The 144,179-nt window shown below is 44.6% G+C and overlaps 2 protein-coding genes across 3 annotated transcripts; one reads left to right on the forward strand and one right to left on the reverse strand.

Moving 5' to 3' along the window:
* Nucleotides 1–8,839: 8,839 nt before the first annotated feature.
* MTIF3 (mitochondrial translational initiation factor 3) lies at nt 8,840–22,401 on the forward strand. 2 transcript variants are annotated; one of them, XM_081083623.1, is made up of 4 exons: nt 8,840–9,015; nt 17,269–17,732; nt 20,498–20,655; nt 21,711–22,401. In XM_081083623.1, the coding sequence occupies exons 2-4, from the start codon at nt 17,270–17,272 to the stop codon at nt 21,927–21,929; spliced, it is 840 nt and encodes a 279-aa protein (XP_080939749.1). In that variant the 5' UTR covers nt 8,840–9,015; nt 17,269; the 3' UTR covers nt 21,930–22,401. The 2 variants fall into 2 exon arrangements, with proteins under 2 accessions (XP_080939749.1, XP_080939750.1); XM_081083624.1 differs by lacking the exon at nt 8,840–9,015 and adding an exon at nt 10,132–10,217.
* On the reverse strand, nt 21,959–83,953 carry GTF3A (general transcription factor IIIA; the record flags this gene model as incomplete). The annotated part of the gene is made up of 11 exons (XM_081083933.1): nt 21,959–22,349; nt 22,590–22,649; nt 23,924–24,153; nt 24,963–25,043; nt 26,353–26,426; nt 27,687–27,775; nt 28,133–28,229; nt 31,895–31,995; nt 33,850–34,201; nt 83,660–83,717; nt 83,917–83,953. The coding sequence occupies 11 exons, from the start codon at nt 83,951–83,953 to the stop codon at nt 22,185–22,187; spliced, it is 1,344 nt and encodes a 447-aa protein (XP_080940059.1). The 3' UTR covers nt 21,959–22,184.
* Nucleotides 83,954–144,179: the final 60,226 nt, after the last annotated feature.

Raw genomic sequence — 144,179 nt, forward strand, 5'->3', positions numbered from 1 at the left:
AAACTGTAACAAAATACCTAGTGGTCTCTCAGCTCAAAGCTAGGAAAGGAAAGCCTCTAAAAGACATGAAGTCCTACACCAAAGCTCATACACTTTATTCAAAGAAAGGCTGCCTTCCCTTATTTCACTGACCATTTTTCAAAGGATTCGTTGTGCATTTTACAGCCCACAACTGTTCCAACAAATACTTAAAGCACACTAGAAATGCCGCTTTAGGTTGGCTGCTATAGCCAATGACACAAGACACAAAAACAGCAAAGGTGCAGTCCTGCCTTTAAGGAGCTGACGGTGGGGACGGCAGGGTATGCCAAATATTTAAGTAACTTTATATTAGGAGACAGAGAAAAAGAAATGCCACAGAATAAGCATATGTAAGTCGACAGGGGCCCAAAGAAGAGAAAAATTCATCCAGTTAGACCAGCGGTTCTCAACCTGTGGGTCGCGACCCCTTTGGGGATCGAATGACCCTTTTACAGGGGTCGCCTAAGACCATCAGAAAACACATATATAATTACATATTGTTTTTGTGATTAATCACTATGCTTTAATTATGTTCAATTTGTAACAATGAAATTGGGGGTCACCACAATATGAGGAACTGTACTAAAGGGCCGCGACATTAGGAAGGTTGAGAACCACTGAGTTAGACAAAGGGAAGGCTTCATGATAGAGGTGGTACTTGAGGTTGGGCTTGAAAGATGGGTCTGGATTCCAGGAAGAACTTAGGCACAAATAGGCAGAAAGGCAGAGAAGCACAAAATATGGTTAGGGATCAGCAAGTAGTCATTTGTCTGCTTAGCAGTGGTGGGTGGAAAGAGGGTTGAAGCTATAAAAATTGGTGGTTGCAATGACAGAAAGTAACCATAAGAAAAACTGCCCAAGAGTGATCTGAAGACAGGAAATGAAGACCAGTGGACCCCTGGGGACTAGAACAGAAAATCAGAAATGAAGGCTCTTACGCCATTTCTCACAGGGCCCCGCAGTCTCTTATCTTTCTGCATGGTTCTTTCTGCATATCTATTTCATTTTCCTCTCTGCAGACCAATTCACCTGCGTGAAGTAAACTCCAGCGTGCACATAGCATTGGTTTACATAGTGAAATAAAAAACTTTATAAGGCTTTTTACTGTGTTGGTTAGGAGTAGGTTCAGCTGCAAAATAAAAACTTTTTTCTCTCACAGTCAAGAAATCCAGGCATGCTGGGCCATGGTGGCAGGCAGGACCCAGGCTCCTTCTATCTCATTGCTCTACATGCATGGTTTCCATTCCATGATCTCCTCATGCTCCAGGTCACCACCCCAGCTCCAGCTATCATGTCTACCTTTTAGCCAGATGAGTAGAGGAAGGGGAGAAGAGCACACTCTCCTTCTAAGAGAACTGTTTGCAAGTTGCATATATCTGCTTATTTAGGGTGATTGTAATATGCCACCTAAACTGTAACTCCTGTGAAAGTGAAAGAGGATACTATTGATAATTATACCAGAATAATAGGTATGAACTAGGATTTTCCCAGACTTACCTGGAATAAGTTATATATGTCTATAGAGTATAGACATATATTCCATTGGCCAGAACTTGGTCATATGGCCACACTTATCTGTAAGGGAGGCCGCACATACTCTCTGTATTCTGGGCAGCTATGTGCCCAGCTAAAACTTGGCAAAGAGAAGAATGGATAGCCAATTAGTATCTCTGCCACAGTACCCTTTGACACCCAGCCAATCTCCTAGTTTGAATTTGCAACTTGTTACAGTCTGTGGACTGGTTTCCTGTGGGTCAGGCTTCTACCCCGTTCTAATCAGCTGTGAACAGGAGGAGTGTATGGGGGCAGGACTTTGGGATTGTAGAGCTCCCCTTTCAGGACCCACGGACAGGAGCAGAGACTGAGAAAGGGGCCTGGGTAGAGCAGGCAAATGGACTGACTTGTCAAATACAATAGGCTATAGACAGCTACAGAGGGCAATAATCACTAGAGTGGAAAATTACAACCAATGCAGCGGGCAGGCCATGGAAGTCACCATAAGTTTTTTAGCAAGGAAATGGTGTGAATGGACATCCAGTTAAACAAGGTTATCTTGCCTGTGCATGTAGGCTGATTTGGAATAAGGTGAGATGAAAAGCTAAAAGTCCCCTTCAAGGCCTGTATTAGGCCAGGTGAGATCGAACTAGACGTTGAGCAGAACTTTCGAAGTGGGAAAATTTCTTAAGCTAGGTAGGCATTTATAGCAGCAAGAAGAGGTAGCTGATAGTATAATAGCAAGAGAAGAGTAAGAAAACCTGTAAATAATAGAATTACAAATACAAAAACCACAGCAGTTTGGGCCATGCAGTATAGTGGCAGTTACTACAGATACAACTGTACTATATACCACTATATTATAATGTGTACTCATAATGATACTCCCTTCCTTTTAAAAAATATTCATTATACTATATTTCAGAAAGCAATAAAGTTTTTCACACACTATAAAAATGCTTTTATTAAAAATGGTAAGACATTTTGTGTTCATTTGAAAGATAAGCTTAAGTATCTGGAAGAGTCTCTTATACAAAAAACATCTTGTTTTCTAAATAATGATGAGTCCTCACTGCCCCTGAAGCAAACCTGTTGTTAAAGGCACATTATAGTACAGCACTGAAATGTGTAGATTACATTCATCTCGCTGACCATCAGATAAAAACACAGCTCTGGAAACCCAAGTTCAGCATCCTAATACCTCAGCTAAAAGAATGTATAAAACTCATTCACAAAAAAAGTCAAGCTTCTTATTTATCATAGATGCAACTAAATAATACTGAAGCCTTCATATGATGCACAACACTTGACATCAGTCGCAGGTAATCATACCTAATGAAAGGTGTGCCTTTCCAACCAAAAGGCTAGAGTTTACATGATTCTTGAAAGAACAATTTCTGTAGTAGGTTAGTCCTTGAACACCATGATAAGAGCATGAAAGACATATAGAAACCGGTGGCCATTTCTTTTGCTTATATAGAAATGTAATAAACAACTGGTTCTGACCAGTATTATACTCTAAATGTAAAGAAATGCATGCAGGGAAACTAAGAGGAGGCCTCTTTCGTAATTTTGAATAATGAATGAGAAAACTTTGCTAGAATGGTTGAAAGTGAACTACACAAAGAAGCTTCTAGAAATTTGAGCCTCAGCATGGGGATTTTTTTTTCAACATCCCTCACAGAATATTTTTGACTTAGCCAAGCATGGAGTCTCTTTTAAAGCTCCCAATTTAAAAATCTTGGAAGCTTTATAAAGTCCTCCACCTGCACGTCTTTTTAGGAGCACGATCTTTTATTCTCTAAAGGATGAAAACCGCTAGCATATAAAAACTTTGTTAAGCTGTCACTATCAATAGGGTAAAAAAATAATAATGGCTGACAAAGAAGAAACAAATTGAAGTTTTCGTGAAGCTCTTGTTAAAAGCTATAACCTCTGATGTTAACTAAATTTAACCCATTCTGACCCTCATCGTGGCCCTTAACCTCTTCTTTCTTCTGTTTCCTGTGGCTGCTGGAGGCAACCCGCCCCGTCCTCGGAAAAGCCTTCTCTGTGGCACACAAAGGCCGGCCTTCCTTCTCCCCGGTCAGGAGGCCCGGAATCGACCGGGGTCAGCACCTGTGCGGAGGAGCAGGTGACAGTGCGCTGCCGGCCTCCTCCCGGAGCAACTTGTGTCTACCCGTCAGCCATCACACCGCCGGTCAGGCATTCAAGCCACTGAAGTGCAGGTTTTCTTTGTGAATGCAGACTTTAAACAAATTGACCCATTGCTGTTCAACTGACTGTAAAATCAGTAGGTTTACTGTTGCAAAAAAAAAGAAAGAAGGAAAAGTGAGAGCTTTCACTTCCACTTTGGTAAGGTCACGGATGCATCCTAGGCTGCCAGCAAAACAGCCTTTAAAATCTTTGCAGCAACTTTGGCGGTGGGGGTGGGGGAGAAGCAGCCCAACAATGACTGAAACGTACGGTGGAAAGTCTTCCCGATACAGTAAGCATGTAACACTCCACATTTGATGAACTTTTCAAAATGGAATAATTTGCCTTTAATTCCATTTCCCTCAAAGGTGAAAAACAGTGAAAGTACAAATTTGCTTTACCACTAACATTAAATTTGCTGTCCATCTGCCTTCCTTAAATATCCTTGTGACTAAAATATCTCATATGGGTGTTTAAAACTCTCTAGTTATATTTTAAATGTAAAATGCTGACTAATAACTTGGTTTTGCTTTGATTTACACAGTAGTAAACCTTGTACATTTTGTAAGGTTTCCTATAGTAGCTCTTTGTGTCTGCATGAGATCCTATGATGGTAAAGGAAATTATTTGCATTAAGAGTTTAAAAATGATCAAAGTTACCTGAATCCCCCCAAAACTCAATACTCCTGAAATGGAAACACATGGCTCTATTGTTTTTCCAAAGGAGACTTTTGAACCTATTTTCTTCTTCATTCAGTTGCACAAGATACTCTTCACATAAGATAAATGGGTCTTCCATATAAAATATTCTTTTAATCAGCAGACATGAAAGCTTTTTTAAAAAAAAAATTTTAAAAAGCCCTGGCTGGTGCAGCTCAGTTGTTTGGGTGTTGTCCCGTGTGTGCACCAGAGGGTCACTGGTTCGATTCCCGGCCAGGGCGCATGCTTGAGGTTCGGGCTCTATCCCCAGTAATAGGCATGCGGGAGGTAGCATATCAAGGTCTCTCTTTCTCTCTCTCTCTCTCTCTCTCTCTCTCCCTCACCCCCTCCCTTCCTTCCTCTCTAAAAAAAAAAAAAGAACAAAAAAAAGTATGTCATTCATTTTGGACAAATTTATTTTGCTCATTCACAGCCAGCATCATGTTTTATTTATCTATTTATTTTTTTATTAATCCTCACCCGAGGATATTTTTTTTCCTATTAAATTTTAGAGAGAGTGGAAGGTTGGGGCGGGGAGAAGACACACCGAGAGAAACATTGATAGGAGAGAGGCACATTGGTTGGTTTCCTCAAGCATGTGTCCTGACCAGGGCCGGGGATGAAGCCTGTAACCAAGGTATATGCCCTTGATCAGAATCGAACCCGAGACCTTTCAGTCCAAGAGCCAATGCTCTAACCACTGAGCCCAAACAGCTAGGGCCACTATCATACTTTAATGATTGGTGCCATCAGTGTGTCAAGAGCCTAATCAGGAGTCTAATGTTATGGGAAATCTTACACATGATGAAGAAATTTATTCTGAATCTAAGGATAGTTTAAGAGTGCATGAAGGGTTTTAACACAGATGCGGTCACCACACGTTCTCAGCTCTTCTGGGGAAGCAGCATAAATAGCCGAAGGATGAATCTAGGTTACTTAAAGGAAAAGATCCCCTAAGTCCTTCCAAATAGTGAATGAGTTACTGATGGAAGTCAAATCACCTTGATGGAGTTTTCTGTTTTTCTTTTTAAGTGTAGGGATGTTTACATGTTTAGAGTGGATTCATCACAATTCTGCCTGAGGGTAAATAGTGGAGATTCCGTAAGGCTTCCAGCTTTCAGATATTATGAGGACAGACAGTATCTTCAGGAAGTTTGATGAGTTATCCCACACCTTGCTTTCTATGTCCCTTTTGACACATTTGTAAGCATATGCTCAGGAGAGCATGGGTCCTCTCAGTTATTAAACTGGCACTTATAAAATGAGAAAGTTGCCCTAGCGGGTTTGCTCAGTGGATAGAGTGTCGGCCTGCAGACTGAAGGGTCCCAAGTTCGATTCCAGTCAAGGGCACATGCCTGGGTTTCGAACTTGATCCCCAGTGTGGGGTGTGCAGAAGGCAGCCCATCAATGATTCTCTCATCATTGATGTTTCTATCTCTCTCACCCTCTCCCTTTCTCCCTGAAATCAATAATATATATATATATATATATATATATATATATATATATATATATTAAATAAAATGAGAAAGTTACTGCCATTTAAGACAAATGCCCTCAGTTAGATCTGGTTGGCACTACAGATAAGGAAACTAGTTCAGCCTTTAATAGCTCCAGGAGAGCAAGGACCAAGTCTAAGTGTCCTCGTCAAGTCCACTCTGTCTCCTCAGCAAGTCCCAAGGCATGAACATCTGTTGAAATAGTGAAGTGGGAAGCCCAGACACAACTCATGTGTCTGTGACCCAGAGTCCAAGGTTAATATGTGCATGTTGGCCATTTCCAAGTTAAACAAGAATTAGACATTCATTTTATTCTACCAAAATTATTCCCTAGTACCAAAATAGAAGTTTGTTTAGTGGTGATTAGATTTCACACAATAGACTTCAATTCCCCTGTTTTAACAAAACTGCCCTGATAAGAGCTTACAATCTAATGGAGGAGGTGCATACAAACTAACTATACTTCATTAATAACTGTCTAGGAATATACTGAATATTTGAACCTTCACACACTTTGTCACATCTATTTAACTTCAAAATAAACACAGGATTTACGAGTGTAAGCTTAGCTCCTTCAAGTAATTGTTGGTTATTGAGGCATCAGGCTAACAGCCTGGTGTTTTAGTAACTTTCATGGGTAGAAACAATAACATTTGGGGAAGCTCTATACCCTTCTGAGAATCCCCTTCTGTGCACATATGGAATCACAGAGTTTACAAAAGATTGTGACATAGTAATCTTACTTCCCCAAACCCAGAAATGTGCCTTAGCAAATCCTGGAATAGCCAGTTGCCTGCTTTATTATCTTTATTCAAGGGACTGCAAAGTGAGACTCTCAATGACTCTATAAAAGCTGTCAGGTCTTATTTCAGTTGGAGGTCAAAACAGAGTTCAAGAGATTAAAAAAAGAAAAACAGCTTCTGAGGACACGTCTGCAAAGCCCCTCTCCCCCTTTCTGCTCACCTCCTTCTTGCGACATCGGACAATGGCAGTCTAGGAAACGTCCCATTTTATCTACTGCAGACAATATCCCTTCAAAGAGGGGCCACCAAAGGGATGCTGGCAGGTAGCTCAGGTACCAAGGATCATTCAAACGATAATCCTATCAAATGTCAAGTCCTTGCTTTGGGTACTAAACTCTTCCATCGACGTTATACTTTCCACTTACTGTCTTCACAGATTTGTATGCCCACTGCTTCACTCACCAGCACAGGGGACAGTCAGCATCAGGAGCGCCAACTCTCGCACCAGGCTGCCTGCATTTTTTATTCTCGGTTCCATTCGCTGTGTGGCCTTGGGCAAAGTACTTATTTCCAGTTCCCTCCTCTGCGCAAGGGGTGATGAGGTTGTCCCGAGGACGAAATGACTTGATAGAAATAAAGCACCCAGGTCAGTGGCTGGCATACACACAGGTAAATGCCAAGTGTGGGCACATATTGCTGAGCACCCATTTCTCAAGGTACGTACTAGTCACTCTGTGTCCGTATTGCCACTAACCAAACTTCTATCTTGGTATTAATTTGTAGAATAAAATGAACCTCTACTTCTCCTGTTTAACTTGGAAATGGCCAACATGAAAATATTAACCTTGAACTTTGTGTCACTAACATGAGTTTCTGGGTTTCCCACTTTACTATTTCAACAAATATCAGTGCTTACAGTGCCAGACTTGGGACTTGATGGGGACCCTGAGACGTGGTCTCTGTGCTCACAGTTATGTAAGGTCGAACTAGTTTCTTCATCTGTCATAAGAGGTAATACCCGAATCAAGCAATTATTTAATGAGAATACAGCAATGTGTTCCGCTGGACTACAAGTATTCATTAAATGTAATGTCCTCTCATATGATAAATGGAAGTATTCTCTACCTGTGTGGCTCCACTAAATCACAACTGTATTCTCCTTCTGCCATCGGGGAACTTCCTACTGAAGAGACGGGAGGGGCGGGGTGGGCCCAGGGCACAGGGGTGGGTCCCGAGACAGGCAGGTGAGAAACCAGAGGCCGAGAGCCCCTCTGCCGAGTTCTCCCCTTTGTGGGCCGGTTGGCAGCCCTCCCGGTGACACTTCCCGGAACCACACGCGTCCCAGCCCGTCTCCAGCGACCACCCGCTGGGATCCGGCTGGCCTACTGTGTGTCACCAGCGAGCTCGGGGAAGCCTTTCACTTCCCAGCCTGTGGGCTCACCTGCCGGATGGCAGCAGTGCTCTCTGACTCAAAATAATTAGAAAGAGGTTTATGAAATACTGCATTAAATACAAAATGTTAGGGTCGCGGAAGGAGGAACACACGGGGCCAAGAGGGGTAAAGAACTATGAATGTATTAGGCCATCTGGAAACCCAAACGGGCTGAGCCCCCGAATGGCGCCAGCACCCAAGGACAGACAGTGAGATTTTAAAGGACTCTGGGCGGCCTTTCCCAGATGCAGAATTCTCGGGGCGGGTCCTGAGGGGGAAGATGGGCTGAGCCCCCAAACGGCGCCAGCACCCAAAGATGGGGAGTCAGAGGTTGTAAAGGGCTTTTTCTGGGCGGAGAATTCTCTGTGCAGGTCTGGATTCCAGGAAACTCCGGAGGGGAGAGACTCTTAGCAAGTGGAGTGTCCATGGTGAAGTGGCCTAAAGGTCAGTTCCCGGGTGTGTGTGGGGGGGGGGGGAATCGGTTCTTTGATCAGACCTAACACAAAAGACGTTTATGAAAGTTCTCCGAGGCCGGCGCAACGTGATGCAACCAGAGGAGGACACCTCTGATCGCCACAAACTCGGCACACGAGTTTCCTCCCAAGCTCTGGAGACACGGGGCAGGTGGGTAGCAACTGCCCGCAGAGACCTCGCCCTCTGCATTATTTTTGTCGGAGGGATCCATCAGGGGAGCCAGAAAAGCGCTCCTCCCCCGGTCACCTTTCCTTTAAAAGCCCCGCCCCGAAGCCCCGCCCACTACGGAAGGCGACGGTGCCTCCTCACGGGGCCCGCGTGCTTTGGCCGGACCTTGGTCCGCCGGCAGGGAAAGCCAGGGGCGTAGGCGCTGCGTGGCCCAGAGAACCTGAGGCGGAAGGACGGTCTCAGGGCTACCCCTGCGGCGGCGGCACTGCGCTCGGCGTGTCCCCGGAAGGTCAGTGCACCCAGGCTGCCGGCGGAGCGCGGAGAGGCCTCGCAGGCTCCGCCGCGAGGGCGGGGTTGGGTAACGCCGTCTTGGGGCCCTGGCTGCTGCCCGTGCATCCCTGCTCCGGGCCTGCAGTCCCTCAGACATTCAGCCCCGCCATCTCGGCGCACGTATGTGCACGTCCGCGTGCGTCCCTACGCCCCTCGGGGTGGGCGTGGTCGTCTCTGACGCTGGTGACCCTGTGCGCGCCCCTGGGAAGCGCTACTCCCGCGTTCGTACCTGCGCACTGCGTCTGGCCGGAAGGGCTGGCCAAGCAGAAGCCGCTGGGGCGGGTCGAAGTGATAGTGGAATTTCCTTTTCCTCCCACTTATCGTTTAGCAGGCGCCATGGCATGACTTGTGAAAGAAGTAAATAAGTTTTCTTGCAGAAAAGCCGCGGTTCCCAGTGCATGTTAGGAAAGGCCTCGGCCTAAGAAAGGACTAAGAGTGGCGGGAAATCAACTACTACTTATTGTGCCAGCGCAATACAGCGAAGGATAAATCAGATTCTTTCCCCGCTTCATGGAACTCACCTTCTAGTGAAGGAAACAGTAATACGATAATAACAAAATTATAATTGTGATAGATGCTGTTTGGGAAAGATAAACTATACTGGAAGCATTTCATGTTCCGCATTCATGTTGAGCTCAACAAACGAATGAGGGTGGGGGGAGGCGGAGTAGGGGAGGTTTGGGTAAGCCTGGGGGGCAAGCAGAAGAGTGCTCAGAAAGATGGCACTAAGCAGCGATCTGAGGTTTCCTGAGCCAGGGAATGGGAAGGACATTTTTAAAGCAAGCATGTCAAACTGGCCACCCGCAATGAGTATTTTTGGGGCCCAGCCAATATAACGGTATGTAAGAAATGTTTTAATAAAAATTTCATAACTTAATTTTTCCAATATCCTGTTATAAATAATATTATTAGTAACGAACTACAACGTTCGCTAATGACATTACTATAATCTGGTTGCATTCATTTCCCTTACGTGCCTTACGCACAGGCGCACCATTTCTCTCCACTAGTACTAGCAGCGAATATTTTAGCAGCAATTGCCACGTCATTAGTGTTGGACTGACTTGTTTGGTGTTCGCAACAGGAAATATTTCACTTTCGGAGAACAAGAAAAATAGGTTTATTTGCGTTATGCTTATTTGTGCAGTCATTCAGTGTCTGGTAAGTTACTGTTCAAGAAAAAGTATTAATTTTTATTACAATGTTCTATTATTTTATGTTAACGATTACTCATTTATTTCAGCCCTTTGTATTCAGCATGTCTCTATCAAAATAAACCTACGTTTCTATGAAAATTGAAGCTTTTGTTTTTTGGAGGCCCACCTAAACTTAAACCTTGTTTATTTGGCCCGTTTTAGCCTTTGAGTTTGACATGCTTGATTTAAAGAATCTGAAAGGCCTAGTGTGGCTTAGACAAAAAGGATGTTTGGTATGAAATGAGATTGAAGAGGTGGGAAGGGCCTTTTGGCCTCAGGAGGGGCAGTTTTAAGAAGGGGAGGGCACTGGGTGTGGTGACAGCAATGCAGAGGGGAGCATTAATTGCAGAATTCAAATGTGGTGTAAGAGTCTAGAAGACTGATGGGAATCCAAACAAGAGATGGATGGTATCTTAAACTACGGCGGTAGCCCTGGATATGGAGAGAAGTGGGTAGATTTGAGTGGTATTAGGATGTAAAACTGATGAGACTTTGTGTTGGGTTAGCTATGAAAGTGGGAGAGCAGAGTGGAAAAGATAACATGTGGCCCTGGATGGACCAGGATGCTTGTTTCTGGATATGGAGTCCTGGAAGATGAGATGATTATTTAGAAGATTTATGGGAGTAAATCCAATTGGTAAAATTGAGTCTTTAGTTCTGGATTTAAAAGCTTTTTAGAAAACATTTCTTGGTTGGTCATTAGATTATTTCAATAAAATAACTAATGAAGTATTTTTTATAGCTAAAAAGTTAAGAAATTTATTCTGGCCTGTGTGGCAAAGTGGTTGGAGTATTGGCCAGTGGACCTAAGGGTCTCTGGTTCGATTCCTGGACAAGGGCAGGTACCTGGGTTGCTGGTTCATTCCCTGCCCCCCCCCCCCCTCCGTAGGGTACGCAGAGAGCGTGTGCAGAAGGCAACCAGTTAGTCAGTGCATCTCTCTCACATAGGTATTCTCACACCGATATCTCTCTCTCTCCTCTTCCTCCTCCCTCCCTACCTTCTACTCTCTCTGGAAAGCAGTGGAGAAAATATTTTCAGGAGAGGATTAACAAAACAAAGAGTTGAGAAATTGGCCAAAGATATACGATGGCTTTTTGCCACTGTTGTAAATCATCGTTTTAGCTCTTAAACAGTCAACCTAAATATGAAGAGTACTTTGTGCTCCTCATGGAAGAGCAAAACCAGAGCCAAGGGACAAATGACCTGAAGGATTGGTGACCATGGTGCAGTCCTCTGGGATGGAGGCTGCACAACCCAGGCTGGAACAGGGCAGATGGGACAGTTTGCAGGTCTTCAGGCAGGAATAAGAACTTTGTGAAACTCCTTTGGAAGGTATGAGAAATAATTTTAAAGTCATAGAAATTGCAAAGTTAATTTCACAAATGCTTAAACCACTAGAGTCTATGTCCCTTTGATCCAGTCATCCTCCCTGGAAAGAACAGATGTTAATATGAGCTTGTGAATTTCAGCTATATAAGAAAGAAAAGCAGTGAGTGAACAAATAAAAGAAGTTATTTTCACTCCTCAGTCTACTTGCTTTCAAAATACACATAAGCAATTTAATTTCTTACAGGACAGGACTCCCTACAACCCCTCATGATTATATTTACTACACCATGTATTTAAATTGCATTCCAGGAAGTTTCCTTAAAAACACATTATCAGTACCTCCCAAAGAGGTACTGCAAACGGTAATGCAAAATAACAGATCACAAAGGGTACCTGCAAAGAAAAGAGGTAATGCAGAATCTTCTTATATAATAAAGAGGTAATATGCAAGTTAGCTCTCACACCCTCACAAGATGGCTGCCGATGACCAGGCAGGCAGGGTGATTAGTGAGGGAGGACCAAACGACTGAACAAGCAGGCTGCGTGGGGCGACCAGGCCAGCAGAGGGGTTAGTGAGGGATGACCAGTGACTGAACAAGCAGGCTGTGTGGGGCGACCAAGCTGGCAGGTTGGGCAGTTGGGGCGACCAGGCTGGCGGGGTTGGGGGGCAGTTAGGGGTGATCAGGCTGGCATGCAGAGGCAGTGAGGGGCAATCAGGCTGGCATGCAGAGGCAGTGAGGGGCAATCAGGCTGGCAGGGGGAGGCAGTTAGGGGCAACCAGGCAGGCAGGCAGGTGAGCAATTAGGAGCCAGTGGTCCAGGATTGTGAGAGGGATGTTTAAACCGGCAGTCAGACATCCCCCGAGGGGTCCTGGGTTGGAGAGGGTGCAGGCTGGGCTGAGGGGACCCCCCCCCCCATGCATGAATTTCGTGCACCGGGCCTCTCGTAATGTATAAGGGAATGCAGCTGTCCTTTGGAGCAGTAATCATTTGGTCACTTTTTTGTTGGGGGTGGGGATACAAGAACGTTCATAGCAGCTTTATTTATAATAGCCAAAAACTGAGAGCAGCCTAAGTGTTCATCATCTGGAAACTGGACTTAAAAATTACGTTATATACATATACTGGGACACTTGTCAGAAATAAAAAGGAGCAAACTAATGATACATGCAGCAACATGGATGAATCTTAAAAATATTATCCTGAGATGCCGCCCAACAAAGATTACATATTGTTTGATTCCATTTATATGAAATCTTAGAAGAAACTATGATGGGGGGAAAATCAGAATAATCGTAGCATCTGGATGGGGATGGAGATTGACTTGGAAGAAACATAAAGGAAGTTTCTGGGGTGATGTTAATAGTCTATATGTTGATAGAAGTTTTGGTTCCAAAGTGTTTGTACTTGTCGAAACTATTCAATCAAATGAAATGTTTAAGATTTGTACATTTCATTTTATGTAAATTTTGCCTCTGGGAAAACAAAAAGAATCATAAATACTGAACTCTAGTTAGTGATATGCATGCTGAAGTCTTTGAGGGTAGGTGTACCAATGTCTGCAGCTTACTTTTAAAATGTATCAAAACAAATAAAATGGAGCCCTAGCCGGTTTGGTTCAGTGGATAGTGGGTCAGCCTGTGGATTCGATTCATTCAAGGGCACATGCCCAGGTTGCAGGCTCGATCCCCAGTAGGGGGCGTGCAGGAGGCAGCTGATCTGTGATTCTCTGTCATTGATGTTTCTACCTCTCCCCCTCTCCCTGTCTCTCTGAAATCAATACAAATATATTTTAAAAAATAAAATGGAAAAAGGAATAAATAGGTAGATAGATAAAGCAAGGAAAGCAACATGTAGAATCTAGATGAACAGGTATTGGCATGCTCACTGTATAGTCTTTCAACTTTTCTGTATGTTTAAATATTTTTACAATAAAAGTTGGGGAAAATAGGCCTCTAAAGAATATTGTTCATTTTAAACAACTGAAAACTAATGTGAAAATATAAAGAACACAGCTCTAAGCTCACTTGAAATACATAGTGTGTGGAAGTAGCCACACATTTATTTCAAAAAATTTTTCCACTTTATGCCTTAATATTGAAATCAGAAAACTTCCCCTACCTGGTGAAAGAAATAGACTTACAAGTCCGGAAGGCACAGAGAACCCCAAACAAAAGGAATCCAAAGAGGACCACACCAAGACACATCATAATTAAAATGCCAAGAGCAAAAGACAAAGAGAAAATCTTAAAAGCAGCAAGAGAAAGACAGTCAGTTATCTACAAGGGAGTACCCATACGACTGTCAGCTGATTTCTCAACAGAAACCATGCAGGCCAGAAGGGAGTGGCAAGAAATATTCAAAGTGATGAATACCAAGAACCTACAACCGAGATTACTTTATCCAGCAAAGCTATCATTCAGAACTAAAGGTCAGATAAAGAGCTTCACAGATAAGGAAAAGCTAAAGGAGTTCATCACCACCAAACTAGTATTAAATGAAATGCTGAAAGGTATCCTTTAAGAAGAGGAAGAAGAAGAAAAAGGTACAGATACAAATTATGAACAACAAATACACATCTATCAACAAGTGAATCTAAAAATCAAGTGAATCTAAAAATCAAGTGAATAAATAATCTGATGAACAGAATAAACTGGGGATTATAATAGAATCAGGGCCATAGAAAGGGAGTGGACTGACTATTCTTGGGGGGGGGGGGGGCGATGCAGGAAGAGACTGGACAAAAATCGTGCACCTATGGATGAGGACAGTGGGGGGGCGGTAAGGGCAGAGGGTGGGGTGGGAACTGGGTGGAGGGGAGCTATGGGGTGAAAAAAGAGGAACAACTGTAATAATCTGAACAATAAAGATTTAATTTTTAAAAAAAAGTTAAGGGTAATCCCAGACATTCTAGCTTAAAGTACTTGAACTCACTTACATTACAATATTTATTACTTACTTTTTTTTTTCTTTTGTCATCTTTTTTTTAGAGGGCAGCCTAACCCAGTAGTTCTTAACAGTAGAGGAGGGAGGAAACACCTTGTGTTGTGAAAAAGCATCCCCAGACGATGCTGGTAGACTTTCTGTTTCTGCTCTAAAATAGACATGTTAACTTTTAACTGTTGGCACGACTAGTGAATTTTTTCCACTCCATAGGCTGTTGATTCTTTTTTTTTAAAGAAACTTTTTAATTATGAAAAACATACATAAAGTGAAAAAACTAATAACTAAACACCCATAAACTAGATTTAGCAACTGTTGCCATAATTGCTATATTTCCTGCTGAACCATTTCAAAGTAAATGGCAGAAATCATGAGACTCTACCCTAAATACTCCAGCATTCATTTCCTAAGAATGATGTTTTCACACCTAAGTATTAACAGTACTTTCCTGAGAGTATAATCCATCATGAATCCAGGCTATATTCGGATTTTCCCTTTATTCCAATGTCTTTTCATTCTTTTTTATTTTTTAAATTATTCAAACAGTTTTTATTATTCCAATGTCTTTTTAGTTGCTTTTGTTCAAACACACTGCATTTTACAATTATGTCTCCTTAGTCCTTTCATTCAAGAATAGCCTCCCCCAACCCTTTCTTTCCCAAAGACACTAACTTTTTTTAAGACACCATGCCAGCTGTCTCGTCTCACACTCTAGATTTGTCTGATTGCTTTCTGTGGTTTAATGTGTTCTGCTCTGAGTCTGGCCCTGGTATTACTTGGAAACTGAAAACTAAGTCTGGAGGTTGGGCTGGGTTCAGGTTAACCTTTGGCAGGACTGCTTCACAGACGGTGCCTACCGGAGCCAAGTCACACCTGGAGCTGTGTGTGAGGATATCACGTCGTCCCACTGTCAGGATGTTGAATTTGACCTTTGGTTATCAGGTGACAACCAGAGTATGTTTTTCCCATTTCAATTTAGAAGTCATCTTAGGGTCACCCTTTGGCACCACTTGTATACCTTATTTCCTCACCAGCCTTTTACCTGATAATTTTTGTATCCATCCTTCTCTGAATCAGAGATTTGATTGGCAGTGGCAAAATGGTGGTTTTCAAATTACTTTTACTTCTCCATTTATTAGACAGCATTCTCTTCTGAAGAAGAGCTTTTCTTCATCAGCTAGAGATATTTCTAGTTTTTCCTAAAAAGATAGGATACATGCTTAGTTCTTTACCATTTTCAAAGTAAGAAGTCAGGGTAATAGTCACATATAGTTATGGCAAATTATCTTTTTTTTAAAAAGTAGATTTTTGCATATTTAATTTGTTGAAATGAATTTTAGTCATTGTTTAAATTATAACACCTGTGGCCAGGCTCTCAGGTTACCAAACTGTAAATGAAATGTATACAAGCAGAATTATAATACTATTAGGGAAATCTGAAAACTGGATGTCTAATTATATAAAGGGATGTTTATTAGTTGGGATAATGTTATTGTGGTTATTTTAAAAAGTACAAAAGACCTTACTTCTTAGAGATGACAAACTGAAGTATGTACTGATGAGGTAAGATTTACTTTGAAATAGTTCATGGATGGGTGGGGACAGGAATAGTTGAGGGTAGAGATGAAACAAGCTTGGCCACACAGTGGTAATGATGGGTGATTAGGTCTTATTATACTATTCTTTCTGTGAATGTTTCAAAAATGTCCTAATAAAAGCTTTTGTAATTATTTGAGTTTCTGTGGATATTTGCAGTTCAAATTTAATAACACATTTTTCTTTGTATTTATAATTTTATTTACTAAAAGCTTATTTTGAAGGAGTGTGTACATCTTCAACTTTGCTGATCTAAAGCCAAAAATTAACTAGTATTGAAACTTGTACAGCAATTTATTAAATGGAAATAAATATTTGTTATGGGGTGGGGCCACAACATTAGTAACAAAGAAACAGAATTTCCGGAGGATGAGGCCCAGAAATCAGGATTTTAAAAAGATTCCCAGGTGATTCTAACGTGCAGCCAAGGTTGAGAACCACTGTTCTAGTGGGTCAGCTTTCCTCATGAAGAGTCCACTTTCCCATAATAGTGCTCTTATATTTTATGTACCATCAAATATATTGCCAAATTGTTAAATGTATTAAACGTTTATGAATTGGCCTGGCTGTTGTGACTCAGTGGTTGAGCATCGACCTATGAACCAGGAGGTCACGGTTCAATTCCTGGTCAGGGCACATGCCCAGGTTATAGGCTCCATCTCCAGTACTGCGCATGTGATTCCAGCTAATGATTGTCTCTCATCATTGATGTTTCTATCTCTCTCCCTCTCTGAAATCAGTAAAAATATATTTTAAAAAAAACAAAAATGTTTATGACTTGGTGTTTATGAATCACCAAATATTTTATATACTGCTTCCTCCCAAATAAATCCTTCACATTTTGCTTTTGAAGTTGGCACTGCAAGATCCATGGGAAATAGAATCAACTGAAATACCATTTAGTGAAGAAAAGTGCACTGTGCAAATATGATTTATTCTAACAACATATTGGGGACAGTACTACCATGAGTGTGAACATGGTCACCTGATGGTCCATATTATTTGTGTAAATTTTCTATACACAGATCCAAAACATTCACAGATGACATAGTTTCCACAGCCTCACACACACACCCTCCTTGTACCACAATATCAAACCACAAGAACAAATGATTTAATTTTAATCAACTGTTCTCCCTACTTTTTAGGATGGCTGCTGTTTTTCTAAAGTCAATAATATTACAAACCATAAGGACTGAAAATAACTGTCTTAGAAGATGTTTGGGTAAATACATCGTGCAAAAGATGGCACTAGCACAATTGCCCCTTACTGCTTCTGTCCCAAGACTGTCCTACCTAATTCATGCAAAAGCTTTTAGTACTGTTGAAGACTCCCAGCATGAAAGAAAAAAGAGAAAAAATAATGAAACTGATTTTAGTAACATTGGAAGAAAAATCAGTGAGCGAATCATTCATGTATTTGATGAGAAGGGCAATGATTTGGGGAACATGCACCGAGCAGACGTGATTCGACTTATGGACGAGCGAGATCTGCGACTTGTGAAAAGGAAGCCCAGCACAGACCCTCCCGAGTACCAGCTCATGACAGGCACACAGATTCACCAAGAGCGGCTGAGACTGAGAGAGAGGGAAAAGGCCAGACCTAAGACTGGTAGGTAGTTTGCTCTTCGCCCCTTGAATTCCTTAAGACTATAATCAGCAGTTTAAATTGGGCATTTGCTACGATGCCTGTGACAGTGAGTGGAAAAACGAAAATTCAGTTTCACCACTGTTTCCAATGCCTTTTTCATCCCTCATTTCTGTTCCTTTTTAAATTTCCCTTGTATCCTGTGTCGATCACCTTTTTATAACCTATGTAAAATGAGGAAAAACAAGGTAAACACCACCAAAATAATAGGAAATCTTTTCCCTTTGCACTTAGCTTTGTCTCCTAATGCCCAGGCAGGCAGAGTAACTGATGGGTGTAATGTAATGAGACTCAGAAGAGATGGATTTCAAATTCCTATTCCTCTCCTGAGCCACTCATTTACCCTCCTTTAAAAAAAAAAAAAAAAATCTCATCTCAACGTGGAGGTGTTTGGCTAATTCCCCAGAGGCACTTTTTAAACTCAGAAGTGATTCACAGAGCATCTATGCCTGAGTATTTTGTTACAATACTGGTAGTAACACTCGTTTACATATTTTGCCAATCACCTTACAAGGCATTAATGTTGGTTTTTCATGACTTTTAATTATTACTGATCATTATGAAAGGTTGTTCAATGGAAAAGGCACTGGAGTAGGGGTCAGAAGACTAAGTCCCAGTGAGGTTGTGTGTCTTAAGAAAGTCACACGTAGTCTGTGGCTCAGTTTGTAACACCATACTTAACATGTTGCAGACCCGTAGTTTTATTGCTAGCTATACCCAGAGGCCAGATAAGTTTCTATTGAACGAGTACAAAAAATGTTTTACATAAATGTTAAAGGCACGCTTTAAAATTAAATACCCATTGCATTTTGAAGTTATTACATGTTCTTACAAGCTAATATCTTTTTAAAGAATTCTCGTGGTTGGCCATAAGCCTTAGAACAGAAAACACGAGAATTCTCGTGATCTGTCCGCAATGTTTAACAAGGATGCTGACTGGAAAACAAATTTTCAAAAGAGGCCAACGAGGAGCATAAGGTCATCAAACTATGTCTATGAAAAAAAATTGACAAGCTGGAGAAGACACCTCTCTGTGTTCAGAGATTGTCAAAGCCATGACTTTGTCCTGATAGGAAACTAGGACCAACTGATTATAGCTTTAAGGAAGCAAGAAGGTGTTAATAAAAGAACTCTTTTTTAGAATTACCTTTATTTTGGAAATTAGAAGCCGAAAAATAAACAACTTTTATCATACAAAATAAACAAGTATTAACATTATCATACTTCAGATTTCTTAAACAAAACATTACAGAAAAGTTGAAGTCCTGTGCTCCCTTCTCCTGTTCCATCCTTCTTCTCCAAAGGCCCCCACTCACTCTCATGGACTCAGGGTGTAGATCCAGTCCATGTTGTTAAACTCATTACAGATACAGTCACAAACAGTATATAGAATAATTTTGTATGCATAAAATTATAAAGGGCACACTATTGTTTTCAAGATGTTTATATAATAGCTATAGCTAAATATAGTTACCAAGTGACATTTCATCATAAGCATGTACTATAGCTTTGTTAGTCCACTTCCCTGGCCATTGGGCTTGCTTCTAGTTTTGATTATTACAAACAATGATTCTATGCATGTATCAGTATCTCCTTGTGCATGCTCAATTCCTATGGGGCAAATCAGCATGCAGTATGTGAACATTTCTGTCCATTCTCACCCACACTCGGTACTGTCAGACTCTAATTTTTGTCATGCTTATGGGTGAGAAGCCATATCCTGTTTTAATTTGTAGTTCCTTTCACCATTTGAGTTTCCTCTTCTACAAATTGCCTATTCATATTCCTTTTTTCTGTCTTTGATGGTTTTTCTTCCTGATTTATAGGAACCTCTGTTCTGTATGAAGCAAAAACCTTATCCTAGTTAGATTTTTCACCCCCTGTCGAGGTCATAAACATATCCATTCTTTTCTCCTATTTGTATTAAAGTGTTTTTTTCCTACATTAAGATAGTACATATGGGGAGATTTTTGTATGGGTTAAAACCTAACTTTTCCTCCCATATGAAAACTCTCAATTGTCCGAATGCCTTTAATGAGTAGGCTGTTCCTTCCCTGTAAAATTATATGCCTTATATGCAAATTGGTCCCCTTGGGAGTTCGACTGGGAGACCGGGAATTTGATCGCTCGCTATGATGAGTGCTGACCACCAGGGGGTGGCGCAGAAGGAAGGAAAGCCCCAGCTGGCAGCCAGAAGGCCCCAATCAGCCCTAATTGCCGGCCAGGCCTAGGGACCCTACCCATGCATGAATTTCATGCACTGGGCCTCTAGTTTTCTAATAATTGCGATTTCCAAAGTAGATTGAATGAATGAATGCAGGATACAGTCTGGATGATTCCACTGTAGCTAGGAGGGTATCACAGAAGAATAAGATGAGAATAGTATTTCCCAGACGGATCCACACCCAAAAGAAAAACAATAATTAAGTTTACTATAAAGTTAAGCCTTTTCCCTTTAAAGGACCATTCTTTTCATGTTCTTTCATCAAATGATGACAGTAAATGGAGACATTTTATATTTAAATGCCCTTGACAGACAAAAAAAAATGGTACCTGTATGTCAGTCTCCTATTTTTAAAAAGTGTTTAATGGTCTGTGAAACTAGTCAGGTGAGAGGACTGTTAGGGCTGCTGTGGCAACCTAAGATTTTCTGAAGTATATGTGGTGAGGTTAGTCTAATAACAGGGTAATAAATGGTCCTAGCACCAAGTCTCACTGTTTCAAACTAGGACCTACTCTGACAAAGGAACTAATTTTTTCTTCAAATATCGGACAACATGATTTGGACACAAAGAGTAAACAGATTCAACAGTGGATTGAGAAAAAGTATAAAGTTCAAGTTACTATAAAGAAATCAAAGAATGCAGAAGAGCCAGAAAATAAAATGGTAAGTAAAAACAGTAGTAACTGTTTTTTGTTTGCTGATCTATATGTAAAAACAAAGCAAAGTAACAGTAATTCTATTAGTGATAATAGCTTTCCAGTGTGTTTTTCAAAATGCAAGCATACTGTATTTACATTACATTTTCCATTGTAGCATATTTTGCCATGTGAAAACATTCTACATCATAATTTAAAGGCTATATTACCCTATTTTATGAATTGTAGAATATCTAACATTTAAATAGGAAAACTGGAAACTTTATATTCATTTTTTAAAGTTTGTTTCCTCTTTATAAATGCCTGTAAGAAGCATCATATTTAAAGGCAAATTGTCTTCAAGAAAGTGTATCTGTTTACAATCCAGGATAAGTTTATGGCATATCTATTTTGCTTTCTTTTTTAGTTAATCCTCACCCAAGGATATTTTTCCATTGATTTTTAGGGAGAGTGGGAGAGAAACATCGACGTGAGAGAAACACATTGATTGGTTGCCTCCTGCACGAACCTGGAATCAAACCCGGGACCCTTTGGTCCGCAGGCTGATGCTCTAGCCACTGAGCAAAATCGGCTAGGGCTCTATTTCGCTGTTAGAGTTAGTTATCAGCTAAAAGGCAGCATCAGCCCAGTGGTGGACAGCCCTAGTTCCACGTTAGAATCACTTAAGCTAGGTCCCCGACCAACTGACCCAGAATCTCTAGAACCAGTGTATTTTTCTAATGCCCCAAGTGACTGTGAGTGTTGGAAACTGCACTGGGCTAACAATCTGGGGGATAGGTTGATACTCTGCCAATACCCAAACCCACTGCTTTATACTTGGTTTTGCAAGAAGAGATAGCTTGGGGCCAAACATAGCCCCTCAGAGCATTGACAGAGTAGAGATTTCTTTAGTGCCTTAGTTTAGTTACATGGAGTTTGTATAACTTCCTGGTTACTGTACAGGTTTCAATCAGCTTAACTGGACATGATTTAGCTAATCACTTGAATAGCAATTCAAGAATTGGGTATTAGAAAATCAAAACGCTGGTTTTAAGTTAAACTTTGGCTGTTTTCCCTTCTTAGGAGGAGCTATTTAATCAAATCCTCCAGACTATGCCTGGAATAGCAACCTTCTCATCCAGGCCACAACCTGTTAAAGGAGGAAAAGCTGTAATGTGTGTTCTTCGTCATTTGAGCGAAAAGGAAGAAATTGCATATAGACAAAGTCAAGAGACCCAGGAAGGAAACCCTTTAAACAAAGAAAATGGAAACGACAAAAAATCAGATATTCTGCATCAGTGATTAAAGAAAAATGTGCTTCTGAGAGAAAATACAGGAATACCTCGTTTTATTGTGCTTCACTTTACGGTGTTTTACAGATGTTGCATTTTCCCCCAAAAATCAAAGGCAAGACCCTCCTCCACCAGCAAAGGCATTTCAACATGCTTTACTGCACTACATGCTTTACTGCACTACATGCTTTACTGCAGTGCCTGGAACCACCCGTAAGGTCTGCCTGTGACTGCGCTGGCTGGTCTGCGGAGGACAATTGGATGCTCAGCTGAGGGTGAGCACCGCAACTGTTGAGAGCACTTTGTCCTCAGTGCAATTCAGCAACTCGCCAGTTTTAGGCAAAGGTAAGCCGTGTCCTTGTTTCCCTTTAGGAGGAATGTATCCACTGAGACGGGAGGACAAACTCCGTTTTCCACGAGCTTGTTTTACCTTTGGAAACAAGGAAAACAATCAGAATTCAAAATAAAAATTACCTGAATTTTACAATAGTTGTACACCCTGATAGGTACACAACACTCCTTTATAAGAAAATAAATCCATCCAATTGCTTTCAATAGTGGTGCAGACTCACATAGTAATGAGAGTCAAAAATATTCTAAATAGATTGCATCTGGCTTCAATCAGCAGTTCATGTTTTAAAAAGAGCTTGCCTAAGTCGTCTCAACTTACTTTGAGCTTCATTTTCTTTTTGTCAGGGTCATGCACAACAGCATGCCTAGTGAGACTCTGCTGCAATGAAAGAAAGAAAATGTTCTATTTTTAAAACATTGCCATTTGGTACCTATTAACATAAAAACTCCTGAATTATTTAAATGAATAGTCAGCTTCTTTCTGTTATGTTCTGTTGAGGGGTGTGGCCTCTACCTACAAGGAGGCCACGAGGATTCTTCCTCAAGTCCTAGACTGAGATCACCGCCTCTTCTACTAACCCAGGTTAGGAATTTATAATCTCGATCTCCTGTGGCTTCTTAGTTCTTCATAAGTAAGAGGTTGGGGAAAACCAGTTCCAAACTAAAGGAAGTTGGTTTAACTGAAGCTATGTCCACAGCATCCCCAAACCAATGGAATATCTGGCCAAAGTCTTGCGGTTCTTGATGATAATGCCAACCACCAGCAGCTCCGAGTTGTGTTGTAATGGTTCAGACTTATGCTGAACCAGCCTCATTTCTCACTTCAGTCTTCATTGTAATTCATGGTTTAAGTGCTTGTAAGTGCACCAACCAGAGTGAGAGTCTGCAAAACCGCACAGGCCCCTCCATTTAGTGTCATGTTCCCAACCTCCTAGAATCATACCAAGATGTACACTAGATAGATTCCCAAGTTCTATAGTCCCTCACTTCCCTTCTCAATCCCTGCATGATTGTGGTCTAAAAGGGTGGCTCCTAGGTGTTAGCAGCCTAAAAGGATACCTAAAATATCAGCATACTCTTTTGAATAAGCATTTGGTACCATCAGCCACTGGTTCACAAATATAGCCCACATGAGAATCACCTAGATCAGTGGTCGCCAACCTTTCAGACCTCGCAGACCACCAGTGGTCCGCAGACCACCGGATGGCAACCACTGCTCCAAAGGTTTCCTTAAACCAGCAGTCGCCAACCTTTCGGACCTCACAGACCACCAGTGGTTTGTGGACCATCGGTTGGCGACTGCTGACCTAGAGGGTTTGTGAAAAAGCATTCCTGGGCCCCTGACCCCCAAGTTTTTGATTCAGCAGATCTAGAGTAGGGCATGTGGATAGGCATTCTTTGCAAGTTTTCAGGTGATGTTAGTACTCCCAGGCCAGGGCCACACTATGAGAACCACGTGGCATAGGGAGATCTGGCTGTACAGCAGACTTTAGCTCAGAGCCACTCCGGTTAAGCAAGAATGGAAGGTCTTGGAGGCCTCTTCACCCGCCTTCCCACTGCAGGCCCTGGGACACCATCCTGGAACCCAGGGCTCCTAGGAACCTGGCGGGAAGCCTCACCCTGGAATGACTGCACCTGAGAGTGAGTACTTACTTTCATGGCAAAAGTTTTGCCGCAGCCAGCATGTTCACACACAAACGGACGCCTTTCCTCATGAAAGGAGAGAATATGGCTCTGGAGATTGAACACAGTTGTATAGGTTCTACCACAGCCTTCTCTTGGACATCGACACACATCCCTTTCTGGGTTATGTGTTTTCATATGTTGCTTCAGATAATCTTTGCGTTTAAATGTTTTCTGGCATACTTCACATATTATTTTCTCTGACAAAGTAGACAAAAAATTTTAATCAATTTTCCCAGATATTATCACATAGAAAACATTAATATCCAATTATATAACATATTCAATACCTAAAACCTTATGATTTTACATAGGTCAGAAATTTCAGAGGAAACTAACTCCAGTTTTTATTGCTTAAATATTTTTCTCAAGTCTCCCAAGTTCTTATATTACATAAAGTCACTCTTTCCAAGGAGCAGGGGTCTCAGCAAGGTAGCTGTGGGCAAAGGGAGAAAATTAAATAGACCAGTTTCCTTCCTTGTCCTCAGTACACCTGGCATTCTTTCCCAAACTGTCCCACAGAACACCAGTACGTCCCCAGATTCTTTACTTGCCATAGCCTTTAAAATGCTACATATGCAGAGTAGCTCAGAGAGACCCAGAATAGCTCTTCCAAACCTGGGACCATAGGTCTCTATTCTCATTTGCCAAACAGCTGAAGTGCATAGCTCCTCACAAAACATCTATTATTTTTAAGTGCATATTTAATATTTCTCTTTAAAAGCACTAAATCAGTTCTAAAGGGGTAAATGGTTATACCAAGCCATTCATGTGTACCTTACCCCCCCCTTTTTTTTCCTTTTTAGAGAGAGAGGAAGGAAGAGAGATAAAGAGATAGAAACATCATTAAGAGAGAAACATCATCAGTAGGCTGCCTCCTGCATGCCCCCTACTGGGGATTGAGCTTGCTTCGAAACCGGGCATGTGCCTGACCCGGAATGGAACCAGTGACCTCCTGGTGCATAGGCTGATGCTCAACTGCTGAGCCACACCAGACAGGCTGCCTTACCTTTATGGGTTTCTCTCACATGTTTCAGGAGCTCTGTCCATGTTTTTGCCACAAAGGAACATTCTTTTTGACATTTATAGCCTATTAAAAAAAGATAGGTGTGTTGCCTTTTATGAATATTCAGTGTAAACATCAATCAAAATTAAAAAGGAAACCTACATGCATATGTAATGTTTCTTCTACCTTCCAATAGTATTCTATTCTGTTAGTCTCACGAAGTGACAGTAAAAACTGAGGTTGTATTTTACAGTGAAGCCAAACAGTTACATATCAGGGTACTTCATGTAGGATACGAGCTTAGCAGACTTCATCAGGGTACTTCATGTAGGATATGAGCTTAGCAGACTATCATAAGGAAGAATGGACATATTAGCTTAGCAGACTTCATCAGGGTACTTCATGTAGGATACGAGCTTAGCCGACTTCTTTCCCTTTCCTGATGTTCTCAGTACGCGGACTCTACTGCACATGGACGCCCAGCTGCTTTAGTTTCCCCCACCTCCATGGCTCATGGCCCCTCCACCCTCCCTGCCTTATGCTAGCCTCTCTTTTTCCTCAGCAAAAAAGGTGGTCCTCTGTCCTTGGCAAAACACCAACACTAGATCTCAGCAGTTATATGCCCATCCCGGCTTCCTCTAGTCTTACCATCTTGTAAGTTTCATATGGCAAAAAAAGAAGCAGGGTACAGCTAAGGAAGAAAAACCAGAATAACCAGAGAAAAAGACTATGAACAAAAACTGACATTTCGTAAAGCACCAGAATTGGATTAATCAGTCAATGTAACAGCTCCCCTGAGTTTTACCCAACTAAATAACAGATAGAAACAAAAGAATGAGGCTGCCTATCACTCTCTTGTTTAAAAAAAAAATCCCATAAAGTCTAGGGCTTGGGAAGTTGGAATATAGATATCAAAAATCCTATATGGAAACATAATAGAGTCAAGTAGTCAGTTTAATCAAGTTTTTTTAAAAAAAAGTTCCAATCTGATTACTCCGAAAACTCCAAACTATTTTCTAAACCCTTTGAGCGCTCCTAGGAGAAGAGTGACACAGGAAGTAAGTAGAAGGGGTTAAAAACTACTATGAAGAAGCAACATCTTGGCTGGAGCACCTGCCTATCACAAGACAGCACAACCAGGCCCTTGTTCTGAACAATACAATATGGACTTAGAACAGTGACAGCGGAGGGGAAGAATGGACACAGCACACAGCACCTCTCTGGTTAAGAGTATAAAACCTGAACAAGCAGAATGGTGCCCCGCCTAGTTCTAAGCTGCTCAGTAGGATCATGGAATAGAGTAGAAAGCAGCAAGTACTCAAAGACTTATACACATTCACCCTATGTGTTGGTGTGTTAGTAAAGTGAATACTACAAAGAACCACATACGCACCCTCATGGACCTTCCCGTGTCTCTTCAGCCTGCTGGGTGAAGCAAAGTGTTTCCCGCAGCCTTCATGGGTGCACCTGGGTTAACAAGACAGCAAGCATCAGCCAGTCCGTTTTCATAGAGAACTCCACTTAGGGTAAATAGTATTTTGTCCTATTTCTCCAACCAAAGTCTCCTCTTCCCACAACCAAACCAGTCATATAAATGAGACCCTCTCATAGTTAAAATTCAAATTACCTGACCAAACTTGGAGCAAAACAAACAGAAAAATGTCACATTACATTTTTTAGCTTATGTGATCAAATTAAACACTTTTAAAAAAATATGCTTTTTTATTTCAGTGAGGAAGGGAAAAGGGGAGAGAGCTAGAAACATCAATGATGAGAATCATTGATTGGCTGCCTCCTGCACGTCCCTTTACTGGTGATCGAGCCTGCAACCCGGGCATGTGCCCTTGAGCGGAATCGAACCCAGGACCCTTCAGTCTGCAGGCCGATGCTTTATCCACTAAGCCAAATCAGCTAGGGCTCAAATTAAACACTTTTATCTTTATACTTCTGAAAATATACTCCGTGTTTTCATGGTTACAAAAAAGATGGCTTAGGTCAACATTTAAACCATTCCAAATCATTTCTATCTAGTTTTCCCAACAGTGCTGCATGGGAATGGTGTGAAAACACAGCCGTAGCTTCACAGCCGCTGGTGAGCAATGAAAAGGACATGCCATTTCGGCATTACTGCCACCAGCAGCACCAGAAGCAGCAGACCTGAAGCACTGTGCCGGCAGCAGCCCCCAGGCAAAGGGCAGCCCTGTGTGAGCGGAGGAAGGCCCCGCCAGCACAGCAGTGCCCAGAGTCCATGCTCTTCAAGAGTGACCATCTGTGCAGGCAGGCGGATTCCTCAATGCCCTTGGCACATCTATTCTACTGTTCCCTGTCACTCTTTCTTCTTCCCCACGAAACCCTCTTTAATGCAGGCTAAGCCACACTGCTTTTGTTTTTTAGGAAAAGAATAGCTAGGGTCTTCATAATGACATGTCATATTATTGAACAGGCTCTATTTGAATAGATAAGTCATTTATTAATCTTCTCTTCAAGCTTAACCACAATTGTACTAATCTCACAAAGTATTCTGAAGCATATTAAATATTTCTTTTAGAGAAAAAAGCAAAATTGAACTTCTGGCATAGCCCAAAATATAAAGGGGCATACACTCTACATGGTAACAGAAAAATATTAACAAATAAACTGTTTCAGAACATTTGTACCCAACCTTTACATTTCAGTTTATTCCCACCTGAAATGTACGATGTGGATTTCCCCCGGTAGAGTACCTACTTGAACAGTGGCTCATTGGTGTGCTGGCACTGATGGGTTTTCAGCTGCTGATGTTTCCTAAAGGTCTTCTTACAACCTTCCAAAGTGCACTGTTCAGTAAAGGTTTGTTAGTCTTGAAAAAAATCAAAGAACAGTTCATAACAATACTCAAGATAAAAATATTGTGGAGATTATAAACTTGCTACTTTCACCCATTTAGTTACGGTAAAATTCTTTGTCAAGAAACTTTAAAGACAGACATTCTTTCATTTGGGGTAATCTACCAAAAATATACTTTAATTAGCAAAATAATATTTGCTTTCAAAATAAAGCAGTTATTATGATAGCATGTGCGGGCTAAATCCAGATATTTGACAGACAAAATTTGGTTGATGGAATTTTTAGAAACAGACAATAAACATAAAAATATTCAGAGAATTTAAGCATAGAATATCATTCTTACTTACCACATATTGTTTTTGTTGATTTTCGTGTTTGTGTTCAAAATGTTTCTTCAAGTTTGATTTTGTGTTGAATTTTTGATCACAGCCACTAGCTGAACAACTAAGAAATTGCAAACCCAAATATTAACAAACTACGGGAAGAAAACTTTAAGATTTCATAAAAACTAATTATTCCAAAGTATCATATAAAATAGTCTTTAACAAATTCCAAAGTGTAAACCACACCATGTACACATCTCTGTTTTGATGTGATTATCATGTAACAAGATGTACTTCATGCGAGGCTTCTGAAATTAAGCACATGGCATCAGACTCCTGTGTAGAGTGGGCAGAGGGAGGTGAAAAACATTAATTCCAAAGGCCTAGACCCTGTTTAGGCTTAAATGATGTTTAAGTCAAATTGTTCTCAGTCTAGAATGTGATAACCTAAATTTTGCTTGAAATGTCACTGTAAACTGCCTTTCCAAAAAGACCGCCCCCCCAAAAAAACAAAAAACTGATTTCAGCTTGTAGTTCAGAGATAACACAGAACTATACACCGTTACGCCCTGTGGCATAGCACCAGGCTGCTCAAGTTCTCTTAATGAGCATTTCTGTATCTTCGCCTTGAATTACTTAAATTCTTTGTGAAGTCTATTTTTAAAATATGTGATCTGTTTGTGATGAGTTTTCATCAGCCTGATGGATGAGGCAGGACTCCCTTTATAAGCCCTAATCATAGCTATCATTCACTGATAAATAATGAATAACACTCATATGAAGCACTGTGCTATCCACAGGGCCAGGTGGAGAAGGACAGAGACTAACTGTGCAGTGACCATGAGAGATCCGCCCAGAAGCCCACCGGAAACACACGGGGGGGGGGGGGGGGATTGTGGCAGAAACCACTTGAAGTTCCAACAAGTGTTCTTCACCTCAGGAACAGAATGCTGAGTAAATGGCCAACATAAAGAGAGCATTTTCCAGCATCCCTTGCAATTAGGGGTGGCACCAGGCTAAGTTCTGGTCCATGTTGTTTAAATCCCACAAAGTGTCTAAAAAGGGGGCACACCTCTTCTGCACCTCCCTCCATCCTGGTGGCTGCAATGCTTATGTGACAGCTGGAGCTCCAACAGGTATGTTGGACCATGATGCTGAAGCCACAAGATGAGGATGGCGGAGAGTTAGAAGGGGCTCAGATCCTAATGATTACAGATCATCCAGGGACTATTTACTGTGCGTTTCAGTTATGCAAGAGAAAAAGAGACTATTTTGTTTAAGCCTCTATAGTGCTGGGTTTTCTGTCATTCCTGACTTTAAGCCTGACCCAGGCATCTAACCTAACACAGGTGTGGGGCAGGATAGGGCCAGGAAAAGTTCTGACCAGAGCCAAACAGCAGGCACAGGGCCGCTGAAGGCACTGACAACATTAGCAGGGTAAACAGGAGGAGGCTGCTGGTCAGTGAAGCATAGCTGGATCATAATTTCATGTCTGAAACTCAAGCAAATGAGTCAAGATAAGCCCAAAATTGCCAAATCACAAAGGCCATTTATATGACATGCTAAGAACCTGGACTTCATTATGTAGGCAGTGCTTAAAAACCACTGCACTATTTTAAGAAGGAAAGCAACCTGGAGGCTGATGTGGGAGAGGGCCAGTGATGCCAGTGAGGAGCAGGGCCTGAAATAAGATAGTGGCAGCTGGAGCAGGAGAGAGGGACGTGAGGGATCGGGAACAGGCCTGATGACCTATGTGCTGGAGAGGAGAGCAGAACGAGGCGTCCAGAGGAGTTGCCTCATCTTTGCTGTGAATCACTGGATAGACAGTGATGCCACCCACCTATCAAGAACAAGGGAGGAGAAGGCCAAGGAGAAAGCCAAGCTCAGAATGGACTTAGTGAATTTAGAAACCACAAAGAAAGCTAAATAACACTGTCCAGCCAGCAGCTGGCTATGGGGACCTGGAGCTAACGAGAGAGTGGTCTGGGCTAGAGGGAAAGCTGGGAGATAGCACATTGTTCCAGCAGGAGTAATCCTCACTTTTCTCATTCTTCCTGTGCATCTGTATCCAGACCCACTTTTTCCTTTCATTGTATGTAACAGTGGGACCCGGATACATAATGTTTCCTTCCACCCCTGCCCCTACTCACCCAGTATTCTCCACGGACTCCCAAGGCGAGTGACATTTTTAGTTTTATGTAACTTTCAGCATTTCTTATACATATACAAGCAAATATAACTATAGGTTCTTCCTGTCTACTCCCCTCCCTTTTTATACACAAAAAGGTAACCCTTTATTTGCTTGGCTTTTCACTTAATATGCCTTAGAGATTTCCCTAGTTTCATAGGGAACATCTGCATTAATTTTTCTAGCTGTATAGTATTCCACTATGGTGACACACTTTAACCCTCCTAATGGGCACATGGGTTGATTCCAATGCTTTACTACTATTAATAATGCTGCACATGACCGTGTACATGCCTTCAACATAGGAACAAGTGTATTTGTAGAATAAATTCCCCAAAGTGAAACTTCTAGGACAAAGACTATATTCCAGCCCTATTTTCCAAATCACCTTAGTTACCTTTGCTGGTGTAGTTGAACTATATTTTGAAATAATAAGCTTTACTTAGTGTCATTGATTTTGAGGACACTGTGTGCTTGAACAGGGACTGAAACAGACATCTGCTGTCCTCAGCACTTTGCCTCTTTCCCTCTGGCTGGTGCACCGTCAGAGGGAGAGGAGATGGCCTTCCATAAGGAACACAACAGTGAAGGCTGTCCTATGTCACAGCTCACTTTCTTCAGACTGTGTGGATCTCAGTGACATGGGACCCTTCGCATTCATCAGCATAGAACTAATAGAAATCAACTCAGGTCATTAGAAAACTCTACTGCTCCAGGAACTGTCTCATAGAACAAAATTATGATCTTAAATCCTAACATCTGCAAAACCTGCCATATAGCTATTTCCTGATATAGTCTCCAACACATAGTTCTGAACAGCTATTAGATTTATTTTTTTATTTTGTTTCCAAGAAAAATTTAATGTTTTCCTGGAACATGTGTAATGGTTCTAAGTGTGGTTGCCTGACCAGCAGCAGCAATATCACCCAGGAACTTGCAAGAAATGCAAATTCTCAGGCCCCACCCTAGACCTACTGAGTGAGATGCTCTGGGGTGGGGTTTAGCAAGCTGTTTTAAAGAGCCTCCAAGTGATTCTGATGCACCCTAAATTTGAGGTCCACTGCTTAAAGAAATATAGATTTAAAAGAAAAACTGTATCTTTACCCTTTCAGATAAGTAAACAGCAACTCCAAGAAGAATAAAATTTAAAACTGGTATGATAGAGGTGCAGAGGCTTAACCCAAAGAAATACAAGATGAACTCTTAAAAGCTCGACTTCTTCATGCTTTTACCTCTTATCCCAGCAGCGTATCAATTCAGAAAGACCCTGACAATGGAGAGTCAGTAACCTGCCAAGCAATCATTTTCCATCTGGTCTAAACTGGGTGTGTTTCATGTTTGATTTCCCATTTAGTGGACACTTTAAAGGAGATGAGAGGATGCAAATGCAAGAGAACTTCAGATTAACTTGTTCCTGAAGTTATTAACACAAATTACCCACAAAACCCCTACTCCATTCCACACATTTGGTCTCCTCTTATGTCAGGAGATGCAAATGAAGCTTCACATTCTCTTGATCCTGAGGTAACAATCAGTTTTCTTACCAGGTCAATGTACCATACAACCATTTCAGAGCTTCAACCCAGTTCTCTACTTACACAAAAGGCTTTTCTCCAGTGTGAAGCAGGGCATGGCGGCTCAGGTGGTAGTCCCTGACGAAGGCTTTGCCACACCCTTCATAGTCACAAACAAATGGTCTCTAGCAGGGAGGAAAAAAAAAAAAAAGTGTCAATTCTGCCCACATTAGTAACTCCAGTATTATTTAAAGGCCTCAAATGTCTAGTAGGCAAGGCCATGGGCTCTGTCTCTACAGATGGTTTTCACTAGGTATCGAGCAGCTGCTACACCAAGTCAGACAAGATTGTCCTGCATGAAGTTACCCATCAATGTCACCACTTCTCAACAAAGTCACTGCAGCAGACCCTGCTCTATGAATAGCATATGCAATAAGCGGGCAGCCCTCACAGTTGGTTAATCTGCTCCTAACCTGACACCTGGCTTTAAGTGCAACCCCCTCTTAAGATTACTTGCCTATTAGCATGGCCTATGTACACAGATCTCCACCACAGCATGTGTATACCCATCCAAAGGCTAGGGAAGAAGAATGTGCAGGTTCTGGCTAATTCTGGACAAGCCCAGTGTCTGTGCTAATGAACAGATCCACGGAACTTTGCAAAACTGTCATGGATTAGGCTCAATCAATATTTTTCAAATTAACGTGTGAGATTTGGGACAACAAAGATGACTTCAAGTTTTCCTGTATGAAGGAAGCTGGTGGTCCCAATAGCCAAAATACGACACAAGTCTTAAATTAAAGGTAAAGTCTAATTTAGATTAGACTTTAGGAGGGATAGGATGGGTAAGAGGAAGATCAGGAGGCAAAGGATCAAGAATGTTACGAGTGAACCCAGTCACTGGGTAGGCCTGCCAAGAGAAGAGTAGAGGCAGAAGATAAGCCAGTGAAAAGGGTCCGAGGAAGAGGACTGGAGGAGAAGGTCCCAAGAAGGAAATGGTCAGCCTCTAAATGCTGGAGATGGTAAGGAGAATGGGTGTCATTAGAGGAGTGGCCCCTAAGTTCGGTAGGTGCTAGAAGCAAAGGCAGGGACTGCAGGCCTCTAACTTAAGAAATTAAGGACCTTTAGCTGAGGCATTGCGAAGCCAGGCTCTGCCAAAAACTGGGAAATTGGGCAGATTCCTGGGCCTCCGTGAGCTCCACTTCCTTCAGCTGTCTTCCTCCAAAATAGTCCCATTGTCCTCCAAGTAAAACCCACACTCCAAACCCATCTGTAGCCTGGCCTACAAATGATCCTGGTTCTCGGGGCTTCTCTTGTAGGGTCCCACCCAATAACACTGGCCTGCCTTCCCCACCCCCACCCCCAGCACCACAGGCTCTCCCTGCAGTTTTCTTGGCCCAGTCGGTTTTCCCCTGAACTGGCTGCATGGCTGGATCCTTTCCTTCCCAGTCAGGACAAGAGGCCCTTCCTAAGCACCCTCCAGCAGCCCTCGACTTACTGCGTCTCACACCTACCTACTCCTTTATCTGTCTGTCCTGCTTAAAGCAAAAGGCCGGTGACCACGGAAGCCTTGCCTGTTTTGCTCACTGCCCTCTCTCTCCAAGGCTAGGCTGGGACTGTGTTTTGAAAGAATGACTGCACGCTGCTTGCTAAACCTCCAGTACATGCAGATTATCGTCCTCACAAGTTCTGGGAGAGAGGTGCTTAACGCAGGTGCCTGTGGAATGAGTCGTGCAGTCTTTACAGGTCACCGGGAGGTGGTGACTGGCCAAGACTCAGGGTGAAAGAAGGGGAAAGTTTGCTCTCAAACCCCGGAGCCCACGGCAAGGATACCTGGGTGCTGGAACGTCTTGCCTACCTCCTCAGCTCCTTCCCTAACCTAAGGCAGGTTGACTCGCTTCTGCGGCCCACGTGCCAGCGCTGAACACGTCTGGCAAAGCCAGGCCAGCGCCCACGCGCGCGGGTCCACCCGGCGGGCCATGTCACCAGTCCCCGGGCCTGACGCCCGGCCCCTCGGGCCCCGCCTTCGGACCCTTTACCTCCCCCGTGTGCTTGCACAGGTGCGCGTCTAACTTCCAGGCCTTGTTGTAACCGGCGCTGCAATCCGGGAAGGAGCAGATGAACCTCCTAGGGAGCGCGGGGAGCGGCGGGGCGGGGCTCTCGCCGGCCCTGACGAACGCGTCGGCGATGGTCAGGGATGAAACCGCCGCGGCGACCGACGCCGGCGGCTCCAGGGCGCCCAGGGCCGGGCGCTCAGCCACGTGCCGAGCCACGTGCGGGAACGGAGGGCGCGGCGCCCGCCCGGCCAAGCGCCCGCGGCCCCCGGCGAACCTCCGCCAGCGTCGGCGCACTTCCGGGAGGGCGGCACCGTCCCAGCCCCGAGGGGCGGGACTGGGGCGCAGGCGCGTGCAGCAGGCTCCGCCCCCGCGGGCGCCAGGTTCGCGCCCGGACAGCCCGGCTGCGTCCCTTCTGTTCTAGGCTTCCTCCTCCGTCTGTTCTCAGCAGACTGTGCGGCACGGATCAAATGCGACGTGTTTCCCATCCGCCGCCACCCTATTCAAAGCACTAACCTGGCAAAATGTAAACTATCCTGTCCTTACCACGTGACCAGTTTGTCCTCTTTATGGATTCATTGCCTTGCCTGCCATCACCATGCTGCCTTGGTAAGCCCCAGCACAGCGCTTCCTAAACTTGGCTGCAGACTAGAAGCACATGGAGATCTTTTAAAACTCCTAACCCCGGACCAATTAAATTACAATTTCTGGTGTTGGGAAACCAGCACCAGCACTTCAGAAACTCCCTGGGTGACTCCACTGCGGAAAGGTTTGGGAACCCCTTCCTTAGGGCCTTGCTGCTCAGTTGGCATCTGTGGACCCTCAGCATCATTAGAAACACCTCCTGTCTACTTGAATCAGAGAGATCGCCCGTGGTTTGACGACATTAACATTTGAAAAGCACTAGACTGCAGTGGTTCTCAACCTTCCTAATGCCGCGACCCTTTAATACAGTTCCTCATGTGGTGGTGACCCCCAATTTCATTGTACAAATTGAACATAATTAAAGCATAGTGATTAATCACAAAAACAATATGTAATAATATGTTTTCCGATGGTCTTAGGCGATCCCTGTGAAAGGGTCGTTCCACCCACAAAGGGTCGCGACCCAGGTTGAGAACCGCTGCACTAGAGGCTTAAATGATGTTGTATATCTTGATTTATGGAGACCACGTGTTTATTGTCCTTGAGTGAGAATAGCATGATGGATGGCCTGATGTTCCGCCAGGTCTGTATTTTTCACCGCCTGCGTCATTCCAAATCATTATGCAAGCCCTTGTCTGAGTCCGATGGACAGGTTCCAACAGAGACCAAGTCAGTGTCCAGCAGCCAGCCCTGACCGGGACTCTACGTCATCTCAGTCCTGAGCCTCCGTCTTCACATCTTTAAAGTGGAGAGGATGCTGATAACACCTGTCACAGGAGGACAGAGGGTGTCTGGGACATGGTCCACTTGTTGCTCTCCTCACTGGCCCCTCCAGCCCTCTCCAGGGCACAAGTCCACACACACTCCTCCTACCGCCCCGGAAGTCTTACATCGTTTCCCTTGTGTTGAATATTTTCTCACCTTTATACTGGACTGTTCATACCCACCTGTTACCGTCAGTTTTTGAATGAATGAGATTATATTTAATCTCTGCCCCCTGGGCTGGCACTTTTAACACTAACGTTTAGTTTTCCCAACAACTCTGCTTGTAAAGCTGCTGATAGGATCCAGGCCAGGCCTTTCTTTCCTTTTTCTTTTTTTGTTTTTTGTTCCCCCCCCCCCCCACCCCCCTAATGCAAAAGCAAAGAGTCTTTATTCGAGCTAGCTCGGCTCCCCGACCACACTCACCGACGCAACGGCAAGCCAAGCAGCAGAGAGCATCTTTCCTTTTTCTTTCCTGTGAACTGATCCATTGCTCTACCTCTTTCCTCTTTTACTCCTCAATGTGTTTTCCCAGTGTCCCACATTTCTAAATGATGAGTAGATTTTTATTTTTATTTGAACATCATGCAGTGACCTCAAACACCACATAATTTGTAAGTCAAACAATCTCACCATCTCGATCTGGCTACACCTTCTCTCTCTCTCTCTCTCTCTCTCTCTCTCTCTCTCTCTCTCTCTCTCTCTCCTCTTTCTCTCTCTCTCTCCAGCCCACCCTTCCCCTCTCCCTTCAGGCTTTAGGCCCTCACAGTCTGATCATCCCTGCCTTTCTCTCCAGATCAGCTTCTTCTATAAGACACAGAGTTTCTGCCCTTGTGACTGTGATTTGCCAAGGGTTTGGGTCAACCCAAGCAGCCTGGACCTTCCATAATCTGGCTCCTTCACACACCCTGGCTAATGACTCCTGAAAGAGTCTTTGGCCCACCTGGGGCTCAGGCTCTTCCCCAAACAACCCAAACAGCTTCAGCCTGGAAGTGATAAGACTGTGGTTTTTGTGGGTTAACCTGGACATAACTCTGGTATGCCTGTTCCAGCTAGAAGATTGTGTCCACTTGCCTCATCTTTGCACCTGCCCTTTTCCATGTAACTTTGTTCCTCCCATAAAGGAGACTGGAGATATTTTCTCTCTCCTTAACTCTAAGTTCAACTGTGTGACTTACTTTGGCCAGGCAAACAGTTTATTCTTATATTATTTGTCATTGTATTATTTTCCATGTGAACAACTGTAAATCTACTTTTGCCCCACCCTATATATATATTATGTATTATAGTATCTTCATTTTCTTTTTTAAAAATATATTTTATTGATTTTTCACAGAGAGGAAGGGAGAGGGATAGAGAGTTAGAAACATCGATGAGAGAGAAACATCGATCAGCTGCCTCCTGCACACTCCCTACTGGGTATGTGCCCTCAACCAAGGTACATGCCCTTGACTGGAATCGAACCTGGGACCCTTGAGTCCGCAGGCCAATGCTCTATCCACTGAGCCAAACCGGTCAGGGCAGTATCTTCATTTTCTATTCTCACACCCAGTAAAATAAACAGTCGTTCCTTAAAACCATCTAATACCTAGAGACCCTCAAACTCAGCATATTTGAAATTGCTCTCCTCCTCCCCTCCTCCTCCACCAAGGTCTTCTTTTTCCAATGAGTGTGTTCACTGTCCACCCAGCTGACTGACCCCATGGCTTTTTTCTTCTCTCACCCGCTGCATTAATAAAATGTCCCATCACTGTTGGTTTTATCTCCCCATCTTCAGTTACACCCAACCAAGGCCCTGAACCTTCAAGTTTCCATGTTGTCTGTGATCCCTTCAGAAAAGGGGTGTCTGGGGATCAAATCAGTCTACTCCCCAACCATGTAGAGAATTCTGCTCAGAGGCCACCCTTCCCCAAACTGTCCCAGAGATCCCCAGTTCTCCCCCAGACCTTCTAACAATAACCAATATAGTATTAAAGAAAAAAAGTGTATATAGTAGCATGAGAAGGGAGAGCCCTGGAGTCAGGAAGGCACACTAAGAGACCATTATTGTCAGTAGAGTGGGAGGTCTGGGTTCGAGAGGATGACCATGAGACCAGAAAAGAGGAGGCAGGTAGGGGACATTCACCTGCACAGGTAAAAAGGTAATTCAGTGATGGAATAGTTAGAAGCATGGGCTCTATAGTTTGGCAGATCTACTTTGAATCCTGGCTCTACCATTTCCTTTTGACAAGGAAATAATGTTTAGTCCCTCTAAACTTAGTGTTCTCTGTGTAATGGGGATGATACCTATGCCACAGGGTTGTTGTGAGAATTATATGAGACAATTAATTCATGTGAGATGCACAGCACATAATAAATAATTAAAAATGGTGGCCTTTATCCCCACTCCCCGCCCACTTGCTTCTGGCTTTCATTCCTAAACTAGAGTTGTGACTGACAGACTTCAAGGACGGCCCCCAGTAATCACTATTTCCTGCTATTCATGTCCTTGTGTGATCACCCCTTTCCTTGGGTATGGACTGGACCTTGGGAACTGCTTCTAACTAACAGAATGTGGCAAGGTGAGGGGATGTGCTGGAATGTGGAGTATTGGGACTTCCATCTTCCTAGTAGACTCTCCTCTGTTATCTTCTTGGCTTGTATACTTTGATGAAATGAGCTATCAGGTTGGCGAAGCCCACCAGACAAAGAATTGAGGGTGGCCTCAGTCCAACAGCCACCTAGGACCTGAGGTCCTCCGTCCAGCAGGACTGAATAGGGACTGAATCCTGCCACAACCATGTGGCTTAGAAGCAGATTTTTCTTCAGTGGAGCCTTCAGATCAGATCCCAGCCCTGGCCGGCCTTCTCCTTCATTACAGCCTGGGAGAGACCCTGAAGCAGGGAACCCAGTTAAGCTATGCCCATATCCCTGACCCACAGAAATTATTATAAGACTAGAGGCCCGGTGCACAAATATTTGTGCACTGGTGGGGGAGGGGAGGGGGAGGGTGTCCCTCAGCCCCACTTGTGCCCTCTCCCAGTCTGGGACCCCTCGGGAGATAACCACCTGCTGGCTTAGGCCCGCTCCCCGGGTAGCAGATGGCAGGCCTGATCCTTCTGTGCCTGCCCCACCTCCCCCGGTTGCGCACACGGCAGGGCCAAATCGGGGGTTTGGGCGCCACCCTGGGTCAGGTCGCACACGGGACGCTGCAGGCGGGCCGGCCTATCGCTGCTGCCCTGCCCAGCCGCCCCAGGTCGGGTCGCACACGGGACGCCCGGGTGGGCCGGCTGATCGCTGCTGCCCCACCCGGCCACCTGGGTCTGGTTGCACACGGGACGCCCGGGTGGGCTGGCTGATTGCTGCTGCCCCGCCTGGCAGCCCCGGTCAGGTTGCACACGGGATGCCTGGATGGAGGCCGGTGGGCTCGCCGATCACTGCTGCACCACCCGGCCACCCCAGGTCGGGTCTCACATGAACGCCCGCCACCCCAGGTCGCAAATAGCAGGCCCAGATGGCGGCAGGGCAGGCAGGATGGCACTGTCCCGCCCTGCCTGCAGTATGCAAATTAGCCGCCATCTTTATTGGTGGTTAATTTGCATATTGTGCTGATTAGTCAATGGGAGGAGTAGCGAAGGTATGGTCAATTACCATGTTTATCTATTATTAGATAGGATATTAAATGCATGTTGGTTTAAGCCACTAAGTTTGGTAATTTGTTATATAGTATAACCAATACATAAAGTCAGTCTTTTATTACATAAAATAACGCCTGACCTGGTGGTCCTAAACTCACACTAAAGAGAGAACATCTGAACAAAGAGGGTTCTGACAGGAGTGGGCCTCTGACTCAGCATCCAGCCATTATACAAGCTTCTTTCTAATAAAAAACCAGATTCATGGTGAGACCAGAATGAGCGTAGTTATGGTGATAATGGGACACATATTAGCAAACAGTTTGAATGTGGACTGCCCTGGCAGATCTCAATGTATAGTTTCTTTAATTCCAATTTTACTCTAATCTTCTAATGTTTACTTCTCCCAGATGGGTCCAGCACAGCCAAGGTGGTTATATAAGACCATTGTCCTTGTGCTGGGCAAGGACCTGGGCATCATCCATGAAACACACCCATAACTTAAGCAGAACAACATGCTCTTCTTTTATAGGTGTGCAGTAGGAAGACCTTTAGATTGGGTCCCAATTGCTACTAACTACCTGAGTATGACTTTGGGCAACTCTTCCCAACCTGCTTTGCCTCGTCTGTAAAACAGAGGAGACCCTTCCTACCTCCCTCACAGAGTTGCTACATAAGAACTCAGCAGTTAACTTCTCTGTGCCTCAGTTTCTTCATCAGTCACCTGAAGACAACAGTACCTACCTCACAGCTTGTGAGGATTAAACAAGAAAATACATGTAGCCCTGCCTGGTGTGGCTCAGTTGGTTGGGCCTCATCCCCATGCACTGAAAGGTTGCAGGTTCGATTCCCACCTAATCAAGGTACATGCCTGCACTGTGGGCTCGATCCCCAGTAGGGGGTGTGCAGGAGGCAGCCAATTGATGTTTGGTTCTCACATCAATGTTTCTCATTCTACTTTTCCCTTTCTCTCTGTCTAAAAATCAATAAAAAAAATATTTAAAAAAGAGAAAACATGTAAAGCGCGTAGCAAAACGGGTGACTCAGAGGAATTGCTCAGTGGATGCCAGCTCTTGTCACCATTGTCACTATGATCTGTGCAGACACCTTTGTCAGTCATGAAGTGCTGTACATCATTTGTAAGTTGTTACTGACACTATGTTCTCAGATACTGGCGCAAACAAAGAGTGACTGAATGTGCTCTATTACACTGGTCAAGGCCAGCCCCAAATGAGCTAGAAGACCACAGCAAGAAAAGTTCCCTCCACTTTGCCTCAGGACTGAGCAAGAGATTCCACCCCCCTGGCCACATCTATCCTATCTAACAATAGACAAATAGGGTAATTAACCGTACCTCCGACTCGCTTTCCATTGGCTAATCAGGGCAATATGCAAATTAACTGCCAACCAAGATGGCGGTTAACCGTCAACAAAGATGGCGGTTAATTTGCATACATAGGCACCAAGCAATGGAGCGAAGCCAGCTGGCCAGGAACAGGAGCAGCGAGCGAAGAGCAAAGAGGGGGGCCCACGCGCCACGGGCCGGCGGGGGGGGGGGCTTCTTAGCTATGAGCCCCGGCCTGCAAGGCCCGCCCCCAGAAGCCCCAGCAGGGGGTCTTGCCTTGAGGCCCAGGAACCGCCCATCAGTGGGTCCGGGCTGCAAGGAAAGGTCCTCCCCCAGAAGCCCCAGCAGCGGGTCTTGCCTTGGTGCCCAGGATCCACCCATCAGCGGGTCTAGGCTGTAAGGCAAGGCCCGCCCCCAGCATCAGGTCTTGCCTTGCACCTTGGAACCGCCCATCAGCAGGTCCGGGCTGCAGGGAAGGGTCCTCCCCCAGAAGCCCCAGCAGCGGGTCTTGCCTTGGGGCCTGGGATCCACCCATCAGCTGGTCAGGGCTGCAAGGCGAGGCCCGCCCCCAGAAGCCCCAGCTACTTTAAAAATAGAAGGATCTCCTTTTGAACCAATCTGTTTAGATTCATGATTAGTAAGACAGTATGGAACTAATGAAATACAGTGATAGGAATTAGGAAGAGCGACACTGATGGTTCTGGGCATGTGAAGGGTGAGGGACAGAAGGGTACACACGGTCTTCCCTTCAGTTCTGCTGGAGAGATGAGCTCTGAGGGCCGGAGCTGCTCCATGCCCAGAGGAGGTGGGTGTGGTCAGTGGCTCTGTTACAGAACTTCTTGCCAAGCAGAGACCTTACCTGACCCACAGGAACCTTTTTACTCCAGAAAACAGAAACAGCCTGTTCCCAATGGGCATGGGGAAACCAGTGTACCCTCCTGTGCACAGTGTCCTGATGGAGTGACGGGGGAGGTGGGCAAGGGGAGCAGTGCAGAGTTGTTAGGCAGCTGGAGTGGGAGTGGAAATGCCATGAAATGTCCACAGTCCTGGCTGTGCCCACGGCCTGGGCGGCTCCTCCAGGCACTGGCGAAGGATTAGGGCTGATTCTCTCAGGAAGGGAATATTCCATGGGTGAAAGATTTACAGGCTCAGGGTTGGCCGTGTGTTAGTTTGGGGCAAATCCCTCAGCATTCCTGCTGCCAAGCCCTCAAAGGAATGAGGTAGAGGCACCCCTCACCCCCAAGACTCCTTCGTGGACATTTTAGCATCTACGTGATTTTTAATCCCTTCAGGGAGACTTTCTATCCTGCAGTCCCATCCCACCCCACTGTTGCTGTTTGTCTGCCAGCTGGGTCGAGCATCAAGGGGAAGGGGGGTTAATACTCACTGAAAGACTACTGATCCTACCCGGAAACCAACCTATTTACTGTACTGTTGTAAATATCATACCCTTTATATCCTGTATATTGGCTTCTTTTAAATAAACTGAAATGTCTTAGAAAAAAAGAAGAAAAAAAAGGCAAGGCAGGGCCGGACCCAGAAGACCCAGAAGCCGCCTGATATGGCAGTAACTCTATCAGTAAGCACTCTGAAAGTCAGTGGCATAAATGCACCAATTAAAGGACAGATTATGAGGGTGAATCAAAAACAAAACCCACTTTAAATAGAAAGACACATATAGATTAAAAGTAAATGAATTAAGCTGCAGCCTGTTTGCTCAGTGGGTAGAGCATTAGCCCTTGGACTGAAGGGTCCCAGGTTCGATTCCAGCCAAGGGCATGTACCTCAGTTGCTAGCTTGATCCCCAGTCCCTATCAAAGCATGTGCAGCAGGCAACCAATCAATGTGTCTCTCCCTTTCCCTTCACTCTCTCTAAAAATTCAATGGAAAAATATCCTTGGGTGAAGATTAACAAAAACAAAGTAAATGGATTAAGTAACATTAAAGAGATTATAAGAAAAATATATTCCAAATTCTGTTAGTTGTATAATGGTTATGTTTAAATTATTAACACCTAAGAAATTGGGTGAAGGGTACATATAATATGCTGTAGTATCTTATAGTTTTTTTTAGATGTATGAGATTATTTCAAATTAAAATATTGAAAAATTAAAAATTGGCCGAGACCGGTTTGGCTCAGTGGATAGAGCGTCGGCCTGTGGACTGAGAGGTCCCGGGTTCGATTCCGGTCAAGGGCATGTGCTTGGGTTGCGTGCACATCCCCAGTGGGAGATGTGCAGGAGGCAGCTGATCGATGTTTCTCTCTCATCGATGTTTCTGGCTCTCTATCTCTCTCCCTTCTTCTCTGTGAAAAATCAATAAAATATATTTTAAAAAAATTAAAAATTAATAAAATATTAATTGAAATGTACCTGCATTACATGAAAAATCTCCTAATTGCTTCTAGCATAATTTATTAAATTGCACTAAAATTTACCAGGGTTCAATTAAAAAATATCTTAATTCTAAATGGTATAATAGAAAATATATAATAGTGCAGTTATAAGCACTTATCTGAAAATACAAATTTAAAGAAGTGAATTTAAAGAAGGGATTAGCCAAAGAAAATATATGCACAACCACCATGGACACAGACAACAGTATGGTGATGGCCAGAGAGAAGTGGGGGGAAAGAGCTGGGTAGAGGAGGCAAAAGGGGGGAAATAGGGACATCCTGTATAATAATAACAAAAGGCTAATATGCACATTGACTGAACGGCAGAATGACCAGGGGGCAGATGCTCAATGCAGGAGCTGCCCCCTGGTGGTCAGTGCACTTCCAGATGGGGAGTGCCACTCAGCCAGAAGCTGGCTCATGGTTGGCCAGCGTAGTGGTGGTGGCAGGAGCCTCTCCCACCTCTGTGGCAGCACTAAGAATGTCCAAGTAACGGTTTAGACCCGATCCCTTGGGGGCCTAAGCCTTTAGTCAGCCATCCCCTGAGGACTCCCTGGCTGCCAGAAGGATGTCTGACTGCAAGCTTAGGCCTGATCTCCCGGGGAGTGGGCCTAAGTCGACAGGTGGGCATCCCCCAAGGGGTCCTGGACTGTGAATGGGCGCAGGCTGGGCTGAGGGACCCCCCCCCTCCCGAATGCACAAATTTTTGTGCACCAGGCCTCTAGTATATATATAAAAGCCTAAGCGACCTGCTGACCAGCCAACCGGCCGGTAGCTACAACATGCACTGACCACCAGGGGGCAGATGCTCAACACAGGAGCTGTAGAGCTGCGGTGACTTGGCAGCTGCGTTCTCTGGTGATGTGCACCCAGAACCAGAGAGGAGGGAGCCCGATTCCGATGTGTGTCACCTGAGAACTGCCCTCTTGCAATCTGGGACTCTTTGGGGATGTCAGAGACCCCTCAGGGCATGTCGGAGAGACAGTTTCAGCCTAATCCCTGCAGGTCAGGCTGAGGGACCCCACCTGCTGGAGGAACCCCGCTCACTCCACAGACGACCTTTGAGCCACAAGGCCACCCCAGATGCGGCCAGCTGGGGAGGAACTGTGGAAGGTTGGTTCCAAGGTGTGTCCAGCCCATCTCGCCCAGTCCCACCCCACCAGCCACCTTCTAATTAATTTCCTTTCAATGTGCATGAATCTGTGCACCGGGACACTAGATCCCAATAAAATCCCCACCAACATCCCTCCGGGAGCCCCCAGGAGTTACTGATTGTCTAATTGCCCAATTAGGAGAGATCCCTCAGGCTGTCACCAGTATCTCTGTCCTTGCTTCCAGGTGTATTGTCAGCAGATTTCTCACCTTCTCAGCATCTGTTCTTTGAATGTTCCTACATGGACCTTTGGAATCAGCCAGTGCTTAGACCCACAACCAATTTTGTTCATGGTTGTCCACTCATCATGGCTTCTTGGTTTTCTTTAGGGGTAGAATCCATCCATGCCTCTTCAGATCCACTGCCACCATCTCAGTCCAGTGTGCCATCATCTCACCTGATCTCTGGGTGCATCCCACAGCCAGACTCAGCTTCCCAAATATTTTCTCTGCCCTATGGTTTAAGGGATCCTTCCCAAAATCAGGGATTTCAGGGGTGTCCCATAGCCTTTGGGATAAAGCTCCACCTACAGGTGCCTCGCAAGGCCTCAGAGAAGCCAGTGTTACCTCCCAGCCTCCTTTCTCACTTCCATCCGTCCAAGCCCTCTGAGCTTCCTTCACTGCTCTCACCTGCCATCTCTCACTTCCCTCAGACTTCCCACATTCTCCTCACCTGGTTTGTATCACTCTATCCTTCTTGCTCCCTGCTGTCCCTCACAAGCAGCAAATGTCAAGTATCAGGTGGCAGCGTAGGGCTCAGTTCCTCCAAAGAGCTTGACATTGACAGACATGCTCTAGCTGGCCAAGTGGGCTACTCCATACCCCACCGGACTCTGCACCTCCCTCCTCACAGCACTCTGCACTTTACCACAGTGTCAAACACCTTCCCCAGCAGCTCTCTGCAAGCTCTGGAGGGTAGGCTCCACATCTCCTGGTCACCACTGGCTCCCCAGCACCTAGGACAGAGCCGGGCACATGGCAGGTGCCAATAAATATTTCTTGACTGAATCAATACCTTTCCTACCACTGCTATGAAGCAGCAGAAATAGCATTGGAAGTTTGTAAGGAATTTCCCTTAGTCCAGGGGTGGGCAAACTTTTTGACTCGAGGGCCACAATGGGTTCTTAAACTGGACTGGAGGGCCGGAACAAAAGCATGGATGGAGTGTTTGTGTGAACTAATATAAATTCAAAGTAAACATCATTACATAAAAGGGTACGGTCTTTTTTTTTTTTAGTTTTATTCATTTCAAACGGGCCAGATCCGGCCCGCGGGCCGTAGTTTGCCCACAGCTGCCTTAGTCAAACATTTGCTGGTCCACATGAAACATTAATTTTTGGCTTAAATAAAAGACTTAATTATCGCTTTCTGGCATTCCAACGATGTTTTAAATTTTCTCTCATGCTTCACAAGTTTCCTGGATTCTGTAAATTGACTTTGAAAACCCCCCTCTCACAATCCCCTCCCACCCCCCGCACACACACATCCTTTTCTTCTCAATTATTTTAGGTTAATTTTTGGCCAATTTCTATACAAAGTACTTGTTTAATCCTCCCGCTAAATTTGTAAGGAAGACATTATCATTCCTACACACAAGTAAGGAAGTCTCATGTCCTTGATGTGCTCTGTGTCAGCTAAATCATATATTAGAAATTATATAAAGATTTGCCACCGTTGCATGTGGGGGAGAATTTAAGGCAGGGCAGGCACCCTCATTTGGAGGCTGACACAGCATGCACCCGAACCTGATTCGGCCTGTGGTTTTCCACGACACCCACAGTGAATGGAGCGCACCCAGAATTTTCCAAGGTGGTGCAGGCACTGCCCTCAGCACTGGGAAGCCGGCCGATGAACAAAACAGCCCCAGGCCCTGCCAGGGTGCAGGCACCAGATGCTGCTGTTACCTGGCATGGAGGGCAGCCAGGGGCACTGGGTGCCTGTGAGGCACAGAGGAGAGGATTTCACTCCCCAGAAAGGGAGGCTGAAGTCACAGCTCCGCCGCCGCCTGCTCAGAGCTCTGGTCCTTCACAAACGGGCGTTTACCCGGAGCCCATGTTGCTGCTGAGAAGAAACCATGCAGAGCCATCTTGTGGTGGAAAAAAGGCACTGGTTTCAGCCTGAAAACTCTACGGGCTTTTAAAGGACACCGCAGGTGTAACTACCTCTGCATACTCCTGCACCCTGATTCCTCCCGTACCCCAGGCAGCTCTTTAAAGTGGTCAGCAAATGTTGACAGCCATCTCCACTTGTCCCACGAACACATTTACCACAGGTAATTCACTTAACTACCTGATAAAAATGTAACTGGCGTGTTGTCATGCCAGCCATTGTCTGGAAAGAGTTTGACGGACGTGAGTTATGTTGCCTCCTTGGTTATCTTTATAGGCACGTAATCAAATCCGAATTGGGTTATTCATCTGTGATCTGATTAAAGTAAACAGCTAAATTGGGGAATCATGATCTTGAAAGATTTAGTATTTGCCTCATTATGTGGTTTGGATTTTTGTTTGTTAGAAAACAAGAGATTGGTCAGATGGCTCTTCGTTGCTGCCAGATGCTGTGCAGCTGCATTCTCCCTGAGGCACAGACCCCATTCGTCAGAGAGGACACAGGCCTGGAGTACCCATGTGGATGCTTGAAGGATACCTGTGCCTCGTGGAAGCTTCAGTCATGTGAGCCTTTTCTTGTGCTGCAAACAGCAGCCACACACTCTGCAGCCTATGGGAGCACATTGGACAGGCCCCTGCCCCCACCTGGGGCACAGGCGACAGACCTAACAGGGGACTGCCAAGCAGCCTCTGCCCAAACACCTGCTAATCCAAGCACTGTCGTCACCTGGTCTGCAGGACAGTGAAGCAGCCTGGACAGCAGCCATGTACACCCACCCACATCTCCCCAGGTGATGCACCTGTGCATTTCTGCCCACTAACTTCAGCTCTCAAGTAAGCGAGTCACCTCTCACCTGAGCTCAGGGGCCACCCCTGTCCTGGACACCTATCACAAGGGACTTCATGTGATGACTGGTGAGGGCTTTTCTCGCTACCCGAGAGTGGTCGCGAGGGTCCAGAGGCTTCCTCTGACTCGGGCCACTTCTAAGTCACCTGCCCCCCGCTGGGAGGAGGCGGCCTCTGGGCTGTGTTTAGACCGTGAACAGTGAGACCTGGTTCAACATTTCCAGACACCGAGGAACGCCTCTAGGCCAGACCTGGGGAGAATCTGCTACAAGTGGCTGTGGTCATGCTTTTGATGTCAGCTAAGACAGAATTCAGTTAGATTTTTGAAACAAGTCGTTTTCCCCATGTCCTTAGGACAACCCAGAATGTTTCCTGCTCCTCCACACCGGTCCAGCCCTCATCCCGTGCCAACCTGACCTTTGCCCAGCAGACGCAGAGGCGCCTGCCCAACCTCAGCCCTTGGCCCATGGTTCAGCTCCTGGCTCTGCCGGTGTTACCCTGTCATCTCACTGTTCCACCTGTGCCATGTAACACCCACCCACATCTCCCCAGGGAGATAGTAAGTGCCACGAAGGCAATGGGCAACAAGGGAAAACAGGATTCATTTGTTTGTTTAACAAATACTGAGGCGCTGCTCTGGGCCAGTCACTGCTCTAAGCCCTGGGAGGACAGCAATAACCAAACAGGCCAAGACCCTGTTCTCGTGGAGTTTCTATTGCAATGGAAGGCAGACAATGAACAAAGAACTACACCACATTCTAGACCAGCTGTGGGCAAACTATGGCCCGCGGGCCGAATCCGGCCTGTTTGAAATGAATAAAACTAAAAAAAAAAAAAAAAAAAGAACGTACCCTTTTATGTAATGATGTTTACTTTGAATTTATATTAGTTCACACAAACACTCCATCCATGCTTTTGTTCTGGCCCTCCGGTCCAGTTTAAGAACCCATTGTGGCCCTCGAGTCAAAAAGTTTGCACACCCCTGGTCTAGATGTAGAATCTGAAGCATGGTCCAAGCTCACCCAGGAGTCTGGGGCCAAAGATGGGAGTAAAATCAGAGTCTTCAGTGATGAGCCTCAGCCAGACTTCCCGGTGCGCACCAGGGCACACTGATGCACCTGCATTAGGTAGCATGTCTGCAGACGAGGTTCAGGCTCAGAATCTGTGCGGCTCCCAACATCTTAGGTCCTCCAGGCTCCAATCCAGTGATTCTCACAAAATGTGCAGCATTTGTCCCACCGAGGGACCTGCTGGAAAATGGGTCTTGGTCATGACAAGGCTATTTCCGGCTGCTGTTTACCCCTTGTAATGCTCACCTCCACACAGCGGCCCACAGGCAGGAGGCTGTCTACACCGCTGAGTTCAGATTACCCTCAGCAAACACAGTTCACTCCAGAGAGCAAACAGGATCACCCAGTTACCTTACGGGTGAGAGGGAAGGAACTTTACCCATCATTAATGTTTTACTGCCTTTCAAAAAGTATAACCTTTAACCCCCAAGTCAGCTCTAAGCTGAAGCGGAGGAGGTCTGGCTGCAGGGGCCGTCCCGGGTGCCAGTCTGTCACCGGGCCAATGCTGTTTCGATCAGGAGACACAAATAAACAGAAAGATAAGCTTTTTAAAAAGCACACGAAGCAGATCGAGAACTTCCCAAGCAGAGATAACTGGTTGCTAGGCCCCTGTAGAGACCAACATAAAGGAAACTCTTCCAAGGCCTGGAGAAAGCGTGGCCTAGTGCTAACTGCAGAAATTCTGTGGCTGTCTCGGCCCTGGCACCAACGGACTGATGGACGACCTGAAGAATCTGTGCCTCCACAAAGATGCCATATCTGTCCTACCTACCAGAGAGGGCTTTATTTAGCACAATGACCCCAAAGTCTGAGCCATGCTGGGTGGAAAGAGCATTTACATGTGAGATGTTAGGGAGGCCACAGAATTCCCTGGAATCAGATGGCGCCTGGGCTTACCTGGATGCACAGGGTACTTGTGCTGAGCCCTTCCTTCCTTTTGGCATGGAAAAATGACAGGTGTTCCAGACACTTTTGTTTTTATAGATGACTAATGCCTAATTATTTGTGACTAAGAAGTGAGTCCTTAGGAGTTGGTACAATTTATTATTTATGAACTAAAATTAGCATTGGACTAAAATATACTGAGGATTCCACTTCAGTTCCCAGAAGTCTGGCTGCGGAGCAAGGCTTGGCACTGCGGCTCAGCCAGCATAGCAGTTGGGGGGAACACTGTGTTATTAGTGTGTCTTGAGTTGGCCATGCCTTTTACAATTGCTGCATTTCTTGCTTTTAAATGATAACTTACTGTTGGTTTAGCTCCTTTACTGTCAATTTAGTTTGTTGTGTGCAGCATCTGTCTGCACTTTCCCAGTAACTACACTTTAACACATAAATGCATTGAGGTTCAAAGTTGAACCACCACACCCCTATAGCTAAATTAAAAATGTGCATAATCCTGCTGAATGTATTTGAGGAGCCCTTTTTCTATGCCATATGAAAACTGATTGAGGTAGGTAGGCCAGGAGGTTTTTAGCTTGTCAAAGTGGGTTGCTCTCAAAAAAGCTTTGCAGGCCACTGTCCTAGAAGTCTGGAATTACACTGCACCAGTGTGTGCAGAAGTAAGCTAGTAGATATTAGCAACCAGCTCCCGGGGGTAAAAGTGTGTGTGTGTGTGTGTGTGTGTGTGTGTGTGTGTGTGTAATGTGTTTAATATATAAGTTTATGATAAATTTTCCTGATGTGTGACACATAGTTTATAAATAAAAAAATTCAATAGTCATGATTATAAATTCCATATAGCCAATTGATTCTCACAGAATGCTTCTAGTCAATTTTTGTTGAATTAGTGTACTATAGTTGCAACTGATAAACAAGGGTAGTTCCTACATAAATGTTAGTTGATATCTTTGTTTAAGAGCAAGACAAAAGTAAAACAACAAAGACTATGTCTAAACGTCAGTTATTTATTAATGATATATGTGAATTCTTTGCTAAATCAAATAACATTTTTAGTTTCTTGGCTATTCACAATTTAATAGCTATCCACATACACTTAAGTTTAATATGGATTATTAACATTCTCCTCACCACTTTTGTAGGTCTAGACCAGAGGTCCTCAAACTACGGCCCGCGGGCCACATGTAAATACAAATATTGTATTTGTTCCCGTTTTGTTTTTTACTTCAAAATAAGATATGTGCAGTGTGCATAGGAATTTGTTCATAGTTTTTTTAAAAAAACTTTAGTCCGGCCCTCCAACGCTCTGAGGGACAGTGAACTGGCCCCCTGTTTAAAAAGTTTGAGGACCCCTGGTCGAGACAATCAGAGAACAATAAACCAAGTCCTCATTTGTAGCATTTTGTCAATTTCTATGCTGCAAAAAACACTTGCACTGCACCGGGGTCGATTTCAATCTACTGACATGACGTCACTGAGTGTGGGGCTGAGAAGAGACGCCCAGTGATGACCCTGATGTAATATTCCCACCGCGCTGCTGCCAGACCCAGTAACCTCAAGAACATAGATAATAGTAAAACACAGCAAGAAACAAATAGGAAGTGATCAGCGTTGAGTATTACCGGCTTTGTTTCTTACATAATTTCATAACTAATAATGGCTATGTTTAATAACTGACTTGAAACATTCCTGAAGATCCCTGTGAGACTGCACCAGCCCGCCAGGCACACCATTGAGTGTATGACAGTGAAGGTAGATGTAATTTAACAAAAACCAATTATGCTTTCAGACACAGTGGTTGTGTTTCCCATTCCAACTTCCCTCAGTTTATAATTTGGCCAACATCTTATCCTGGCCTCATCCCTGTCAGTGTAGGCCCAGTCCTTTGCCACAGTCGTGGGCCCTGTGTCCACCCCCTAGGACTGAGCGGTGGCCTCACAGCCTGTCTGCAGGGAGGTGGGCCGGGCAGGTCGCCGCTTGTGGCCCCGCAGGAAGCACAGCCCCCGCCATAAAGAGGAAGTGCTAGGAGCAGTTTGAGAATTAGGAAGAGAGTGCCAGCCGGTAACTAAAGGCCTAGTGCGTCATAAAAATCTGCCCGGGGTTACATCTTGAGAAACAAGGTGTTGGCTTTTAAAGTGCTCAATTTTCTCTCCTTTAAAAACTAAACCCAAAACTTTAATTACAGGCAGATCATAAAACTCAAATTCCAGTATCAAATGGCATGTCCACGGAGAGGTGTGTATGATTTAAACATCTTGTAATGCTTTATCAAATCGCTAAAAATGGTATTTTTTACTCTGCATGATTGTGTTAGTCCTTTGATTGGTCGTTGGAATTTTTAAGTTTTCTTTTTCATAGTATCTAACTCTTAATGACAACAGATCTTAATGTCTTTCTAAAAGGGTCTATTTATTTAAAAATATATCAAGACAGAGCCCTAGCCGGTTTTGCCCAGTGGGTACTGCGTCGGCCTGCGGAAGTCAAGAGCACATACCTAGGTTGCAGGCTCCTCCCTGGCCTAGGCCCTAGTCAGGACACGTGCAGGAGGCAACCAATCGATGTGTTTCTTTCACATCGATGTTTCTCTGTCTTTCTCTCTCTCTAAAAATCAATGGAAATATATCCTTGGGGGAGGACTAAAAAATAAGTAACGAGACAGAAACATTTCCTCCATCCCCCACTCCCATGTGTGGGAATGACTGGGACCCTGCAGGTGAGAGACTGCTGTCTCCCTGCTCTCCATCCGGACTGTGCTGGCCTGCCCACTCCCGCCCTGCCACGTGCCATTCCAGTAAGGAAGCAACACCCAGTCTGCGACTCTTCTCAGAAGAACCTTCACCTGTGATCTTCTTGAGATAAACAGTTTTTAAAACAAGCAAACAAATTACAATTTGCAAGCCATTCTGGAGTTTTAAACACTAACTCTTTGAAAGGTACTACGGAAAAATGTATTTAAATCAACACCTTCTATTCATGGTAGATATGTACCAATAGGTTGAACAAGAGAAAAAAATCAATTCTTCTTGATCTAAAAAGCTTGGGAAAAGTAGGCAGTCTCATCACTTCCTTTCTTTAGTCGGGGAGATGGCAATCTTGAGCTACACCGATCCCACCTGGTTCCCAAGAAGGCTGGAGAAAACACGCCGCAGGTGCCACGGGCTGAATCAGAACTCTCACCTCCAGCTTGAACAGCATCTTTGCTAACAGCACTTACGTGCATTCACATTGACTCTTTTCCTTGTGCCAGACGGTGTGTTGACATAACTGCTTTCATGAAAAGGTCTTTTGATCACAAACGTGTTTCAGGTTTTGAAGGAGGAAACACTTCTTGTGTTTAACTGATGAGGTTTAAATGTCCCTTTTTTCTAGTAAATCTAGCTCTCACCCATCTCATAGTGTCAATGCCCAGGATGCGGGGAGCGGTGGGCTGAGGGTGCCTGGGGTAGGAGTTTGCCCACATCTCCTAGGGCCTCACTGAGTCACCCTGTATGTCCAGGGTCTGCTCCCTCTGTGCCTCCGTCCACGCCTGTTGTATTGGTACCCTAACAAGCAGCCACTTCTCTCCTGTTCCGGAGGAGGTTGTGAGGGCAGAAGACAAGGTAATGACCCTGCTTTATCTTGGACATGTTACAGCTTCAGTCCTGCCTCTGATTTTCCCAGCCCAGCCCCAGCTCAGGTGGGGGTGAGGTTCTCCAATTGGCCAAGAATATAAAACTGGGTATTTGGCCTGCCTGGTGTGTCTCCGTGGTTGAGCATTGACCTATGAACCAGAAAGTCATGGTTTGATTCCCAGTCAGGGCTCATGCCTGGGTTGGAGGCTCGATTCCCAGAAGGGGGAGTGCAGGAGGCAGCCGATCAATGATTTTCTCTCATCATTGATGTTTCTATCTCTATTTCCTTCTCCCTTCCTCTCTCTGAAATGAATAAAAATATATTTAAAATTTTTTTTAAAGAAATGCTCTGTAAAGCAGGGAAGAGCAAGAGGAGACCAGATTAAAAAATAAACATTGTTTATTGGTCTCCAGACATTTAATGAGTATCAATCTGATAATAACATTTCGACAAATATATTTATCCTCTCTACTACATTATTTAATATTTTATTTTTTTAAATTGTGGTAAAATACAAATATTATAAAATGTATCATCCTAATCATTTTTAGGTGTATAATTCGGTGGCAATGAGTAAATTCACATTGTGTGCAAACACCATCACCATCCATCTCCAGAACTCTTTTCATCTTGCAAAAGTGAAATTGTACCCATTAAACAACAACTCCTCATTCCCACCTCCCACCAGCCCTGGAAACCACCATTTTACTATTTGTCTTTATGGATTTGACCACTGTAGGTACTTTAAGTCAGTGGAAACATACAATATTTGCTCTCATTTGGCTGGCTTATTTTACTTAGCATAATGTCCTCAATTTTCATCCATGTTGTACCACTTGCCAAAATTCTTTTAAGGCTGAATAATAAAAATATTGTTGTATATATATCACATTTTGCTTATCCATTCATCTGTCAATGGGCATGGGTTGCTTCCACCTTTTGGCTCTTATGAACAAGGGTGCATAAATATGCATACAAGTCCTTGTTTTCAATTCTTGTGGGTATACTAGTATACACCCAAATGTAGAATTTCTGGACCATATAGCTGTTCTATTTTTTTTAACTTGTGGTTTAAAACAACCTCACATAACATAAAATTGATCACCTTAATTTCTAAGTGTACAGGTCACTAGTGTTCATTACTCTTAATTCTTTGAGGAACCACCATACCATTTTCCATATCTGTAATACATTCTTATATTCATCAGCAAATGGGATAATATAAGTGAAGGTCTTATAAGAGTACATTTAAATTCAATAAATATTAACTAAATAACAACAGCAACGATAAAAATGCAATGCGGTGACAATTCATTGCAGCCTTTTATGTGGGACACTGTGCCAGGCACTATAGATGGCATAAACCTATAGAACACTCGCTTTGCCTTCACCCCCCTATAGTCTCCCTGGTGGGTCTCCCGCTGATTTAAGCAGGAAGGAGTGGGAGTGCATGCTGGCGCTAGGACACGGGTGGGCAGGCGCCCGGCAGGGGCACGTCTTCCCCACTCTGGGTCAGTGACATCACTGGTGGCATGAAGTCAGCCAGGGAGGAGCGTAAACCACAGAAATCACAAACATGACAAATCAAGGCTCACTTCCCGCCCAAGAGCTGGTTGTTACGCATTTACCAGCACAACACTGAGCACGCCTCACTGTGGTGAGAACCCAGAAAAGAGTGGGTTCGGATGGGACGGGGCAGGGCATCAAGGACCTTCACAGACAGGAGATAATTGACCTGGAAGGAAAGTTAAGTGGAAGAGTATCTGTGTTTAGAAAGCATCTGCTCATGGACCCTGCTTTCTCTTGCCACTCTTCTATCCATGGTGGATTTACGCCAGGCCCTGAAGGGGAAATGAGAGTAGGGGCAGGTCTGGGAGCACCCAGGACTCTTCTACACATCCCTCTGACACCAAGTCAGAAGTCCCTGTGTGCTGGGGTCAAATCAAGTGGGGAAAATTCACAGACTGCCTTTAAAGTGAGAGTTGCAAAATGCTGCTAAAAATGCAGTGCTTCAGACAGGAAATCTCCCCATCCTGACATGTTCCTGTTTAGCTTAACCTAAATCATTAAGATCACTAAAATCAAACTTGTCCTTCAAAAATGACCAGATTTATTGATTTGCATTAAAATAAAAGAAGCAGGGAGCCACATTCTCCATGAATTTTAATTTCTCCTTGCTGTAATTACATAAATTGCCTTTAAAACAATTATTGAACCATTAAATGTTTATGAAAGACATTTGTTGTTCAAATAAGACATTCATGCTTGTCGTCTGCACTTGCAGTCTTAAATATAAACACAAAGAAATCAGTTATATTCATAAAATGGGAAGGGGATGAGGCTTATCATTCATCCTCTGGTAGAGGATTTCTAGCCAGCTGGAGTGTCCTGTGAGATTACTAAAGTGTTTTCAGTAACTACCTATATTTGACTTTGGCACCTTTTTAAAAGTCAAAAGAGACATTTGCAGGGAGCCATAAAAAGTCATTACATATGCAGAACAACTGAGGCCCCTGGGCATCTGGGGAAGGAAACGCATCTGTCTTGTCTATTTCTTCCCTAAGTGTCTCCCTGAATCAACTTTTATGGGGGTGGGGGAGGTAGGAGAGTGTCATAAATATCCCATTCTATTGGGATCCAAGAGTTAACAATACCCTGGTGACTATAAACACATTCAGGAAAGAGGTGCACTCAAGTAAGCAGAGATCTTTGTGACAGTGGCCTCGGTGTGGGCCACAGGCCAGCTAATCACATTACCATGAGAGCCAAGAGGTGGCCTGCAGACAGTGAAAGAAAGAGAGGGGGGAAAGCAAGACTAATCTCATTAAAAGGAAAGCTAAGATAGACGCTGCTTTTACTTAGCTGCTTAAAACGCCCAGCTTTCCCAGGACTGGGTCACCTGTGCATCCTTAGGGCTCAGGCTGGTTCAGGAGTATTGTTCTATCCTGCCAAATGCAGGGGCCTGGTGAGCTGCGCAGACCTTGTCTTCAGAGTATTCTTTTAAAGAAAAAACAGACATCACCTCCCCACCCCCCCAAAAAAGCTTTCTGGAGATAATGTTCCTCATTATCTTATTTTCTGTTTATGATTCCCTAAATTGTCTAACAGCACTAAGTCCTTCGAAGTCTTAAACAAAAAGTCAAGCTTTGCATGACCGCTGTAACTTTGAGGAAAGAAGAACTTAAATGAGATCTTAGGAAACACACTTGTGTTTCTAAGTGTGTCAGTGGTTCTCAAAGTGTGGTCCATGGATCCCTGGGGGACCTGAGATACTTTCAGGGGCTCCTCCAGGTTCTCCCTTTTCCAACTGCCTATCTGTGTGAGGTGAGCTTTCTCATAAGCTTCAATTCAACCAACAGATCACAACAGACTGAAGCAGACATAAGAATTCAGCTGTTAAAGAGATTTGCAAACTACAAAGCAAGACATTAAAGAGATTTACATATATGCATTCAATGCAGGAGCATCCAAATATATAAAAAACTTCTGGAGGATTTTAAGGAAGAGATGGACAGCAATACAATTATAGTAGAGGACTTGACACACCACTGATATCACTGGATTGATCTAGACAAAAAAATCGACAAGGAAACAGTGATCTTAAATGGCACGCTAGATCAGATGGAATTAATTGGTATTTATAGAACATTTCACCCCAAAGCTGCAAAATATACATTTTCCTCAAGTACGTGTGGGACATTTTCAAAGATAGACCACATGTTAGAACACAAACTAAGTCTCTACAAGTTCAAGAAGATTCAAATCATATCAGGCATCTTCTCAGATCACAATGGCATAAAATTAGAAATCAACTACAATAAGAACAATCAGAAACATTCAAACACATGGAGGCTAAATAGCATGTTATTAAACAATGAATGGATTACCAAAGAGATCAAGAAAGAAATAAAAAACTTCCTGGAAACAAATGAAAATGAAGACACAAAAACCTAAAATCTATGAGACATAGTGAAAGCCATCCTAAGTTCATAGCACTTCAGGCCTACCTCAAAAAACAAGAAAAACTTCTAAACTATCTAACCCTACAACTTAAAGAATTAGAAAGAAAACAACAATAAAGCCCAGAGTAAGTAGAAGGAATAATAAAGATCAGAGTGAAATAAATAGAGACTAAAAAAAATTTTAGCCATAGAGACTAAAAAAAAAAAAAAAAAAAATACAAAAGTTCAATAAAACCAAGAGCTGGTTCTTTGAAAAGATAAACAAGATTGATGAACCTTTAGCCAGACTCATCAAGAAACAAAGAGAGAGGACCTAAATAAATAAAATCACAAATGAAAGAGGCAAAGTAACAACTGCCCCCACTGAAATACAGAGGTTCATAAAAATATACTATGAACAACTATATTCCAACAAGCTAGACAACCTGAAATGAACAAAATGGACATATTCCTAAAAAAATATATAATCTTCCAAAATTCAATCAGGAAGAATCAGAAAACCTGAATAGACTGATAACTTCTGATAAAATTGAAGCAGTAATAAAAAAAACTCCCAGCAAACAAAAGCCCTGGTCTGGATGGCTTCACAAGGGAGTTTTACCAAGCATTCAAACAAGAACTAACACCTATCCTCCTTAAACTATTCAAAAAAGTCCAAGAGGAAGGGGTGCTTCCAAGCTCTTTTTATGAGGCCAGCATTAGCCTAATTCCAAAACCAGATAAAGAAACTACAAAGAAAGAGAATCACAGGTCAATATCCCTGATGAACATGTATGCTAAAATCCTCAACAAAATATTAGCAAATCAAATCCAGCAATATATTAAAAAGATCATACAATTGGACCAAGTGGGATTTATTCCAGGGATGCAAGGCTAATACAATATTTGCAAATCAATAAGTGTGATACATCACATAAACAAATTGGAAGACAAAAATCACATGATCATATCAATTGATGTAGAAAAAGCATTCGACAAAATCCAATGCCTTTTTTTTTTTTTTTCAAATAAAAACTCACAGCAAAGTGGGAATAGAGGGACCATACCTCAACATAATAAAGGCCATATATGACAAACCTAGAGCCAACATCATACTCAATGGGCAAAAACTAAAACCATTTCCCCTAAGAACAGGAATAAAACAGGAATGTCTGCTTTATTCAATATAGTACTGGAAGTCCGAGCCACAGCAATAAGACAAGAAGAAAGCATAAAAGGCATCCAAATTGGAAAAGAAGAAGTAAAACTCTCATTATTTGCAGATGACATGATATTGTATGAAGAAAACTTTAAAGACTCCACCAAAAAACTACTAGATTTAATAAATGAATTTGGCAATGTAGCAGGATACAAAATCAACACCCAGAAATCTATGGCATTTTTATACACCAATAATGAACTCTTAGAAAGAGAAAGTGAAAAAACAATCCCATTTACCATTGCAACAAAAAATTAAATACTTAGGAATAAACTTAACCAAGGAGGTAAAAGATTTGTATTCAGAAAACTACAGGATGTTGAAAAAAAAAGATAGAGGAAGATATAAACAAGTGGAAGAATATACCATGTTCATGGATTGGTAGAATCAACATCATTAAAATGTCCATAATTACCCAAAGCAATCTATAGATTAATGCAATCCCCATTAAAATACCAAGTCATATTTCATAGGTCTAAAACAAACACTCCAAAAATTTAAATGGAACCACAAAAGATCCCAAATAGCTGCAGCAATCTCAAGAAAGAACAAAGTTGTAGAGACCACAATACCAGATATCAAGTTATACTATGAAGCCATGTAATCAAAACAGCCTTGGACTAGCACAAAAACAGGTACATAGATCAATGGAACAAAACAGTGACCCCAGAAATAGACCTAAGCACTATGCTCAATTAATATTTGACAAAGGAGGCAAGAGCATACAATGGAGTCAAGAGAGTCCCTTCAATAAGTGGTGTTGGGAAAATTGGACAGGTACATGCAAAAAAGTGAAAATAGACCACCAACTTAGGTAAGAATAACCTCAAAATGGATAAAAGACCTAATGATGTAAGTTGTGAAACCATAAAAAGCTTAGAAGAAACCATAGGCAACAAAATCTCAGGCATCTCTCATAGCAATATGTTTATCAATACATCACCTAGGGCAAAGGAAACTAATGAGAAAATAAACAGCCCTGGCCGGTTTGGCTCAGTGGATAGAGCGTCAGCCTGGGGACTGAAAGGTCCAGGTTTGATTCCCGTCAAGAGCATGTACCTTAGTTGCGGGCACATACCCAGTGGGGAGTGTGCAGGAGGCAGCTAATCGATGTTTCTAACTCTCTATCCCTCTCCCTTCCTCTCTGTAAAAAAATCAATAAAATATATTTAAAAAAAAAAAGAAAAGAAAAGAAACAAATGCAACTACATCAAAATAAAAAGCTTCTGTACAGCAAAAGAAACCATCAACAAAGTGAAAAGAGAGCCCACTGCATGGGAGAACATATTTGGCAATGATACATCTGATAAGGGGTTAATTTCCAAGATATTTAGGGAACTCATACAACTTAACAAAAAGAAGACAAACAATCTAATTTAAAAAATGAGCAAAGGACGTAAATAGATACTTCTCCAAAGTGGACATACAGAAGGCCAAGAGACATATGAAAAAATGCTCAAAGTCACTGATCATCAGAGAGATGCAAATTAAAATGATAATAAGGTATCACCTCACACTTGTCAAAATGGTTACCATCAACAAATCAACAAACTATAATTGTTGGTGAGGATTTGGAGAAAAGGGAACCCTAGTACACTGCTGGTAGGAATGCAGACTGGTGTAGCCACTGTGGAAAACAGTATTGAGTTCATCAAAAAATTAAAAATAGAATTCCCATTTGACCCAGTGATCCCATGTATAGTAATATATTCTAAGAAACCCAAAACACTAATCATAAAGAATATATGCACTCTTATGTTCATAGCAATGGCACAATTTACAATATCTAAGATTTGGAAACAGCCCAATGTCCATCAGCAGATGAATGCATAAAAAAGCTGTACTACATTTACAAAATTAAATACTATGTGGCAGTAAATAAAAAAAAAGAAAAAAAAGAAGGAACTCTTACTATTTGCAACTGCATGGATGGACCTGGAGAGTATTATGCTAAGCAAATTAAGCCAGTCAGAGAAAGATAAGTATCACATAATCTCACTCATATGTGGAATTTAATGAACAAAATAAGCTGATGAAAAAATAGATCCAGAAAACTAGAAGCATGAAACAGACTGAGGAATTTCAGAGGGAAGGTGGGGGTGGGGAAGTGGGTCAGAAGAGATTAACCGGGCAACTTATGTGCATATATGGATAGCCCATGGACACAGACAATAATGTAGTAAAGGCCTGGGAGGGGTGAGTGCTGGATGGATTGGATCAATGGGGAAAAAAAACAACAAAGGGACATCTGTAATACTATCAGCAATAAAGATAAAATTTAAAAAATAAATAAGAGATTTGCAAAGATGGGAAGCAATGCTACTCTTTTCACTAAATGTTTTGCTGTTTCTAAATATTTTTTAATCAAAAAATGCTATTTATGTTAATATATAAAGGATTCATTAGTTATTTTTAATTGAATTAACATTTTTAAAAAATTTCTCTGTTTTTGTTTCTAATATGGCAGATATGTGTAGATATAACCCACACATAAAAGCTCTTTGGGGTCCTCAGTAACTTTTAGGAATGTAAGGAGATCCTGAAATCAAAAAGTTTCAGAACTGCTGCACTAAAAAGACATAAAGACATTCAGTTGTAAGACTCTCATTGCTCTAAACCTTAATTTTGAAGACTGTGGACTGACAAACCTTTGGACCACAATTGGGATTTTCTTCAAACTGTTCACTAGGTTCTCTAAGGCCAAAGAATTACATTAGTCTTTGAGCAAAGACATGTGATATACAAAGAACGAAGAACTTTATAAATTTAGCAAAATCAGGAAAAGGACAAAGGAGTTGTAGAAGTCATTTACCAAAAATGATGACTCTGGAAAGACATCCAAGTTGTGCATGTCAGCAGTTGGTTCCTTTTTATTGCTGAGTAGTATTCCATGGCCTGAATGTACCACAGTTAAACTATTCACTTGCTGAAGGGCATGTGAGTTGGTTGCAATTTTGGCTATTACAAATAAACACCTGTGTACAGGTTTTTTCATCAGTGTAAGTCTTCATTGCAATGGGATAAATGTCCAGGAGTGCAATTCCTGGGTCATATGATAGTTTCATGTTTAATTTTATGAAACTTCCAAACTTTTTCCAGGTGGTGGTACCATTTTACATTTCCACCAACAAGACCTGAGTGATTGTTTCTCTGCAACCTCAGCAGCATTTGGTGGCGTCACTGTTTGCTTGTTTTTTAATTTTATTTTAGCCGTTGCTAATAAGTGTGTACTAGGATCTCATCAAATTTGATGTTGAACATCTCGTGTACTTATTTTCCATCTATATATCTACTTCAGGGAAACGTCCTTTGCCCATATTTTAATTAGATTGTTTGCTTTTTTAACCATTGAGTTTTAGAGTTGTTTTTAAAATGTATTCTAGAGCCCTAGCCGGTTTGGCTCAGTGGATAGAGTGTTGGCCACGGACTGAAGAGTTCCAGGTTCAAGGGCATGTACCTTAGTTGCAGGCTCCATCACTGTGTGGGAGGCAACCAATCAATGTGTCTCTCTCACATTGCTGCTTCTCTCTCTCTGTCTCTCCCCTCCACTCTCTCTAAAAATCAATGGGAAATATCCTCAGGTGAAGATTAACATAAATAAATAAATAAATAAATAAATAAATAAATAAATAAATAAATAAAATGTATTCTAAATAGTAGTCTTTTGTTGGATATGTGGTTTGTAAATATTTTCTCCTGCTCTGTAGCTTGTCTTTTTATCGTTCTTAACAGGGCCTTACACTGAGCAACGGTTTTAAATTTTCAAGTGAAATTTATCAATTTTCCCTTTTATGGCTCATGGTCTTGGAATATATATATATATATATATATATATATATATATATATATATTCCATTGCAGTCTTTCTGCTTTCAAGACTTATATATAACTACAGGCTATATAACTACTTATATATAACTACTAGGCTAAGAACTTTTTGCCTAGTCCTAGGTCTTAAAGATTTTCTCCCATGTTTTCTCTTAAAGTTTTATGGTTTTACATTTTACATTTAAGTCCATTATCCATTTGAAATTAATATTTGTATAAAGTATGAGGATCAGGTCAAGGGTTTTTGTTTGTTTGTTTTGTTTTGTCCTATGGATGTCTAGATGTTCTAGCACCATTGTTGAAAGGCTATTCTCCCTCTACTGAATTATTTTAACACGTTTATAAAAAATTAGTTTTGTATATTTGTATAGTCTATTTCTGGGTTCTCTATGATCTAGCTGTCTACCCCTCCACCAATAACACACACTCTTAACTACTGTAGTTATATATAAGTCTTGAAAGCAGAAAGACTGCAATGGAATATATATATATATATATATATATATATATATATATATATATATATATATTAGGGGCCCGGTGCACGAAATTCGTGCTCTGGGGGGGGGGGGCGGAGAGTGTCCCTCAGCCCAGCCTGCCCCCTCTCACATACTGGGAGCCCTCAGGCGTTGACCCCCATCACCCTCCGATCGCCTGATCGGCCCCTTGCCCAGGCCTGACGCCTCCGCCAGAGGTGTCAGGCTTGGACAGGGGACCCCCATCTCCCCCCGATCACTGGCTCTGTCCCCCGCCCAGGCCCCAGCTCTTAGCTCCCCCCTGGGTTTCAGATCACTGTCAATGGCAGGGGGCTTCTTCCTGCTTTCCCTTTCGCCTCCCTGCATTGTGCCTACATATGCAAATTAGCCGCCATCTTGTTGGCAGTTAACTGCCAATCTTAGTTGGCAGTTAATTTGCATATAGCCCTGATTAGCCAATGAAAATGGTATCGCCGTACGCCAATTACCATTTTTCTCTTTTATTAGTGTAGATATATATATATATATATATATATATATATATATATATATATATGGCTAATATGCAAAGTGTCCCCTCAGGAGTTTGACCGGGAGACCAGGAGACCAGGAGTTCGATCACTCAGTATGATGTGCACTAACCACCAGGGGGTGGCACAGAATGAAGGAAGGCCCTGGCCAGCAGCCAGAAGGCCCTGATCAGCCCTGATCACTGGCCAGGCCTACGGACCCTACCTGTGCGCAAATTTCATGCACCAGGCCTCTAGTATTTTGAATATTTATTTGAACTAAGTGCTTAGTCTTCATTTGTAATAAATATATTAGTCAAAGCATCTACATTTTCTTGACATCTTGTCTATTATCACAATTTATGTTTTCTATTGAGAGTCACACTTTTCTCCAGGTTCCGCCATTTACTTTGTGTGGGTTAGCTTGCTGTGCTGAATCTCAGTTTCCTCACCCGGGAAATGCGGGAGAGCAATCCATCCTTTGGAGTTGGCACATACTTTACAGGAGGCACTGCCAGTGAGATTGTACGAGATCACAGTGAAAGCACAGTGACTAGCACAGTGAAAGGCCTGCAAAGGGTTTCAACTCTCCCATCCCGGCTTCTCTTTGCTCAGAGTGGTTCTGTTACTCATGCTGATAATATGTGGACTGTCCACTGTATTTCTGTAACTTGTTCTCAGACCATGTGAAGTAATACATAGCTCTTTGGTAACAATCCATAATGCAGCGACTATGGAGGTACTATATTAATCAAAGTTAAAATCTAAAAAATGCATCCTACACTGAGTTTCTGACTGGCTGATAGTTGTGATTATCTGATTCTTGAAAGGGCTCCACTGGCTGCCTATAGCACGACAAATCTATGAGAGCCTCCTGAGGCTGCACTTGAAGTAACAGTGAAGTCATTTCCCATTTACTCAAAAAGGTCCACTCTTTCTTGCCTACATACATACACTGAAGTGTAAAAGAGGAGTTTTATTCTAAGTGCAAAATAAAAGCAATATATTTCAATATATTTGATTTTTAGAGAAAGGGAGAGAAAGATAGAAACATCAATGATGAGAGAGAATCATTGATCAGCTGCTTCCTGAACACTCCCTACAAGCAACCCGGGCATGTGCCCTGACTGGGATCAAACCGTGACCTCCTGGTCCATGGGTCAATGCTCAACCACTGAACCATACCAGCCAAGCAAGTTTGTTTCATTTTAAACCATCTCAGTTGCCCCCTGTGTGCTATCCTGTCTCCATCTTATGTTTTCCCTTTACTACTCATTATTTAACCTGGACTCACTGTTATTTCCAAACTGTTAATTCAGAAGAAAGCCTGCTCTTGACACATTTGGATGTTTTGTTTCATTATATCTCTCTAGTTTCTCCAATGTCCTTTAAATGAGTTACATGATTCAGCAATTTAATGACTTTACAGACAATTATGTCCACAATGACTGTTTTACAAGTCATATAGTTTTACTTATAGACAATACAAAGGAAATTAGGTTTCCCACAAAATTTTTAAAGTCCTTTAATTAACTTTTTATTTTATTTTAACCTTTTTAATCAAGAAATGTAAATCATATCCAGGAAAGTGCATATAAATAAATGTTCAGTTTAATAAATAATTTTACACAGTTTACCTGTGTACTCACCAACCAGTCTGATAAATGGGACATTTCCAGAACCCCAGATGTTTCTATGTGACCCTTCCTTCCTCATTTATTTCCCACTCCCGCCAAGGTAGCCACTGTCTTGCCTTCTATGATGATCCAACTCTTTATAGCTAATTGTAGAGTTTAACACATTGATAGTTTTTACTATTTCTCTTATTGGAATGTTTTAGTTTAACATTTATGTATGCATCCTTTAGCAAAATATTTGATAAGTAATATGTATATATTCTTATTTGTCTTGCTTTCTTCACCATTAGGTGTGATGGATATAGTACTTTTGCAATATTCAACCATGTTACTTAATGTAGACATGGTTCATTCATCCTCATTGTGGTATGGTTATTCCATCCATATTTATCCTTTGAGCTTCTGGTGAATATTTGTTTTGTTTCCAGTAGCATTTGGCTATTGTAAACAATCTTCTTAGCAAGTGGACATGTGCATGCATTTCTCTGATGGATATTTTAGGAGCTGGGTTTCCGGGTTCTAGCATTTATATATCTTCAGTCATGCAGAGCTGGCTTTCAAAGCAGTTATATCTATTAATGTTTAACAGGTAATATACATAGCCAGTGTTGCATTTTAAAGGAACCAAGGATATATATTTGTTTCCCTTCTTCCTCACCCCAATCCCTTGCATTTTGGAGTACTACTTCCTGGTGATCAAAGAACTCAGTCTCCCACTCTTTAGACTAAGCAGGTGACAGAGGGTATCAAATTGCGGAATTGAGTGCTGGTCTTAAACATGTACAAAATTCACCTTACTAAGTACTAAAGTGTGGGAAGGGAATATTAGGGGGCCTATGGTCTGCAATCTATAATGGTTCTTCTATTTTATTTACAGTCTATTTTATTTAGTTTTTTCTAGGCTATTTTATTTATTTTTGAATTGCAGTTGATATTCCATATTATTTTATATTTGTTTCAGGTGTTATAATGGTTATTTGTTTCTAAAAAACCCACATTGCTTAAAAATAAAAAGATTGCCAAAAAAGTGACATTTATGCCATCTTACTTATTTTGTCCTTTTGAAACATTTAAGAATTTCAAGGACCTCCTAAAACAAACTCTTAGCAGCATGCTAGGCTAACATTTACAAAATATAAAATTTAAACCCAACTTTTGGGGAACTTCTCTGGTGTGTGAATTAGGCACACCTCTACTGGATCTTTAAGTCCCAGAAAAGAATATACTTCAGTGACAGGTAAAAGTTTAATGGAGAAAATGCTTAGCAAATGCACCTGGCCCTGAACCAAGTCAGTACTCTGTAACCACTGCTTTCCTCTTTCTGATTCCCGCAATACTCGCTTCTGACTGCAAATTTCCTTGTGCAAAGCTCCCAGTTTTTGCTAAATCTGATTTTTTAAAGTCCTGTATTGCTCCATATTTCAAAAACCTTTGGGACTTGAAACCCCTTTCTTTCTATAAAACCTCTTAATATGAGAATTTTAAACATATAAAACAGTATATAGACCAGTAAACTGAGTCCCAAGGACCCATCATCCAGCTTCAATAATTACCAATTTATGGCCATTTTGTTTCATCTATATCTTCACCCACCACCAGGGTTATTCAGAAGCAAATATAAATTATGATTTAATCTGCAGTCACTTCTCTATATATCTCTAAAGGATGAGGGCTCAAAAAAGAACCCTGAATACCATTATCAAATACACACAAATTGACAATAATTCCTTAATTTCATCAAAGACATCTTATAGAAATTTTATTGGTTTTGATACAAATATTTTAATTGAATTTATTGGAGTGAATTGGTTAATAAAATTATATAGGTTTCAGGTATACAATTCTATAATACATCATGTGTATATTATATTGTGTGTTCACCACCCCCAAACAACCATCTATACTAATAATAGGGCAATATGCAAATTGGTCAGGACACCATCACAGGCACGCAGAGAGGCCTCCACTATGGGCCTGGCCTGGAGGTGGGGCCACAGGAGCGTGGAGAGGCCCCTCCACTGCAGCCTGGCCTAGGGGTCTGCAGGCCTCCCCCAGCTCTGGCTTACCTCTTTGGAGCAATCCATTGGGGAGCCCTGGATGGGTGGGCAGGGCCTACCTCTTTTGGGTGATGGATCGCAGGGCTCCCGCATTGTGACAGGGCACAGGCCAGGCTCAGGGACCACCCCCCTCCCCCGCCCTGAGTGCACAAATTTCGTGCACCAGGCCACTAGTATGTGTGTGTGTGTGTGTGTGTGTGTGTGTGTGTGTGTGTGTGTATTGTTTGAATGAGGAGCTAAACATATAATTATGCATGGAATTCTGTAAATACACCTTAAAATTTTAAAAATATGGTTTGTACACAGTCAAGAGCAACTAGGAAAATCCTGGGAATGAGCAACAATGGGGAGAGGAAAGGTTGACCTCACCACAAATTAGAGTGCATTATAAAGTCTCTGTAATGAAAACAGTGAAACTTTGGCCCAAGAGTAGACAGGCAGAATAGAAAATCCAGAAATTGACCCCATTTTTTTTAAAAAATATATTTTATTGATTTTTTACAGAGAGAAAGGGAGAGAGACAGAGAGTCAGAAACATCGATGAGAGAGAAACATCGATCAGCCGCCTCCTGCACGTCTCCCACTGGGGATGTGCGCGCAACCCAGGTACATGCCCTTGACCGGAATCGAACCTGGGACCTTTCAGTCCGCAGGCCGACACTCTATCCACTGAGCCAAACCGGTTTCAGCAGAAATTGACCCCATTGTACAGGAGAAGTCAGTCTATTGCAAAGGAGACAGCTCAAATCCACAAACCAGAAACAAGGAAAGTTCTCCATGTCTCAAGACCAGAAGTAAGAAGGGATTGATAAATGTGCTTATATGAAACAACACCACCATAATACGTTCACACGGCATAGACTCTATTACAAAGACAAAAGACCAATTACGAAAAACATTTGACCTCATATGACTGACAATTTCAAAGGCCAACAAACCTCTGGGGGAAAATGGATGAGAAATTAGAACACGGTTCATAAGAACAGAATTGCAGGTGGCTCTCAATCATGTGAAAAGACCCTCAACCTCACTCATATGGAGAGAAATCCAAAGTAAAATGATGCTGAGACAGTTTCTCTGCTGGCAGGTAAACAGGCATGCAGTGGTTTGACCATATACAATGTTAGCAAAGCTGTGAAGGAACAAGGCGTAAGCATATTTCTGGTGGTAGGGGAATTGGGCAATGTCTAGAAAAATTATATGTGCTTTACCCTTTGACCCAGCAATTTCCTTGCTACACAGGGATAGCCCAAAAAAGTATACTGGCCAAAATATGAAAAAATATATGCACTATTTTTAATAGCAAAAATCTGAAAATGACCAAATATCCACAATAAGAAACTGGTTGAATAAATTATGGTACTTCAAGCAAGTGAATGAGGGTGATCTCTGTATACTGACATGGAAGGATCTGTAGGGAATACTGTTAATGCAAAAAGCAAGGTAGAGAAAAGTGTTTATTATATGCCACTATCTATCTAAGAAAAGAAGACATTCATTTATAAAGGATGAATTTCAGGATATTTAAATTATATCTCAATACAGCTGTTATAAACTTATATAAGCATTTAAAAATGAATGACCAAGCCATCATTTTTTTAAAATATATTTTATTGATTTTTTACAGAGAGGAAGGGAGAGAGATAGAGAGTTAGAAATATCGATGAGAGAGAAATATCGACCAGCTGCCTCCTGCACATCTCCCACTAGGGATGTGCCTGCAACCCAGGTACACGCCCTTGACCGGAATCTAACCCGGGACCCTTCAGTCCGCAGGCCGACGCTCTGTCCACTGAGCCAAACCGGTTTCAGCCAAGCCATCATTTTTTAAATGTTCACTAACAGAGGGAGGGAATGGGGAGGCTATAGAACTTACTTTGGAGCCAGTAAATATTTTATATAATTTGAAAGAACAAAATTAAATTAAAAAGCAATTCCTAAAAAACAGAAATGAAAAGGAAACAAATGTACCAAAATGTGTACCAGCACAAACAGGAGCCATGCAAATGACTTTAAAGCCCTTTGTGCATTCGCAGTGGGATGTACCTGAAGGACAAAACAAGTGGAAACAGCGCCTGAAGTGGCTTTCTGCAATCATGCTGTTGATGAGCATGTTACTATTGGTATTCTGAGACTGCTGTCTGTGTATCGTGGGACAAATCAAAGGAGTATATGCTGGTGTCTTTGAGAACTTTTCACTGTGGTTGAAAGGAGATATGATGTAAGATTTATGAAGTTAAGAAAAATTCCTGTAATCCTGAGTTTAAATTGAAGGATCAGGGTATCACCTTATAATTAATTTAACATTCAATAAAGAGTACATATTTTCTAGCTCTGTTCCTGGAAAAGGCCTGGAAACCATGGCCCACGTGGTGCTAATTATACTCCCAAAGCTCAGATTGTGATCGCTATATGGCATTTTCCACTAAAAGCAATCAGGAACCCTTGGAGAAATGGTCCATTGCAGGTTTGGATCAGAAGATGTACCATATTCCCTTATACCAGGAAGTCTGGTTGGCTGGCATTCTGAGACTCGGAACCAAGGCTGAAAAGGCTCTCATTGGCCAAGATAGGACAATGTAAACATTTTTAATAAGAATGAAAAGTGCAGTGGGCCGAATAGGTCAAATATGTTTACATCTCAGAGGTCACATGATACAAAACCCACCCAAACAATAACAGCTCACTTGTTTACCTTTGGATGATGTGAAGAACCAACTCTTTCATTCTCTTTGGAACTCGTAAATCAAGGTGAAAACAACAAGCATCTGTCCTCGTGATCTGGACCTCAGGGTAACTTTATGGTATTCCAGCTAATACATGAAGAGGGATGATAGAATTAGCATATCACCATTTTGCAACTCTGAATAAACTAATAAATCTAGACAATGATCATCAATGCTTGGTAAAAGAGAAAACAGACACTGTATACTTGCTAATGGAAATACACACCACCTATAAAGCAGTCTCACACGAGTGCACATACACCCGTAACCAAGCCTCTAGATCTGAAAATACAATGAACAGAAGAACAGGTTAAAGGACGCCGTAAAAATTTCATCAGCAAAACTCAGCTTGTAAAAAACTATAAAGGAGAAGCAATCGGTTTCTGATGGGTTGGGGAGGGAGGGAAACCTATAGACTAAAAAATACCCAAGAGACATATCCCAATGCAAGGACCTTATATGGAACCCAAAACAAACAAGCAAAATGTAAAAAAAAAAAACCCAAAAACGGTATGCAACCAGAGAAATGGGAACATTGACTGGATATTTGAATGATACTGAGGATACAATTGCTTATTTTTTAGGTACAGTTTATTGTGATTATATGTTTTAAGTTTTTATCATTTAGAAATATTTATTTTAATATTTACAAATAATAGCTACCTGGGATTTGTTTCCTGGATGGTGTGGGCAGGGGTGTCAGAGAAGATGAACTAAGCTTAGCATTGTGGAAGTTGGGGGAGGGAGGGACGGAGGGACGGGAATCCTTTTACGATTCTCTCTGTTTAAGAATATTCTAAAGGCCCTGGAGATTATTATGCTAAGCAAAATAAGGCAGACAAAGACAAATACCACATGATCTCACTTACATGTGGAATCTGATGAATAAAAAAAAAATGACTGACAAAATAGGTCCAGAGGCATGGATGCATGGGACAGACTGACAGACCTCAGAGGAGAGGGGGTGGGGGAGGGGGTGGGAAGAAATTAACCAAAGAACATATACGCACATATGCATAGCCCTTGGGCACTGACATTAGTGTGGTGAAGGCTTGGGGTGGGGCAGGGGCTGGGTGGAAGTGGCAAAGGAGGGGGGGGGGATTGGGGGACATCTGTAATATTGTCAACAATAAATAAATAGAAGAAAAAGAGCTATTTTAAAAGAAAAGAATATTCTAGTTTGCTCAATGAAGACTCAGTCTGCCCTCCTACTCAATAACATAAGCAAGGCAGACAGTAAAACTAGCTCCCTGAAGGAGTCTAGTCAGAGCAACAGGATGGTCTGTGTACTTCCCTTTGGGGAGGAAAAGGGAGCCTCTAGGCTACTGAGTATGGTATCGGGGGCCTAGCACAGAGCCTGACCCTTATATATACCATAAATACATATTGAATGAAGGAATGCCCACATACTGTTAGGTGCAGAAGGGACCCATTTAGCATCTTCTGGTCAGAAGATAACAGATCCTAAATGCCTGCATAACAATCCTAGCTCAGTGCTGAGATGCATCATTGAGGCGCCTGAACAGATTACAGATGAAGGCAAAGTAGGCCAAAATTGCTTTCAGAGAGGCCACCCTGGCCGGCGGCTCAGTTGATTGGAGCATCATCTCATTCACCAAAAGGTTGCATGCAGTGCGGGTTGTGTCGGGGAGAGGGGGTGCGCTTGAGGAAGGCAACCCATAAACCAAATAATGTTTCTTTCTCACATCAATCTTTCTCATTCCCTTCCTCTCTCTCCAAAAATCAATTTTTAAACATATCCTCAGGTGAGGATTAAAAAGGAAAAAGAGTAAAGAGATGACAAAAACTTGGTTTCCTTTTTTATCCGCCCTTTCTCTCTCTCTGCTGGGCCTCTCACTCCCTTCTCCCCGCCTCCATCCTCTCTCCCTTTCCCCCTCCCACTCTCTATCCCCACTTTCACTGTCGGAGGTTGGGGCCTTCCTATGGCCCTGCCTCCTTTTCTTCATCTGGGCCCTGCAACAGTGGGGGCGGGGGGGGGGGGGGGGTGCACATCCCATGCTCCTCCCCCTCCTGGACCTGTGCAGGGAGGGGCTGGGCAAAGTGTTGCTCTCTTTCACAAACCTGGGGTCTGTATGGTTTCTGCTTTGTTCCTCTGCCTTTGCCTCACTGTGGCTCTGTTTCTCCTTAGAGCGTTTCACTGAGAGCCAAAAATGAAAAGAAAGGACCTTTCTCCTGTTCGGGTGCGGCCTGGTGAAGTCCGCCGCACTCGGCCACACAGTGGCTCCAGCGTCTGTCAGTAAATTCATCTTAGATGTAATCCGCTGGGGCTCTATCTCCAAGGACGCAAAGCACACATCTCCTTTTCCTTTTCCTTTTCTCCCTTTCTTTCTAAAAAGCTGCTGGTCTTCTGCAGCTTGGACACGCACAGTACAAATTTTCAGAAAAGCAGATTCGGAAAAGTCTCCTGACATTCTTCAAGACTCAGCTGGAGCTGCACAGGCTCAGAGGGCGTGTGGCCTGAGGATGTGCCACTGTGGCTTCCCGCTCACCGCTGCCCACAAAAGGGGGAGGGTGACCATGCCAGGCAGAGGGGACAGGAGCTGGGAAATAACCCCAGTGCACTTCTCTCTGCCCTCCCTCCCCCCCAGGCTGTCAGATCTTCACACACAGGTGGGTGCAACCAGCAGAACTACAGTTACAACCCCCCCACCCCCAACCCAGCCACTCACATTAAAGTCCTAACCCCCATACCTTCCCACCACCTCCCTCATCACATCCAGGCTCCATGCCCAGCTTTCCAACCTTACCATTAGCTGTTCATCTCTCCCCAGTCCCAACAGTCCTTCCCCAGTCCAGCCTGCGTCTTTACTGTCCCTCCTACACCTGCACACGGGACTGCACCTCCAGCCCAGAATGTCCACCCTCCTCTCTGCCCATTCAACCCCCTCCTCCTAGAGATGCCTTGTGGTTTGCTGACCTGCCACGTCTCCCGCTCTCTGCATTTCTAATGCTGACCGCGTCATTCGGCACTTGATTCAGTCACATTCCCTGTTTGATCCCTGATGATGTGTGTCCTGTGACGTTAGGCGGATGGGCTGACAGCCCAGGAGGCCCCAGAAAAGCAACCAGACGGTGTCTTGGGTGCAGGAAAGGGCAAACTTAATATGTCTTTGAAGATCATGTTTTATTTTTAATACCCAGGTACATGTTTCATTCTAATCCATAACATATTCGTGTTTGGTATAGTGTGTGTCAGAATAAAAAGAGAATCGAAACCTGATTTGAAAAGTCTTTGGCTGAAATTTATGCATCATCTGCCAGCTGGTTTCTGGGTCCCGGCACAGCAGCCACCACGCACATGCCCTGAGGAGCAGGAAGGACCAGCTTAGGAGACACAGGCCTATGAAGAGTGCGGAGTGCGCAGCGGGATCGGGCTTGCCTCCTGGGCTGCCCCTCCTCACCGGGTCCTGGAGAGCACTTTCTCGAAGCCCCAGCTTCCCCAGTGGCAAGAGAGACCACACCCATCGCAATCATCACAGCCCAGGTCCCCGTGAGTGTATATGGAACAACCCAGGTCCCCGTGAGTGTATATGGAATGGTGCCTGCCTCCCAGGAGATGCTCTCTAAAGACCGAATCCCGCCCTGGCTGGTTTGGCTCAGTGGATAGAGCGTCGGCTGTGGACTGAAGGGCCCCAGGTTCGGTTCCAGTCAAGAGCACATGCCTGAGTTGCGGGCTCAATCCCCAGTGTGGGGTGTGCAGGAGGCAGCCCACCGATCGATGACTCTCATCACTGATGTTTCTATCTCTCCCTCTCCCTGTCTCTCTGAAATCAATAAAAATGTATTTTTTAAAAAAATACTGAATCTCTTCATTTCCCTCTTCCCCGCTGGAGCTCATCTCTCAGGCACCCTCAGAGGAGGCTCAAGAAAGGAGATCACCATGCAACACGTGGGAGAGAGTTGGACAACCTGGGGAGACTCCTGTGGGCCTTGGATCCCCTGATATCCAACGTTCTCTCCCAGCTGCGCACCAGGCCCCGCTGCCGCGGTGACTGCTCTGACAGCACCTCGGTCCTCTGAGAAGCACCAGTAAACATCCTTCCAAGGAGAATGCCATGGCTGCCTCCTGAACAACACGCCTGCGTCCCGAGTGCCTCCGGGAGGGTCAGGACAGGACGCTGACCTGCAAGGAAGGGTGGGCCCTGCGGTGGGGCCCTGCAGTCGGTGTCGGTGCCCAGAAGCCAGGAGCGTTTGCATGAAAAGCCACGCATTCTCATCATCCGTCATCCGCTTCGCGAACTGCTGGCCAGCTCCTTTGATTATTGTCAGTGTGTTACTTGTTTATTAGAAGTCACTGAGAAAGGAGTCATTCTTACTCATTTTTATGCTTCTCCACATCTGTGCTCTTTCGCAAGTAGACGCTCCATAAATGCTTATCAAGAGACCTTAGTGTTGAAATAATTCCTATTGAATCAACCACGATGGTTTCCAAATTACTTTGGTTAATGTTCAATTGAAATTTGAAAGGTTTGTTTTCTGTAGACTTTCTCCAGAAGCCTTCCCTAACAGGAGTCCCGTCCTCTCCACCCCCGCGTGAGCAAGGCCAAGCGGCCCTCTGCGCTGTCCCCCAGTCCCTCGATGTCACCTGCCCTGTGTTCATCTGTCCATGGCCAGGGGCCACGTCATCCACGCGTGTATGTCCACTGTCTAGCCTGGGCTTCGCGCCCGGCAGGCACCATATGAATAAGGGGAAGTCCTACACCAATGCCATCAGGGAATGTGCGACAGGGAACTTGCCCATCATGGATGAAGGAATTGGAAATGTTTCATAAACAAACAAGATGAGCTCATCTATTGTGTCTGGTATTTCAGTTACCATAATTTTTTATTTTTCAGAATCTGTGGAGGGTGATACTCAACCTTGTGTTACTGGAAGGAGGGAGGGAGGGAGGGAGGGGAGAAGGGGGAAGGCACCATAGCAGGAGTTTTCCCTACATCAGCTCATGTACAAGATCACTGTCCTCATTTTACAGATGAGAAATCGGGGGCCGGGATGTTAAGTGACTTGTCCAATTGCTGGGTTGGGGAGATCAAATGGGACCCAAAACGGCTGGTTTCAAAGCCCAAGCCCTCCCCCTGTACCCTGTTTTCTCCTCTCACAAAGCCCGGGCATTTCAGGCCTGAGGGGACTGATCCCCATGGGCTGGCTTCTCTGAAGTTCTCCTGAGCCGGTGAGCTGACCTCCGCCTGGTTGTCTCCATGGTGGTGTCCTCCCCGGCAGGTCACTGGCTATCTGAGAGCCACCTGGTGCTGCTGGCCCCTGTGCACCTTTCACCAGAAACACCAGTGGCTCAGCCTCATGCATGAGGGACAAGAGCTCCCGCCTCATGATAGCAATGGGGTGGCGGTTGCTCTCAGCGCAATCTTCAAGGTAAGAAGCTGCCCCACCCTGTGGACCTCACAGCTCGGGCCTGTCCCCCAGGCAGCGGAGCTTTGGAAGCAGAGCAGTTTGCATCAGGGCTAAGAAAGACTTGCAGACCAACGCCTCTCACATCAGGACCCCGAATGCAGACAAAGGCTGCAGGGTGTGAAGTGCTTCCTAAAAGTGGACATGAGGAGATTCCTCCCAGTCCAACAAACAGGCCGTCTGTTTCTTTGAATCTTACTTGTTCTGTGTGTTGTTGGCTAGAAGGGAATTTAGATCATCCATTAGCCCATTTTCCGAATAGGACACAGTCCTGAGGATGACCAGGTTATGGGGAATAAAGGCATTTGAAAGGCAGAACCAGCTTCTTTGCTGATTCCTGACCTGCTCCCCTGAGGAAGAAAGCATGTGGGGTGTTACACAGCAAAGGTCGCGCTGCACCTGGCTGGGCTGGTCCAAGAATCCAGGGAAAGTGGTGAATGTCCAGAGACACGTGCGGCTGGGCCTTCGCACTCGGGAGGGAGGACCCAGCTTCCCTGTGGCACTTCAGCAAGTGCTGCGGGCAGAAGAGCCTCACCCTGTGTTACGAAGGGAATGCGGACCTGAGGCGCCTCCACGCCCTCCCGTGACCCATTCTCCTTAGGAGGATGAATGTGACCTCAGTGTGATTTTTTGCAGAAAAGGCCCGCAGCCTTTCCTTCTGAGCACAGACAACAGATCACACCACATGACATCAGGCTCTGCTGTCTCTGAGAGCGGCCCTTTCCCTGGATCCATGCATTCTTGGGGAGAAGGACTCTTCCTAAAACAGGGGCATGTATGCATCTGCAGTTATCACATTAGGGCAGGGGCTGTGTCCTACACCTGCACAGCCCCTGCCCTGGTGGCCAGGCCTTCAGTGCGTTATGTTGGCTGAGGGGTTGAATGACTGACCGACTGTGGGATGTTTGTGCTCCACCCTACACGGCAGAAGACATACGTGGCAGGAGGAATGCACAGCCTGCGTGGGCCAAGGTCTTTGGACATTTTAAGCATAAAAACCTCTGCCTCACCTTCTCAAACATCTGCTTCCTCCTCATCGCCCTCACGCAGCCTGTGTGATGCTTCCCAGAGGAATGTTCTTCCCTCGGGGGAAACTTGCCTTCCCAGGCTGGTAAGTTGGGCCTAAGAGGCATTTCTTTGAGAAAGGACTGTCCTCAAACCCTCTTATTAGTGTAACCCCGCAAGCCCATTATAAAGGAATTTGCACAGGGTGGGAAAGCTGACTCTAAGGTCCGCCTGCCTCCGGAGATGAATCTCTAGATGTCACAAGATCTGGCACCCTTCTTCCCTCTCTCTTCCCCAGGATGGAATGTGGGATTGTCCCTGGGCCCCCCCAGGGGAGGGGGGACACCCCTCCCCCACGCCAGCTCCTTCCCCTTCATCTGTGGTGAGTCTGTGATGTTTGGAAGAGCCCAGCACCAAGAGGGAGCCCCTTTGAGCACAGGCCAGGCCCCCCCAACCACGACTCCCCCACTGTCCCGGCCAAAGGAATCCCTTGTTGTAAACACTTTTATTTTTGCTTCAGTTTATGACCTCTCCTTCCAAAGGACCACAGCTTGTTTAAACCCGCTCTAAACAAAGGGCCCCTGTGATTACAGGCCTGCTGCTGGCTTTATGGTGGTCTTCCTTTGTCCAATTTCCTCCCACTGTCCTCCTTCCTCCCGCCCCACACGGTACCCAGTCCTCCACGGGAGGCCTCCGGCCAGCTGCTGGGCAGGAGGGCGCAGGCGCCGCCACTCCCATCTGCTTTTCCTCAGCGGCAGGCTGGCTACTCTGACAGGAGGCGGGAATGACAGGACCAGGCATCCGAATGCTGCCAGGTCTGCTGTGGCACGCCCTGCACCCCCACGTCCTTCCCTCCGGGGATGTCCTCGGGGGTTCACCTGGCCCGCATCTCTGCACCCTCAGAGGAATTATAAAGACACCCAGCCCCACCGGGGACAGTGGAAGAGACAGGGCTCCTCAAAGCCACCCAAGCCCTGCTCATTGTGGGGACACCCCCAGCAGGTCATGTGCCCAGGCAGGGTCCCCTGAGTGAGCTGAAAACTGGGTGCCCATTCCCTCCCCTGGGTCTCCTCTCCCAGGGCTGGAAAGAACAGAAGCTCTGAGGGTCCTGGGAACATGAAAATTCCCCAGGTTCACATGGGCTTTGGGAGTGTGGGCTGTGGCTGCGCCGGGCAACGTTAGCGGCTCTGCTGGACACTGCCCACTCCACGGAGGTGGCCACCCTCTGGGCGGAGGGGTCTCCTGAAGACACAGCAGAAGGAGAGAGATGACCCACGAGAGGGGAATGTGGGAGGGTCCCACTGACTCCCTTTGTTTCAGCCTGGAGCTTCCTCCTTGGCAAAGGTATTTGCTCAAGAGATTCCAAATAAAGCCTTGGAAGAAGGGCCTAGGGCTCAGGGTGGGAGCATCTGGGGAGGAGGTGTCAGACCCTGGTATTTTCCAAAGAGGCAGCTCCGAAGAGAAAGTAGATTGCCTCCAATTCATGCCCTGGTCACACACACACACACACACACGCACACACACACACGGCCTTAGCTCAACTCAGAACATGCTCTAGGCCAGTGGTCAGCAAACTCATTAGTCAACAGAGCCAAATATCAACAGTACAAAGACTGAAATTTCTTTTGAGAGCCAAATTTTTTTAACTTAAACTATACAGGTAGGTACATTGTTATTAACTTAATTAGGGTACTCCTAAGGCTTAGGAAGAGCCACACTCAAGGGGCCAAAGAGCCGCATGTGGCTTGTGAGCCGCAGTTTGCCACTGCTCTAGGGAAACAGGAGATGGCCGGTCCTGTGGGAAAAGTCCTTTCCCCCCTGTATCGCCTCTCCCCATGTGACGTTCCACACTGGACGCAGGGAAGGGCAGCTCTACCCCAGCTGGACCTGACGCACAGCGGGCATGTTTAGGAAACAGATCATAGTGGTTCTCTCTGCAGTTTGCAGACAGCGAAGTACAAGGTGTGAGAAGACAAACACATACACAACGGTCATAAGGCTGTGGTGACCGCTGGGGGTGGGCTGGGGGTGGGGTGGGGGGGCGGGTGCAGGAAAACCTCAGCGGCCCCTTGGGCCCTTCTCCCCAAACTCCAGCCTCTGAGTCAGGAGCCAGGATGAAGGGGGGAGAGTGACAGCAGACACTTCCAGAGCTGCTCCCAACCTTTCAAAACCCTGTGTAGGCAGATCTTGCCTCAGTTCTTGCTCATGCTCCTTCTCATTTTATAATAGAAATTCAGCATTTCTTAGTGAGTTTTTTTCAGTTTGCAAATACATTGTCTCGTGCAATGCTCATGATTGCTCAGTAAGTCTTTTTGTTTCATTTTGTTTTAGAAGAGGGATCTAGGATATAGAAAAGTTAAATGACTTACTCCACAAACTGATCTATCGATCAATACAATTCAAATTAAAATACCAGCAGTTTATTTTCTTTTTAGAAACTGACAATCTGCTTCCAAAATTTATGTGAAAATATAAAGTTTCTAAAGTAGCTGAGACACTTATAGAAAACAAAATTGGAGTTTCTACACTACCAAATATTAACACATTATAAAATACAGCAATCAAAACAATATGACATTGATGTAAATATAGAAAAATAGCCAATGGAACAGAATAAAGAATCCAGAAATAAATCCACACACACTCAGACACAGAGGAGTGGAGAGAATGATACTCTCAATAATCATTGTTAGGGCAATTGGATACCATATATTTTTATTGTTATTAATATTCAACCGAGGATATTTTTCCATTGATTTTTTTAGGGAGAGTGGAAAGGAGCGGAGAGAGAAAGATAGATGTGACAGAGACATATCAGTAGGTTGCTTCCCACATGCACCCTGACCGGGGCCAGGGATCTAGCCTGCAACCGAGGTACGTGCCCTTGACCGGAATTGAATCTGATTCCTTAAGTCCAAGAGTTGATGCTCTAACCACTGAGAAAAACAGGCTATGGCTGGATATCCATATTTTTAAAAACCACAAAAACAAATCTTGGTCCCCATCTCATACCATACACAAAAATATCAGTTCCAGTTTGATTGATGATCTAAATGTGAGAGATAAAACAATGTTTCTAGAAGAAAACAGAAAAATATCTTCCTGTCCATGCACTAGGGAAAACTTTGCTTAAACAGGACACCAAAATCATCCTATATAATAAAAGCCTAATATGCTAAGTGTCTGGTCCTCCAGTCGGCCGTTTAATCAATCAAAGCATAATATGCTAATGATATGCTAAGGTCGCTCAACTGCTCACTATGACGTGCACTGACCACCAAGGGGCAGTCAACTGGTTGACCAGTCGCTATGACATGCACTGACCTCCAGGGGGCAGACGACCCAACTGGTAGGTTAGCTTGCTGCTGGGGTCTGGCCAATTGGGACTGAGCGACACAGGCCGGACACACCCTGGAGACCTCCCACGGTCCCTCCCCAGCCCTTATCGTACACCAGTGGGGCCCCTTGGCCTGGCCTGTGCCCTCTCACAATCCAGGACCTCTTGGGGGATATCGGAAGGCCAGTTTTGGTCCGATCCCACAGGCCAGGCCAAGGGAACCCACTGGTGCATGAATTTGTGCACTGGGCCTCTAGTCCTATATAATAAAAGCTCAGCGACCGAATGGCAGAATGACCAGAACAACCAGTTGACCAGTCGCTATAACGCGCACTGACTACCAGGGGGCAGACGTTCAACGCAGGAGCTGCCTCCTGGTAGTCAGTGTGCTCCCACAGTGGGAGCACTGCTCAGCTGACTGGGATAAGCGGCACTCCCACAGCAGGCCGATCCCTGCCAGTGCACGAATCCGTGCACTGGGCCTCTAGTTAATCATAAAGGAAACAAATAAGTTGAACTACATCAACATCAAGAACTTCTGTTCATTAAAAATATAATTGTGAGAGTGAGAAGGCAAGCAAGTTAAGAGAACATGACAATATTTGTAAGCATTAACAGATGAATGACTTGTATCTGTGATATATAAAGAACACCCAGAGATCAATAAGAAAATGACAGATCACTATTGTTGCCCCTAGAGTCGGGTGCCATTGGGATAGAAAAGATGTTTAGGGGATCCTGCTAAGGAGAAGTTGAGCAGGGACACTTTTAATTTGGGTTAACCAGATGCATCTATGTGGTTCACAGCCCTATCTTTGCACAGGTAAGTTATTGCTAGCTGTTTTGGTATAAGTATGGCTCCTAGGAATGTGCTCACTTCCCACTGCACAGATGTGCCAGCATCAGGACACAAAGGTGAAACATCCTTCTAATTTCTAGGTATGTGCAATTTTTAATGGCAAAGGTGGTTTGAAATAATGACACTGAGTTCACACAAGTTCTCTACTCTCAGGAATATATTCAATACAGACTATAAATTAAATGCATCAAATGTAGGTGTGGGTTTGTTTGTTGTTGTTTTTTTTCATGAAAATCAAGTGTTTGCCAGGACTGATTGCTGTGTTTGTAGGGCACACGTCTGTAGCAGCATTTGCACAGTGGCTGTGTCTGTGTGAAGTCACATATTTTATGAATCCCACCCACCATGCTAGAGAAAAGACTGAGTTACCTTTTTAAGAAAGTAACAATACAAAATCATTGACATATGAAAAGGAGAACAAGAACTATAAAGTCAAAAAATGAAGGAACCACTGCACATCCATTAGGATGGCTATTATAAAAAAACAAAAACAAAATAACAAGTATTGGTGAGGATGTGGAAAAACTGGGAACTTTGTGCATTGTTGGTGGGAATGTAAACTGGTGCAGCCACTATGGAAAGTGGTTTGGCAATTCTTCCAAAAATTAACCATAGATTTATCATATGATCCAACAATCACACCTTGGGTGGGTACCTAAAAGAAGCAACAGCAGGACTAGAACAGATATTTGTTCACCCAAGTTCATACAACATTATTCACAATAGTCAAAGGGAGAAGCAACCTAAGTGTCCATCAATGGATGACTGGATAAACATCACACAGTGGAATCATATTCAACCTTAAAAAGAAAGGAAATTCTGCACATGCTACAATATGGATGAACCTTATGCTTATGCTAAGCAAAATAAGTCACAAAAGGACAAATATTGTATGTTTCGCTTACATAAGGTGCCTAGAGTGGTCAAATTCAAAGACACACAAAGTAGAATGATGAGTGCCAGAGAGTGGGGAAAGGAAATGGGGAGTTTCTAATAGGGAAAGGGTTTCAGTTTGGAAAAATGAAAAGGTTTTTGCTCGGCCAGAATGGCTCAGTGGTTGAGCACCAACCTATGAATCAAGAGGTAACGGCTCAATTCCTGGTTAAGGGCACATTCCTCAGGTTGCAGGCTCAATCCCCAGTCGGGGGTGTGCAGGAGGCAGCGGATCAATGATTCTTTCCCATCATTGATGTTTCTATCTCTCTCTCCCTCTCCCTTCCCTTCCTCTCTGAAATCAATAAAAATATATTTAATTTTAAAAAAGTGAAAAAGTTCTTGGAATGGATGGTGGTTTTGTTTGCATACAATGTGGAAGTACTTAATGCCACAGAACTACACTTAAAATAGTTAAAATGATAAATTATGTCTTATGTATATCTTATTACAATTATTTTCTTTTTATTTTTTTAATCCTCACTCAAGGATATGTTTTACAGATTTTAGAGAAAGAAGGAGGAAGAGGAGGAGGAGGAGGAGGAGGAGGAGGAGGAGGAGGAGGAGGAGGAGGAGGAGGAAGAGGAGGAGGAGGAGGAGGAGGAGGAGGAGGAGGAGGAAGAGGAGGAGGAGGAGGAGGAGGAGGAGGAGGAGGAGGAGGAGGAGGAGGAGGAGGAGAGAGAAGTCAAGTGAGAAACATCTATGGTTTGCCTCCTATATGTGCCCTAACCAGGGTGCACGAGACAACATCTTAACCAACCGAACCACAAGGGCCAGGGCTCTTATTAAACAAGTTTTTAATGAAGAAAAGAGTCTTATAAAGGTGTATCAGGTAGTTGATTAATTTAAGTATTATGTCATTTTCCTAGCTTTCGAGGTGTTTATGGTATTTGTCACATTTTAAAATTTTGTGATCTATTTTCTTATTCAAAATAAATATTCACTTCCATACCTCATGGTTTCCAATGTCATTTATTATTTATGTAAAATTTAGCTTCCTTTTTTGAAAATGGTACCGATAATATATCTTATAGAGTTAATAAGATGTGTTAATATATAAATAAATATACTATATAACATACATATGTGAAATACATAAAAATAAATTTAAATATTTTGAGAGGCATGACTTATTGCCAGGCACTCTTCTATATCATGATAAAGGGAAATGAGACTATAAAATAAAAGTAAAAGAAAAAAACTGCTGTCAAAACTGATGTCTGACAGAGAAAGACAAATACCATATGATTTCACTTATATGTAGAATCTGAAAAACAAAATAAACAAAATAGCAACAGACTCATAGACACAGAGTTCAGATTGCCAGATGGGAGGAGGGTTGGGGGGCTGAACGGAAAAGGTGAAGGGATTGAGAAGTATAAACTGGAAGTTACAAAATAGTCATGGGGATGTAAAGTACAGAATGTAGTCAATAATATTGTAATGACTGAGTATGGTGCCAGGTAGACACTAGAACTATTGGGGCGATCACTTCATAAGTTATGTGAATGTCTAATCACTATGTTGTACACATGAAACTAATCTAATATTGTACGCCAACTGTAATTGAAAAATAACAATTATTTTTAAAAAACAAAACAAAACACTGATGTCTAAGCCCCGTCTTGTGTGATTTTTAAAAATTATCCAAATCCATCGGCAGTGGATTCTCTGTATTGCATCCGTGCAACCTTGATCACATTTCTGGAGAGGTCCCAGTTTAGTTAAGATTCACAATATTTGTTGAATGCCTCCAAGTAACCACATTGTGCTAGACATTTGGAATAAACAAATAAGTCACAGACTTTCTCCTTAATGAGGCAACAGACACAGAAATCGTGTTAATAAAGTGGGGTCAGTGAGCTGTGCTTTATTTCACCTTTTTGCTTCCCAAACCCCAAAGCCTTAATGGCTAGATCATAGACTGGGAACAAGGATGGGAAACCCTTTTGTGAGAGGATAATTGGGGGTGTGGTGGGAACCTACAGGTGAAAGGAAGAAAGGGGTTCTGGAAAAAAGAATAGAAGCAGAAAAGAGGAGTAGAGCCCCCTGGTGGGGAGAAGTGGGAGGGGCTGTCAGGTGGACAAGGCCCATTGGCCCACACCTGGAAAATCAGAGGTGATTATTCGGGGCTATCCTGTATCTCCCCTCTCCTGCTCTACCATGGCAGTCTGAAGTGTGCAAGCCCTTTCCCACATACCCAATTTTATTTCATTCCTGCTAGCATTTGCTTTGTACATCACTGGGTGTGTGTTTTGTTGTTGGTACCAACTTCTTATTGTTATTCATACCAAAATTCTCCTATTCCAGGTTAAGCTGATGTAAAAACTAGACACAAAATTCCTAATTGTTTTCCTCCAGTAACTCTGGGTTTTTTAAAATACTCATGAGATATTTTGATTTTTACACAAAGCTTTCCTTTTTATTCTTAACAGTGTCTAAAAATACACATGCAATTAAAGCTTTATGTTCTAAACTTGTTATTTGGGGAAAGCAGACCAATTTTCAAATTAATGGAGGAAATGCAGGAGTATAAAGAGTTGGTGTTAATATAATGTAGTGATTCAGCCCAAATAAATAAATTCACTGTCACTGCACCACAAAATTAGCCATCTGTCATTTCAGTCAGAAAAGATCCTGCTAAACACACCGCCCTGGCCTGGTTACACAGCAGTTCCACTCAGGTGTTCTGCTCTAGGGAAGAGGCAGATTAGATTTCCAGAGTCTATACAGCCTGGCACCCTCCGCAGGTAGAAATGGCCAGGTCACAGAGGACCTGGAAAACCGGTACCAGGGAAGCCCCCAGGAGACGTTTGGCGATGCTTTGTGGCTACACAGTGCCCCCACCTGGTCATTAGAGAAATACAGAAAGCCCAGAGCCAAGTAAGCCAAGAACATGTTGATGCCTGAGCCTACGAGAAAGAGGAACCTGGGTGGGGCTGTACTATTTTTTTCTGCACCTTATGAGCATAATCATACCTCCAGGGATTGGCTGTGTCTATAAATACCTACCAAATTGAAACCATCAAATAAAATGGGAGGCGCATGGCAGATACTTACTCCACCAGAGCAGGTCTGGGCTAGGGAGAGTCAGGGAGAACACTCTAATTGTTGCGTGGGAGGTTGGCCTGTGTTTGCTCACTGGGCCAAAAGCTGATTGAATCAGGAACAGCAGGTAGAAACAAACCCTCTCTTCACCTTTGCCAGGAAATGACACTTCTAGGCACCAGACTGTCTAGGGCTCGGCTTAGAAACTGGGGTGTGACAACTCTATGTGCACTGACAGATCCCTTGCCTCCACTCCTTTCCAAAGAAAATCACATGGGATTTTCTGAAGTCCCCTCCCTTGCTTGGCCCAGGTTGCTAATTCAGGACTGTGCAGGGTACTCCTCACCACAGGTGCAGCAGATCATAGAAGACCTGCATGGCCAAGAGAAAGTGGGTGGCTTGCTCTGAGGAGGAGTCTAATGGAGCAGCTCATTGGCACTGCCGGCAACGCAAGCCTAGGGGCTCATCCTTCCTGTGGCCTTATTTTATGAACTAGAGGCCTGGTGCACAGGATCTGTGCACTGGTGGGGGCGTGGCCTGCGGGGATCAGCCCACTGTGGGAGTGCTGCTCATCCCGGTCTGCCAAGCTGTGGACTCACTCACCTTCTGAGCGGCTGCTCCCTGTTCCAGCATCTTCCATGGAGCTGGAGCACTTGCCTCTCCAGGGGACCCGGCTGGGGCTGGGCCCAAGGACAATAGCACTGAGAGGTGGCAAAGTAGGCCTCAGTCCCACAGCAGCCACAAACCCACCTCCCAACCTCCAGGGTCAGTTCTGTGAGCCCGGCAGCGGTGCCGCGCAGCCTGAGGGCATCCAGAGGAAGTGGCAGGGAGCGAGGAGGAGGAACCTGGGATGAGGAGGCGATGATCGCAGCCCGGGTTCCTGCCCTTCGGCCTGGGGTTCACAGCGGGAGCAGCCACTCATCCCAGTCAGCTGAGCTGCACTCCTATCGTGGTAGCGCACTGACCACCAGAGAGCAGCTCCTGTGTTGAGCGTCTGCCCTCTGGTGGTCAGTGCGCATCATAATGACTGGTTAGTTCGCCATTCAGTCACTGGGCTTTTATTATATAGGATTCTATTTTATTCTGCTGCTAATTAAAGAAATGTAACTATAGAAGACATTGCCTTCTATAAATACAGTAGAGGCCCAGTGCACAAAATTTGTGCACTGGTGGGCTCCCTAGCAGCTGCCGACTGCTGGCTGCCCGCCGGGGACTCCCTCCCTTCCCCCAGTCAGCTCTGCCCCCTGGTCAAACTCCCAGACAACTCCCATTGAGGGGTCAATTTGCATACTATGCTTTTATTATATAGGATTGCCTGCTGTTTAGATGCAAGACTACATGGAGGCCCCAAGGAGACTCAAGTTAGCATGAAATATCTGCCTGGTACTTCCAAGAGGGAAAACACAATGTCTGAAGGAACCCTTTGTGAACCCCAAAGAGCTACATGAATGCAAGAATAGTGGGATATGCAGACAAACATTATCCTTACTGGGCCAGAATATATTATATTTCCACAATGATTCTATTCAGAAGAGAACCCAGGAGGGTCCTGAGGTGTAGCATGGATGGAGGTGGGTGATGTTGGATACTCATCATCAACAGAAATGAGACCTGAACCAGATTTCTGGACACCCAGTCGTCATTATTAGGAAGCCCCTTTGGGTCAAGACCTGTTCCAATAAAGTCTACTCTGTCTGCTAAGTAGAGGCACCAACAGGCATTTCACGCTGCCAACTCCTGTCTGAACGGATCCTCAGTGCTGGAGATAACACAACACCAGCTCCGAGACTTCCTCATACAGTGCCCTTTAGCTAGCAGAAAGGCAAGGATTTGCTAATATTTAGTAAGAATTTTATTGTATACTAAACCCTGTTCTGAGTATCTTATATTATCAGCTTATTTAATCCTCCCAACAGGATTCTGAGCCCCATTTACAGGTGAGAACACAGAGCTGTGTAGAGGTTATGTCACCTTCAGGGGGGACCAGGGTATACATCCAGGCACTGCTGCTGTGGGGGCTGCTTTACTAACCACTGGGCCAACCTCCGTACCAAGAAAGAGGAGCAAAGGCCAAATGGCTTCTGTGTGGTGGGTATATTATTGCTACTTACACCAGTCCACAGAGACGTCTTTGGACACTTTTGTATAAATGCTGTATTTCTTTTGAAATAATGAACCTTGAGGGAGCCGTCTGTCAAGGAAAAGCCAGGAGAGGCTTCCACGTGCCTGCTGCTCCGTCCCGCCAGGAAGCGCCCTCCGTGGCTTGTCCAGGGCGGTCTGTTTGCTGACAACCTGCCGTGCAAACAGGGCTCTGGTGGGGACACAGGCAGCAGCTGCTCAGTGTCTAGGAAAGCTCGAGTGTGGTTTGCAAAGCAAACAGACTCTAATTTGGACAAATACTGCAGTGGCCTGGGCCCTGTGAGAGATAAAGCAGCGAGGGAGTGCTGACATGGATGCTTCCGTGGCTGGAGTCAGGAAACAGAGGAGTGGCCCAGGAATGTGAGGGGTCTTCCCTCCGCACCCCGAGTTCACCAGGCGGGTCAAGGACTCCACTGCTGGGACTGAAGGGGACTCGGCCTGAAGCCATCTGACACCCGTGCCCATGGAGACAGTGCTGCGGAGGGGAGGTGAAGGCCCGGGCAGAGGCAGCATTCAATCACGGGGTTTAAATGTCGTTACCAGTCAGCAACCCTGCAGGTTCGCACAGGCCCAAATCTCACAGAAGTAAGCTGCTGTAGGGACACAACACAAGTAACAATTTAAAGGGAGAGGGAGAGAGTGAGCATCAGACTTTACTGTGCATGCACAGCACCTGGAATACAGGCAAATAAATCGAGGTTTGCATCTCAAATTGCCAAATCCTAGCTGCGCATCTCGGGCAAGGCACCCAGCTTTGCTGGACACCTGTCTTGTCATCTGTATAGTGGGCACAGCTTCACAAGGTGCTGTAGAGGCCGACGGAAGCTGTGCACGTGAACGCAGAGTTTCACTAAATGGCAGCTGTTGTGCTTCCCTCTTCGTTAGCTGTGGTGAAGCGTGTGCTGCGTGAGCAGAAAACCACCGTCGAGGCTCAGAAAGGTCATGGGGGGCTTGAGGACTTGAAGGGGCCCCCTCAAAAGGCCAGTGGCCAAAGAGCAGGTTTTCCAGCTCCAAAGTTACCCATAATCCTCCCCTTCCATGGATGGCAGAGGAGACCCTGGGCAGAATCACCATGACGACACAGCCTCACTCCCCGAGGCTGTCCTTAGGGATTATTCTGCCAGGATAATGTAGGTGTGGTGACCTCCACGCTGTTACTCCTTTGCCATGAATGGGTTTGTCTGGGGTGACCCTGTGCTCTCCTTCCCACCCGCAGCAGAAAGAATAAGGCTGTTGTCACAGAAATACCGTGTGGTGCCACCTACAGGCGGTACCTATAGCCGTCAAATCCATGGGGACAGAGAGCAGAAAGGTGGGTGCCAGGAGCTGAGGCAGAGGGGCGGGGAGTTACTGCTTAATGGAGACAGCTTCGCTTTGGGAGGATGAGAAGCTCTGGCAGGGCGGGTGGTGACGGCCACACAGCAGTGTGCGTGTGTTTAATGCCCCTGAGCTGTACACTTAAAATGGTAAATTGCAGGTGATGTATATTTTACCACAAAAAAAAAAAGGAATAAGGATATTGTCTAAACTCAGGGCATTGCGTGATGCTGTGCCCTACTGTGAAGACGGAGACGTTATCTGAGACATTTGTTAACACATCGTTTAGTACCAGAAAGCCGGTGAGAAGCTCACCCAGTAACCGGGGCAGGTGGGGGCAGGTGGGTGCAGGAGGCGCCCCCTCCCTCGGCTGCAGCGGCCTTGGAGTTCTGGGAGCCCCACTGCGTCTGCGACCCACCTTCCCCGGAAGCCTCTGTGGGCCGCTGACCGCTCCCCCTCTGTCCCCTTTCCGCACCAGCACTGAGCACAAACAGGCCGTCACCAACAAAAGAAAACACTAGCAACGGTTCTCAGAATTCACAGAACATCCATGGCACTTGGGGCGCCTCCTTTGCTACCGCCAGGTGGAAAGGACACCCAGGACACGGTGTTCCTTCCTGACCCAGCTCCCCCGCCACCAGCAGGGCCTGACACGGGGGGGGGTGGGGGGGCTCGGGGCCTCTGGAGGGAGGGCGCCGCTCCGCCATCCAGCGCCTATCTCCGCGCTCTGATAAAGGGGCATTTGGCCCAAGACAGAGAGGTTAAGTCCAAAGTCACACGCTTTGGTTAGATAAACAGCGGTCCCGCCTGGGGCCAGAACTGGGCCTCCGGCTCCTAAGCCAAGATCACTCCCTCCGCGTTATCCTGTAACCCGACAGCCCAGACGCCATTTGATGGCTGGTTAAGTCTAATTAACTCCCACCTGGAATAACTGAACTTTTGTGTTTCTCTTATTTGTTTCTTTGATACCTAGTGTTTGTACAGGTAAAGTAAACTTTTTAAAGATAGGGAGTGGGGTCAGAGGCCCTACTTTTTACACAGTGATAAGTACAGGAGAGTGGCTGTGTCTCCGCCAGGTTCATTTGACTAACAAAGTGAGGTTTCATGGATCATGCTTTACTCCAAAACTGACTCCCCTGGGTTTGATCCAAAGGAAAAAAGAAAAGAAAAATTATTGAGCACTGCCAAACGCCAGCCGTTTGACATCATCCCTCCCACCCCCAGCGAGACCCAGAGGCGCCATTACCTGCGTGGTTGGGGGGAGGCAGCCGTGGCTCAGGGGCCTGAGGGAACTGCTGCAAACTCTGCCGTGGCTGAGCCTGGCTGCGCGGCACCGCTGATCCTTCGGCAGCACAACGCCTGACATTTAGCAGGCCCTCGATGAACAGCTGTTGAATGAACAAAGGAATTTATATCCATCTACTAGTATCTACAGCATCCAGCTTCTCTGATGAATCTTTGGTCATTTTTTGGAAGGTGTCACACAGACCTTATCCTCAGTCCCAGGCACTGGGGTGACAGTGTGGCCAGGTAGGAGATAAAACACCCAAAAGAGGAAAAGAATAAGCAAAACAGATTTTATTTTATTTATTTTATTTTATTTTTTTTAATTAAATCTTTATTGTTCAGATTATTACATTTGTTCCTCTTTTTTCCCCCATAACTCCCCTCCTCCCAGTTCCCGCCCCACCCTCCGTCCTCACTCCCCACCCACTGTCCTCATCCATAGGTGCACGATTTTTGTCCAGTCTCTTCCCGCATCTCCCACACCCCTTTCCCCCTCAAGAATAGTCAGTCCATTCCCTTTCTATGTCCCTGATTCTATTATAATCACCAGTTCATTCTGTTCATCAGATTATTTATTCACTTGATTCTTAGATTCACTTGTTGATAGATGCGTATTTGTTGTTCATAATTTGTATCTTTACCTTTTTCTTCTTCTTCCTCTTCTTAAAGGATACCTTTCAGCATTTCATATAATACTGGTTTGGTGGTGATGAAATCCTTTAGCTTTTCCTTGTCTGTGAAGCTCTTTATCTGACCTTCAATTCTGAATGATAGCTTTGCTGGATAAAGTAATCTTGGTTGTAGGTTCTTGCTATTCATCACTTTGAATATTTCTTGCCACTCCCTTCTGGCCTGCATAGTTTCTGTTGAGAAATCAGCTGACAGTCGTATGGGTATTCCCTTGTAGGTAACTGACTGTCTTTCTCTTGCTGCTTTTAAGATTCTCTCTTTGTCTTTTGCTCTTGGCATTTTAATTATGATATGTCTTGGTGTGGTCCTCTTTGGATTCCTTTTGTTTGGGGTTCTCTGTGCTTCCTGGACTTGTAAGTCTCTTTCTTTCACCAGGTAGGGGAAGTTTTCTGTCATTATTTCTTCAAATAGGTTTTCAATATCTTGCTCTCTCTCTTCTTCTGGCACCCCCTATAATTCTGATGTTGGTACGCTTGAAGGTGTCCCAGAGGCTCCTTACACTATCTTCGTATTTTCGGATTCTTTTTTCATTTTGCTTTTCCGGTTGGGTGTTTTTTGCTTCTTCACATTTCAAATCTTTGACTTGATTCTTGCGCTCCTCTGGTCTGCTGTTGGGAGTCTGTATAATATTCTTTATTTCAGTCAGTGTATGCTTAATTTCTAGTTGGTCCTTTATCACAACATCAAGGGTCTCATTAGATTTCTTGAGGATCTCACTATATTTATTGGCGGTCTCACCAGTCTTTTCAAGGGCCTTACTAAGTTTATCGGCGGCTTCTAGACAGTTCTTGAGAGACCTTAACAGTGTGGTTTTGAACTCTATATCCTCCATTTCTGTCAATTTTGTCCTGTTTCTTTGTCTCCGCATTTTTTTTTATGCTTTCTTGGTGCACCCCCTAGTGGTCTTTGTGCGCAGTCTTGTTGTAGTTAAGCCTTGATTGTTGTAGGTAATACTGGGGGGAATTTGACCTCCAGGCCAACTGGCTGTGAGAATCAGCTGTGTCTGCAGTGGGAGAACTTCTGTCCTCTAGGGAGGTGCTAATGTAGCCTTTGCCTGAGGCTATCCTGAAAATGCCTCTGTGCAGGGCTTGGGCAGGGCAGGTCTCAGGGGATCAACAGGGCGGGCGGAGTGAGCAGTTATGGCTGCTCTCAGTCCTGTCCCCAGAGGCACTGCCTCTCAGAGTCCCAGCAACCGCTGCAAACCTCAGAGAGAAAGCAGCCCTCGAGTTCCAACTGATGCCAGACAGTCCCACTTCTCCCGTTTGAGTCTGGGTCCCCAGAGACTCGCCCGGAACTGGAGCTCAGAGCCTGAGATTCCTTCTGGATTGAAACAGACAACCGCGCCCTCAGCCACCAGCCTGCTCCGCACGCACCTCCGCACCTTTGTATTTTCTGCACTGCACCTCCTCTGAATCTTGGTATGCTTTTCTCTTTCCTTCTAGTTGTAGAATTTCCCCTCAGCCAGCCTTTCTGTGGTTCTGGGTGATGTCCGTTCTGTCTTTTAGTTGTATTTTTGAAGTGGTTGTGCGAGGCAGCAATCTCCGGTGTTTACCTATGCCGCCATCTTGGTTTCTCCTTAGCAAAACAGATTTTATTCACCACTGAAGCAGATGGAAGTGAGGGGGAGGGGAGGGTGTTGTGCAATTAGCCAGGTAATTTCTGTTAACACGTGAAATTTGGAATAGTTAAGAGAGAGGAGGAAATTCATGTCTGTATGTCACCAAGCCTTCCGTGCTTCTGTCACAGTGGCTAAGGACAAGCCAGCAGAGCACCACCCCAGGGTGCAGGCTGATGAGATGAGGTCCTCTGAGTTGCTCCCGTGGGCCTCCTGGCCGTGTCCCACTGACAGGGCAGAATCAACAACAGAGGGAAGCCTTGCCACCTGAAGAGGCCCTCCGGCTGCTCAGCACCCTCCTGTGCAGGAATGCCTTTTGTTCCCAGGGCTCTGAGGGGACCAGCAGCTCCTACTGAGGTTTATGGCAGCCCCTTCCCAAGGAGCCCACCACCTGGAGCACCTGGGCCCAAGCAGATGTCCCTCTCCTTTCTGCCTGTCCCCAGGATCAGCTATTTATATCCCTGGCCTCAGGAAACCTCAGCAGTTATTGTAGCTAAAGGAGACCATGCACCAGTCCAGCAAAACCTAGCCAGGGCCTGGTGACATGGGAGTTTGACAATGATCAACTTCCCTGGTGTAATACGCTAAGTGTGTTTCAAAAGTGGGGGGATGGGGAAGGAGTATGTGAAATCAATACTTCAAGTTGGTCCTGATTGGATGTGGTGTGTCCTTTCTTTTCCACCTGACTTGTTGTGGAAGCTGTTTATTGAAAGGTTGTGCAAATATAATGAGTCATTCCTAGGGCCATTAATAATCCCCTGGATAGAGCCGGCTCCATTCAAATTGATTTCTGAAGTTTTGAAAAGGTTAAATTTCTTGAGGCAGAGATGAATGGCCCAGAGGGTTGGCACCAAAGCGTGAGATCTTTGTCTCCACTGGGACGGAGCGCCTGGGTCCAGGAGTCGAGTATCATATCACCATCATTTGCTTGCCAACCTGAGTGAGTCAGGGGACCTGCAGCAGCTCTGAGGACAGGGGTAGGTGGCACAGGTGCTCATGTGACAGGACTGGTGCAGCATGTCTTGTGCAATGGTGACATCTGCTGGCAGTTGCTGTTCATAAAAGCCAGTTCTCAGAAATCGAATGACCTTCCTCCTCATTTAAAAGTTCTGTGTGAGGACGGCATAAACACTGCAGGGAAGCTTTACCCGCACTTCCCACCCTCCTTTGGGCACTTTTATTCTCCTAAGCAGCAAACATTTTCCTAGAAGCGTCCATAGCAAAGTACAGTGGTGGCTGGCACGCTCGGAAAGGGTTGTTGACAAATAAGTGATCTTTCCAGCAGAGCTGAGACCTCACCTCACCGGTGCAGGGCGATCTGCTCAGGGAGCTCACAATAAAGACTGATCTTTCCGCAGACATGCCACCCACGTGTGCAAAGGCCTCACACCTCCTGCAAAGTCACTGTTGAAAGAAGAGCACACGCATCCTTGTCTCTCCTCTCATTCCCTGGGTCCAGCACAGGGCAGGTGGGCTGCTGAGCTGGCAGGGGAGCCCCTTTTAGAAGCTAAGACTAACTGATTCATTCAACAAACGGCCATGAGCGCCTCCACGGCTCAGGCAGCCTGTGCCGCCCATAGTGGATTGTAACTGATGCTCACATTGTGGTTGGGAAAGAGACAGACAACAAACGAGTAGACAAAGATACTTCCTGACGAGTCTCTCTGTCATAAGGAGGATGAAACGTGTGTCGTGGTGATTTCATCACAGAGGGGGCTCTGTGGGGAGGGTGCCCTTAGCTTGGTGGCATTTAGGTGCAGCCTGCAGGGACTCTGGGGCCAGCCAGGAAGGGGGAGGCTATTCTGGGGAGGGACTGGCGAGTGGCAGGCCAAAGGCAGGACGTGGAGGGAGGGCAGGCCCTGGCTCAGGAACAGCAGGAGGCAGGGGCGAGTTGGGAGCAGCCGGCTGCTTGTGCAGGTGTCAGCCTGGAGGACGACTTTTTTCGATTGAGAAATAGGCACCTCCCTACCAGACCGGAGAGTGCGTGTCTCAAATGTATTTTGTTGAAACGGAACTTCCCCCTCAGAAAAGAATGCTTTGTTCAAGATGAAAGTTTTATTAGGACAGAAATGAGCATAATTTTTCCGGGGGGAGGGGTTACTATGGAGGAAGTACATTAGATACTGTGTTTAGTTTAGAAATTACGGTCGGATTCCGGTTAACGAGAGCACGGTGGTCATCTGGGCTGTGGCAAAATGAATGACCGGGTGTGAGTGGTGCCACCAGGTGGCGCTGTAGACTCAAAAAGTGGGGCTGGGTCCCAAAGCGGCAGGAATGGAGTCTGGAACCCTTCACGCCTTTTCCTGGAGGGAAAGGAAGCTTTTGCCTTTTCTTTTCAAAAAACATGAAACTTTTATTTCCTTTGCACACTGTCTTGTGTCCTGTGGTGCCCCTCCTCCCGCCACAGCCCCAGCGCCCGGTCACTTAGCCAGTTTCCCCCCAGGACAAGAGGGAGGAGGATGGGGAGCCCGAGGAAGTCAGCCCTCCCAGCTCCGAGCGGGAGGCTTGCAGGAGGCGAGGGGGAAAGAGGTGCGATGTTTGGCCTCAGCACCGCCGCCTGTGAGACTGAGGCATGGGACGCTCGCAGAGACCGTGCGGACGGCACTCCCCACGGCGCCTCTCCCTGGGAGCCAGCTTCCGGCCCCTGCCTCGGGCACAGCTGTTCCGGAGGCTGCAGACCGATGAGAGAAGAGAACTGCGCATCACAAACCCCCCTCCCCCTCGGACCCAGAAGACGCCCTCGGACCTGGAACACCGAGGGTTTCAGGCGGATCTGCACTGTGGTCTCTGGGATCCCTGTCGCACAAATCCCGTGTTTGGGAAGCTCTCGCGGTGTTGGCGCTCCCCTCGGTTCACCCCAGGGCCCCCGGGGCCACGGGAGACCTTTGTGACACTGTCCCTAACCGGCTGGGGCCCTGCCTCCCACGCCCACATCCTCCTGGGAGAGATGTCTCGCCCACGCCGCCTTCCAAACCGCACTGGAGACGAGGCTGGATGTCGCCCAGCCAAGCGGCGCCGGGGTCTAAGGCGCACCCCGCAGGCCCCGCCCAGCAGCACCGGGGCACGCAACATGCCGGGCTCTCCGTAAATGTTTACTGAATGCATGGCACTGACGTCACAGCCCCCGACTGGAGGCACTCTGGGAAAACAATCCTATCTCCCCAGTGGTGATCAGCCTGTGTTTATTTTCCGTATATTTTTTAATCAAGGAAAGTTACGGTTTTCCCTTTATGATGGCTTGTACTCAGCCACCCAATTACTTCAAATTTACTCCGTTTGGCGTAATCTCCTAAATTGGGCTTCTGCCTCTTTGTCCCTTGATAACTCATTTGAGTGTCTATTTCACTGCTCTGTGTGTAATAATGGAAGTCATGTGCTTATTACTCCAGTCATTCCTTCGCTCCGCTTCCATGCAGGGGAGGGGCGGGCACACACGCCCTTGGCCTGTGAGGTGGACGCCTCCCCTGCCTTCCTAGCTGCAGGATTCTCTCCTCTGACCAAGACTTCACCCAAAGCCAGGCCACCAGCGTGTCTGCTTTGTCAGAACTCATCCCACCCCCCGCGAGGCTAAGCTCCTTCTCCTGGGCCTCTATTCCTCTCCCCACGTCTCCCTCACACCAAGCCTTCTTTTGGGGCCACAAGGTCAAGTGGGACCCAGACAGGGGCACCAGCGTCACTGAGAGAGGCAGCCGGCGTGGGGGGTACAGCATGGGCTCTGAGTCAGGCACAGCCTGGTGACCGAGAGCAAGCCACCCAGCCTCTCCACCTCCCTTTCCTCGTCCGCAAAGCGAGGATGGTAAAGAGAATCTACCTCGAAGGGTGGTTGGATGTTAGATGAGTCAGAGCTGGTTATGTTAGACCTGGGTGTGTTCAGGCCATGCCAACGAGGCTTTATTCAATCTAAGCCCTTCAGAATAGTAACCCTGGGCATTTCCAAGGCGTGGTCTAGGTGCCTCTCCCTCCACCAAATTCTTTTCTCGTTGGCTCTGGTCACACTCTGCCTGGGACCCCGTGTCCTCATGACCAACTATGGTGTGGTGTTGGCCGTTCCCGCCCCTCTGACTTGGGGATGAGGAAATGAGGCCATTGACGCTTTCCCCAAAGCCTTGAAGACACTCAAAAGTGAAGCCATGGAAGAAACCCAAAGACTCAATGCTGTTGAGGACACAAGTGCCATCCCTAAGGGGTCTCCCGTTGCCGACTCCCATGGGGTCTGTTGGAGCCGTCTTCCAGGTTGTAGGGCAGCACCTCTTCATTTCCACCTGCTATTTTACTGTGCCTGCCTCCACTGAGGTGACGTTCAGGGTGAGCAGGAAGATGACAGGTGACAGGCCTCAGCACTTCTTAAAGTGCTCTCCTTCTCTCCCAGCCCTAGCCATTAATTCATGTATCTAACCAGTGTGTCCTCAGCACCTGCTGTCATGCTCTGCACTGGGGGTGCAGTGGTGAACAAAGTAAGGGAAGTCCTTGGCTTCACGGGGCTCTCAGGTTAGTGAGGTCAGAGCTTTGATAGGGAGTCAAGGCTGTTATGTCTTAGGGTACCAGGCACCCCCTAAGTCAGGGAAGTCTTCCCAGCGGCTCACTGCCCTGGCACCAAACTTGAGCAGCAGCCTGCTTCCTCTAAGGATGGCTTTCCCCAGGGGCCCTCCAGATAGACCCCTTTCAAGGTGCTCCTCGGTCCTGTAGGCAAGCCCGCAGCCCTCCATCCTGGAGGCTGGAGCCAGGATGCCAGACTCACATGTGCAAAGCGCCCAGCACAGTGCCTGACCCAGATCATGTCAGTAAGAGGGGAAAATGAACTTTTTTACCTATAAGCTTTTAGTCATAGATAAGGGACTTGTACAATTAGACTGCAGTTTTGCTAAACAGTCTTACAATCGGGAGAGGTGGGGGACAAAGGTAGAGCAAGAGAAGCCACAGGAACACACTTCCTTTGTGGCCACGAGGTTCCCATCGTGGATTATGAACCCTTATTCTTCTGTGGTAATTTCTTCCTGTTTTACTTTTCTGAAAGAATTGCAGTAACTTGCCTTTTCTATAGAAAGGGGGAGGGTGGGAATGGGGTGGGTGGCTGAAAAGCCTTATATGACAAACCTACGGCCAACATCATACTCAATAGGCAAAAACTAAAACCATTTCCCCTAAGAACAGGAAAAAGACAGGGATGCCCACTTGCAACACTCCTGTTTGATATTGTACTGGAAGTGCTAGCCATAGCAATTAGATAAGAAGAAATAAAAGGCATCCAAATTGGAAAAGAAGAAGTAAAACTGTCATTATTTGCAGATGACATGGTATGACATAGAAAACCCTAAAAACTCCATCAAAAAACTACTGGAACTAATAAATGAATTCGGCAATGTAGCAGGATACAAAATTAACACCCACAAATCTATGGCTTTTTTATGCACCAATAATAAACTCACAGAAAGAGAAACTAAATGAACAATCTCATTTACCATTGCAACAAAAAAAATTAAGACACCTAGGAATAAATTTAATCAAGGAGGTAAAGGACCCGTCCTCAGAAAATTACTGAAAAAAGAGATAGAGGAAGACATAAACAAATGGAAGAATATACCTTGTTCATGGATGGTAGAATCAACATCATTAAAATGTCCATACTACCCAAAGCAATCTATAGATTCAATGCAATCCCCATTAAAATACCAATGGCATACTTCAAAGACCTAGAACAAAATCTCCAAAAAATTCATCTGGATTTTAAAAAAGACCCCAAATAGCTTCAGCAATCTCAAGAAAGAAGAACAAAGTTGGAGAGACCACAATACCAGATATCAAGCTATACTACAAAGCCACTGTTCTCAAAACTGCCTGGTACTGGCACAAGAATAGACATATAGACCAGTGGAACAGAACAGAGAACCCAGGATTCAACCCAAGCCATTAGGCTCAATTAATATTTGACAAAGGAGGCAAGAGCATACAATGGAGTCAAGCCATTCTCTTACATGAATAGTGTTGGGAAAATTGGACAGATACATACAAAACAATGAAACTAGACCACCAACTTACACTATACACAAAAATAAACTCAAAATGGGTAAAGGACTTAAACATAAGATGGGAAACCATAAAAATTCTAGAAGAAGCCATAGGCAGCAAAATAGCAGACATATGTCGTAGAAATATCTTTCCTGATACAGCTCCTAGGGCAATAAAAACTAAGGAGAAAATAAACAAATGGGACTACATCAAAATAAAAAGCTCTGCACAGCAAAAAAAAAACACCAAACAAACAAAAAAACAAAACCATCAACAAAACAACAAGAAAGCCCACTGCATGGGAGAACATATTTTCCAATGTTATCACCGATAAGGGTTTAATCTAAAAAATATATAGGGAACTAATACAACTTAACAAAAGGAAGATAAACACTCCAATCAAAAATGGGTAAAGGATCTAAATAGACACTTTTCGAAAGAAGACATACAGAAGGCTGAGAGACATATGAAAACATGCTCAAAGTCACTAATCATCCGAGAGATGCAAATCAAAACAACAATGAGGTACCATCTTACACCTGTCAGAATGGTTATCATCAACAAATCAACAAATGACAAGTGCTGGAGAGGATGCAGAGAAAAAGGAACACTCGTGCACTGCTGGTGGGAATGCAGACTGGTGCAGCCACTGTGGAGAACAGCATGAAGTTTCCTCAAAAAATTACAAATGGAACTTCCATTTGACCCAGTGATCCCACTTCTAGGAATATATCCCAAGAAACCAGAAACACCAATCAGAAAGGATATATGCACAACATGTTCATAGCAGCACAATTTACAATAGCTAAGATTTGGAAACAGCCTAAGTGCCCATCAGCAGATGAGTGGATTAGAAAACTGTGGTACATCTACACAATAAAATACTATGCTGCTGTAAAAAAAGAAGGAATTCTTACCATTTGCAACAGCATGGATGGAACTGGAGAGCATTGTGCTAAGCGAAATAAGCCAGTCAGAGAAAGATAAATATCACATGATCTCACTCATTTGTGGAATATAATGAACAACATAACCTGAGGAACCAAAAAAGAACCAGAGTCATAGAAGCATCAAACAGACTGTCCAACCTATGAGGGAAGATGAGGGGTTAGGGGGTAAGAAATCAACCAAAAGACTTACATACATGCATATGAGCAAAATGAATGCACACATGCACACAGACGGGGTGGGGGGTGGTACGTGCTGGAGGATGGGGGCAGCCGGGGAGAGGAGACTTAGTTAATACTTTACTAGTAAACAATAAAGAATTTAAATATTTTTTTAAAAAAGAATTGCAGTAACTTGCCTTTTCTATAGAAAGGGGGAAGGTGGGGTGGGATGGGTGGCTGCATATATGCATAAACCATGGACACAGACAATAGTGTGGTAAAGACCTGGTGGATGGGCTAGAGAGGTCAATGGGGAAAAAGAGGGGACATATGTAATACTTTCAACAATAAAGATTTTTAAAAATTAATTAATATACTTTGTATAAAGAAAAAAATTTCCTTTTATGTCTCTCCTTTGTCTCTTTGTTTTCCTGTCCCCAACGCCTCTCCTTACTGCACTCACTTGAAAGTAAAGCAAATTAAATGGAATGAAACTTCTCTCAAAAAGAGCCATCTTGATCCACCAGCTTTGAGAAATTTTCATCTCTTCAATTCCTCCTAATTATTCATTTCCTTCTCCTCCTCCCCATGATGAAAATAGTGGCTGCAGGGGTCCTTTCCCACTGAAACCACCACAGTGGTGGGACTGAGCGAACACTCAGCTCTTTGGCAGAATCTTCCATGTCGATGAGTTTTGCCCTCATGTTCCCAGTGTGGCCGTTACCACAGCAGAAAGGACCGAAGCAACACACTCAGTAATGTCCTCCACACGCATGTTGTCACTTCATATTGTTTTTATGTTTTCTATTTATTACCCACTTCCAGTACCGCTGGTGTTACATAGAGATATGAAAAGTTCTGGCCAATGACCCCTCATATGTGCAGTTTAAGATTCAGTTCCACACACACCTACAGGTTGTGAAGTTAAGACTTGATTCAGGGGCAAAAACAAGATTAGCAGTAGTTTCCCTAGCAGGCAGCTCCCAACCTGCCATCAAATGGAAGTCACAGACTTGCCTGCCCCACACCCAGCCCTAAAAATGGAGCCCCACCTGTTGTTGCCATGTAACATTACAATCTCTTCACTTTTAATAACTAGAACCTTAATGCTGATGACTCCCAGTTGCTGTCTCTAATTCAGGCCTGTCCCATTGCTTCCTGGGCATTTTTCCCTAACATCTCTTAGTTGCCACACACTCACTCTTTCCAACTACAGCTGTTACAGAAGACCGGAGAAAAACCAAGCAACATTTAGAAAAATGGAGTTACACTGCTTTATTACACCGGCGGTCTCAGTGGAGTCACCTCCAAGAAAATCTGAGCAAAAACATGGAGGAAGTTTTCCCTTTTTATATCTTTCCAGACTTTTGTCTCCCAAATAAGGGTTTTTCCAGACCTTATGTTAGATGACTAACCTACAAGGTCAGGCAGCTAAGTTTATTTTCCCTATTATTCAAGCAGCTAAAAAGCAAAGTTAATTTACAGAATAAAGGACCGTCTAAAAATAGCAGAGTATTTTAAACAGCAGTTTTTACAAAATAGAGGTTATTATGCTTCAGGTTGACAATATAGTTATATAGTTTGGTTTTACTTCTCTGAGAAGACTCTAAATGTTGGGAAAGCTCAACTTAAAGTGTTATAGGAAGGATTACCCTTTTAGCCTTTTCTTTTTTTTTTTAATATATTTTCTATTGATTTTTTACAGAGAGGAAGGGAGAGAGACAGAGAGAGTCAGAAACATCGATGAGAGAGAAACATCGATCAGCTGCCTCCTGCACATCTCCTATTGGGGATGTGCCCGCAATCCAGGTACATGCCCTTGACTGGAATCGAACCTGGGACCTTTCAGTCCGCAGGCCGATGCTCTATCCACTGAGCCAAACCGGTTTCGGCCCTTTTAGCCTTTTCACAGCTAATCTAGAACCTTCCCCACTGGAAGCCTCCCAGACCACTGAGTGCTCCCTGGCTGGCCCTTTCCCTGTTGTTCCGGGCAAACCACCCCTCACCTCCAACCACTGCAGTGTAGAGTGGAAGGAACCACCCTCACGCTGGTCCCACTTAGCCTGTTTGTTCCTGTCCTGAGAATGGGAAGACTAGTCCAGAGTAAGACTATTCTATTGTCTGTGTGGCTTCCAGAACAATGCGGGTAGGAGTTAGAGGGCCTATTCACACTCCAGAAAGGAAGACAGGGGGTAGATTTATGTGGCTGAAGCTTATAAGGGAAGGCCAGCAAGGGTCAGAAGATGTGCAGCAGTGTGCCTCAAACATTCCTGTTGGCTGCCTGCAGGAAAGTCAAAGCCACTCAGCGGAAAAGTATCATTCATAATGGAAATGTGTCCATGAAAACAGTGAGTCTTGTTTTGATTTTTTTTATGGTTTATATACTGTAATTTTTTAATTAATCTTTTTTGTTGAGATTATTACAGATGTCCCTCTTTTTCCCCCATAGCTTCCCTCCACCCAGTTCCCACCCCACCCCAGGCCCTTGCCACCCTATTGTCTGTGTGCATATGTAATGCATACATGCATATAAGATCTTTGTCTAGTCTCTTCCCCCACCCCCTCACCCTCCTCCCTCTGAGAATCATCAGTCGGTTCCATTTCCATGTCCCTGATTCTATTCCATTCACCAGTTTATTCTGTTCATCGGATTTTTTATTCATTTGATTTTTAGAGTCAATTGTTGATAGATATGTATTTGTTGTCACATTGTTGTCCATATTTTTTATCTTTACCTTTTTCTTCTTCTTCCTCTTCTTAAAGGATACCTTTCAGCATTTCATATAATACTGGTTTGGTGGTGATGAAATCCTTTAGCTTTTTCTTGTCTGTGAAGCTCTTTATCTGACCTTCAATTCTACATGATAGCTTTGCTGGTAGAGTAACCTTGGTTGTAGGTTCTTGCTATTCATCACTTTGAATATTTCTTGCCACTCCCTTCTGGCCTGCATAGTTTCTGTTGAGAAATCAGCTGGCAGTCGTATGGGTATTCCCTTGTAGGTAACTGTTTTTCTCTTGCTGCTTTTAAGATTCTCTCTTTGTCTTTTGTTCTTGGCATTTTATTTATGATGTGTCTTGATGTGGTCCTCTTTGGATTCCTTTTGTTTGGGGCTATCTGTGCTTCCTGGACTTGTAAGTCTATTTCTTTCACCAGGTAGGGGAAGTTTTCTGTTATTATTTCTTCAAATAGGTTTTCAATATCTTGCTCTCTCTCTTCTCCTACTGGCACCCCCATAATTCGGATGTTGGTACATTTGAAGTTGTCCCAGAGGCTCCTTACACTATCTTCATATTTTTGGATTCTTTTTATTTTTTCTCTTCTGGTTGGGTGTTTTTGCTTCCTCGTATTTCAAATAATTGATTTGATTCTCAGGATTCTCTAGTCTGCTGTTGAACCCCTGTATATTATTCTTTATTTCAGTCAGTGTATGCTTAATTTCTGACTGGTCCTTTTCCTTTTCTATCTTTTTCTTTCTTTTTTTTTTTTTTTTTTTTGTTGTTGTTGTTGGCATTCTCACTAAGATTCTTGAAGGTCTCACTAAGTTCCTTGGAGGTTTATAGAAGATTCTTGAGTAACCTTATAACTGTGGTTTTTGAACTATATATCCAGTAGTTGGCTTTCTTCCATTTCTTTCATTTGTGACATGTTTCTTTGTCTCCACATTTTGACTGCTTCCCTGTGTTTGTTTCTATGTGTTGGGTAGCTTCTAACTCTCCTTGAGTTGATGGAGTGGCCTTGTGTAGTAGGTGTCCTATAGGGCCCAGTGGCTCAGCCTCCCCAATGGCCTGAGGTGGACACTCTTGGTGCACCCCTTTGTGGGCTGTGTGCACAGTTTTATTGTAGTTGAGCCTTGATTGCTGTTGGTGTCACTGGGAGGAATTGACCTCCAGGCCAATTGGCTGTGAGAACCAGCTGTAACTACAGTGGGAGAGCTGCTGCGCAGGAGACACCCTTATAGAGCAGGACTTGCTTCAGTGAGGCTTTGGTGCTCACTGAGTCTGCCCCTTGAGTGTGTTGCTTATGGATGTGAAGAGTTGTAATCTGGTATGGTCTCACACTGATCACTGGGTACACTGGCTCTTGGGTCTCCAGGGAAGTGCAAAGTCAGCCACTGTCTAGTGCCATCCAGCAGGAGCTACAGAGAGATCTGCAGATTCCTCCTCTTTATATTGGGTTTGGAGGTGCCCAGGTGAGGCCCAGATGTGAAGCAAGGCAGGTTGGTGTTGGTGCGGCCTTGGGCCTTTTATTGATAGCTTTGGGGCTCCCTGACCCAGCTGCAGCTTGTTTAACAGAGTTTTTGCCTGAGAAAGGACAGATCATTCATATGCTAAAGCCGCTGGGCACAGCTTGGGTGGGGTTGTAAACTGGGTGGGGCGGGGTCTCAGGGAATCACCAGGGTGGAACAAACAGAAATGGCTGCCAGTCAGCCCTGCACCAACGAGGTCCCAGCAGGGGAACAATGACCCCTATGAGCATCTCCATCTGGAAGAAAACCACCCTTCATTCCTGACCTGATGCCAGACAGTCCTGTTTCTCCCTGTATGTGCCTGGGACCCCAGAGCCTCGCCCAGCACTGGAGCTCAGAGGAAGTGAGAGCTTGTAAATTCAGTTCATGGTGCTGGCCTTTTCAGAGAAGCAGCTGGGTCTCCAGCAGCCTGTGTGTCACTGAGCCCTAATCCGCACTGGTTTTTACAGTCCATAGTTCTTACTGCCTGTAGGGACTTCTTCTCCCAGCTCTGGAACCCTGGGCTGGGGGTCTGGTGTGGGGCTGGGACTCCTTGCTTCTCCAGGGGCCTCCGCTGAGGCAATCTCCCGCCCAATTGAAAAAGCGGCCCCCGTGGGTGCCGGACCAGCCCACTCCACGCCTCCACGCCTCCCACTAGTCTCAGTGCGCTTTCTTCTTGACTTCTCTAGTTGTAGGGCTTCCACTCAGCCAGCTTTCGGGCAGTTCTGGATGATGGTTGTTCTGTATTTTAGTTGTAATTTTGATGTGGTTGTGGGAGACAGCAAGTACAGGCGTTCACTTATGCTGCCAACTTGGTTCTCGAAAATGGTGTGTTGAGGGCTGTGCCACAGTGAAATTGTGGACAGTGGGCAGTGGACAGCTACAGGCCAGGGTGAATCCATTTCTCACTGACAGAGGGCTCTCTGGACAGTGAAAGAAGGGTGGACAAGAGATGATGAGGGACGGGGAGAACAGAAGCTGGTCTGGAGAATTCCAAAATGGGAGCGACTGGCCCTTAAATAATCCACCAGCAATGGCCTCAGTGCCCACTCCTGCCTGGTCCATCGATTCTCTACCCTCTGCACTCGAGCAGGCGATTTCAGAGCCCCAGAAAGGCTTCTGCAACCGTGATCCAGCCCCAACCCAGCCTTTGACACGGAGCCAAATGCCTTCCCACCCTTGGGCCCTCCCTTTGATTTACATTGTAACTTAAATCTTCACCGGCTAGTCTCTTGAATGGCATCATACCAATCCGCTAATTGCTTTTCCTATTAGCTTTACTTTCCCAGAGTAAAGCAACACATGTAATAAAGCTGCCCCTCAGGCCCCTTTTGATACTTGTACCATCCACTCCAAAAGGGAAGGCTTCTTGGATTTCCCCAAGGAGAGGAAGAGCATGGGACTGAGACATTTCTGAATTCTTAGGAGGATTGCTGCTTAATCAGCTTAGGAAGCCAAGGAAGGCAGGTAGATGTAATGGTTCAGCACTCAACACCCATTCCAGCCTCCTTCCAACGTGCCTCTGAGACAGCAGAGGCTGGAGCACAACACGGAGGCTCCCAGACGCTTCACAGTCAAGGTTGTGAATGTGGCTTCAGTTTGGACAGACTGTGTGGAGAGAGGGAGGCAGAGGCCACACTTCTGCCTGTGGGCAAACAGGCCATGGGGGCGGTGGGCTTCCTGCACCAGCTTGAGCAGAGGCTGCCCCACCCCCAGTGTGTATCCCCCAGCCTTGTAGGCGTCTGGGGGCAGGGCCCTGGGCAGTAATTTTGATGATGTGGATGTGGCAGGTGCAGTGTGATTCAGGAACCAGCCATAGTTCATGGCAGCCCCTTGCTTGTAACCTGGGTATATGATTCTGAAACTGTTCATAGAAGACACTTTACACCATATATATATATATATATATATATATATATATATATATATGTATATATATGAGCATTCAAAAAGACATTGTATTTGAAACTAGTCATTGTGCAGCAGATAATTCTGATTAAGGTATCAGTCACATAAAGTTAACATGTTTCATATTATTGATGTTCCTACAAAACCTGCCTTTTAAAAATTGTACAGATATCCGTTATCTTGGCAGATAAATATGCATTTTGAAAAGTGCAAAATAAGACTGTACTCTGGATTCTTTTGGATGTGGGTCTAACAATTTTAATGAACTATGTATATATTCCCTTGCCTAATTATTTTCAATATACTGAGAACATACTGTTACTTTTCAAAATAGAGGTAGCCTCAGAAGGCAGTTTGTCTTGGTAGCCATCTCAGAAAATATTTTAGTGTCAACTCTTCTAAAATTCTTGTGAGAGAGTAGGATCCAGAATTGCCCTTTTCCCACATTTCTCAAAATATTGACCAAAAGAAGTATTATTCCAGAAGATCATTTCAAGGCTGTGCTGTCCATTCATTCTTCCTGATGGATTGAGCTGAACCACTCAAAACTTAAGTATGTGGACTATATTATCTTAATTCATTGAACATGATTGAGTCATGTTCAATCATATTAAATGTCATGCCCACTAATATGAGTAATGTTCTTAGGATTCAATAATAGAACATGTTTTTATATTGCCTGATACTTTTTTATATTTTATAAAATTGTAAAATGCATAAATGATTTTTCTTTATTTTATTTTATTTTTTTTACTTTCACTCCTTAGAAGCTGGGAGGTGAACATTTAAACTGCCCTTTATGATCTGTATTTTTTGATGTATACATGTTCTTAATTTCTACTTAGATTTTATTTGTATAGTAATGGCTTAAAATTCTTTACGAGCTAAGTTAAATGTGTACTAAATTAAGAAAAATGTCCAACATTTCAGTTCAATGTAAAATGTTAAGTTATTGAAGTATTAACCAAAACTTTGGTAACTGGACTGTAGAGTGGGTGGGAAGTAGAGTGAAATCCTATGTTTGAAATGGCTTTGGATACATTTCAAAAATGCAGTTAATAAATAAGTAAAACTAGCCATTATATAGTAGATAACTTAGTTAACACTGTGTCCAGAGGAACAACACTGCCTCCCCACTGAGGGGCGGATGGACATCATGGACCTTCAGAGGTGAGGCTTTGAGAAGGACTCAAAGTCACTTATGCAGCATCAGTCTCAGTCTAATCACGAGGAAACATCAAACAAACACAAAATGAGTGACATTCTATTAAAAAGGTAAGAATTTACAATTCTGTAAATCAAGGGACTGGATTCTTTTAAAATGTTGATGTCTTAAAAGACAAGAGGCTGTGGAAATGTTTCAGATTAAAGGAGGCTTAAAGAGACGTAACAACTAAAGGAATATCTGTGTAACTGAGAAGTTAGACAGCCTTTGATGTGCTGAGGGGGTCCCATAGGAGGGAAGGGGGCCCCATGGGAGAGAATGAGGGCCATGGGAAGGCAAGGTACCCCATTAGAGGAAAGGGGGCATGTGAAAGGAAAGAGGGTCCCATGGGAGAGAAGAGGGTCCCATGGGAGGGAAGAGGGCCCCATGGGAGGGAAGAGGGCCCCATGGGAGGGAAGAGGGCCCCATGGGAGGGAAGGGGATCCTATAGGCAGGAAGGGAGCTCCATGAGAGGAAAAAATAATCTCCAAGGTGCAACGGGGATTTTCTGAGCCCTCTGCCTTCTACACTGGGCTAGGTCTGGGCACACGGGCCTGCTCTCAGGGGTTTCCTTACAGCCTGATAGTAGTTAGAATTATTGCTCTGCCAATTCATGGACATTTCTCCTCTGAGCACATCATGGTGCCACACCTTCCCCACCTACTCTCCTCAGATATATCCCTCAGGTCTCCCTTTACTCTTTATCTGAGCAACCACCCCGTGGTGTGTTTTGACCCTGGACTCTGTCTGCACTTCTGCTCCTAGGCTACTGGAGCCACTTAGTATCCTGGGAACTCGCCCAGCCTCCCACCTCGTGACCCCGTGACTGTTGGGCCAGCACTCTGAACTTCCTGCTCTGGGCTTCTGCCCAGGTGACTCGGTGGGGAGCTTGCGCAGGAGCAGGGCGAGGCCAAGCCAGGCGTCAGCAGGACTTCTGCTGGAGGGCACATCTTTGCTGGGCCTCCTCCCCTCCCTACTCTGACTTCCCCTGGCTCTATCCAGCCGCCCATGGGAGCTGTTCCTGACGTGTCTCTGAGTCTTTTTCTTCCATTTGCCTTTTCAGTTGGACTATTTGGCCTATTTCTGGGTCTTCACTGGACAACGGAATGGGTAGAAATCTCTAGGTGTACAATTTAGCATCCAACCATGAAAACAGAATCTCCACCCTATGGCTGAGAGAAGGAATGCAACACAGGTTATGAAAGAGCTAAGAAACCCAGTGGGGACATTGAAGCCACCTGAATTATCAACAGCAGGTGGTGCGACCAACCCACAGGAGCCAGGGTGAGGAGGTGGTGCTAGCAGATCCCAGGTGTGGAGCCCACAGGGGCCTGACTGCAGGAGGTGAAGTCCCAGAGCCACATGGCTGCTGCTACAGGAATGGGAAACAGAAACCAGATGGGAGGAGCAGGCAGGAGAGACTTGGCCATCAGAAAAGTGCCTGCAGGGAATGGGTGAGTGTCCAAAGGAACCTGACTTCCCCGAGAAGGGGACACATTTTTCTAGCTGAAAATATCTCCCTGTTGAGAAAACATTTGTGGAGAGGGGATTGGCTCTGCACTCATCCCTCAGTCAGTCGCCATCGCAGGCCATCAGGGGCTGATAAGCATGCCCATCTGGGCCAGGAGCCACAGCAAATGCACAGTCTCTAACGTGTCAGGCCTCTGATGACGTTGGGAGGGGTGTGGGGCTCCTGGCACTCTGACCAAAGCAACTTAGAGGACAGCTCATTTTAACAAGAGTTCAAGGACATTCTAACAATAGCTCTGGAGGTTTGTTAACCCCTGAAAACTGTAGTGTTTGTTCCCCATGCCCACAACATCCTCTCCAAGCTCCCTGGGATAGCGCTTTATAATTGCACTAGAGGCCTGGTGCATGAAATTTGTGCACTGAGGGGGAGAGTGTCCCTCAGCCCAGCCTGCACTCTCTCCAATCTGGGACCCCTTGGGGGATGTAAACCACAGTTGTACATCCCTCTCACAATCCGGGACTGCTGGCTCCCAACCACTCACCTGCCTGCCAGCCTGATCACCCCCTACTCACTTCCCTGCCAGCCTGATCGACGCCTAACTGCTCCCCTGCCAGCCCAATTGCCCCCAATTGCCCTCCCCTGCCAGCCTGGTTGCCCCTAACTGCCCTTCCCTGCAGGCCTGGTCTCCCCGCCAACTGCCCTCCCCTGCTGGCCATTTTGTGGTGGCCATCTTGTGACCACATGGGGGCAGCCATCTTGTACGAGGGTGTGATGGTCAATTTGCATATTACCTCTTTAATATATAGAATTGCAACTGATTATCTAGTCTCTTTTCCAAAAGAGAAAATATTATTGCCAGCGAGGGTACTTTCAAAGCTGTTGTCCAGGGGTCCTTTTAATTTGGGCTAATCATAAAGGACAAGAAAGCTGCTCCCTGGCCTCCTGGAACCCTCTGCTTGGTCTCAGCTGAAGGTCAGAGCTGTGCCCTTGCTGACCTGTGGGGAGAGCTCTGACCCAGGGGAGGGCTTCTGGCTGGCCTGGCCTGACCTACCCACTGGTTTGCCTCTTGACTGGGCTGTTGGTGGCCTCAGTGCTGAGTGCGGGCACCCAACACCTCTCGGGCACAGATGGAGAGTGAGCAGGTGTGGAGTCTCTGTGACAGATCTCTGGAATGGGGAAATGTGACAGAGCCCACCTGGCAGGAGGCCAAAGGAGCCGGCAGAAAAGTGAGAAGCTGCACCTGTAGATGTCCCAGAGGCCTTCACTCTGGAGTCAAACCTTGAATAATTGTTTGCTCTAGGCTGACCCCTTAACAAGGGGAGGGGGGCTTCACTGGTGGCCCAGGCCACTGGGGTCAGCGTGTGATAGAGCTTCTCCTGGCCCAGGCACTCTTCTCATCTCTGTTCCTGCAGAGAACTCTCTGCAAGTGATCATTTCTAATAATGAGAAGAAAGGGGTGCATTTAGAAATTGGCAAATGACACTCTTTATACTTGCACACTGGGTGTGAATAATGGGAGTATAAACTTGTGCGGGACTGCTCTGTGAATATTGCTGAGCCGTGTGTACGGGCACGCCCACGTGCACACATCCATGAGTGTGTGATTGCTCCATTTTTCTAGCCACACTGAAAATTCCAAACCTATTTCTTTTGGCTCTTCTTCAAGCCCAAGTACACTGCTCTTCCCAAATTTAGCGCCAGAGACAAATTTTCATGAGTTATCTGCTGAAACCCTCTCATACTTACGCTAAAATCCCAACTCCTTTCCACTAGCAGAAGGCCGCAGGTCTGAGCTCAGCCCCCACATTCCCGCCGGCTCCCTCTGCTCTCTCGCACTGAGTTAACAATTCCCCAGACCGGCCAGCCGGTTTCCACAGAGCCTTGCATTTGCAGCTCCGCTGCAGAAATGCTCTCCTCCTAGTCTTCACAGGGCCTTTCCTGACTGCCCCTGCTCCTCCAATGCTGCCACTCTCTCCGTCCCCTTATCTGGCTTGGTTTTCATAGCATTTCTCACTTCCTAGAGGATTTATAAATGAATGAATAAGTAAGTATGCGTGCTGAAGGATACGTGAAGTGCAGAGGTGCTGGGACAAGACTCTGTGACTCTCGTCCAAGAAGTGTGAACAGCAGGAAAGAAGGCTGAGGGACAGAGACAGGCAGACAACTCAGAGAAACTTAGAGTCAGGTCTGACGGGACAAAGAGTGGCATCACCTGGAAGATGTGACTTTGGTTCTGGATGTAGGAAGGCTTCAGTGGGGCGGGTTTGGGTCCTGGAGCATGAGCTAGAGGGGATTTCACTGTCATCCAGGCCTATGGGCTGAGACACAGGGCTGACCTGCCAAATCAGGGAGAAGGGATAGGCCAAGCCAGTGCCCTCAATGAATTCAACTCTGTCCCTCCACAGTGATAACAAAGGTAAAAGTCCACGGACAAGAGGCAGGGCCTTGAGGTCCAGCCACCCCTCTCCAGAATGAGGGGCCAGAGCTCACACAGGCATTATCATTCGTACAAAGCAGGGAAGGGACTTCTCCACAGAGCAATGGCCTGGGAATACTGCTGACTGGCAGTGTCTTCAATCGCTGGACCTAACAGAGCACCCACCATGCACAAGGGCCCTCCCCCTGGGCTGTATTTCCTTGACTTTAAATGAAAATGCCTGGCTGCAGCCAATGTCTAAGAACAAGTGTGTTTCTAGTGGTCTTGGTGGAAGGATGTTGACAAGCTGTGTAACGGGCCATGCATGTCACAAATGACTGCATCTCCCTGGTGATCAGTGCCCCTCTCTCTCTAGGGATGCTCTTTGCCCTCATGTTTATTTGGTCTGATATAGCTGCACCATCTTATTTTGGTAAATATCTATCTGGTGTGGTAGGCAGAATAAGGATACACCCCGCCCCCTGCCCTGGAACCTGTGAATATGATATTTTATGTGTGAAAGGGAGTTAGCAGGGGGGTGCAGTTAAGGATTCTGAGCTGGGGGATTATCCTGGATTATCTCGCTAGTCCCAGTGTAGCCCAATGGTAGAATAAGGGGGAATTAGAGGAGAAGGTGATGTGGTGATGGCAGCAGAGACTGGAGTCATGCGCTCTGAATGGAGGAAGGGCCGTGACTAAGGGATGCAGGTGGCCCCTGAAAGCTGAAAAAGACAAGGAATCGGGTTATCCCTTCAGAGCTTCCAGAGGAACCAGCGCTTCCCACACCTTGACTTTAGCCCAATAAAACAAATTCTGGACCTCTGACCTCCAGAACTGTGAGAGAATAACTTCTTGTTGTTTCAAGCCAGCATATTTATAGTACTTAGTAATGCAGCAACCGGAATCCAATGCACCCCACATGCCCCACACCTCTGGTTTCTCAGACCTTCCTTTTTTTTTTCTTTTTTTTTTTTTAATCTTCACCCAAGGATATTTTTTCATTGATTTTTAGAGAGAGTGGAAGAGAGAGGGAAAGACAGAGCGAAATATTGATGTGAGAGAGACACATCTATTGGTTGCCTCCTGCACAAGCCCCAACCAGGGCCCCATCCAGGGAGGATCCTGCAACTGAGGTATGTGCCCTTGACCAGAATCATACCTGGGACCCTTCTGTCCACAGGGCGACACTATCCACTGAGCCAAACCAGCCAGGGCTCAGATCTTCCATCCGAGACCACTTTCCTTCTGCCTAAAGTAACTCCTCATGACTCTGCTTCATTGAGGGTCTCTTGGTGCTGGAGTTGCTGTTTTTGTTGTTTGGAAAAGGACTTTCCCCTCACAAATCAGGGAACTGGTTCCACATTCATTTTCTGGAGATTTGCTGTCTTCATTGCTGCTCTTCCTTGGGGATGAGTTCCAGCTACCTGCTTGCTAACAGCCTATTTTACGGATGAGTGTGTCAGCAAATGCCTCAGTAGACAAGACTAGGGCTGTTCCCCAATACTTCCCCCGCTCTGGGCACAGGATAGGAGTGTATGTCTGAATGTGTTTGGGTGGGTGGAGCCATGTGATTAGTTCTAGCAACTGAGTAGTAAGTAGAAATTATGTATCTTGTGGGTATCTTCTGGGTGAGCATTTAATGCTAGTATGACCTCTCAGAGATTTCTTTTTCCTTCTGTAGCATCTGGCAACAGGCAAGATAGAAGCTGCTCTGACAGCCTGAGTGCCTGAGTGAACTCAATAAGCAGAGCTCCCTGTCAATTTGCAACAGACATGTAATAAGAGGAAGAAATGAACATTTGTTCAGGCTATTTGTTGTCACAGCAAAACCTAGCCTATCCTGACTGGTACAATGCTCCTGATGGCATCTACGTTTTGGTTTCTCTTTTTAGACTAAATCAAAGGCAAAGTTTTAAGAAAACCAACGGTAATTGTGCCACAGATTAGATTCTCAAAGATCTAGCATTCAGGATCTGAGCAAGCCAAGGGTCACACCAGAAAACCCAAGTCCAGTCAGATGGCCTTCAGTTCTGTGAAATGAGAAAGAGCACCCAAGACAAAGGGAGAAATCATCAGAAGCCCCTACATTGACCCATCAACCCAAGGTCCTCTAAGGCACTTGCAGCCACCAACTATCCACAGTGTGAATTCTAAGCTCCATCACAATTCAGGGATGCAAGCTGAGGTTCAGTGAGCTGAGCTTGTGCGCTTCTGCCAAATGAGGCCTCTCCCCATCCCCACAGACACTGTTCTTTAGAGAGGAGCAAGGGCAGGAGCACCAGGTATCTCATAGAGCTGCTCTTCTCACAGCCCAGAGCCTCAGCTCATGAGAAAAAATAGACTGGGCCGAGACTGCTGGTATAGGGACTTGGTATCAGGTTCTGGGAATGAAAGATTGTCCTGAATGTAGCTGGATGGTCTGCCGTCATTTTCTGGAGGCTAATTATAAGCCTGAAACCAGAACATCACCCATTTTGGAGTCTCCTCAGAGAATAGCAAAGTACTGACAAGATTAGCTTTCAGTGTAACTTTGGGCAAATGGTCCAACATGCCATGGCCTAGATTCCTCAGCCATAAAATAAGAATATCAAATGGCTGGTTGGAAATTGGGCCACAATAACATTCTGAAAGATGCTATATAAGCAAGGAGCTTAGGAATCATGGTGGCTCAGGAGACTCACAAGGTCACTCTCCATTCCCCTACCTTCAGACAAGCACGTTTGTCTAGTCTGCACAGAGGAGGGCTGTTCTCATTGTACAGTGCTTCTGAGCAGGCTTCACACTGTTGTTAGTTTACTGTGATTGTCAACAGCTTGTTAAGAAATTCTTCCCCATGTCGCCTTAGCTTCCACATCCAGCATCCCCTGGCAACCCCTTCCATTGTCCTTGGGCATCCCGGTACCTCGTTGGACTTGCTGTGCTGGTGTCCCTCCTGTCGCTGCTAGAGGTAAGGGCCATGCCTCTGAGGTAGGAGGTCAACATCTCCACTGGTGAGAAGAGACAATCCCAAGATCTCTGACAGGAAAGAAGAAGGAGGAAGGACAGAAGGCAAGTCTGGTTCTCAGGTCTACGATCCCTCAGGTACAGACCTCCAAGGATCCAAACGTACTAAAAGCTATAAAAGGAGTTCTAATGGCCTCTGTCTCATGGAGGCAGTCAAGGCACTAGGCCAGGAGGTGTCCATGGGGAGGACCTCAGGACAAACAAGTGGCAGCTATATGTCAGAAGCCAGACTGTCAGGTGCATGTTGTGAAATGCACTTTAATGTGCCCAAGGCTCCACTCCAGATGCCCCTAGGGCAGTGATGGCGAACCTTTTGAGCTTGGTGTGCCAGCATTTTGAAAAACCCTAACAACTCTGGTGCCATGTCACATATAGAAATTTTTTGATATTTGCAACCATAGTAAAACAAAGACTTATATTTTTGATATTTATTTTATATATTTAAATGCTATTTAACAAAGAAAAATCAACCAAAAAAATGAGTTCCCGTGTCACCTCTGACACGTGTGTCATAGGTTCTCCATCACTGCCCTAAAATAAGCATCTCTCCACTCTTCTCTTGGAAGGGGGCTTTCGATGGATATTTGGAGCAGCCCTAGATCACATTTCTTTTGTGAGAATATCAGCTGTTCTTCCTACTCATCTTGCTGTGCCAGAAGTTTCCTTGCCCTTCTCTAATCTCTTCATTCAATCAACAAATAGTCACTGAGCCCCTATAACAGGGGTGGGCAAACTTTTTGACTCAAGGGCCACAATGGGTTCTTAAACTGGACCGGAGGGCTGGAACAAAAGCATGGATGGAGTGTTTGTGTGAACTAATATAAATTCAAAGTAAACATCGTTACATAAAAGGGTACGGTCTTTTTTTTCAATAGTTTTATTCATTTCAAAATGGCCGGATCCGGCCTGCGGGCCGTAGTTTGCCCACGGCTGCCCTATAACATGCTGAGCATTGAGGGTCTAGCTGTGAGCACAATCCGCCTGGTGCCTGCTCTCAGGGCGTTTACATTCTGTAAAGATCAGGTGCCCTGTTCCCGAGACTGGGCTCCTACTAGCTCCTCGCTGCCCCCTCCCCAGGTTCTACTCTGCCCTCCTGTTGGGACACTAGCCTGCTCACCAGGATGAGGTGAAGAAGGTATGTGGTCCAGAGGGTAGCAAATGGTTAGGTAACTATGGATGTTGGGCTACTTCTGGGCCAGGAATTACTCATTTCAAGGCTGGCCTGACTCAGAACACTCATATTAACAAGGGAAGGCCACTGGGGTTCTATTAAACTGGCCAGATGCCTACTGACAGGCCTTCAGCAATGAGTCAGAGTTAATTCCCAGACTTAATGAAATAACAAGAGAGTAATAATGAAATAACGAATAAAATGAAAATAATGAAATTCTCATCTCAATGAAGCCCTTGACACAATGGCCATGAATGGTCAAATAAGGGCTGGACTTTCTGCACACCACTAAGCCCTCACCTACTCAAGCTACGGACGTGGGTAGGTTGTCAGGGCCAGCCTGACAGGGTTGAGCCAGGCTGAGGCAGGGAGGTGGGAATTGAGAAAAGAAAGAAAGACAGGAAAGCGGGGTCGGGAGGACCCCAGTTCTCTTGATGAACTGAAGCGAGTTTATTAGCTATACAATCCTATTTATACACAACACACTGAATCGGAGGTCTGTCAAGAGGAATGTATTCTTTGTTCCTCTTAATCTCTAAGGGAGAGATACAGCAGAAGGACAAGTTCTCAGTACAGCATATCTCAGTAAATAGTTATAGACTTCTTGGCAAGCTATGAAAGGCTGTTCTCATTCTACAAATGTTACTCCCATTCTACTGATAATCGCCATCCACACAAGTCTGGGAAAACTGTGTGGGTAAGGGTCCCAGCCTCGCTAGCCCCTGCAGGTGCAAGGACCTTGCCAGCTTACATCTGGCCCCCAACATATCCCCCTTCTTTGTTTTTTAGGCAAAGTTCATGTTTCAGTGTCCGACAGTTTTTTATGTGTACATATCAGCAGTAATATTTCAGTTTTGGATGGTGGACAAATGGTGGCAATGCAGGTCCGACCCTCTCTGGTTTGGTCCTGGGCAACTTGCAGCGATGCACAGCTGCTGACTGCTAGCATGATAAGGCGTCTTCACCGTCTTCATTTTTGGACTGCTTCTCTTCTTGTTGTCTCATGGTGCCACTGCTATTCTGTGGCTGGAGCAGTCCTGATAATTCCTCTCTGTTGCAGGAATCCACATGGTCTTGGAGTTGTTTTCTGAAAATATACAAATGTATTCTCGACCAAAGGTTAATAAAGGAATCATATCTATAATTTAGACTTGGGATTCTTTTAATTTTTGTCCAAACGATTTTCCTTTGGCTTATTTTGACACCACGTATGTTTTTCATGGGTGTCTTGCTATTAGCATTATAAATGAAAAAATTAATTTTCAAGTAAAAATATTAAAGCAATTAAGGCATTTACTTAACAGGTTATCATTTACTTAACAGGTTATTATTCCACTATCCCCCTTTTTTTTATTTTTTAATATTAGGAGGTTTTAGGAAATTTTTTAGTGTAGTCTTGATAACTTTTAATTTTAATTTTTTGTATAAAAATATGACTGCTTTAGGTTTATAGTATGTTAAGCAAATTATCCATGAAATGAAAATTTTGGTTAATACTTCTTGAGCTAGTTTTAATTAATCTGAAAACTTGACTATTATTTTACTGTTAAATTTAATACTTTAATAACAATCTTAGTTTATACTGTAAATATTAATGGAAAGGATTATTTTGCATCCTTGAGAAGGCCCTGAGCATTCCTGGTGTTAAGCTAGATTTATATATAGGGTAGTTGCTGTTAGCCAAGTCTCTGTTATCTGGGTACCGATTTTGGCTGGTTTAAGTCTCTTCCTGTTATCTGGGTCCCGATCTGAGCTGGGCATGGGAAGCGCAGCAGCCATGGGGGCAGGAGACCTCCCTCAGAAGGGGCAAGTGTTCAAGCCCCTGCATAGTTGGGGTGGTGAGGATCTCTGCCCCACCTCTGTTGACCCCCAAGTTCTCCCCTGAGGCCCCCTGCGACTGTGCCTGTCTTAGGTTGCCCCTCCCAGAGGGGTCTTACCCGTCGTTGACTAACCAGCCATCCTCCGGGGCCAAGCAGGGTGATGTGAGGTTTAGTTTTGTCTCCTTGGTAGCGTATGCCCCTGTGGCCTCCATGCCCAGTAACTGCCTTTGGATCCCCTCGCCTGCTGGCAGGGCCCCGGCATTGATCATGGGGAACCCAGGTTTCTTCTCTAGAGAGGGCCCAGCTTATGCCATTGGGCAAGAGACAGATCTATGGTACTAGCCACTATGAGGCTTCAACCTCAGTATGAACAGAGAGTTTAGGTAACAGCTGTGGGCAATTGGAAGAGAGACCCCTTTTGGTAAAAAGGGTCAAGAGAGGTCAATATAGAATGCTTAAGTGCCTTCCCAGGGGGCCTTCCACACAGTGGAAGGGATAAAATCCTTTTATGTTTTTATTAAATTCCTGCCAAACAATTAGTTTGTAAGCTTGTTTGGAATAAATGTTAATATGCTGTTGTAAAATATTAAAAATTATTAATGAACTTTTGTTATTTTAAATTATATCTTAAAATTCTACTGCTGTATTTTAAGAAATATTAAATAAGATAACTTGTTTTGCCCTTTCTTAGAGGCAAAAACGTAAAATATATATTTATTAATATTTATTTTATAAAGCTTTCTATGTGATTTCAAGTATATTAAATTGACTTTATTAAAAAATCATTTAAGAAAAGAGAATAAACTTTTGAAAACATTTCAGGGCCCATGAAATGTCCTAAAGTCATTCCTTGATTATAGTTTTGAAATCTAACTTAAAAAACTATTAAATATATATGTGTATATATAATTTAAAGATTATATACCTTTTATAATTATTAAGAGATATAAATTAAATTAAAACTGATCTTTGTATTTAAAAATTTTGGTTGGGATTATAGAATTTATCCTCTTTTTTCAATTAGATAAATGTTGAAATTTTATTATAATTATATGATTTCTCCCAATTTATGTAACCAGAACTTTATACTCTTAGCTGGCAAGTTAAATATTTAGTATTTCTTAATCAGTAACATTTTTAAGAATAAACTTCAAAAATACATGACATAATCAATAGATTTAATTCTGTCCTCTAGATTTTTCATGAGGGACATTTAGATTAATATTTTAGCATTTTGTTATTTCAGAATATCTAATTTAATTTAGTAAACTCCTAAGCCTTGGGGTGCTATTCACTGAAAACAGGTAACCATTAAAATGCAAATTAGTTACATTCTTTCTACCAAGGATGGGAAACTGGGAAGCAAGCCTCTCTTTAAAAGTTGTCACTGGCAGGAAATTTTTGGCCTACCTGCTCTGTTTGGGGAAGGGAGGCCAGCCCTTCCTCTATTAGAAATTGCTTTAGGAAGCCAGCCTTAATTAAAGGGCGTAGCTGTCTTTTACCTGGGCTACTTAGATTTTTATAATTAATATATTTTAATAATTCTTGAGATTTAAATTCAATTTATTATTTTAAGGCATATTCTTTAGCAAATTCTTTTAACAGAGACAATTTTACTGACTTTCCTTTTTGGCCTTGAAATTAACCTTTTAATATTCTTTATTAGTATTTAAAAACTGTTCTTTATTATGGAAATGCCAATCCTGCTGCTAGAATCTAGCCAGCATCTTTTTTCTTTGGGTTAAATTTTGCCATCTTTCTTAGGAAATAATCAGTCTTGGGTTTTATTTTGTATATTTGTAAAGAGATTTTAGCTTGAAACTCTATCTAAATGTCCAAAATCGGACAATGCGCGCCTTAGTTTCAAGCCAGTTTTCTCTTTACACGTGTACAGAAATCCCAGACGCATCTTTAAATTTCAGATCTGGTGGCATTTGCTGTAGCTGTATCAGAAATGCAAGGAAATCATCATTTCTTCTCTATGTGGGAGGTTTTAAATCTAATGATATTTTGTTTATTTCAGTAGGCAAGGGCAGCACCCAGGGCAGACAGAATGTCTTATTCCTATGGATCCAAGGTCCAGCCCAGCACTCCCAGGGGTTGCTCGGAATAGCTCTTGTATCTATTTTGCTCTCTGGGGCAGACTGGGTGCTGTGTAGCCTGCTGGCCTTGAGACAGCATAGGGACAGGAGGGTAAATAGACAATGTCCCTGTTATTTGCTGTGTCTGGGCTGGCCCCTTTTGGTAGTTTCCCGACTGGTGTTGAGGCAAAGAATTTCCCTGGATATCTGTCTTAGATTTACACTCATTTGCCCAATGTTTTCCTTTTTTACATTTAGGGCATAGTCCAGGTTGTTTGGGACCTCTGCCATTTCCTTTATTAACCCCTTTATTAGAAGGACACTGTTTTGCCATGTGTCCTGTTCCTCCACAAGTGTAACACTTGTATGTTTGACTTTTCCCTGTGCTAAATTGTTGCTGAAGAATTCCTTCAATGGTGGTTCCCTTTAATGCAGCCGCAATGGCAACTCCTTGTATATATGAGGGACCAATATCTGCGCAAATGCGGATATAATCTGAGAGCGTCCCCTGTCTTTGATAGGGCCGCAGTGCAGCTTGGCAGGCAGTGTTGGCGTTTTCATATGCCAACTGTTTAACTATTAACATGCCAGCCTCTCCATCCACCACGACTCGGCCAACAGCCTGTAATAGCCGAGAGACAAAATCCTGATGCTTTTCATCTGGCCCTTGAATAAGTTTTGAGAGCTCCTCTGTTTTCTGACCAGAGGTGGGTAACTTTTTCCAGGCTCTGACCCCAGCTCCATTAATCTGTCCATAAGCTTCCTGGGGGTATTGATTTTGATTGTGGGTATCAGCATAGACTCCTTCACCTACCAGCATTTCATAAGAAATATTAATCTGGGCCGCTCGATTACGAGAAGCTTGTTCCTTAGCCTTTTCATCATATTCTGATTTCCACAAGAGATAATCCCCTCCTGATAAACAAGCCTTGGCAATAGCTCTCCAATCATTAGGTGGGAGAGCCCCTGAGGCCATAGTTTCCAAGATGCTTAAAGTATAAGGGGAAGTGGGCCCATACTGAGCACAGGCTGTTTTTAACTCTTTTAAGGTTTTAAAAGGAAGCGGGTCATAAGCACGCTCACGCTGTCCCGTGTGAGGATTCACCCGTTCCATAACAGGGAAGGCATGAATGCCCAATTCCTCACCACACTTTCGTGCCTCCTGCAAGGCCATCTGAAGAGGGGAAAGTGGAACTGGTGCTGCATAAGGCAGCAGAGAGAGGCGGGAACGGCCCCCGCGGCTTCTCTTTTTCTTGCCAACAAGCTTTAATGTTTCTAAAAAGCATTCCAACACATCTTCTATATCACTACCCTCTTCAGTTCCAGCAGAAAAACATTCTTCCTCCTCTTTTGCCTGAACAATACCTGTATTATCATCATGACAAAGAGCAGCAGCTTCCTCAAAATCCTCCTCATCTTGAGGAGTTAAATTGTCTTTAAAAGTTACATTATTTCTTTTTAATATACTGTCTTTTTTAGACCCCTGTTTTGTGCTATCACGCTGCTTCTCCTTTTTTTCTGGCTTAAGAGACGGTTGATTATGGTCATGCGTGGGATCTAAATAATCCCGTATTAAATTGGATAAGGAAATGCAGACCTCCTGAATGAATTTTAAAAATTTTTCTACTTGCTTGTCATTAACCTTAGTTCCTCTACTATTGAACATAAACTTTAACATTTGCCCATAAAAGGCATTTTCTCTAGATTCTAATTGCCCCATGCTTTACTCCCGATTATCAAAAAATTGCTCCTCCGTTACCTTAATGAGTGCACTCTTTATCCGGAGGAGATCCTCACGTCGTCTCTCCAAGCCCGACGGAGTTCCTCACCGTCTTTTTCCCAGTTCCTCAGTCCCTTAGCTCGGGCGCCAGATCTGTCAGGGCCAGCCTGACAGGGTTGAGCCAGGCTGAGGCAGGGAGGTGGGAATTGAGAAAAGAAAGAAAGACAGGAAAGCGGGGTCGGGAGGACCCCAGTTCTCTTGATGAACTGAAGCGAGTTTATTAGCTATACAATCCTATTTATACACAACACACTGAATCGGAGGTCTGTCAAGAGGAATGTATTCTTTGTTCCTCTTAATCTCTAAGGGAGAGATACAGCAGAAGGACAAGTTCTCAGTACAGCATATCTCAGTAAATAGTTATAGACTTCTTGGCAAGCTATGAAAGGCTGTTCTCATTCTACAAATGTTACTCCCATTCTACTGATAATCGCCATCCACACAAGTCTGGGAAAACTGTGTGGGTAAGGGTCCCAGCCTCGCTAGCCCCTGCAGGTGCAAGGACCTTGCCAGCTTACATCTGGCCCCCAACAGTAGGTCATGACCATCTTGCTGTCACTCTAACCCCTTAGCTTGGCATCATCCAGCAGAGTCAGGGTGAGAGTCAAATAGGTGACCTAGGATGAAACAAGGCAGTGATGCTTACCAGGCAGGTAATGGACAGGTTACCCACATGGCTGTTTGCCTCTCAGCCTTGTCTCCCTTCTATCCAACTTTTTTGTTTTGTTATTGGCGTTGTTTTTGTTAATCCTCACCCGAGTATATTTTTCCCATTGATTTTTAGAGAAAGTAGAAAGGAGACACATCAATTGGTTGTCTCCCACACGTACCCTGACCAGGGCCAGGAATCAGATCATACCTGCAACCCAGATACGTGCCCTTGACCGGGAATCAAACCTGAGACCATTCTGTTGGCAGGCCAACACTCTAACCACTGAGCACACCAGTCAGGGCTCTATCCACCTTTTGACCTTGCCACTGCTGCCCTGGGTCTTTTCTAGAAGGGAGGAAGAGGAAAATTTTACTTTCTATGGGCACTCCTATGAAGTGTTTAGAAAAAGATGAAATTTAAAACTTGCCTAACATGAGGGTTTGGAATGGACTCTTGGTGCTAACGAGCCATGTTTTCCCAGCTGTTGCCTTTGGCCACAGCCCTCTGTGAGTGTAGCATGGGGCAGAGGGGACAGTGAACTGGCAGCAGCCGTGGGGAGCCCCAGCTCAATTAGGAATATGTATTATATAGTGTCCATTTGGGGTATCCCCAGAAATATCCCCTAAGACGTCATGACACAATTAGTTACTAGAAGAGGAAAAATACTAGGGTAAACAAAGTGCCTAAAGAGAAATCCTGATAGTTTTTCTTTCCTCTATTTGTTTCTTAGGGGGAGAAAATCTAAAAAAAGAAGCCATTACTAAACCCGGAACAGCTATGGTTCAGAACACCCACATCCTGCACACCAAGCCTGATGAGCTAGTGACGGGATTAAACTCTGGCTAGCTAGTGCTGATGAAATGCCAGGCTCAAATATCAGAGGGTTTCTCTCGGAACCTCTTGAATCCCATCTGCTGTTGTGTTTGCTGTCACCTGGAGGGTAGCTCAGCGTTTCTTCAGGTCCTAAACCAATCCCACCCCCACTCCGCTAGAGGCAGCTGGCGGGGTGTGTGCTAGGGCACGCTGTGGTTTTATTTCAGGTCCAGTGAACACCTAATCGAAGGCGTACACAATTGCATTCCATCCTGGAAAATCTACCTGCTGGTTTTACCACAAGCCCAGAGTTCTCAAAAACAGGTGACACTTTGCACAATAGCAGTGGCGATGTCACGAAAACAAGTCTCCTGATTTGATTATCACTTAAACATCGCTGGCTCATAGCACTGTGACGGCGGAGAGACAATTGTTGCCTTCCACCCCGCCTTCAGCTTAGTCACCCCAGTGATTTCCTAATGCGTGACTACCCTCATCTCAAAGAAAATAACGAAGAAATCTGGCATGTATTGTGGTGGTGTTCGCTTCTATTCTGGCTTCTTTTCTCTTCAGTCTAATGAGTTGCTACAATTCTTTTCCTCCCACTCAAAATGTTCACACTCATGTTCCTTTCATAGTTTCCGGCAGAAACCATACTTACTTTCTAAAACAACATTTCTCCGTTTTTTTTTGTGTGTGTTTTTTTTTGCCCTAAAGCTGAGCATTTAATGAAGTCAGAAGTGGTTCTAGATTTAAAAACAGATTTCTGGTTTTCATGAACACCAAAGGCTGTTTTTCACTAAATCTTAAGGAGATTCTGAGACATAGTTTTAATTTTGCTTTTTTAACTATTGGTGTTTTTCTGTTGCATCCATTAAAACAGGAGTAACCAGAGCCTGCTGAGTCGGTACAGGGGTGAAGCAAAGTAAACCAGAGAACAGCTGTGCCAAATAGCCATTAGCACCGAAGAGCCACTAAAAAGTGTAGCCACGGACATTATTAATTTTTTTTAAAAAATCACACTCGGTAACCTGCTCTCGCTTTTGTAGGTATATAGGTCCATGTATATGTACATGTGTTTAAAATGCACGGGAAGAGGATGGGGCCTCGCATGGGGAGCCGTTGACAGTGGTGTAGCTGGTACAGGGAGGAGGAATGAAGGACAGTCGGTTCCACTTTACTTCTATGTCACTGGATCTACTACAAGACTGTGTTACTTTGTAATACATCCATAAGTAAGTATGTATATAAAAGAGAAGAGTAATTTCAAATTGTGTAACTCTTCTAGAAAGTTCGTATGGTAGCAGTATCACTCAGAGAGGCTGAGAATGGCTCTTCATCATTAGCTCATGGACTCCAAGGGCTTGCCTTCCCTCGCTGCAATGATTCTCAACCTGGGATGCACATTAGACTCACGGGGGAACTCTCACATTGCAATGCTGCGGCCACGTGTTGGACCAGGGAAGTCAGATCTCTTCGGGGAGGCTGGCTCCCGCAATGTCAAGGACCACTGCTCGAGTCTCTAACCCTCAATGGGAGGGTCTGTGTCTGGTTTGTCTTTTTGCCCTCAAAGCTCTTAAGTTTGTGACTTTCGTTAATACAGTGAAACCTCCTTTCTTGAACTTAATTTGTTCCAGGAGACTGTTCGAGAAGTGATTTGTTCAAAAACTGAATCAGCCCTAGCTGGTTTGGCTCAATGGGTAGAGTGTCGGCCTGTGGACTGAAGGGTCCCAGGTTCGATTCCAGTCAAGGGCACATGCCTGGGTTGCGGGCTCGATCCCCAGTAGGGGGCATGCAGGAGGCAGCCAATCAATGATTCTCTCTCATCATTGATGTTTCTCTCTCTCTCTCTCCCTTCCTCTCTAAAATCAATAAAATATATTTTTTAAAAAATTGAATCAGTTTTTCCCATTATAAATAATGTAAGTTGAATTTCGTTCCAGACTCCCAAATGATTCCCGGTTTTAACCTTTCTTCTACACAGAGGGAGAAAAAAAAAACCCGAAATTGAATGTGTCAGAACTATCCAAAAAAGTACACAGATTCACAGTACCCAGCAGACAATATCAGCCTCCTGCTGATGTCTTTGGGGCCAGTTGACTCTTGGACATGCATCTTTTTGTGTGCACACACACACTGAGTTCCTCCTCTACCCCCGAGAGTTTCTTAGTGTTGAGGAAAGTGAAATCCCTCAACCAGTTGTGCCCTTGTTGATGTTCACACGAAGTCTGTAAAATGAATTTCTCAATCGCCACTGAGCAGAAGGCCACCCTGAGACTTTTCCCAATAGAGACTGGCCTTTCTTTGGAACTTATTAACAATCCCTCGTGAAAAGAGAACTTTGAAAATTTGAAGTTTTTCAAATATATTTTGGATTAGATTTCTTTTATTTTTTTTATTTTTTTTTGCTGATGGTGTCAAAGGTTTCTTCTTCCCTGAGAACAGCTGGTATTGCTGATTCCAGTGACCTTATTTAAAACTTTGTAGCTTTAAATGTTCGACCAGGCCTGTTAAAAAGGAGTGCAGAGGGTCCATTTTTATCGGGCAGCAAAGCTGAAATTACCAGTGCTTGATGTGGCCCTCTGAGCAGCCCATGTGGTTATCATAATCATCTAGCAGTCAACTTCTTGATGACAAGATTTCAGAGGCAGAATCTGTTATATGAGTAAATTATAATCCTATATAATAAAAGGCTAATATGCAAATTGTCCCCTCAGGAGTTTGACTGGGGGACCAAGTTTGAGTGAGGGAGTGAGGGAAGAAAGAGGCAGGAGGCCAGGAAGTGGGGAACCTGATTGGCCCTGATCACTGGCCAGGCCTGGGGACCTTGCCCATGCACGAATTTCGTGCACTGGGCCTCTAGTTTTATAATAAAGATCTCTGTGATTATTAATAAGATGCTTAAAAAATAATCTGCAAGCCCTAGCCGGTTACCTAACTAGTTAGAGCATAAGCCCACAGACTGAAGGGCCATGGGTTCAATTCCAGTCAAGGGCATGTACCTCCATAGCAGGCTTGATCAATCCCCAGCCCTGATTGAGGTGCATGAGGGAGGCATCCAATCAAATATTTAATTAAGTCACCCCTAATGCCTTAGCAGGGCAAGACCAAATTATTTCTTGGACATTATACGGGCCAGACGTTCCCTACCCCTGCTTTAGACCGAACTTTTAGTGCACAGGAAATTCAAAAGCTATGGTATAAAGGAAACACTCAGACATACTGGACATTCTACAAAACAAACTACATTCTACAGCCCAATCTCTTCAGAAAATCAACGTAATAATGGAAAGCAGATCAAGGGCAGACTGGCCAGGAGCAGAGGGGGTGCCTGCAGAGGGGCACAAAGAAGCTTTTCAGGGTGACAGAAATATTTATCTCGATTGGGGTGATGGTTACATAGGTATATATATTTGTCAAAACTTGTGAACAGTAAAAATGACTACATTTTAATATATTTAAATTGCATCTCAATACGGTTGATTTTTAAAACAAAATACCAGTGTCACACAAAAAAGTGTCTCACACACACACACACACACACACACACACACACACACACACCTGGTTCATATTTAAATAGACTAAAGAGCTAGTATAACCAGATATGATGAGAGAAACTTGGTGAGATCTGGGCTTGAAAAAAAATGAGCAACTGAAAAAGACATCTTGGGGATAACTGGGAGAATTTAAACATGGACTGGATATTAGATCATATTGAGGAATTTTTAAAATTTTCTTATGGTTATGTAGGATAATGTTCTTATTGTAAGGAGATGCCTGCTATAATATTTGAGAAGGAAGTGTCATGATGTCTGTAACTTAATTCGTATACTCTGTTCCCCCTTTCCCAATAGATAACATTGTTTTAAATATATATAAGCACTAATGGATATGTATAATAAGAACTTATTAAAATAACTTCTCTGCCTTGAAAAAAAAAAGTATGAATATGGAGAAAGATAAAGCAGCCTGGCTGGTGTGGTGCAGTGGTTGAGCGCGGACCTGTGAACCAGGAGGTCACGATTCGATTCCTGATCAGGTACATGCCTCAGTTGTGGGCTCAACTCCTAGTAAGGGGTGTGCAGGAGGCAGCCGATCAATGATTCTCTCTCATCATTGACGTTTCTCTCCCTCTCTCTCTCTCTCTCTCTCTCCTTCTCTCTCCTTCTCCCTTCCTCTCTGAAATCAATAAAATACATTTTAAAAAAAGAAAGATAAAGCAAATACAGCAAAAAGTTAACAACAGTTGAATCTAGATAGAGAAAGAACAAATATTCTGTACTTTTGACATTTTTAATAATGAAAATAATTGAAATTAGTGAATGGTGATTAAGTGGTGAGATGCGTCCTATGGTTTGGAGTCAGTCTTCAGAAATTTTGGCCTCTTCGTGAGATATTTTTTATATTAAGGAGCCACCCCTTTTCAGTGTATGATACTGGATATATGTCATTAAACATTTAAGTCCTGTAGAATGTACAACAGCAAGAGTGAACCCTAATATAAAGTATAGGTTTTGGTTGATAACGACCCTGTAATGTAGGTTCACCAGTTGTCACAAAAGCACCACTCTGCGCCGGACATTGATAGTGGGAGGCTGTGTGTGTCGGGGGCAGGGAGCTTATGGGAATTCTGTGTACTTCCTGCTCAACTTTGCCGTGAACTTATAACTGCTCTAAAAAGTTCTTTTGTTTAAATTATCAAAGATAAACAGTATCTTTAGCCCAAAATTGGCTTGGAGACTTGTCCTAAATTGGTGCTATCATGTTATCATGCAAACCTCCAAAAGACACTGTAAAATGCAGCTTGATGTGAGTGATAAATGGTAAAAGACAGAACCTTCTGCCCAGTCTGTGTTTAATGGCAAATGACAACCTGGAATGGTAAAAAGGGAAATAATTTTCTTAAGGAAAAATCTCAGGTGGAGTGGCTGATTTGACGGTTAGAGTTATTGCTATGTGGTCTTGCAATTCCGTTCTCATTCATTACAAAATTCCTTGCCATTTTGTCTCTTTTTCTCTCTGCAGGATGTTTAAAAGTGTTCCAGTAGCAACGAAGAATTCCTTAAATAATTCAAACGGGATCCACTGACACCACTTTGCGATTTCATCCCACAGTCACGTGTGTCTGTCTTCAGTGCTTCTGGAAGGACACCACTCAGGGACAAGGCTTAAGCTCAGTAAGTTCCGGAGAGGAACACCCACATGCCCGGAGTTATCAGGGAGATAAAATGCCGAGAGGGCCTAGTATTGGCCATCGGTGTAGAGATTTGAATTTTGACTCTACTACTCACTTCCCTGGCATTTTCCTAAACTAGTCCTTTGAGTAAATGGTTAGTAACGCCAGGCAAATGGTAGGTACTAGTAAGATGCTGCCCAGGCTGGGGTGACTTCTCCCCACAAGATGAGGGTAGAAAAAGTGATGTCATTTGTTTGCATGTTATCTGTTCAATTTTCCCAGCTCCATTTATTGCACAGACCAGTGGTCGGCACACTCATTAGTCAACAGAGCCAAATATCAACAGTACAACGATTGAAATTTCTTTTGAGAGCCAAATTTTTTAAACTTAAACTATATAGGTAGGTACATTGTTATTAACTTAATTAGGATACTCCTAAGGCTTAGGAAGAGACACACTCAAGGGGCCAAAGAGCTGCAGGTGGCTCGCGAGCCGCAGTTTGCCGACCACGGGCATAGACTGTCTTTACCTGATGGTATGTTTTTGTTTCCTTTGTTAAATATTAATTGACCATATAGACATGGGTTTATTTCTGGGCTCTCTATTCTGTTCCATTGATCTATATGTCTGTTTTTATGTCAGTATTACACTGTTTTAATAATTATGGCCTTGTAGTATAGTTTGATATCAGGTAGTGTGATACCCCCAACTTTGTTCTTCTTTGTCAATATTGCTGAGGCTATTTGGTTTTTTTGTGGATCCTTGTAAATTTTTGCATTATTTGTTCTAGTTCTGTGAAATACACCATTGGTATTTTGACAGGAATTGTGTTGAATCTACACATTGCTTTGGGTAGTATAGATATTTTTATCATGTTAATTCTTCCTATCCATGAACACAGTATATGTTTCTATTTATTTGTATCTTCTTTGATTTCTTTCTTCAGTGCCTTATAGTTTCCCAAGTACAGTTCTTTTACCTCCTTGGTTAAGTTTATTGTTAGGTGGTTGTTTGTTTGTTTGTTGGGGGGAGAGGGGATTTGGCACAATTGTAAATAGGGTTGTTTTCTTACTTTCCCTTTCTGGTATTTCAATATTGGTATATAAAAATGCAACTGATTTCTGAATATTAATTTTGTATCCTGCTATTTTACTGAATTCATTTGTCAGTTCTAGTAGTTTTTTGGTGGAGTCCTTAGGGTTCTCTATATACAGTAGACCAACTCCTTATACCTTATGCAAGAATAAACTCAATATGGATTAAAGACTTAAATGTTATACTAAAAACCGTAAAAATCCTAGAAGAAAAACATAGGCAATAAAATCTTGGACATTTCTTATGGCAATATTTTTTCTGATATATCTCCTCGGGCAAAAGAAACAAAAGAAAAAATAAACAAATGGGACTACATAGAACTAAAAAGGTTTTGCACAAGCCGGCCAACCTCCCACGGCCCCTTCCCCAACCCCCTCCCTGCAACCGGCCAGCCAACCTCCTGGGTCACTCCCCCCGCCGGCTGGCCCCCAATAGGCCTCGATTGCTGGCCAGGCCAAGGGCCCCCCACCTGTGCACGAATTTGTGCACTAGGCCTCTAGTACATAATAAAAAAGAAAAAGTGATGTCAGCAGGCAGCTCCATGAGCCTTCATTTGAAGGGGTAAAGTGTGTGTTAGGGTCACCAAAGGAGGAACGTACGAGGCCAACAGGGGTAAAGAATTATGAATTTATTAGGTCATCTAAACCCAGATGGGCTGAGCTCCAAAATGGCACCATCGCCCAGAGACAGGGAGTCAGAGATTTTAAAGGACTCCAGGCAGGCTTTTTCTAGATGGAGAATTCTCTGGGCAGGTCCTGAGGGGAAAGATAATGGTCTTAGCAAGTGGAATGTGGCCTTAGCAAGTGCTAAGCAAAAGGAATGTCTGATGTAAAGTGGTCTAAAGGTCAGTTCCCAGGGGAAGGGGGTGTCCATTCAATTATTTGATCAGACCTACCATTCCAGCCTTTTTGTTTTATGGAATAGGAATGAAGGTCATATGGTCCGCATTTGCTTCCTGCTGAGGGGGGACGTCAAGATCACAGGGGGATGGACTTTGATAGTAGCTGGCTGGTTAAGGGGTCAGAGCAGTATGATTTCCCCAAGAGACTGGTTGGTGAAGACTCGAAAGCAGCCCTGTTGAGTGTTTGGGGAGGTAAAGGCTGGTCTTGAGGCTGCCACAGCCGTCACTTGTCTGGTTTTGCTGCTTTTCTGGGCCTGGAGCTGAAGTACAGCTGAGGCTTAGATGTTATGTTTGGGGAGGAAAAAATCAGGGGTCTATACTGCCTGACTAGTGAGACGAAGGGGGGAGTAGGTTACCCTGGGGGCAAGGTGCTTGTTTTCCCAGTTTTGCCCCTTGCTGGCATCCGGAGCTTTCTGGCCCAGTGAGTTCCTGGACCTGGACCTGGACCATCGTCCTTGCTCTGGGCGTCAGGGGGACAATGAGGTCTGGGCACAAAAGGAGGTTGTGATGGTGTCGTGTCTAGGGGTGGTATTTCCCAAGTACAAGTAGGGCTTGTCACCTGGTAGAGACAAACTGTTTTATACATTTTAGTATTATTGGGGCAAAAGCTAGAACAACAAGAATTATGACAAAATGATCTGGTGGAGGGAAAGATACATTAGTTTGGAGGGTTGTAGTCTCATGTACAAAAAAAAAAGGTTTATTCTCAAATCATTTACTCTTAAGTGCCCTTGGTTTAGGGTAGATAGGGTTTTCTAGATGGTTGCAAACTGCTGTTTAATGATTTCAGTATCCCTATTCTGCTTGTCCTGGCTTACTGGCCTGTGTCATTTATATAACTTCCTTTTAACATTTCTCCCTACAAACCTTCTATAACTTTCACGAGCCTTCTTACAACTTTCACAAACATTCTTACAACTTTAACTTACTTTCTTATCCTTTCAAAATGCATGTCCATGCTTCATGCCTTCTGTTATCAAAACCATAAAATTTCTTTCCAATTTAATTAGAATTCTAACCTCTTAGAAATAATAATTTTTCAATGGTAACCAAAAAGTAAACAGCCAGCATTTCTTAGATTGACATTTATGAACACTCTCACTTTTAAGAAACACACCTTCAACAAAGACATTGCATTACATTAACAGTTCAATATCTACTTTATGATTTTCTGCAACAAAAGCTAAAATCAAGTGAATTTAAAACTTATTGAAATATTTAGATATTTGTTATTTAACTCAGCAATGCTCCAAAGCTTTTAAGTTGCCAAAGAAGACTTTGGAAAATTATGTGTAGGCATATGAGGCTGGAGAAAAGGCTGAGGGGGAGGGGGATGGAGGGAGCAGGTCCTACAGCCTGTTCTAGGACTGCAGATTCCAGGCCTCCAGCCCTTTGACTTTAAAACTGTTGCATTTTTCATTAGAGATAACATGCTAAGGTTTGGGTGATGATGAGTTCAGCTTCTGATAGCAGCAGGACTGTTAAGGAAATAGTTGCAGTTTTGCAGTAAAGAACGTTGTTCTGCCCTGACCGGTTTGGCTCAGTGGATGGAGCGTCGGCCTGCGGACTCAAGGGTCCCAGGTTCAATTCCGGTCAAGGGCATGCACCTTGGTTGCTGGCACATCCCCAGTAGGGGGCGTGCAGGAGGCGGCTGATTGATGTTTCTCTCTCATCGATGTTTCTAACTTTCTATCCCTCTCCCTTCCTTTCTGTAAAAAATCAATAAGATATATTTTTTTAAAAAAAGTTGTTCTTTGAGGAGGTGGTGAGGGGGTGAGAAGGTGTTGAGGTGAGAGTAGTTTTCAGAGCATTGAAGGGGTGAAAATGCTGGCCTTGGGATCTAAAGTCTCAGTGAGGGGTCCCTTTGCTGTGCCCTAGAGGTGCTTTGTGAGAAGACTAAAGTTGGGAACCCAGAGACAAAAGCACCCAGCGAGCCTGAGAAAGGAGAATATTTCTTGTCTAGAGGAGGGGACAGCCATGGAGGAGATAAGGCATTTACGGTCCAAGGTAATGGCTCGGCTTTGTGGGGTGAGAGTGAAACTAAGGTAGGTGACTGTGATCAGTTGGTGGGACAGCTGGGCTTTATGAGGGGATGTGTGGCGGGCATGGTTGGGTATCAAGGTAGAACGAGAAAAGAGTGGATAAAGAAGGTGTCTAGTAAGATGCAGTGCAGAGATGAGTGGCTAATGGCTGTGAGACTAGTCCATCAACCCCCAATATAGAGACTGAGGAGGGGACAAGGGTCCCAGTGAATCTGGGGAGGGCAGAATAAGTGGCCCCAGTGTCCATTAAAAAGGAGATCGGCTTACCTGCCATCGCAATGGTTAGCCTGGGCTCTGTCCTGGTGATGTAAGTCTGTGGGGCCCTGTCAGGGCCTGGACAGCTTCAGTCTTCAGTGGCCAGTCCCAGGGGGGTCTAGGAGCTCCAAACCAGATCCAGAGTGTGGCCTTGCTGGACTGGCTGAGGTCTGACCTGAGGGGCCAGACTACAGTCTGATTTCCCTTCCGCACCTTGGGCAGGGCCAGGTGGGGGATCTCGGGTTTGAGCAGGACTTGGCTCAGTGTCCTTCCTTGTTGCATGTGAAGCATGGCCCCGGAGGAGGCTTAGCCCCTGACTCACCCTCGGTAGGAGGACTGGCACTCTGTTTGGGGTTCGTGAGAGCGGTGGCTAGGAGCTTGGAGGCCTCCGTTTGGGCTTCAGCCTTGGCCTGATCTCACCTTTGTTTTTGGATGTGGATCTCCTCATCTCTATTATTAAAGACCTTAAGGGTCAGGTTAACGATGTGTTTTTGAGGGGTTTGTGAACCTGTGTCTAATTTTTGAAGTTTGCTGTGTATGGCAGGGGCTGATTAGGATATAAAATGGATGTTCAGAAGAAGCGTTACCTCTGGGGAGGTGGGGTCCAAGGAGGTAAATTTCTGTAAGGCCTCCATGAGGCGGGAGAGGAAGAGAGCTGGGTTTTCGTCAGGGTCCTGAGTGGTTTCATTAAGTTTATCATAGTTGCCTGCCTTATGGGCAGCCTTTTTAAGTCCGGCAATGAGACAGATGATCATATGGCTCCGGAATTGACCTGATAGTCCCATCCCAGGTCAGGTCATCAAATTCCTTAGTAAAGGGGTCGGGTCGGTGGAAAAAGACCTGAGACGCCTCTCAATCTGTGCGAGGCCCGGCATGGAAAATTAGATGTGCATCTTGGCCACCTCTCAGAGGGGAAGGATGGGGGCTGGAGGCTGAGTGTGAAGACAGCGGGGCAGGCAGAGGAGGGACATAAGGAGGTGGGTTCCGGGGGCCTGGAGGGAAATGGAGAATCGAGTGATCGGAAGGGTTGAAGGGAGACTCTGAGGGACCTGAAGGGCCGGGGAAGGGTGATCAGAAGCCTCAGGTGGAAAGGTCGGGGCTGGAAGAAGGGGGCTTGGAGTGGGGAAGTAGTCTTTGAAACGTAGAGAAAGTCTGACAGAGAGAAGGATGACTGCAGAGTGTAAAGCAGACCTGGACTTAGGGGATCTCTGAGAACTCCCCGTTGCAGTGACAGAAGTGAAGCCCGGGAGAATGTTAACATCTCAGGCCAGGGTGAGTAACTTACACTGTGGATAGGTGCTTGGCCTGACCTCCGTGTAAAGGCGGCTCATATTAAGGTGACAGAGGAGACAGCCCAGAGGCGTGTTTTTGGGGGAGACGGAAAGAAATTCCCCATGGTGTAAATTAGGAAGAGGAGGTAAGCAATGAAGGGAGACTCAGGGAGCAAGACTAGAGGGAGGGTGTCCCCACCAACTAGTCAGGCTCTGGAGAGAGCAGGACAGTCTAACCCACGTGGTGGACCTGGTTCCGGGGCCAAAGCCGGGCTGGATAGGATTTCCAGCCTGGCGCTGGGTCTTTTTGGTCCGAGACGACAGGCAAATCAGAAATCCGAGGGTGATCCCATGGTCACTTACCAGAGATGAAACGAGCGGGTGCTGCGTGCAGGGTCTGTAATGGGAAGGAGAGGTCCCTGATCCGCTGGCTCAGGAGGGCCCATCAGGGAGGGAGGCCTAATCGAGGCTGGCAATCCTGTCACCTGAGTAGGATTCAGAGTAAGCCCAGGTCAAGCTGCGGCTGCCTACTGCTCTCCGAGTAGCAAATGGGGTGGCTGAAGCCAGGGCCATGGCTCCCCGTTCCCGTGGAACCCTCCCGGGTTTTGGCACCGAACGCTAGGGTCGCCAACGGAGGAACGCACGAGGCCAAAGGGGTAAAGAACTATGAAATTATTAGGTCATCTGGAAACCCAAATGGTCTGAGCCCCAAAATGGCGCCAGCACCCAAGGACAGAGAGTAGAGATTTTAAAGGACTCTGGGCGGGCTTTTTCTAGATGGAGAATTCTCTGGGCAGGTCCTGAGGGGAAAGATAATGGTCTTAGCAAGTGGAATGTGGCCTTAGCAAGTGCTAAGCAAAAGAGAATGTCTGATATAAAGTGGTCTAAAGGTCAGTTCCCAGGGGAGGGGTGTCCATTCAGTTATTTGATCAGACATAACAGTGTGGGCAGTGTTCCTGTCAGCCACCTGCCGAGGTGAACAATCACCACACTCCTTCCACCACTTCCGGTCACTCTAGGCTGGGGAAGACCCAGCAGAGCCCCTGAGAAACTGCAGGCTTCTTTAAAGGCCAAACCCTAAGCTCTCAAGAATGGAGGCGCTTTCCTGAGGTAGAGACAGCCAGTTACCACCCAATGCCCGTTCTTTTTTTTCCCTTCAAAATAAAACTGCAACATCACTAGGGCTGTTGATGCACCCAGAGTAAAGGCTACATTTCCCAGCTTCCTACACGGCTATGTGTGGCCGTGTGCCTAATGGGATATAAATGCAAGTGCTGGGTAGGCCTTCTGGAAAGGTTAGTGAATGAAAGCTCGGTCATTGGGGAGGCCCGTCCTGCTGCCTGGAGCTTAGGGGGCTGGAGCGCCAGCGGTTGTCCTGGACCACAAGGAGGCCTTGAGGATGAGAACTACACACTCGCTAAAACGACAAAAAGATGCCAGGTTTCTGGGTCTCCGGTGGCCATGGAACTACCATTTCAGCCCAAGGTAGTCTATCCTAGACTTAAGAAAAAAATAGACTTCCTTCTCACCAACTTTTCTGAATATGAGTTATATCCACTCTGCCTTCCAGTGTGTTGTATTTACTAAGTTTATTCTCCGTTTGTAAAGGGCACCAAATCTGTTAATGCTGGTACTGCACGCACACCGAGAAGAGGACATTTCAAAGGACTTGTTTGTGGTGTCGACCTTAAAAATAAAACAATTATCTTTAACCAGCAAGAATTGGTTTATTGGGAAAAGCAGAAGACTGCAATTCAGGACAAGCATGAATAGCAAAAACTACAGGAAAGTCAGCAAACGAAGGAGAGGAACATTTCTTTATAGAGAACGAGGAGGAAGTTGGGAGGGAGCGCCTGAGGGAAAGTTCACTGGAGGAAGCGAGAGAGGTCAGTGGCGGCAATGGCTCCTCACTGGTTGAGTTTTGACAGTCCCCATTGGCTGCCTTGGTGCTGGCCAAGGAGAAACCCGCCCTTCCTCCCGCTGGGGTAGTAAGACAGTCGGGAATGCAAGGTATGCCTCTCCATGTTGGAGCCTGTAGCTGAGGCTTTTCCTGCTGGAGTCTGTAATTAATGTTGAGTGACAGTGTGTGAGAACTTCTCCTTCCGGCCTCCTGACTCCGTTTTAAGTGAAGTGTCTTTATTCAGTTTCACAAGATATAATTATAGACTAAAAGCTGATGAAAGATTCACCTTAAATCCTTTTGATCCCTGGTATAAAAGGGAGAGATAAAGAGCGAGGCTTTCATATAAACCTAAATGACACAGACAAGACGCTCTCTCCCCCATGACCCTGTATAGGGTGCAGCTCAGCAGTCCACATGGTGATGAAAACCATGGGGGAGGGGGCGCTGGTATCATACCAGCAGTCTACGGTGGAAAGTGCCAGGAGATGAGGAAGGTGGGGAAGCATTCTCTCTCTCTCTCTCTCTCTCTCTCTCTCTCTCTCTCTCTCTCTCTCACACACACACACACACACACACACACTTTTGGGTTCCTGCTTCCGTAGTGTGCTAATGGCTTTGGTACCTGTCAGCAGTTTGTGTTACCCTTCAACATGATTTTCAGCTCCGCACAGAACCCTTCCTCTTCTGAAATGCATGGCATTCTCTGTAACTTGATATCACTTAGGAGCAAGGAGCCTTAACACTAGTTACAATCTCTTTTTCTTTCAAGCAATGTTTGTGGTACATTTCGGGTAATACTTTTATTTACCTGTTTTTGCTACTATTTCCCCAGTTATGATTAGCACCATTGAAATTCTTCCTTTGTGCAACTAAAGAGCCAAAAGAGGGAATTACACTTCACACTTACAACTAAGGCATCCAGTGTAATAAATTTCCACCTAGTGAAACACACACACACACACACACACACACACACACACACACACCAGCTGCTACTCTTTCCCCAGAGGTCAATACTTGTAAAAGCCTTATATTGGAGATTCTTTTAAAGGATTCACCATCCAATAAGGTGGCAACGCAGAACTAGAAACGATGCATGGGTGGCATGGAGTGTGGTCTCCATTTGAGGCCCAGGACAAATTAACCTGCACAACCTCAGTGACAGAGCTGGACACCCCCACTTCTCCCATCTGCAGCGCATGAGCCACCAGCTGCTCCCTCCTGCTTCTTTCATGAGAAGTTGGGATCTTTTAGATAAGCACATTCCTACGTCCAAACGAGTGTCCAAACTTCTTGAAAAAGACTGACGCAAGTCAACCTTCTCAAGAAAGACCTACTGGCCATCTCCTCAGCAGTTTGCAATTTGAAACCACTATTGTAATTATTACTTTTTTCCACAATTGTTTTGCTACTATAACTTCTTTCACCATAAATAGCAATAACTACCCAGTAGAAATTCACAAGTACTTTAGTGTTACAAAAGAAAGCCACACAAAGCAGGACGTTTTCTCATGGAAAGCCTTTAAATTTCATTAAAAGCAGTCACTCAAAAAGAAAAAAGAAACCCCTTTTAATAAGAAAATGCCAGTTTCAAGTTTCTTTGAAAAGTTAATTTTTTAAAATTTATTTTATTTTTTTTTCATCACCATTTATCCCCTCTATGCCTTCTTCCACCTCTACCTCCTCCCTGCAGTCACCACACTGTTGTCCATGTCCATGAGTTCTCTTTTTTCCTTTTTTGCTCAATCACCCCCCACCCCCACCAGAGCTGCCTACCTGCTCTCTATGAATCTGTCTCTATTTTGCTTGGCAGTTCAGTTTGTTCATTAAATTGTACATATGAGTAAAATCATATGGTACTTGTCTTTCTCTCACTGGCTATTTCACTTGGCAAAATGTTCTCCAGGTCCATCCATGCTGTCGCGAAGGGTAAGATTTTCTTCCTTTTGATGGCAGAGCAGTGTTCCATTGTGTAAGTGCACCACCGTTTTGTTATCCACTCACCTACTTATGGACTTGGGCTGCTTCCATAGCTTGCCTATTGTAAATAATGCTGCAGTGAACACAGGGGTGCATATATTCTTTCAAATTAGTGTTTCGGGTTTCTTCTGATAAATTTCCAGAAGTGGAATCACTGGTTCATAAGGCAGCTCTGTTTTTAGTTTTTTGAGGACACTCCATACTGTCTTCCACAGTGGCTGCTCCCGTCTGCATTCCCACCAGCAGTGCACGAGAGTTCCCTTTTCTCCACGTCCTCGCCAGCACTTGTGTTTGTTGACTTATTGATGACAGCCATTCTGACAGGGGTGACGTGATATCTCATTGTGGTTTTAATTTGTATCTCTCTGATTGTTAGTGATGTTGAGCATCTTTTCATATGTGTATAGACGTTCTGCATGTCCACTTTGGACAAGTGTCTATTCAGGTCTTTGTCTATTTTTAATTGGATTGTTCGGTTTTTGGTGTTGAGTTTTATAAGTTTTTTATACATTTTGGCTATTAACCCCTTATCAGATGCATCATTGGTGAATATGTTCTCCCATTCAGTGGGTTGTATTCTCATTTTGTTGATCATTTCCTTTGCTGAGCCAAAACTCTCTAATTTGATGTAGTCCCGCTTGTTTATTTTGTTTTCCTGAAAAGTTAATGTTAAATACAAAGTAACATCTGGGCTAGCAGAGGTTTCTCATTCAAAAAATTTCCAAAAACACACTATACCAAGATGTAACAACAGCAACTCCATGTGCCAAACATGCCAGTCATTTCACTCCTGAGGAATCACTATGTTCTAGTTTCAACCTAAGAATCCCTCTTTAAAACCACCTTTAGGAAAAAAATATGGCATTTCCAAGTTCGAGGTTCATTTCAATCTGCCACTTGGACGGGTAGAAAAGGTTATACGGGTAGACACACGATAGCAATGCCACAAGAATGCAAGCCCTGTGAGGGCAGCGCTGCTGTCACTTGGAGCTAATGCACAATGTTTCATCCTGCCTTTTATTGAATCCTAACGTGCACATGAAATGTCCCTTGGCAAAGGAGGAATTGTAATCCAATTGGAAGATTACCTACTAGGTCAAATCCCCCATGGTACTAATTCAGGAGGTATAACTATTCCTTCAGTGAATTTAGTTTGTTTGAAAGGCTGTTTGAACATTATGAACACTTGAACATTTTGGAACTGCTTTCCTAGCAGAGTAAGAGGAGGAACCCAATTCTCACAGAAAAATACACTCACCATGTTTGCAATAAGGTCCTTGGTTTGAATTCAGTCAAAATTTAGCCTCAGCGGGGGGGGCGAGGGGGGTGGTGGGGAGGGGTGTTTGTATGTGTGTGTGTGTGTGTGTGTGTGTGTGTGTGTGTGTGTGTGTGTTTTCACTAAACTACTTGGAATTGTCAAATGAATCCATATTCCAGAGGGGAAGACGCAAATAAAAGTCAAGCATGGCCAGAATGCAACACATTTTGAAATAACTGGAAACTAGAGTTTCTCTTGAGGTGCAGTGCGGGAAGGGGAGAAGATGAAAACAGACTGGATAAAGATGGGAGGAAGTGAAGATTTCACCTTATGCCTTTTCATGCTTTTTAAAATTTGACCCATATAAAAACACATATCTTCAAATATAAAAGTTGAAAAGTGTGCCAGGTAAAGTGTCCATGTGTTTAAAATGTATTAATATTGAACACTGCCATCATAAAAAGGGCACTTCCCTGGAGAAAGAATCTGCGTGGGAGATTCCTGTGAAGGAAGAGGCAGAGCTATTATCTAGATTGCCCATTGGTTTCAGCCCCTCATTCTGAGAATCGGGACTGTCCCCAGAACAAGAATAAGAACTTAGTGGCAGTTCTCAGGGGGAAGGAGGCAACCAATCGATGTCTCTCTCTCACATTGATGTCTCTCTCTCTCTCTCTCTCTCTCTCTCTCTCTCTCTCTCTCTCTCTCCCCTTTTCTAAACTCAATAAAAATATATAAATAAAACAGTATGTGCAGAATAATGCAAATATTACAAAAACTAGAATGTAGGGGTACTTTTGTGCTAATGGAAGCTGAACACAATTGTATTAGGCAGGTGAATTGATAATTTTGCTTTTCAGAAACAAATTCACTGGAGAAAACATCTCTAGAAGGAGATACAAGGAACAGGTTGTTGGCTTCAGGAAAGTGGGTCCAGGTGGCTAGAGAGTCAGACTTAGGAGAGAGACTTACCTTTCAATTTGTACCATAAAGGAAAATGATTTCAAAATAAATGGGAGGAGGAATTATGTATCCTAGCAAACAACAACAAACAAACAAATGTTACTGAAGAATGGCTGAACTCTGCTGACAAGTGATACTGTTGACCACACCCTACACCTTGGCCTTCTTGACTTCCAGGACTGGCTCGTCTCCCACCTCTGATGTTCCTTTTTGGCCCTGTCATGGCCCGCTCTTCACCTACAGCTCTGTCATCGACCCCGACTTCATCCTTGGCTGTCCTCCCACTGCACACCTCATTTTGGACAAATGCATTCACTCTCAAGTCTCTCCCCAAATTTCAAAATATATACCCAAATGCCCCAATATCTCAGCTCAAGTGCCCGTCAGGCTTCTCAGTCTCAATGTGCCCACCTTTGAGTGTATCTAAAAGCCAAGGGAAGACTTTTGGGGCCACATGGAGGAAGCTTCCCCTGTCTGGGGCTGTGCTGGACCAGACTTAAATGACTTGGAAGACAAGATATCATGGGTTGGAGTAAGATAGGCATCTATGTGTTATATTTACCACTGTATCACCCACAGCTTACATAGCACCGAACACCTATCTGTTTGCTGAGAGGAAGAAAGAGAAGGAGGAAAGGAGAAAGATAAAGAGGATGGGGGAGCAGGGGATAAGGAGAACAAAGAAAGAAACGATCTTCATTCAAAACCCAAATAAATATATGATTTTGGGCAAATAACTCAGCTTCCCTGTCTCTAAGCCTCCATGTCCTCATCTGTAAAAGGAGGCACCAACTCATGGTTGTTTGAAAGTTGAATGAGATAATACATGTAAAATGCTCAGGATAGGGCCTTGAGCCATAAATGCTATTGTTATTACCATAGATGAGGGTCATATAGGTGGTGAGGACCAAGGGTTTAAAACATGCCTGTTTAACTTGACATCCAAGCTTTTTCTCTCCTGTTCTCTGCCCAGTGGCCATTTGCTTAAAGGGCCTGGCATACTCCAGGTTCCCACTTGCCTCCTAAGAGCCCTGTCTCCAGCCACACACGGCCCTGTCCCCTCTGGTGAGTGCAATTCTGTTCTGAGAACAACTGGAGATCCATCAACAACTGTTTCTGTGAGCTGATAAAACCTCACCAACACATCAACAGTCTCTGACACACAAAAATGCAAAGCAGACAGAACCATGAAGATGCACTCAGCCTGTTCTAAGCCTCGAGGAAATGAGCCTGAATCACTGTGCTTGTCAGCTGAGCCTTTCAGCAGCACTGGAAGATCTTGTTCTCAGTAGCAGACCAGATGGCTCAGGGAGTAAGAGGAGGCAGGAAGCTCAGGCCACCCGCTCTCGCTGTTGCTGACCAAGTGCTCACTGTGTTGGGAACGCTGAGCCAAGCCACACCAGATGGAGAGACACAAGAACAACCGATCCTAGTGGGAGGGAAGGCAACTGAAGAATTCCAGTGTCTGAGTCTATTAATGAGCACTCACTCCTTCCCTGAGGTCCTGTAATGCTCCCTTCCTCTCCAAGAAGTAGAGAGGGGTGGCAAGTAGCAACCTTCATGGCCTGCATAAGTCCCTGACCACAGCAAAGGATCTTTACAAGACACAGTATAAAAAATAAAAAAAAAGACACAGTATAGCTTGGCAATTAGGAGTCTGATGTCAGACAGCATAGGTGTGAATTCTGTTTGCCTCTTATCAGCTATGCAACTTTGGGCAAGTTATTTAACTTCTCCGGGCCTGTCTCCTCATCTTGTAACCAAGATGAGGAACAGCCTTAGAATGAAGTTAAACCCAAGGACAGAATGAAGAAATGGAAGGACCTTCAGGACTTGCTATTGTGTGAGACTATAAGTGTTTCTATTGTCAAAGGTAGCTGGAATCAAGTTTTTAGCCAAATGCATGCTAACTGATACAAGAGCTGGAATAAATTGTAGAGCCCATCTAACCCAGCTTCCTCATTTGCAGGTGAGGAAACAGAGGTCAGTCAGGTTGGTGATTTGCCCACAGAAATGCAGTGCCTGAGTAGCAGTGCTCGTCCCCCTCACTGCTCTGCAGGAGCTATGACACGAATCCTAAATGGAGCTCCCTATCCACCGAGACTGGAGTCAGGACTGATACCCAGCTAAGGACTGTGTCGGTTGGCCACACCCAGGAAGGAGGTGAATTGTGCCACACAACCAAGGTAGTACAAGAAAATTAGCGATAATCTACTTACTGTTAATGCTTTTCAGTTAACCAAGGAGAATTTACCAGGTACCTACTATAAGCCTCATCCTCTAGGACAGCGGTTCTCAACCTGTGGGTCGCGACCCCTTTGGCAGTCAAACGACCCTTTCACAGGGGTCGCCTAAGACCATCCTGCATATCAGATATTTACATTACGATTCATAACAGTAGCAACATTACAGTTATGAAGTAGCAACGAAAATAATTTTATGGTTGGGTCACAACATGAGGAACTGTATTTAAAGGGACAGAAGGTTGAGAACCACTGCTCTAGGAGGTGCTAAGAGTATTCCAAAAATGTGTAGGCAGGGATTTTGATCTCCACCAGTGTACACTTAGGTTTGTATGACCCTCCACAGCTAACAGGGTGCTTTCATACTCATGAGGTCTTCCAGATTTTGACCTCAAGGTATGGGAAGAGAGAGTGCCGGTCTGTCAGTCTTATTGAGGAGATAGCACATATGCAACTTTACACAATAAACCCATAGAAGTGGCACTAGTCTACCTAGGCCACCATAACCAAGTACCACATGGGGGACTTAAGAAACAGAAATTTTCTCATAGCCCTGGAGGCTGGAAGTCTGAGATCAAGGTATTAGTAGGGTTAGTTTCTTCTGAGGTCTCTCCTCTTGGCTTGTAGATGGCTGTTTCCCCCATCATCTTTCCTCTGTATATGTTTATGTCCAAATTTCCTCTTCTTATAAGGCCATTAATCAGATTGGATTAGGGTCCAACTATATGACCTTATTTAACTTCGCTACCTCTTTAAAGGCCGTATGTCTAAGTACTCACATTCTGAGGTACTGGGGGTTAAGACTTGAATATTTGAGTTTGAGGGAGACATAATTCAGCCCCATAACAGAGGGCATTATTTTCGGATATCACATCCACATTGCAATATGTATCCAATATAAGCTAAGGAAACAGCACATCATGGGCATTACCCTCCATAGCAGTGTGGTGGCTGGGGTAGGGAACTGGCATGTGGAGGCAGGAGGTGGGCATGGTTGCCAGTGATATTGACCATGCAAGATAGATCTTACTAGATCTGAGAAGCTTGGTTTTGCCCTCTGCCATAGTCATGCTACACTTGGGCTTTCAACACTCTTCAGGAAGAACTTACCCAAACAACCTCTACACTTAATGCAACCATTTAAAGAATATTTACAACAAACACGAGACTTCTGGTTCCCCCAAAAAAACTCAGCATCAGCAAGACTACAACCTTGTCTGCATAAATCAGAAGAGTCAAAGACAAATGGCCTTGTGCAGCACATCTCAGTCTCCAGCTACCTAGCACAGGCAGAATAAAAACGTGTAAAATTCAAATTAATTTAGTCTGACCTCTGACATCCTATGGACTGGATGTCCCCCAAGACCATTTGTGCTCATATATTCTGACTCTAGTTAGTGTCACAAAAAGCAACAGAAGCAATGAATGCTTCCTTGTTGCTTTCACTCATTCACTCACGCAACAAGTATTAATCAAGTACCTACTATGTGCTGGGTGCTCAGGATGGAAGGGTGAAGAGGTGAGAGGAGGCTTCGTGAAGAAAGTGGCATTTGTGTTTAACCTTGCTGACAGGCTAAGGCTAAGCTCTTGATGAGCAGAAGGAATTCCAGGTGGAAGGAAGACATGAATAAAGGCCAGGAAACAGGAGAAACTAACCATATTTACTAGTAGGAATAATGAATAGATAAGGTCTGGTAGGAACATAGAGAGGATTGTGCCAGGGAAACATGAGCTGCCAGTCTAGTGGGTAGGTAAGATTGATTGTGCCTGAGAGGGAGCACTTCACCTGGCCATTTGCCCTTCACCTCCTACAGGCTTGACGTCAACCTGCAGAGATCAAGGAGAAGGGGCGGAAGAACCAGAGGAAGGCAGATCATTCTTTCCAGGAAAGGACGGAGAGAGGAAGGAAATGATGACAATGTGCTTTGACTATAAACAACACAGGTATTCTTCAGCTGGAATGTACTACAACTCTGGATTCTGACCGTTCTAGTGGGCGTTCCGATTTGCATGTCAGTATGGGAAAGTGGCTTGATTGTCTATTTTTGAGCATCTAAATCTGCCACTAGTTGAATGAATTTGTTTATGGACTATTCACAGGATGAGTATTATTGTTCATGCAGGTACTTCCTTTCAAAGCAGGATGGTGGGAGTCAAGAGAAGCTGATGCTGGGGCCCTGACTAGCCTCTGAGACCAGAGTTAGTGCCTATGGCAAGACTCCCCCACCCCACAGCACCCCTGAAATAAAGTCCCCAGTGAACATGTTGGCTTCCTAAAGTATACTGGGTGTAGGGACAATAAAGGGAGGGATCTGGCCCTCACTGGTTTGGCTCAGTGGATAGAGCATTGGCCTGTGGACTCAAGGGTCCCAGGTTCTATTCCGGTCAAGGGCATGTACCTTGGTTGCAGGCACATACCCAGTGGGGAGTGTGCAGGAGGCAGCTGATCGATGTTTCTCTCTCATTGATGTTTCTAACTCTCTAACCCTCTCCCTTCCTCTCTGTAAAAAATCAATAAAATCTATTTAAAAAAAAACAAAAAGGAGAGAGAGGTATCTGTGCCCTGCTGAACTGTGCCTCCTGCAGGAAGTTTGAGAAGACTGATGGGGACTTGGCTGCCAGTCTAAGCTGTTCAACACAGCGGGGCCGTTTAAACAAGCAAGGGCCTTCCTGTCCAAAATTGTCAGTCTGTATACTTCTTGCTTACTCATACGACTCCAAGTTTTCAGTGCACTCAAGGAACAGTAAAAGGAACTTTGTAAAATATCATTTCCCTTCTGGAGCATGAAAAAATGGTGTGGTCTGCTTGTGCCAAAAGAGTGGGTAAGGTACTACCTCATTAGAAAGGTCAGGTGATGCTGTTCAGGTGGGTTGCACTCCTTGAATCCTGAGTTATCTTCTGAGTTGAGGGCTCCTTTGTATCTCAATTCAACTTCCTCCTCTACCCAGCCCTCTCTTGGGGCTTCTTTTCCTCTAGTTCTCCTGCACCAAGAAGGCTGGGTCACCTTCAGCACCTCAATTTCCTCTTATTAAATCTCCAAGCCACCTCGTTTCTGTGGGCTCTGCTTTTGAGCTATTCCTCCTGCACCCACCACCTCCTGTCCATCCCCTGACAGTGCTCTGTCCAGGGGACCCCTGAGATGGCCACAGCCTTCTGGTCCCCAGCTCCTACTGCAGCTGCTGCCTGTGCTCCCTCGGGCCCCTCTGAGGGCTCCTGTGGCCTGTACAAGAGAGCCCCCCTTCCTGTCAGGCCATTAGGCTCTTCCCAATCCGATTGCGGCCGGCACCCCTCCCCTCCCCCTGGAGCCCTCTTGCTTGAACCCCACACACCAGCCCCACTGAAGGACCTGCTCCTTGGAGAAGGCTGTCACCTCTGCACCAGGAACGCTGTGCTCCAGCCCCTCCCCAGGCTGGAAGCTCTGCCTGCCTCTGCCCTTGACAAGTTCCTCAATTGAGCTGCCTGCCTCTCTGATGCTTACCTTAACCCCTCCTGTCAGGAAGACCGAATCCCTTCACCCACCCCCGACTCTGCTCCCAGAGCCCTTTGCTGTCCCTTTCTCCTGGCTTCTGTCTGTGTTTGCCTCGTACTCTGTGATGTGGGTCTTAGCTCCTTGACTAAAATGCCAGTTCCTTAGGGACAACTGTTTATTTAAGCAACCAGCGGAACAGCTGGCTTGTAGTTGACAACAGCCTCTGGGTGAGACAGTAGTTGAGAGCACAGGATCTGCAGCCAAGGCCTGGCCTGGGTCTCAGCTCTGCCTCTCCCAACTGTGTGACCTGAGACAAGTCTCTCAGCTGCTGTGTGCCTCACTTTACACATCTCTAACATGGGGCTAATAATACTACATGCCTCACAGGGTGATTGCAGGATAAAATGAGTTAATCCACAAAAAACTCTTCAGAATAGTGTTCATCCAGCACATGCCACGTACTCAATGGATTTTAGGTAATATTATTCCTTTTTTAATTAATAAATCTTTATTGTTCAGATTATTACAGATGTTCCTCTTTTTTCCCCCCATAGCTCCCCTCCACCTGGTTCCCACCCCACCCCATGCCCTTACCCCCTGCCACTGTCTTCATCCATAGGTGTAAGATTTTTGTCTAATCTCTTCCCGCACCCCCCACACCCCTTTCCCCCCAAGAATTGTCAGTTCACATCCTTTCTATGCCCCTGCTTCTATTATATTCACTAGTTTATTCTGACTTAATTTTTAGGTTCACTTGTTGATGGGTATTTATTTGTTGTCACTTTATTGTTGATAGATTTTATCTTTACCTTTTTCTTCTCCTTCCTCTTCTTAAAGAATATCCTTCAGCATTTCATATAATCCTGGTTTGGTGGTGATGAACTCCTTTAGCTTTTTCTTATCTGTGAAGCTCTTTATCTGACCTTCAATTCTGAATGATAGCTTTGCTGGGTCTTGGTTGTAGGTTCTTGCTATTCATCACTTTGAATATTTCTTGTCACTCCCTTCTGGCCTGCATGGTTTCTGTTGAGAAATCAGCTGACAGTTGTATGGGTACTCCCTTGTAGGTAACTGAGTTTCTTTCTCTTGCTGCTTTTAAGATTTTCTCTTTATCTTTTGCTCTTGGCATTTTAATTATGATGTGTCTTGGTGTGGTCCTCTTTGGATTCCTCTTGTTTAGGGTTCTCTGCGCTTCCTGGACTTGTAAGTCTATTTCTTTCATCAGGTAGGGGAAGTTTTCTTTCAGTATCTTGCTCTCTCTCTTCTTCTGGCACCCTGATAATTCAGATGTTGGTACGTTTGAAGTTGTCCCAGAGGCACCTTACACTATCTTCATATTTTTGGATTCTTTTTTCGTTCTGCTTTTCCGAATGGGTGTTTTTTGCTTCTTCATATTTCAAATCTTTGACTTGATTCTTGGGATCCTCTCATCTGCTGTTGGATCTCAGTATATTATTCTTTATTTCAGTCAGTGTATGTTTAATTTCTGACTGGTCCTTTTCCATTTTTTTGGCATTCTCATTAAAATCCTCGATGGTCTCACTAAGTTCCCTGGAGGTTCATAGAAGATTCTTGAGTAACCTTATAACTGTGGTTCTGA

Source organism: Myotis nattereri (assembly GCF_964212035.1).
Source record: "Myotis nattereri genome assembly, chromosome: 2".
Taxonomy (NCBI): domain Eukaryota; kingdom Metazoa; phylum Chordata; class Mammalia; order Chiroptera; family Vespertilionidae; genus Myotis; species Myotis nattereri.

What these genes read in the sequence shown, in the direction of transcription:
- MTIF3 (XM_081083623.1), top strand. Translation starts at nt 17,270, where the DNA reads ATGGCTGCTGTTTTTCTAAAGTCAATAATATTACAAACCATAAGGACT. An exon ending in AAAGGCCAGACCTAAGACTG is followed by an intron (nt 17,733 to 20,497) that starts GTAGGTAGTTTG and finishes GTTTCAAACTAG; the next exon opens with GACCTACTCTGACAAAGGAA. An exon ending in AAGAGCCAGAAAATAAAATG is followed by an intron (nt 20,656 to 21,710) that starts GTAAGTAAAAAC and finishes TTCCCTTCTTAG; the next exon opens with GAGGAGCTATTTAATCAAAT.